This window comes from Bubalus kerabau, chromosome 6, assembly GCF_029407905.1.
Source record: "Bubalus kerabau isolate K-KA32 ecotype Philippines breed swamp buffalo chromosome 6, PCC_UOA_SB_1v2, whole genome shotgun sequence".
NCBI classification, from domain to species: domain Eukaryota; kingdom Metazoa; phylum Chordata; class Mammalia; order Artiodactyla; family Bovidae; genus Bubalus; species Bubalus kerabau.
The window spans coordinates 19,728,034-19,842,921 of record NC_073629.1 but is presented as its reverse complement, the minus strand read 5'-3'; the positions used below and the strand labels follow the sequence as shown (position 1 = coordinate 19,842,921).

The 114,888-nt window shown below is 47.6% G+C and overlaps 6 protein-coding genes across 19 annotated transcripts; 1 reads left to right on the top strand and 5 right to left on the bottom strand.

The window, feature by feature from the left end:
- Window positions 1-19,419: 19,419 nt before the first annotated feature.
- Window positions 19,420-26,726, bottom strand: MRPL9 (mitochondrial ribosomal protein L9). Of its 3 annotated transcripts, none has more exons than XM_055584282.1 (7): window positions 26,305-26,726; window positions 25,973-26,129; window positions 25,129-25,253; window positions 24,864-24,914; window positions 23,055-23,156; window positions 20,064-20,147; window positions 19,420-19,952 (listed from the first exon to the last, which is right to left on the bottom strand). In XM_055584282.1, the coding sequence occupies exons 1-7, from the start codon at window positions 26,701-26,703 to the stop codon at window positions 19,818-19,820; spliced, it is 1,053 nt and encodes a 350-aa protein (XP_055440257.1). In that variant the 5' UTR covers window positions 26,704-26,726; the 3' UTR covers window positions 19,420-19,817. The 3 variants fall into 3 exon arrangements, 2 of the variants coding, with proteins under 2 accessions (XP_055440257.1, XP_055440258.1); XM_055584283.1 differs by having other exon boundaries at window positions 20,087-20,147; XR_008715579.1 differs by lacking the exons at window positions 19,420-19,952; window positions 20,064-20,147 and adding exons at window positions 20,167-21,143; window positions 22,444-22,514.
- On the top strand, window positions 26,119-32,984 carry OAZ3 (ornithine decarboxylase antizyme 3). The gene is given in 6 exon segments (XM_055584284.1): window positions 26,119-26,150; window positions 30,192-30,255; window positions 30,257-30,331; window positions 31,075-31,250; window positions 31,749-31,834; window positions 32,523-32,984. Coding segments are annotated over 6 exon segments (576 nt in total). The 3' UTR covers window positions 32,666-32,984.
- A 1,283-nt stretch (window positions 32,985-34,267) lies between these two features.
- TDRKH (tudor and KH domain containing) lies at window positions 34,268-56,149 on the bottom strand. Its single transcript, XM_055584280.1, has 14 exons — window positions 56,001-56,149; window positions 41,539-41,675; window positions 40,802-40,908; window positions 40,002-40,191; window positions 38,895-39,034; window positions 38,467-38,788; window positions 37,230-37,390; window positions 36,876-37,048; window positions 36,579-36,643; window positions 36,146-36,297; window positions 35,819-35,920; window positions 35,473-35,566; window positions 35,182-35,269; window positions 34,268-35,004 (listed from the first exon to the last, which is right to left on the bottom strand). The coding sequence occupies exons 2-13, from the start codon at window positions 41,660-41,662 to the stop codon at window positions 35,217-35,219; spliced, it is 1,683 nt and encodes a 560-aa protein (XP_055440255.1). The 5' UTR covers window positions 41,663-41,675; window positions 56,001-56,149; the 3' UTR covers window positions 34,268-35,004; window positions 35,182-35,216.
- An 8,251-nt stretch (window positions 56,150-64,400) lies between these two features.
- LINGO4 (leucine rich repeat and Ig domain containing 4) lies at window positions 64,401-67,119 on the bottom strand. Its single transcript, XM_055584279.1, has one exon. The coding sequence runs from the start codon at window positions 66,828-66,830 to the stop codon at window positions 65,046-65,048; it is 1,785 nt and encodes a 594-aa protein (XP_055440254.1). The 5' UTR covers window positions 66,831-67,119; the 3' UTR covers window positions 64,401-65,045.
- A 1,112-nt stretch (window positions 67,120-68,231) lies between these two features.
- On the bottom strand, window positions 68,232-95,270 carry RORC (RAR related orphan receptor C). Of its 12 annotated transcripts, none has more exons than XM_055584277.1 (14): window positions 95,166-95,263; window positions 94,657-94,694; window positions 92,443-92,472; window positions 82,913-83,093; window positions 80,643-80,686; window positions 80,305-80,390; window positions 79,879-80,020; window positions 78,111-78,623; window positions 77,649-77,770; window positions 76,672-76,804; window positions 76,397-76,504; window positions 76,104-76,214; window positions 74,519-74,628; window positions 68,236-71,555 (listed from the first exon to the last, which is right to left on the bottom strand). In XM_055584277.1, the coding sequence occupies exons 4-14, from the start codon at window positions 82,957-82,959 to the stop codon at window positions 71,394-71,396; spliced, it is 1,578 nt and encodes a 525-aa protein (XP_055440252.1). In that variant the 5' UTR covers window positions 82,960-83,093; window positions 92,443-92,472; window positions 94,657-94,694; window positions 95,166-95,263; the 3' UTR covers window positions 68,236-71,393. The 12 variants fall into 12 exon arrangements, 11 of the variants coding, with proteins under 11 accessions (XP_055440251.1, XP_055440252.1, XP_055440244.1 ...); XM_055584270.1 differs by lacking the exon at window positions 94,657-94,694 and adding an exon at window positions 89,556-89,734 and having other exon boundaries at window positions 68,239-71,555; window positions 92,165-92,472; window positions 95,166-95,262; XM_055584272.1 differs by lacking the exon at window positions 94,657-94,694 and adding an exon at window positions 89,556-89,734 and having other exon boundaries at window positions 68,239-71,555; window positions 95,166-95,262.
- Window positions 95,271-102,274: 7,004 nt separating this feature from the next.
- On the bottom strand, window positions 102,275-103,324 carry C2CD4D (C2 calcium dependent domain containing 4D). Its single transcript, XM_055587079.1, has one exon. The coding sequence runs from the start codon at window positions 103,322-103,324 to the stop codon at window positions 102,275-102,277; it is 1,050 nt and encodes a 349-aa protein (XP_055443054.1).
- Window positions 103,325-114,888: the final 11,564 nt, after the last annotated feature.

Here is a 114,888-nt window from a genome sequence, read left to right as displayed (position 1 = left end):
TCTCACTGGATGGGCCTCTGCTGCCCTCTCCTGGGCCAGACACCGCTCGGAGAATGCCCGGTCCAGGCCCAAGTAGTGAGCAAGAGGAAGAGGAACTGGGCTAGGAGTTGGGAGCGTGTTCACACATTCCCAGATCCCTATAATAGAAAGTTTTTCAGAAGTTGCGAAATCCAGGGCCTTATCTCCAGCAGAGCTGCTTCATGAGCTCCTTTGACATCTCCTTAAAAGTGTCAGAATGAAAGGTTGCAAGGTTTTTATTCATTTATTTGTTCACTTATTCACTATTCAACAAATACTGCTGCTGCTGCTGCTGCTAAATCGCTTCAGTCATGTCTGACTCTCTGCAACCCCACAGACGGCAGGCTCCCCCGTTCCTGGGATTCTCCAGGCAAGAACACTGGAGTGGGTTCAACAAATACTAGGGTATATTATATAATCAGGATGCAAAGTTTTGGAAATAAGACACACTCTTTCCTCAAGGAACCCATAGTCTAGAGAGTGCCCATGGACTCGTGGATAATTATAATCAGTTTCAAAAGTGAAATGATAAGAGAAAAGGGCAAGCCGTTGCAAGCAAACCGTTGCAAGGAGGGGTACCATGGCCAGAAAACATTTCCCAGCATGTAGAGCTACATGCTAACACATGATCAGGTATCGACAGGCACCAAGTTGCTGCCCAATATCATATCTCCCCATTATTAAACCTGAAGGGCAAGTCTTGTTTCTTCCAAGCAGACTTCTTCCTGAATTCTTTCCTCACTCTTATCTCTGTGCTTAACAGTCTTGTAGGCCCTCGGTTTTCCATATCTGTAAAAAGTGGGACGTGCTACTAGATTTGACCTTTGAGCACAGTTGTCCTCATGAATCTGAGTTCTATGGATGCTGACATTTGCTTTGTAGAAACAACTTGGGAGCATGCTAGCACATTCATTATAGACATACAAACCCAGAAATTTTTCAGCATCCATGGGAGGCTTCTGCTTTACCAGAAAGAACCAAATGTGCTTTGCATACAGTAGCTTTTCACTAAATGCTGTTGACAAAAAACAGGCTGTTGGCACTGATAAAGTATTCCTGTTGTCCCCTTGGGTGCTGCGTTTCTTCATCTGTAAGGGGGATAACACGTCTCGTGGACTCGTGTGGGGCGCTGTTAACTTGATGCCCATGGTAGGGCTCTGCAGGCAGCGGTGCTTGTTTCAGCGAGGTGGCGAATTTAACCTGGGACAGGGCATGGTTACTGAGAAGAGTCTCCAGGGAAAGAGGGAGTAAACTAAAATTAAATGCAAGTTGATATGTTGCAGTTTAGGGCTATCTGTGGGAGACTGAAGACTCACAGCTTTCTGGAGAAAGCTTCTTCAAGGCCCAACACAACAGCAGTAGTCATACTTTGGACCCATCTCACACGGGCCCCGGCTGGCCTGGAATCTAAGACAGGCCCTTCAGGAGCAGGACTTCACAAAGTGGCCTATACTTTGGTCACTGAACTGGAGAAGTGACAGCATAGAGCACTCAAAGAATTACAGCGATAAGTGCATCTCTGGGAACTGGAAGAACAAAACCCCAATAGTTGTCTGGTAGCTGTACTCAGTTCAATTGTTTCGTTGTATCCAACTCTTTGTGACCCCATGAACTGCAGCACAACAGGGTTCCCTGTCCATCACCAACTCCTGGAGCTTGCTCAAACTCATGTCCATCCAGTCGGTGGCCATGCAACCATCTCATCCTCTGTCATCCCCTTCTCCTGCCTTCAGTCTTTCCCAGCATCAGGCTCTTTTCCAATGAGTCAGTTCTTCACATCGGTTGGCCAAAGTATTGGAGTTTCAGCTTCAGCATCAGTCCTTCCAAAGAATATTCAGGACTGATTTCCTTTACGACTGCCTGGTTTGATCTTACAGTCCAAGGGAAAGAGTCTTCTCCAACACCACAGTTCAAAAGCATCAATTTCAGTGCTCAACTTTCTTTTATAGTCCAACTCTTCACATCCTTACATGACTACTGGAAAAACCATAGCTTTGACTAGACAAACCTTTGTTGGTAAAGTAATGTCTCTGCTTTTTAATATGCTGTCTAGGTTGGTCATAGCTTTTCTTCCAAGGAGCAAGCATCTTTTAATTTCATGGCTGCAGTCACCATCTGCAGTGATTTGGGAGCTCAAGGAAATAAAGCCTGTCACCATTTCCATTGTTTCCCCATCTATTTGCCATGAAGTGATGGGACCAGATGCCATGATCTTAGTTTTCCAAATGTTGACTTTTAAGCCAACTTTTTCATTCTCCTTTCACTTTCATCAAGAAGCTCTTCAGCTGCTCTTCGCTTTCTACCATTAGGGTGGTGTCATCTGCATATCTGAGGTTATTGATATTTCTCCTATCAATCTTGATTTCAGCTTGTGCTTCATCCAGCCTGGCATTTCACATGATATACTCTGCATATAAGTTAAATAAGGTTTATTGACTACCCCAAAGCCTTTGACTGTGTGGATCACAACAAACTGTGGAAAATTGAAGAGATGGAAATACCAGACCATCTAAGCTGCCTTCTGAAAAATCTGTATGCAGTTCAAGAAGCAACAGTTAGAACTGGACATGGAACAACGGACTCGTTCAAAATTGGGAATGGAGTAAGACAAGGCTGTATATTGTCACCCTGCTTATTCAACTTATATGCAGAATACATCATGTGAAATGCCAGGCTGGATGAAGCAAAAGCTGGAATCAAGATTGATGGGAGAAATACCAATAACCTCAGATATGCAGGTGATACTACCCTTATGGCAGAAAGCAAAGAAAAACTAAAGGGCCTCTTGATGAAAATGAAAGGAGAGTGAAAAAGTTGGCTTAAAGCTCAACATTCAGAAAACAAAGATCATGGCATCTGGTCCCATCACTTCATGACAAGTAGATGGGGAAACAATGGAAACGGTGACAAACTTTATTTTGTTGGGCTCCAAAATCACTGAAGCCATGAAATTAAAAGCCTTGCTCCTTGGAAGAAAAGCTATGACCAACTTAGACAGCATATTAAAAAGTAGAGACATTACTTTGCCAACAAAGGTCTGTCTAGTCAAAGCTATGGTTTTTCCAGTAGTCATGTATGGATGTGAGAGTTGGACTATAAAGAAATCTGGGCGCCGAAAGAATTGATGCTTTCAACTATGGTGTTGGAGAAGACTCTTGAATGTCCCTTGGACTGCAAGGAGATCCATCCAGTCCATCCTAAAGGAAATCAGTCCTGAATATTCTTTGGAAGGACTGATGCTGAAGCTGAAACTCCAATACTTTGGCCAAGTGATGGGAAGAACTGACTCATTGGAAAAGAGTCTGATGCTAGGAAAGATTGAAGGCAGGAGGAGAAGGGGATGACAGAGGATGAGATGATTGGATGGCATCACCGATTTAATGGAGATGAGTTTGAGTAAATTCTGGGAGTTGGTGATGGACAGGGAGGCCTGGTGTGCTATAGTCCATGGGGTCGCAATGAGTCGGACACGACTGAGTGACTGAACTGAACTGATGTACTCTTTTCCCAATTTGGAACCAGTCTGTTGTTCCAAGTCCAGTTCTAACTGTTGCTTCTTGACCTGCATACAGATTTCTCAGGAAGCAGGTCAGGTGGTCTGGTATTCCCATCTCTTGAATAATTTTCCACAGTTTGTTGTGATCCACGCAGTCAAAGGCTTTGGCATAATCAATAAAGCAGAAGTAGATGTTTTTCTTGAACTCTCTTGCTTTTTTGATGATCCAGCAGATGTTGGCAGTTTGATCTCTGGTTCATCTGCGTTTTCTAAATCCAGCTTGGACATCTGGAAGTTCATGGTTCATGTACTGTTCTTGGGGCCTGGCTTGGAGAATTTTGAGCATTACTTTGCTAGTGTGTGAGATGAGTGCAATTGTGCGATAGTTTGAGCATTTTGTGGCATTGCCTTTCTTTGGAATTGGAATGAAATTGGGATTGGAATTGCCTTTCTTTGGGATTAGAATGAAAACTGACTTTTTCCAGTCCTGTGGCCACTGCTGACTTTTCCAAATTTGCTGGCATATTGAGTGCAGCACTTTCACAGCATCATCTTTCAGGATTTGAAATAGCTCAACTGGAATTCCATCTTTGTTCCATCCAGCTTTGTTCGTAGTGATGCTTCCTAAGGCCCACTTGACTTCACACTCCAGGATGTCTGTCTCTAGGTGAGTGATCACACTGTTGCGGTTATCTGGGTCATGAAGATCTTTTTCATACAGTTCTGTGTATTCTTGCCACCTCTTCTTAATATCTTCTGCTTCCGTTAGGTCCATACCATTTCTGTCCTTTATCGAGCCCATCTTTGCATGAAATGTTCCCTTGGTATCTCTAGTTTTCTTGAAGAGATCTCTAGTCTTTCCCATTCTATTGTTTTCTTCTATTTCTTTGCATTGGTCATTGAGGAAGGCTTTCTTATCTCTTCTTGCTATTCTTTGGAACTCTGCATTCAGATGGGTATGTTTCCTTTCAACAGTGTGAAAAGCTAGTTGTAGGGTTTACATCAATTAAGCTGTAGGGTACATCAGTTAAGATGTACCTGAGAACAAAATCTGATGGAAAGAGGCTAAATGGGTTACTGTGTTTTGTTTCCACACTTTAGAGAAATGAAAACTAAAGGGAAGGACTGAATCATAGAATTTCTTCAAGCAGAAATTGCTTTGGAGATCAGCCAGTCTTATTTCACAGATGGAGAAACATATCCACACATGACAGTGTGGCACGGGGGGCTAGCCCTCTCCTGATTTAAAATCTAATGTGATTCCAGTATTTCACACTGGAGAAAACTACCTAGACTCATTTAGCTTGGAGAACAATAACTAGATGACAGTTCAGGAACAAAGACGTGCTGTGTGTCCATGGATAATTAACTTACTCTAACTGTAGGTGAGGTCAAAATCCATTCATTTATCAACAGACATTTTGAGCGTGCGCCAGCTCTCTCTCATTCAAGGTCACTTCCGTCTCCATGCTTTTCATTTTTCAGTTCTGTATATCATCTTGCACTGGATGTTATGGGAAGGCCTATCAAGTGTAAAGAAAGGTAGCTCACCCCTTAGAGAGAAGGCAGGATTCACAGTGTATTCTTTTTTTTTTTTGGCTGAGGCACGTGGAAATGTGCTAGTTCTCTTACCAGGGATCAAACCTGCTCCCCATGCAGTAGAAGCATGGAGGCTTAACCACTGAACCACCAGGGGAGTCCCCAGCATGTAGTCTTCTGTGTCCAGCTTACTTCACATAGCATATATTTAACTCTATCTGTATTCATTAGTTTGTTCCTTTATCTGCTAGATAGTAGTCTCTTCTTTATGCACCAGTTGATGGCTGTTTGGGTTATTTCCATTTGGGGAAATAAAGCTTTGATGAACATTAAATTAATATTATTAGTAACTTTTCATTTCTCCCTAGTAACTATCTAGGAATGGGACTGCTGAGTTAAATGGTAAGTGTATATTTAAGATAGTAAAGAATTGCCAAGTTCTTTTTCATAGTGGCTACCCCATTCTGCATATATATTGTGGCTCAGTGGGTAAAGAATCTGCCTGCAATGCAGGAGACCTGGATTTGATCCTTAGGTTGGGAAGATTCCCTGGAGAAGGGAAAGGCTACCCACTGCAGTATTCTGGCCTGGAGAATGCCATGGACTGTATGGTCCATGGGGTCGCAAAGAGTCGGACACGACTGAGTGACTTCACTTACAGCATTTTACATTCTTAGCAGCATTGTATGACCAGTTTCTCTGTATCCTCACCAGCATTTGGTATTGTCACAATTTTTTACTTTAACCATTCTGATAGGTGCATAATAATATTTCCTTGTGGTTTTCATTTGCACTTCTCTGGCTAATTGTGTTGAACATCTTTTCATGTGCTTCCTGTCCCTCATTATTTCCTTTTTAGTGAAGTATATGTTCATGCCTTTTGCCCATTTTCTGACTGGATTGCCTGTGTCTTTTTTTTTACTGAGAGCTACTTTATTTAGATATGTAGATAGATGGTTTGCAAACATTGTTTCCTAGTAGTCTGTCTTTTCATTCTCTTCACATGAGCTTTCAAAGGAGCACACACTTTTAACATTGATGAGATCCAAATTCTTGATTTTTCCTTTTGTAGAGCATGTTTTTGTTGTCAAATTTAAGAACTCTTTGTCTAATCCTAGATCTTAAAGATTTTCTACTTTAAAAAAAGTTCTATAATTTTACAATTTACACTTAAGTCTTTGGCCATTTTGAGTTGATGTTTGAATAAGGCGTTACACTTAGGTTGAATTTCGTTTTTGGCCTATGCCTGTCTAATTGCTCCAGCATCATTTGTTGAAAAAGCTATCTTTCCTCCATTGAGTCGCTTTGGTATCTTTGTCCAAAAAAGGAGTAGAGCATATCTGTGTGGGTCTGTTTCTGACATCTCTATATTTTTCCTCTTATTGATGTGTCTGTCTCTCTATCTATAATACACAGCATTGATTATTGTTGCTATATTATTAATAAAGTTGGGTAGATTTATTACACTTCATTTTTTTTTCTAAAATTATTTTAGTTCTAGTTCCTTTGCCTTCCATATAAATTTTGGAACAATACTATATTTGTCAACAAAAAAATGTTAGGATTTTGATAGTAAATTTCATTAAACCTGCATATCAATTTTGGGGGAAGAATTGACACCTTTACTAAGTTGAGTCTTCTGATCCATGAACATAGAATGTCTCTATTTATTTAGATCTTTATTTCAATGACATTGTATAGTTTGTATTTGTTTTGTTATTTATACCTAAAAGCATGTTTTGAGCAATGATAAATAGTATTTTTAATTTTGGTGTCCACATGGGGGTGTGTGTGTATTAATGCATTGTTGACCAGAGACATTAATACATCTTTTGTTACCCAAATGTTATTGACTGGAGACATCTCAGTATTCACTTACATGATAATTCCCTGGCCACAGGCATTAGTTTCTGCAGAAATCCCCCAGTCAATAATGTGTTAATTTGCTTCTAGGAGTTTTTTGGTAGGTTCACTAAGATTTTCTATGTAGAAAATTTGGGGACATCCGCAAATGGGGACAGTTTTACTTTCTCTTTTCAAATCTGTTTGCCTTTTAATTGCCCTTTCTTGCCTTATTGCCCTGTCTAGAACTATTACCACTATTTTGAATAAGAGGGATGAGAGCAGATATACTTGCTTTGTTCCTGATTTTAGGAGAAAAGCACTCACTGAGACTTTCAGCATTGAGTATAGTGTTAGCTGCAGGCTTTGCAGATGTTCTTGTCAAGTTTGAGAGATTTCGAATTCCTATTTTCCAGAGTTTTTTATTTTTTTTTTAATCACGAGTGGGTGTTGAATTTTGTCAAATGATTCTTTGAATCAATTGATATAATCATGTGATTTTCTTCTTCCGAGTCTTAATATGGTGGATTACATGGGTTGATTTTTGAATATTGAACCATACTTGCCTCCCAGGAATAAACTCCACTTGGGCATGGTATATAAATCTTTCCATACATTGCTAAACTCTATTTGCTGATACTTTGTTAAGGATTTTTAGATTTATATTCATGGGGGATATTTGTTTGTACTTATCTTTTTTTTTTGTACGGTTGTAGTCTGTCCCCTCCCCCCATCCCTGGGTAATATAGCTTCATAAAATGAATTGGGAAGTATTCTCTCCTCTTCTACTTTGTGAAAATGATTATATAGAATTGGTGTTAATTCTTAAACATTTTGTAGAATTCTCCAGAGAAAATATATGGGCCTCAAGAGGTTTATGCTTTTTTGGTGGTTGGGGAGAAGGGGACACTTTAAAATTACTCAGTTTTCTTAATTGTTATCAGTTCACTTCAGTCCCTCAGTCATGTCTGACTCTTTGCAACCCCATAGACTGTAGCACGCCAGGCCTCCCTGTCCATCACCAACTCCCGGAATTTACTCAAACTCATGTCCATTGAGTCGGTGATACCATCTAACCATCTCATCCTCTGTCATCCCCTTCTCCTCCTGCCTTCAATCTTTCCCAGCATCAGGGTCTTTTCAAATGAGTCAGCTCTTTGCATCAAGTGGCCAAAGTATTGGAGTTTCAGCTTCAACATCAGTCCTTCCAATGAACATTCAGGACTGATTTCCTTTAGTATGGACTGGTTTGATCTCCTTGCAGTCCAAGGGACTCTCAAGAGTCTTCTCCAACACCACAGTTCAAAAGCATCAATTCTTTCGGCACTCAGCTTTCCTTATAGTCCAACTCACATCCATACATGACTACTGGAAAAACCATAGCCTTGACTAGACGAACCTTTGTTGGCAAAGTAATGTCTCTGCTTTTTAATATGCTGTCTAGGTTGGGCATACCTTTTCTTCCAGGGAGTAAGCATCTTTTAATTTCATGGGTGCAGTCACCATCTGCAGTGATTTTGGAGCCCCCAAAATAAAGTCTGCCACTGTTTCAAATGTTTCTCCATCTATTTGCCATGAAGTGATGGGACTGGTTGCCATGATCTTTGTTTTCTGAACTTTGAGCTTTAAGCCAACTTTTTCACTCTCCTCTTTCACGTTCATCAAGAGGCTCTTTAGTTCTTCTTTGCTTTCTGCCATAAGGGTGGTGTCATCTGCATATCTGAGGTTATTGATATTTCTCCCAGCAATCTTTGATTCCAGCTTGTGCTTCTTCCAGCCCAGCGTTTCTCATTGATGTCCTCTGCATATAAGTTAAATAAGCAGGGTGACAATACACAGCCTTGACGTACTGCTTTTCCTATTTGGATCCAGTCTTTTGTTCCATGTCCAGTTCTAACTGTTGCTTCCTGACCTGCATACAGATTTCTCAAGAGGCAGGTCAGGTGGTCTGGTATTCCCATCTCTTTCAGAATTTTCCACAGGTTATTGTGATCCACACAGTCAAAGGCTTAGGCATAGTCAATAAGCAGAAATAGGTGTTTTTCTGGAACTCTCTTGCCTTTTCAATGATCCAGTGGATGTTGGCAATTTGATCTCTGGTTCCTCTGCCTTTTCTAAAACCAGCTTGAACATCTGGAAGTTCACGGTTCACGTATTGCTGAAGCCTGGCTTGGAGAATTTTGAGCATTACTTTACTAGCTTGTGAGATTAGTGCAATTGTGTGGTAGTTTGAGCATTCTTTGGCATTGCCTTTCTTTGGGATTGGAATGAAAACGGACCTTTTCCAGTCCTGTGGCCACTGCTGAGTTTTCCAAATTTGCTAGTATATTGAGTGCAGCACTTTCACAGCATCATCTTTTAGGATTTGAAATAGCTCAACTGGAATTCCATCACCTCCACTAGCTCTGTTCGTAGTGATGCTTCCTAAGGCCCACTTGACTTCACGTTCCAGGATGTCTGGCTCTAGATGAGTGATCACACCATCGTGATTATCTGGGTCGTGAAGATCTTTTTGTAGCATTCTTCTGTGTATTCTTGCCACCTCTTCTTAATATCTTCTGCTTCTGTTAGGTCCATACCATTTCTGTCCTTTATTGAGCCCATCTTTGCATGAAATGTTTGCTTCGTATCTCTAATAAGAGATCTCTAGTCTTTCCCATTCTATTATTTTCCTCTATTTCTTTGCACTGATCACTGAGGAAGGCTTTCTTATCTCTCCTTGCTATTCTTTGGAACTCTGCATTCAAATGGATATATCTTTCCTTTTCTCCTTAATTGCTATAGGTTTGGTCAAATGATGTATTTCATATTGGGTTGTTTGTAATGTTTTTCCCAAGGATTTAATCTGTTTTGTCCAAGTTCTCAATTTTATGTGTATAGAGTTCATAGTATTCCCTTATCTTTTTAGCATTTGTGGGGTTTTTAGTGATATGCCATGTTTCATTCCTATGTTTGTAATTTTTTCTTTTTCTTGTCACTCTTCTTAGGGGTTTGTCAATTTTATTGATTCTTTTCCTCTCAAAGAACCAGCTCTTTGTTTCATTAATATTCTCTATTGTCTTTCTTTTATAAGTTTCATTGATTTCTGTTCTGTTTCCTTATTTTTTTTTTATTTCCTTGCTCATACTTGTTACGGGTTTAGTTTGATCTTTTTCTAGGTTCTTGTGGTAAGAGTTTAGATGACTGATTTTAGACCTTTCTTTTCTAATGTATGCATTTAGAGCTATAATTTCCCCTCAGTACTGCTTTAGCTGTGTGCCACAAATTTTAATATGTTGTATTTTCATTTTTATTTAGTTCGATGTATTAGAAATTTTTTTTTCTTTGAGACTTCATTAAGCCATAAGTCAGTTTCCAAGTATTTGGAGATGTTCCTCTTATCCTTCTATTATTGATTTCTAGTTTGATTTCAGTTCTTTTAAACTGGTTGAGACTGGTTTTATAGTCCAGGATATGGCCTATTTTTTATACATAAAAAATATGTATTCTGCTCTTGTTGGGTAGAGTGTTCTGTAAATGTTGATAAAGTCCTGTTGGTTGATGGTGGTGTTAAATTTTTCTGTATCTTTGCTGACTTTCTGGTTGTTCTATCAGTTACTGAGTTATTGAAGTCTCCAAATATAATTCTGGATTTGTCTTCTTTTTAGTTCAGTTCATTTTTGCTTCAGTTGTTTTTCACCTCTTTGTTTGGGGCATATACATTTAGGATTGCCATGTTTTTCTTGGTAGACTGGTCTTTGTATTATTATATAGTGATCTTCTTCAGTTCAGTTCAGTCGCTCAGTCGTGTCCGACTCTTTGCGACCCCATGAATCGCAGCACACCAGGCCTCCCTGTCCATCACCAACTCCCAGAGTTCACTCAGACTCACGTCCATCAAGTCAGTGATGCCATCCAGCCATCTCATCCTCTGTCGTCCCCTTCTCCTCCTGCCCCCAATCCCTCCCAGCATCAGAGTCTTTTCCAGTGAGTCAACTCTTCGCATGAGGTGGCCAAAGTACTGGAGTTTCAGCTTTAGCATCATTCCTTCCAGAGAAATCCCAGGGCCGATCTCCTTCAGAATGGACTGGTTGGATCTCCTTGCAGTCCAAGGGACTCTCAAGAGTCTTCTCCAACACCACAGTTCAAAAGCATCAATTCTTCGGCACTCAGCATTCCTCACAGTCCAACTCTCACATCCATACATGACCACAGGAAAAACCAACAGGAATAGCCTTGACTAGATGGACCTTTGTTGGCAAAGTAATGTCTCTGCTTTTGAATATGCTGTCTAGGTTGGGCATAACTTTTCTTCCAAGGAGTAAGCGTCTTTTAATTTCATGGCTGCAGTCACCATCTGCAGTGATTTTGGAGCCCCAAAAAATAAAGTCTGACACTGTTTCCACTGTTTCCCCATCTATTTCCCATGAAGTGATGGGACCGGATGCCATGATCTTCGTTTTCTGAATGTTGAGCTTTAAGCCAACTTTTTCACTCTCCACTTACACTTTCATCAAGAGGCTTTTGAGTTCCTCTTCACTATCTGCCATAAGGGTGGTGTCATCTGCATATCTGAGGTTATTGATATTTCTCCTGGCAATCTTGATTCCAGCTTGTGCTTCTTCCAGTCCAGCGTTTCTCATAATGTACTCTGGTAATTCTTTGTTCTGAAGTTTACTCTTTCTGATATTAATACAACCACTCCCACTTCCTATTGTTTAATATTTGCATGGTATAACTTTCCCCATCCTTTTACTTTTAACTTGACTATATCATTATTTATATATATTATATATATATGGCTTCCCTGGTGGCTCAGACAGTAAAGAATCTGCTTGCAATACAGGAAACCCAGGTTTGATCCCTGGGTCGGGAAGATCCCCTGGAGAAGGGAATGGCAATCCATTTCAGTATTCTTGCCTAGAGAATCCCATGGACAGAGGAGCCTGGCAGGCTTCAGTCCATGGGCATAGAGTTGGACACAACTGAGAAATTAACCAGTTAACACTTTTACTTTCACACACACACATATATATCTTTTACACACACACATATATATATCTTTTGGTTTTATTAAGATATAATTGACATACAGCACTGTGTAAGTGTAAGGTGTACAGCATAGAGATTTGACTTACATACATCACGAAGTGATTATAACAATAAATTTAGTGACAATCCATTATCTCATATACAAAATTAAAGTAACAGATACATTTTTCCTTGTGATAAGAACTCTTAGAATTTGCTCTTTTATTTATAACATACAGCAGTGTTAATTATGTTTATCATGTGCATTACATCCCTAGTACTTATTTATAACTGGAAGCTTGTACCTTTTGACTTTTCATCCAGTTCCTCTTCTGCTCATTGTATCATTATATTTCCAATGAGTTTTCAGTAGACAGTATCTATTTAGGTCATTTTTTTTTTTTTTCACCGACACTGTTGATTTCTGTCTTTAATTGATGTATTTAGACTGTTGCATTTAATATATTTATTGGTATGTTTAGAGCTTAAGGCTGCCATTTTTTGTTTTTATTCTGTTTCTGTATTCTTTTTCCTGCCTTCCTGAGGATTACTTGGACATTTTTTAGAATTCCATTTTGTTTTTGACTGTATCTCTTTGTATAGCTTTTTAAAAAATTGACTGCTCCAGGTATTATATATACATAATGTATCATAACCTACTGATGTTATCCTTTACCAGTTGGAGTGAAGTATGGAAACCCTACATCTGTATAATACCCTGTTCTCTCTTGTTTATAATTCTTTAAAATATTTCCTCTACGTATCGTTAGGAGTTTCCCTGGTGGCTCAGATGGTAAAGAATCTGCCTGCTAATGCAGGAGACCTGGGTTTGATCCGTGGATCAGGAAGATTTCCCTGGAGAAGGGCATGGCAACCCACTCCAGTACTCTTTCTTGGAGAATTCCATGGACAGAGTAGCCTGACGGGCTGCAGTACATGGGGTAGCAAAGAGTCAAACATGAGTGAGTGACTAACATACACACATTGTTAGAACCAGATCAGACGATGTTATAATTTTTTCATCAACTGTCAGACATAATTTATAAAACTCAAGAGATCTATTGACTTTATCCATATTTTCACTAACCCTGCTGTTTCTTTCTTCCTGATATTCCAAGTTGTTTTTTTCTTTATTGTTTCCTTTCTGTTTAGAGAATTTCCTTAGGCATTCTTTTTTGTTGTTATTTTGATTCCCCATGAGAATCCCCATGGACAAAGGAACCGGGCAGGCTACAGTCCATAGTGTCACAAAGAGTCGGACATGACTGAAGCGACTTAGCACACATGCATGCTTTTTAAAACAAATTCATTTATCTATTTTAATTGGAGGCTAATTACTTTAGAGTATTGTAGTAGTTTTTGCCATACATTGACATGGATCAGCCATGGGTGTACATGTGTCCCCCATCCTGAGCCTCCCTCTCACCTCCCTCCCCATCCCATCTCAGGGTCATCCCAGTGCACCAGCCCTGAGGGCCCTGTCTCATGCATTGAACCTGGACTGGCGATCTGTTTCACATATGGTAATATACATGTTTCAATGCTATTCTCTCACATCATCCCACCCTCATCTTCTCCCACAGAGTCCTAAAGTCTGTTCTTTACATCTGTGTCTCTTTTGCTATCTCACATAGAGGGTCATCATTATCTTTCTAAATTCCATCAGTTCAGTTTCAGTTCAATTGCTCAGTTGTGTCTGACTCTTTGCAACCCCATGAATTGCAGCACGCCAGGCCTCCCTGTCCATCACCAACCCCCAGAGTTCACTCAAACTCACATCTGTATTGGTGTTTTTCTTTCTGATTTACTTTACTCTGTATAATAGGCTCCAGTTTCATCCACCTCATTAGAACTGATTCAAATGCATTCTTTTTAATAAATGAGTAATATTCCATTGTGTATAAGTACCACAGCTTTCTTATCCATTCGTCTGCTGATGGACATCTAGGTTGCTTCCATGTCCTGGCTATTGTAAACAGTGCCGCGATGAACATTGGGGTACACGTCTCTTTCACTTCTGGTTTCCTCGGTGTGTATGCCCAGCAGTGGGATTGCTGGGTCATAAGGCAGTTCTGTTTCCAGTTTTTTAAGGAATCTCCACACTGTTCTGCATAGTTAGCCATTCTTTTAGTCAGTCTACTGGTGACAAACTTAGTTTTCCTTTGTCTTAGAGTATCTTAATTTCCCTGTCATCCCTGAAGGATTTTTTTTTTCTAGGTATAGAATTCTGGTCAACAGTCCAACATTTGAAAAATACGGTATCAACTCCTTCCTGCTTCTGTGGTTTCTGATGAGGAGTCTGCTGTCGTTTGAATTGGGTTGTTTTCCCTTAGCAGCAGTGTCATTTTTCTCTAGCTTTTTTCATGACTTTTTGTCTTTAGATTTCAGATTAGTCCTGATATGTCTTGGCATGAATTTCTTTGAGTTTATCTTGTTTGGGGTTTGCTTAGTTTCTTGAATCAGTATATTTATGTCTCTTAACAAATTTGGGAGGTTTTCAGCCATTACTCTGTTGTATATATTTATATTTTTATCCCTGCTGTCTTTCTCCTCTCCTCCTGGGACTCCAATGACAGAAATATTAGATCTTTTGTTATAGTCTCACAGGCCTCTGAGGCTCTGTTATTCCCCGCCCCCCGTTCTCTTTTCTCTGTGTTGTTCATAGTGGGGAGTTTCTGTTGTTCTCTTTTTCAAACCTTTCCTCTGTTCTCTTCGTTCTGCTGCTGAGTCCATCCACTGAACTTTTCATTTCCAGTATTACATTTTATAGTTTTAATACTTCCACTTAATTCTTCTTTGTATCATCTATTTCTCTAAAAGCTATTTTAATCCCATTAAAGCATATTCATAATTGTTTGTTGAAGCATTTTTCTCATGGCTGCTTTAAAATATGCCAGGTAATTCTAATATCTCTGTCATCTCAGTACTGGCATCAATTTTTCTTTTTTCATTGAAAAATGAAGAATGATTGAAATCATTTTGGTTCATGGTATGAGGACAGGTTTTTAAAAATTGGAATCTGGACATTTTTGTATTATGAGACTCGGAATCTTAATTTAAAACTTACTTCTGTTTTAACTGACTTTCTCTTATACTGCTTTGGCGCAGAAAGGGGAAATAGATAATTACTGCCAAGTATAATTTCAGATTTTACCCCTTACCTCCACTGACACCCAGGCATGTGGAGCGTCTCTTTCCCGTTAGGTGGGGATGTGAGTTCCAGCTTCCTACATGGTCTCCACTGATACTGTGGTGAATGAGGCCTCATTACTGCTGGGTAATGGTAAAAGTGCAAACTCTCCACTAGGCCTCCTCTGACTCAACCCTGTAGGAAGGCAGAAGCATGCCTCTTTCTGCCAGGTGGAAGTGAATCCAGGTTCCCTGAGGACACCAGGGAGGGATAGGACTCATTACTGGCTGGTAGAGGGGGAGCTTGTAGCTTCTTATCTGGCCTTCTGTGGCACCTCCCTGGCAGGCGTGTTGGCCCAGGTGTTATCACCTTTATAGAGCATGGAAGGCTAGATTCCCCTCTCAGCCTCGGCGTGGTGGTGGCAGGGCCACAGTGCTGTCTGTGGTGTTTGGCTAGAGTAGAGCAGTTAATTGTCTAAAAGGTTTTTTGCTAAGGCTGCTCCTTTGCTTTGACTAGGAGCAGGCTTTTACTGAGGCTTATTATTTGTACTTTTATTTGTACCCCAATTTGGCCTTTCCAAGTTGCTGGTTCTTTAAATCTGGGATAAACGAGGCAAAAAGAAAATCCAAGGGATTCACTGCAGTGTTGTTCCTTGGGCCCCACCATTCCTAGGCAGTATGCTTGCTTCTTTCCACTTCTCAGTCGTCTTTGTTTCATGTATAATTTCTAGGATTTATAGTTGTACCAGGAGTGGTGAAAGTGTAGCTATTCTACCTTCCCCGGAACTAGAAGTTCCATCAGTGTATTTTTCACATTAGGTATTGTATTCTTCATCTCTGAAAGTCAAAGTCGCTCAGTTGTGTCTGACTCTTTGCGACCCCATGGACTATACAGTCCATGGAATTCTCCAGGCCAGAATACTGGAGTGGGTAGCCATTCCCTTCTCCAGGGGACCTTCCCGAGCCAGGAATCGAGCTGGGGTCTCCTGCACTGCAGGCAGTTTCTTTACCAGCTATCAGGGAAGCCCCAATAGAAAGAAGTCCCATCAATGTGTTTTTCATGTCAGGTATTGTATTCTTCATCTTTAGAAGTTCCATTTGGGTCTTATATTCTCTCTCGCATTATAGTTTTGTTTGCCTTTACAGCCGTAAATGTCTGAAGCATATTTATAGCTGTGTTAATTCCACCCTCACTGTCATTTTTAGGAAAATTTCTTTTGGTTGGGATAACATTTCCCTGACTCTCTCTGTGTCTTTTTTTATGGTAATATTTGATTTGCTGGCTCTGTGGTAAAGAATCCACCTGCCAGTCCAGGAGGTGCAAGAGACGTGAGTTTGATCCGTATTGGGAATATCCCGAGTAGAAAATGGCAACCCACTCCAGTATTCTTGCCTGGAAAGTTCCATGGACAGAGAAGAGAAGCCTAGCGGGCTACAGTCCATGGAGTTTCAGAGTCACATAGGACTGAGCATGCATGCGTATTGACTGGGCATCAGACATTGGGAATTTTGTTTAGTGTTATATTTTATGTTTGCTGCCTTTCTTGAGTGTTGGTCTTGGTTCTGGTATGCTTGGTTATCGGTTTGATCCTTTCAAGGCTTGCTTTCAAGCTTTGCATGGTGGGTCCAGAGTAGCCTTTATCCTAATGCCCTTTTGAAGACTCCACCCGGTGCTCTATGCATTGTAAGATCTACCCACACTGTCAGGAATACAAACAAAACATTCCCAGTACTGTGTGTGGGAGCTCGGAGAACTGTTTCTTACTGTCTTTTGGTGTTCCCCACCCCCCAGCCTTGGTTTCACCCCACACATCCGCAGATCAGTATTCAGACCAAGGTTTGAGGGGACCCCTCTGCAGATCCTCAAAACTCTGGCCACTCCCTCATCTACAGTGTTCTGTTTCTCAATTTCTAGTCAGTTTCTTTTCCATCAACCCTAAGAGACACCTATTACAGCAAGAGGTGCAGCACTGGGTACATGCCCACAGGACCCAGGGTCTGATCACACACCATACCATCTAGAAGCGACACAACAATGGAGCGTCTTGGAGACACCAGCTTGGAGACGACACCCTGTAAAGATGAGATACCATCCTCCAGGATGGTTTATACCCTGGATCAGCCTAGAGTGCTGTGCCTAACTAAAACACACAGGTCTGGGAAACGGGGGTGGGGTGTAGGAGCAGCCCCCCTTTACCATCACTCTCACTGACCCACCTGGAGGAAGCTGTGCCTCCAGCTCAGGGCTCTGAATATTTAGAAGTCCTGCTTCACAGAAGGGGAATATTTTTACTAGTGGACACACTAAAAATCTCATTACATTTTAAGTTAGGGCTGTCAGCAGATTTACTTCAGATCACTACCAAAAGACAGTGAGGTTAAGGGAAGGAATCATTAACCTGGCAGGGGTAACTGACTTAACCATCAGGAGGTAAGGCTGCAATTACATGGTGGGGACAAGGGAGTGTATATTTGGCACCTAAGTCATCCACTCCTGCCTGATTTTTATTATAAATGGACAAGTGTAGTCATGGCCTGAGACGGTAACCCATTTAGGCCAACAGAAGTATAAACTGAGGGGATGTGAGGGAGAATCTAGAATGGGTAGTCCAAGAAGAAATAGGTATCAGTTGTAGACTTAAGCTACAGCAGCAGGGGCTATAGTCTGTCCCAGATCTTCCTCTTGTTTTCCCAGAACCTGCAGGATCATGTTGGGACTTGAAGCAAATGGGTCTGAAGAGCGCAATAAGTGGACTCTAGTGGACACTGGCATGCTGCCCAGACTCCTGCCTTCAGCACCGAGGCACTCATTTCCCAGGCTGCTGAGAATGTGTACAGCTCTCATCTGTGTTCCCCCTGGGAACTGCCTGTGCCTGAAATCAGTCACCACACCCAAGACCCTCCCCTGGTCAGTGTCGGGTTCTATAGGTCTGGCCACTTGCCTCAACGTGGCACACATCTTTGTAGAGCCATTCCTAGCTTCAGTCTCTTGTGGGACTAAGGCCTTTGCTGAAACTGCATCAGCTCAACTTCTGTCTCTACCTAATCTTGCTTCCTTCATTCCCCAACAGGTGTTAATCTAGAGGACTCCCCCCAGTAAACCTCACCCACATCACGGTTTTGCCAAGAACTCACCTTATGACAAGTATTTAAATACTTTTTGAGATTAGCTGTGTGGAATGTTGTCTGTTGCCCAATTTCAGAGAGCTTCAACCTGATGATGGTGGTGGTATGGAATGATGTGGTGTTAAATGACCTTTCCATTTCAAGGACAGCAGGGATTGATGGCAAATTTGACAGTTGAACAGCAAATTTCAAAGAATACTAGTGCTCGACCTGAGTTATGGAATTCTGGAAAGTGTGACGGATACAGATACAAGTGCTGCAACCACTGATGAAAGAACCCTCATTAGAAGGATGGCTGCATGTGGATGAAAGTAGTTAATTGGCTTGGCAAGGCAGGTGAGCTGCTGCTGCTGCTAAGTCGCTTCAGTCGTGTCCGACTCTGTGCGACCCCACAGATGGCAGCCCACCAGGCTCCCCGTCCCTGGGATTCTCCAGGCAAGAACACTGTTGCTAAGTCGCTTCAGTCGTGTCCGACTCTGTGCGACCCCACAGACAGCAGCCCACCAGACTCCCCCGTCCCTGTGATTCTCCAGGCAGGAACACTGGAGTGGGTTGCCATTTCCTTCTCCAATGCATTAAAGTGAAAAGTGAAAGTGAAGTCGCTCAGTCATGCCCAACTCTTAGCGACCGCATGGACCTACTGGAGTGGGGTGCCATTGCCTTCTCTGGGCAGGTGAGCTCAAACAGGATAAATCAATTTCTTTGAGCTTCTGGTAAGGGTAGCAAAGAGTCAATGGTCTCATCTTTATCCTTCCTAAAAATCTCACATTTGAGTGACTCTGGCACAATTCATTGTTAACAAGAGTTGGTCTTTCTTCCAGGAAAGAACCTTGAACTTATGCAGAACTATCTACTTGCCTCATCTCCCAATCCATAATTACCTATGAATTAGCCCCACATCTTAACCTTTGTCTGGAAACCAGACAAATTCTTTTTCAAAATTTCAAGAGTTCCCTTTTTAAACTTCTTTCATCCCAGCTTTATTTTCTCCAACAACTGTCCTTAGGCCTTATTCAGATCTCCTTAGAAAAGTAGAATCCATTGTGCTTATTTGTATTGAGGACTTTATTAGTATACCTAATAAGTTTTAAGACCATAAGGCATATCAGCTTGAGTAATTTGTCCACAGCAACTGTGGGCTGTAGCCCAAAAAATGTTTTCTCTTTTTCTCCTTTTAGGAGCAAACCCCAGGGGCTTTCCAAGAGGACATTCCACTTGGAAGTCCTGTCCCCAGTCTACTCAAGTCAGTAAACACCACCTAAAAAGAACACAACCTTTTTATTTTTTCAGAGATACAATGTTCAGTTTGGATGATCAGAATAAGCTAGCTAGCTCTACCATTTATTCCAGTGAATTCCAATGAAGGAAGAGGCTAAATAGGATCTAGATTCTTTTGGTCTGTTAATATTTAGCTTATCAAATCCACAGCCTGTACTTCTGGAGCAGGCCTCCCCAGTAAGGCCAAATGTGATAACTGTTGAAGATGGAAAATATGGATGATTCAACACATACATGCAGTCCGGTCTGCTGTTGCTGCCTCCATACACTTTCTAAAATTCCGTGTTTGGTTCGAGCTAGGAGCGGTTCCACAGTGCTGGTCCATCTTTGCTCCACCGTTCCTCTGATTCTGCTTTGCCGCTTTCGAGGGAGAACAGGTTCAGATCTTCTGGAAGCTGGTGGAGGCCATTCCCTTGGCAGCTTGCTGGGCTAACCAGTACTTATATCTTTTGGTTTTGGGCCTCTCAAAGTTCACCACGGACATAGGTACCCTCACAGTGTCAAGTCCATTTACCTGCCCACAGAACAATAGGAATGCTTAGGTCAGGGGGCAAATAAGGCCAACACAACCCAATCCCAGCTTTCTACCCAGTCAGAAAAAGGAGACCGTATGTGAAACACTCACCGTTACCTCGCACCAGTACTCACCCCTCTGGGTGATGGGCTCTTCGGGCAACTTTAATGCATGTGGGGCAACCACAACGCCAAGCTGCAAAAAAAATCACAACCAAATGGAGCTCTTTTTACATGGTTGCCACTCTGGGCAATCTGAAGAGGATTCTAGACTTCCCTGTACAGGGATGAGTACAACGGCGGAGTTTACCCTGGCTGATCCCATGGAAAGGCACAAACCTCCATAAAGAGTGGCAGAGAAACTCAGTCTTGATTTCTCAGGGAGGTGGTTTCACAAAGAGAAACAGGGTTTGAGATCAAAATCACTTCATCCACATAAATAAAAATTCTCCAGTGTCACAATTCCCCAGCTTTTCCTATCTAGAGAAAATAAATGTTCCCATCTTCTATCAGTTTTCAATTTCTTTGTGACCATCCTTAGTCATTTCCCTTCCACGCCTCTGCAAACCAATCAAGAACACTTTCCCTAAGATGGACAGCCACGTGTAAATTAATGAAGTTAGAACACACTCTCACACCATACACAAAATTAAACTCAAAATGGTGTAAAGACTTACACACAAGACATAACACCACAAAACTAGAAGAGAACACAGCAAAACATTCTGGCATACATTGTACCAATTATTTCCTGGGTTAGTCTCCCAAGACAACAGAAATAAAAGCAAAAGTAAACAATGGGACCTAACCAAATTGACAAGCTTTTGCACAGCAAAGGAAACCATGAAACAAAGACAACCTGCAGACTGGGAGAAAATATTTACAAATGATGCCACTGACAAGGGCTTAATTTCCAAAATATAGTAACAACTCATATACAACTCAACAACAACAAAATCAACCCAACTGGACTTCCCTGGTGGTCTTGTGGTTAAGAATCTTGTCTGCCAATGCAGGGGACATGAGCTGAATCCCTGAAGATTTCACATGTGATGGGGTGACTAAGCCCATGCATCCTAGGCCCGCGCTCCGAAACGAGAGGCCACCGCAGCGAGAAGCCTGTGCGCTGCAACCAGAGAGCAGCTCCTGTGCACAGCAATGAAGACCAAGTGCAGCTAGAAATAGAGAAAAACTGAAAGAAAAGAAGCCAACCCCATCAAAAAATGGGCAGATGACCTAAACAGACATTTCTCCAAAGAAGACACACTGGCCAACAGACACAGGAAAAGATGCTCAACACTGCTAATGGTTCAGTTCAGCTCAGTTGCTCAGTCGTGTCCGACTCTTTGTGACCCCATGAATCGCAGCACGCTAGGCCTCCCTGTCCACTGAAATGCAAATTAAAGTAAATGAGGTACCATCTCACACCATTAAAAAGTCTACACAGACCTCCCAAGCAGTCCAGTGGTAAAGAATTCACCTGCCAATGCAGGGGACATGGGTTCAATGCCCTGGTCCAAGAAGATCTCACATGCCGAGGGGCAACTGAGCTTGCAACCTGCAACCACAGAGGCCACACACCGCAACCACTGAAGCCCATGCTCCGCAATAGGAGAAGTCACTGCAAGGAGAAGCCTGTGTACTGCAAGTATAGAGTAGCCCCAACTCACAACTAGAAAAAGCCCACATGAAGCAATGAAGGCCAGTGTATCCAAAAGTGAAACAAAACTCTACAGATAACAAATGCTGGAGAGGGTGTGGAGAAAAGGGAATCCTCTTACACTACTGGTGAGAATGTAAACTGGTGCAGCCAGTATGGAAAACAATATGGAGCTTCCTCAAAAAAAAAACAACTAGAGTCGCCATATGACCCAGCAATACCATTCCTAGGTATGTGCTTAGTCGCTCAGTTGTGCTGGACTCTGCGACCCCAGGAACTGCAGCCCACCAGGCTCCTCTGTCCATGGGGATTGTCCAGGCAAGAATACTGGAGTGGGTTGCCATGCCCTCCTCCAGGGGATCTTTGCAACTCAGGGTTCAAACCCAGGCCTCCTGCATTGCAGGCGAATTCTTTACCGTCTGAGACACCAGGGAAGCCCACTCCTGGGTTTATATCTGGACAAAACTATAATTCAAAAAGATACATGTGGGACTTCCCTGGTGGTCCAGTGGTTAAGAATCCACCTGCCAATGCAGGGGGCATGGGTTTGATCCCTGGTCCTGGAAGATCCCACATGTTGCAGAGCAACTAAGCCCCTGTGCCACAGCTACTGAAGCCCCCACACCTAGAGCCCATGCTGTGCAACAAGAGAAGCCACCACAATGAGAAGCCTGCACACCATAACAGAGCCCATGCTCGCTGCAACCAGAGAAAGCCTGCGTGAAACAGCAAAGGCCCATCGCAGTCGAGACACGGAAACAGCCTAAATGTCCATCAGCACATGAATGGGTAAAGAAATTGTGGTCCATATACACAACGGAACACTACTCACCCACAAAACGGAATGAAACCATGCCATCTGCAGCAACAGGGATGGACCCAGAGATGACCATACTAAGTGAACTAAGTCAGAGAGACAAAGACCGTATGCTGTCACTTGTATGTGGAATCTAAAATATGACACGAATGATCTATGAAACAGAAACAGATCCACAAACGCAGAGAACAGACTTGTGACTGCCCAGGAGGAGGGCACATCGATTTACGTATGGCTGTCCAACTTAGGGAAAGCATTCCTGGCTGGCTTGCACTGTGGGAGGGAAATGACTTGTGGTTGCCAGGCTGGGGAGGGATGGATTGAGAGTCTGGGATTAGCAGACTAGATATTGCGACTATATAGGGTGGATAAACAGCAAGGTCCCACTGTACACAACAGGGCACTATATTCAGTATCCTGTGACAAACCACAATAGAATATGAAAAAGGGCACATATATATAAAATGATCATTTTGCTGCACAGTAGAAATATGTTTTAAATCAATTAAAAAAAAAAAGCTTTCCCTAACTTCAGCTGGATGATCACACCCTTTCCTAACAGAGTAGCTGCTGCTTCCCAGGGGTAGCTTCCATCTTAGGGCCACAGTGGTAACGGGAGTACTCACATTTCTGAGAAAGTGGCGGGCAACTATTTCAGGGGTTAGCTCCCATTTGACATTGTTCTTCATTCCTACCTCCAGGTGGCAACTCCTCAGAAATTTCACTGTCTGAGAGGAATTATAAACAGAGGGTGGGTTAGAGTTGGAATCAAGGAGAGGAAACATGTTAGCAAGAGGCCAAGAGGCATAAAGTCTGAGAGTTCAGGCAAAGCACGCTTCCTGCCTCGTAGCCAAGAGAGGTGAGATGATCAATAGGAAAGATAAAAATTCCTATCGTCTCAAGACTGACATCATGGAAAGATGTTTCAGCAATGCTCTGGAGGGGAATATGGCCTGTACTTGGCTCTCCCTAAGCAAGGAGACACAGGCCATGTCAAAGTTAGGCTCATCAACTGTTCATCTCAGGATGGAAAGACTTTCATAGACAGTTTTAATCCAATATTCTGGCCCTTCAATCCTACCACTACACCATTAATGATTCCTCCTTGCTTACAGAATGAGGTATATTAAAAAAAAAAAAAGAATGAGGTATAAATTCATCAGCTGAGGATTAAAGATGTTTTATAAATCATGCCCACCCCACTTTCCAGTCATATATTTCCTAATATACTATTCAAGTCCTCTGCTTTAACTAGGCTGGTCTACTTTCTATTTTAAAACATGCTTTAACTGAGCTATCACTTCACATCTGACATAATGGCGATCATCAAAAGAATACAAGTAACAAATGCTGGCAAGGATGTGGAGAAAAGGGAATCCTTGTACACTGTTGGTGGGAATTTAAATTTGTGCAGCCACTGTGGAAAAGAGTACAGCAGTTTCTCAAAAAACTAAAAATATTAGAACTACCATATTATCCAGAAATTCCACTCCTGGGTATATATATCCAACCCCCTCCAAAACACTAATTCAAAAAGATACATGCACCCCAATGTTCATAGCCATGTTATGGACACAACCTAAGTGTCTATTATGAATGGATAAAGATATGGTCTACGCAACACACACACACACACACACACACACACAGACACAATGGAATACTATGCAGCCATTTAAAAGAACAAAATTTTGCCATTTGCGGCAACAAGGATGGACTTGGAGGCCATTATGCTAGGTGAAATAAGTCAGAGAAAGAAAAATACTGTATGATATCACTTATATATGTGGAATCTAAAAAATACAAATCAGTGAATATAACGAGACAAAAACCGATGCACAGGTATAGAGTGTAAGACAGGTTACAAGGATGTACTATACAGCCTGGGGAATATAGCCAGCATTTTGTAATAACTATAAATGCAGTGTAACCTTAAAACATGCCTTAATTATCTACTGAGACTTCATCTCCCTTAATACCTTTCCTACCTTCCTGGTCTATCCAAAGCCTATTAATCCCACAAGGCCTAATTCAATCCCATCTGAAAAAAATCCCTCCTCAATCACCCTAATCCATTTTAGTCCATGTCACTCATGATTTATTGTCTTGAGTTTATGTATCACTTTCTCTTGTGTCTGTGTTCTTTCCAACTTGTCTGTAAACACCCCTGAAGGCAGAGTCCTCATCTCACATTTTTCCAAGGGTTCCCGCCCAGGTTGGGGCCTCCCTCAACAAGCCAGAGCACTTGACCCAACATGTCAGGATCTCCTAGGAGGTCTTAATATTAGTATCAGTTACAGCAGCCACCGTACTTCCCCCTGCCCCTACCTTGTGCCTGAAATTAGGAGACTTCAAGGAAATCAAGAAGTCTTTTAGGGAGAGATTGGTGACTTCTGTATGTGACCAATAAATAAAGATTTTCTGTTTCTACTCACCGCCTCACCTGCCTTGGTCTGGATCTTGTCTAGTTTTCCTTCTTGTCTCAGCTAGAAAAGAAAGTTACAGATTGAAAAAGAGAAAAGAGTCCATAGTAACTAACAACAAATTCTTACTATACTGGGCATAGTCTGGGCTTCTGAATTCCTGTTCTTCTAGTCCCTACCTCATTTTCAAATTAAATATTAAAGGGAAAGAAGCTGTTAGAAGTAATGTTTAGGTTTTACTATCTCTTGAGTCCCTCTGCTTTCTTTTTGGGCTCACCAATTTCTCCTCTTCAAACAGCTTCTTGTTTTCAGGAGATGCATACACAGCCAGTCCTTCAGGAAGTAGTCGATTACGGCCTACAGACTTTTTCACTGAGACCAGGTCACCTCGGACTCCAAGTTCTGCCAACAGAGAACAGAGGCACAGGATCAGAATTATCTAGCAGTCCCTAAAGAGGAGATGATCAAAGAAAAAGAGACCTCTTATTCTCTCACAGTGCTTATTCCTCGCAGAAGAAATATTAGTATTCACTAGGAATAGCACGATTTCGAATTCATTTCTTTAGGGCCTGATTGAAAAACTCAATACTCCATGTACAAAGTGAAGCACTGTCCCATCACAGAGATTTCAGTATGTGGTGCCTACTGTCAGGCCTTTCTCCCCACACACTGTTAAAGATGCTGTGCTAAGTGGCTTCAGCCCTGTCCAACTCTTTGCGACCATATGCTCTGTAGCCCGCCAGGCTCCTCTCTCCATGGGGAGAATACTGGAGTATTCTCAGGCAAGAATACTGGAGTGGGTTGCCGTGTCCTTCTCCAGGGGATCTTCCTGATCCAGGGATCAAACCAGTGTCTCCTAAGTCTCCTGCATTGCCAAGCGGGTTCCTTACCACTAGCGCCACCCGGGAAGCCCATGCATAGGGAAACAGTCAAAATGAGGCCTTCCAAGACTCCGGAACATAAAATTAGACGATGCTGCATTCATATTCTAATTTTCTATGTAGGAAATCAATGTCACAATCACAGTACTTTTTACCGCTTCTTCTCAGTAGCGAAAGGGCAGAAGAAAGGTGAGGCCGAACAGAACCAGCCTGAGAGAAGTACCTCTCCCCGGGCCTTACCGTCCACCGACTGGGTGAGGATGAGCTCCAGGTTTTCTTTGGGCCGGTGTTTCGTATCTTCCACGAGCTTGTAGACGCGGTGTCGCCGGTGCAGGCGCGGTTTCCGGCCTTCTCCCGCTAGCGGCACCTTCCACCAGCGCTCTACAATGACCGTGCCCTGGCGGCCGGGGGAGCGAGGGTGAGCCTCCTCCACTGGCCGCCGGCACCTCAAGGAGAGCCCACCACCCTTGATTTGGGGCCCACCCGGTCTCAGCGCGCTTCTCAAAACAAGCCTCGGCCATAACTAGCTCCACCAGAGGCAAGGAGCCCCAGGACTCAGACCCGGCCCTCACCCGACTGTGAGATAGGCTGAAGTCGCGCTCCGAGCCGGGGGTGCGCCCTGAAAGTCGCGGCCGGAGGAGCTCCCGGACCCCTCCTCGCAGCAGCCGCTCAGTGAACACCCGCAGCTGAACTCCCCGCGGGACTGCAAAAGCAGCCGCCGCCATGTTCTCGGGTGCACAGGAAGGTCCGCAAGACGCAGGCGGCAGGAAAGGCCCCCGCGGGCTGCCCGCGGCGCGCCTGAGCCGGCGCGGCTCTGTGCGCGCTGAGCTTCCAGGAAAGCCTGGCGCGGATTGAGCTGCGATTTGGTGTCTGGAGACCAGAGATCTGGCTGGGATGGGTGGTCCACGATTCAGCATTTCCGTCACTCCCTTTTCCCAGTTTCTTCTCGGGGGAGGGACACCCATAGCCATTGACCGATAGTGGAATGACTGTTAGGTGCACTGACACCGGGAGACACCCGCTCCCTCCCTTGGCTTCACTTGTCTTTATTAGTCTCTATTACTGGGGGCTTTTTATTTAGCTCCAGTCGCTCTCTGAGGTCGCTTCCAGTTCTGACGTTCTGTGATAGCTGGATGCTGAGAGGAGAGGGTACTGCTCTCCCTTTCCTTACTTCAAATCTATCTAAAAGTGGTGGAAGGATGGAATCCTTTGGAAAACTGCCAACCTCAGGATCGTCTCTTAATCGTTACTCTAGTCTTCCTATCCTGGAATAAGATACTATCTTCCTTCAGGATTACTGCAATAGTCTCCTAACAAATATTTAAATAAGTGTAAATCACGAGGGAGACAGTTCCCTCTGTGGAGGGTCTCAGTACTGGGGAGTAAACCATATAAATGGAATGAATAGGGCCTGTTTGGCACGAGATTTATGGAAAGATGCTCTGAGCATCATGTTGCTGCTGCTAAGTCGCTTCAGTCGTGTCCAACTCTGTGCGACCCCATAGACGGCGGCCCACCAGGCTCCCCCGTCCCTGGGATTCTCCAGGCAAGAACACTGGAGTGGGTTGCCATTTCCTCCTCCAATGCATGAAAGTGAAAAGTGAAAGTGAAGTTGCTCAGTCGTGTTTGACTCTTAGCGACCCCATGGACTGCAGCCTACCAGGCTCCTCCGTCCATGGCAGGAGGAGCATTTTCATTTCCTCCATCCATTTTCTAGACAAGAGTACTGGAGTGGGTTGCCATTGCTTTCTCCAAGCATCATGTTATTCGACCTATAAACAGCCTTTGGCCAGCAGTCCCTCGTAATTACACTTTCTTTAGGTAGCTTCCAGGACACCCAATTTATTTTTCTCCTTCTGGTCCCAGAAACAAGCGGGGAGCTTCACTCATTTTCTTCAGTCTCCTTTGCTGATTTCTCCTTTATTCTTCATCTCTTAGAGTACCCCCAGGGCTCAGTCTTTGGATCTTTTCTGAATGCCAATCTTTACTCATATGCCAATGACTTCAAATTTGTGTCTTCACCCTAGACTTCTAAACTCCACACATGACTATCCAGCTGCTTACTTCATCTTCCCTTTATACAACTGTGGACAATGCAAAGTTAACAGGCTCCAAACTAAACCCATCTCTATCCTCTGCCCCATTCTGCCACAGCTGCAGCCTTTCTTCTCTGTGATGGTAACTCCCTTCTTTCAGTTCTTGGACTCACCTCTCCTACTTCAGGAAATCCTGTGGGTGCTACCTTTATACTATTTCCAGAATCCAACCATATCCCATCACTCCAGCTCTCCACCATGGTATAAGATACTTTCTCCAGGATTACTGCAATAGTCTCCTAACAAATAATTCTTTAGAGCTCTACAGATTATTTGCAATACACCAGTCAGAATCTTTTGAAAAACATGTCAGATCATGTCTCATCTGTCCAAAACTTGCAAAGACTTCCCCCTTTAGTCAAAGAAAAAGGCCATACAATGGTCTACAAGGCCCTGTATGACCCGGTCCCATTAGCTGTCTTCTTCTACTCCCCCTATAGCTTACAGGGCTTACCAGGTAGCAGTAGTGGTAAAGAACCTGCCTGCCAGTGCAGGAGATATGAGATGGGGGTTCAATCCCTGGGTTGGGAAAATCCCCTGGAAGAGGAAATGGCAACCCCTAGTATTCTTGCCTGGACAATCCCATGGACTGGAGGCTGTCAGGCTATGTCAGGGGGTCGCAAAGGGTCAGACAGGACCGAAGCAACTTAGCACGTAGCTTGTAGTTAACCCACAGTGGACTCCTGTTTCTTGAAAACATTTGACCCGTTCTCCTTAGGGATTTGCACTAGCTGTTGCTTTCACACAGAAGCTTGTTATCCTCAGATGTTGGCTTGGCCTAACTCCCTCACCCCCTTTGAGTCTTTAAATGTCACCCTTTCAATGAGAGCTCCTTAGATCACCCTTTTATTACTGCCACTGTCCCACCCCCTTCACCCTTCTGAGCCTTCTTTCTACTCGATCATCTTCTAACACGTGAAATAGTTCTCTTGTGTTTAGTGTTTAGGTTTGTTTTTTCAGTGTTCGAAGCTCCATGGAGCAGGGATATTTGCTTTGTTTACTGGTGTATCCCAAGCTCACAGCAGGCCCCCAATAAGTATTTGTAAATGGATGAAGAACGTGCAGAGGTCTCAGACTGGTGGCGCCAGCTCCAAATTTTGAACACAATGTTGATTTTTTTAATCAATAATTTTTATTTTTTGTTAGTAGTAAAATTTCTCAGATTAAAAAAAATATCTTTTTGAGAAACTTACCACAAAAATCTCTTTCCAGTTTCTGTTGAAAATTGTATGCTCTGGTCTGCATTCCTGCATGGAAACTTGGAGCTGAGCTGTGTCCCTACGCACCACCCCCCTGCCCCCCTTTTTTTAAGAGTGTGTGAGCTTTTCATTTTGCTATAGTCCCACCCAGCAGCTCCACTAATTTCCCCTAGCTGTCCAGGCCCCTGGAGACACCGAGTTTGCAGTTCCTACCCCATAAGGCACTGAGAAAGTTCAACAACATGTAGAACCACTGGGTTATTAAAGGTAGGGATAATAAAAATATTGAACTGATAGGAATAGGGAACCAACCAATCAAGTCAGATACTGGATCAGGGCCTTAGAAGCCTCCTGCGGTGCCAGACCCCAATCTGTTACTGAAGCGTGGGTTTGCCACACGCACACGCCAGAGGGGAGCCCATGTTCCGTGAGCACAAGTGGTCAGCCAGGGCTGTTTATCAACCACACAGAAACAAAAAGTATTTTAATTTCTGGTACAGCCATGAAGTCCATACTAGTTGAACAAGAGCTTTGGGGGCTACCTAAGGGGGTAGATGGGGTAAGGAGCACAGAGAGGAGCCCTGAAGTGACTGAAAGGCTGGCCCTTTGCCCATGTCACAGTGCTCACCGTGTCACAATGGGACCAGGGGCCTGAACCCCTGCCACCAGCCCCTGAACCTCACTTTGCCGCAGGGAGGCACTGAACTAAGAAACTGCCTTGTTACAGGTCACGCCCCTCTTTCTACTCCCTTTCTTATATCAAGAGGGGAAAAACACGGAACTACCTCTACCCGTTCTGGTCACCATACGCCTATTACCTTTACTGTTACAAGTACCGGATCACCCTCCGGGAGAAGATGCTGCCTTGCTGTAAAAGGTACTTGTTTTAATCTCTACCTGTAGTTGTTTAACTGTAAAGAAAAATAAAAGAATTTGAAAGGACTCCCTAAGTGGCAAAAGATAATAGCAAAGTAGGGTGGAAGGCTGGCATGGAACTTTGTAAACCTTTCTATCTGGCTGGCCTGGGGAAATGGAAATAGATAGGCTGGTTCACAGAAGATACAGAAGACAGTGCCAGAGCCTGGCCCCGTGTACCTGGAAGGTAAGTCTCTCCTCATCTCAGACTCAGAGATCAACTAACTAGGGCCTCTTTTCTCTCATCAGTATCACCACTTATAAGGAAGAGGAGGACTTGACACTCCGGCCCCGCTGCTGTCTTCAGTGCTCCTGAGTCCCTAGTAGGTCTTCAGGGGGCCAGACGCACCGAGCAGGATGATCAAGACCAGCTTAAAGAATTATATTCGGTAAGTGGACTGGGAGCTGGTGCTGGGACATGGCAGCCCATTGCTTGCTGTAATATGGTATCTTGCAAAGGGACATGAACTAGTTGGAAAATAAATCATAGAAAGCTAGCTCATGTGACCTCCTGTGTAAAAGTGACTTGCTTTATAGGCAAGGATTCTGGTCCAGAGAACTTAAGGCAGGGTCCTAGGGCTGGTGTTGAAAAGCAGGATGGGAAAAGAAGAACTGAAAACAAAGACAGACTATATTAAGACATAAAGCTGTATTCTGGGACATAAAGCTGTTTAGATGCTAAGTTTTGGGTCTAGAATCCGGAACTCCTGCACTTGCCTTTGTATCATCATGCCTAGGTATGAGCTATCCATTTTTAGATAAGAAGTGCCAGAATTTAGAGAAAACTTATATGATGGAAAAAAGTAGAAGAGTAATATTAGTGAGACAGTAAACAGATGACACAGCTTTGTTTAAAGAATAAGCTGTTTGATGTAAATACAAGTTTCTGAACCATTAGTGCACCCCTCACTGGAGTCGGCAAATTTTTGTCAAGGAAAACTCCATGATAGGGACAGAGTTAGGTCCTAGGACTAAGAGATATTGAGTAAGGCCTGGCTCCACTTCACCTAGGCTCTCCATCAGCCCCCTCCTTGCTTCCACAGACACACCTAAACAGGTCTGAGATCTGATTTGAGGGTTAGGTGAGCACGGAAACAGGAGACTGTTACTCTCATTTTTACTCCTTTTCTAGGCTGGGAACCTGACGGTGCTGTCTACTGACCCCCTGCTTCACAAGGACCCGGTGCAGTTAGACTTCCACTTCCGCCTCACCCCCCAGACCTCTGCCCACTGGCACGGCCTTCTGTGTGACCACAGGCTCTTCCTGGACATCCCATATCGGGCCTTGGATCAAGGCAACCGGGAAAGGTGACTGGGTCTGGATGGGGGGAGGGGAGGTGAAGGGAAGAGGTAGGGTTTCACTCTGATGTCACAATCAGGTAATGGGCATGCTAGCCAGTGAGGGCTTATTCAGGGGCTGGATACATTCAAATCACTGAACCAGCCAAATCACTGAATCAGCTCCTGGTGAGCTGAGCCAGGATCTGGATTCAAGGGATAACAGCCTATAGGAGGTTGCTAAACTGATTCAGAATCACAAGGTGGAATCCATAAATAGTTGAAAGGAAGTGATCTCCAGCTGTTTGTCTTTATAGAGTGGCCCCCTTTCCCCAAACCCCTTCCACAGTAGGTGTAAGTGTATAAACCCTTAGCTTCAGAGAAAAATCCATCAAAACTAGTTTGGAACTTTCACTTCCTTGGGTCAGGAAACAATGAGCAATAAAATACCTTCTGTTGCAAATAGGCACCTTTCTCAATTTTGAGTTTGTGAAACATGCCATTAACCATTTTCCTTCTGGTCCCTAGTTTGACCGCAGCACTGGAGTATGTGGAGGAGAAGACCAATGTGGATTCCGTGTTTGTAAACTTCCAAAACAACCGGAATGACAGAGGTGGGGAATCTGCTCTATTCTTCCTGGCCCTTGTGCTGAAGCAGCTGACAGTGATTTCCCCTTTATAGGAGACCTTCCTCCCCTCATTCTAAAGGGCATGTTCAGGCAGTTCAGGGATTCAACACCCATCCCCTTCTCCCCACCAAGGAAATTAAGGCACCTAGTATTCTGTTCATTCAAGTCATAACTGAACTGTCAGAAAGGCCCTGCACACAGATTTCAGAACCTAGACTGAAGAAGCACTGGTGAAATTACACAGAAGCCATTCAAGGGGTGTGGCTGGTAGGACAGAAAGAGTCTCAAATGTATTAAGCACCCATAATGTGAAAGGGTCAGGTGTAAGGCCAGGAATATATTTAACCAGATGCAAGGTGCACATTACAGAAACGCTTGCTCCCTCAGGGAGCTTATACTCTGCTGGATATGAGAGACAAGCAAGAGTTTATTATACCATCATTGTGTTAGGCACTTCGTAAACATCTCATTTAAATTCTGTGATCCTCATTTTACAAACATGTAGAACACTGCAGCCAGGTTAGAGTCCAGCTCTGTTTGACTCCAAAGCACATCATCCCTGTGCCTGCACCACACTGCTCCCTGCCCAGTCATTCCCCAGTGGAAGAAGCCAAATCTAGGGGAATGGTTGCATGGGGCCTCAGGGTATTCTAATGTTGTTCTCTTTTCACAGGTGCTCTGCTACGCGCCTTCAGCTACATGGGCTTTGAGGTGGTCAGACCAGACCACCCAGCCCTTCCTCCCTGGGACAATGTCATCTTTATGGCGTATCCCCTTGAAAGGGATGTTGGCCACCTGGCCAGTGAACCTCCCTGAACACGCTTATTCCTACTCTGTGAGGGGCTGGGAGCCTTGTTAAGTGAGAACCAAGCTTCCAGGATGTGACAAAACACCTTCCGTCTAGGAGTAAAGGGTAGTGCAATCCTCTTGTGTTTACTATTTCTTTGCTGGGGGAGTGGGGGAGAGGGCTGGCTGGAGTGAAAAATGAGCCTTACAGAGCTGAATTCACTGAGGGACAGACAGACATTTGATGACTGAAAAGCTTAAAGGGGTCTGAGCAAGACAGGGAAAGGACCCAGGGATTTTAAGCTTTTGCCTTCCCCCATCCCAAAACTATTCCCTGGTTTAACCATCTGAGCACCGGCCAGGAGCAGGAACCAAGCACCAGGGAATTCAGAAAGACTTAAGCTTTACTGGGATATTTTTATCCATATACTTCGGTTCAAACTGGAGACAAGTGAAGGAAATCAGAGCAGGTACATGGTTCCTGTGGCACTAGTTTAAGGGCGGGAACATTCCAGGAGGCTGCAAAAGTAGTGTTGTTAAGAATAGGGAACCCATTAGAATGGGTTAAAAGGTCTTAAAAGCCATGTTAAAGGAAAAGGCTTTCATACACAGTAACAAACTGTAGCTAAGAATGAGATAGCACTCATTTTTCAGAGAAGTCCTGTGAACAGTTTATATCAGGAGACCTCTTTTTAGAGTAAAGGCTGATAAACAACAAGGTCCTACTGTATGGCACAGGGAATTATACTCAATATCCTGGGATAAACCATAATGAAAAAGAATACAAAAATAAAAGAATGTCTATATGTGTATAACTGAGTCACTTTGCTGTACTTTGCAGTGTTGATTGTCACAACACTGTAAATCAACTATACTTTGATTAAATAAAATTAAAAGAAAAGAGTAAAGGCTGAGGAAACTGGGGACTAACTGGCCCCATGATCCTGTCGTAGAGTAGCTCCAATTCCAGGGCCGAGCCGGCTTCAGTGAGCAAGTGCAGCCAAGGTCTGAAATATCAAATCAACGGCATGCTTTCATTGATTCCTGTGGGACTACCCAAGCTACCCAGAGATGCTCCTTCACTGAAGTCTTTCTGCTAATTGCCACCAAGGTTTTTCTAAGACAATCAAATTTGAAAATTGTGTTTTTGGGAAAATATAGTTGCCATGTAGTATATGGGTAGCCTTCATTAATTCCTAGATTAAAAAGTCCTGCATATCAAGAGTTTTATGTACTAGTTTTAAGTCTTCTACTTTACCTTGCTGATCTTAAAAAAAAAAAAAAAAAGGTTAATTTACCGTTATTCTCCAACCCATTTTCAAGCACCTTCACAATTCTCACTGGATCCTCACAATACTGTCAGAAATGGAGAGATGCTACGTAAGGAAACAGGCTCCATAAGTTCACAGCAAAGATCTATTCCTAGAACCCAGGTTTCTATAATTCGAATCTACCTCTTTTAGGTGAGGTTTTAGTGAATGATTAATTCTGAAGTCGCTTTAAGGAAAGAATATGATCTGCACATGAGAGGGACAGCTGTTTCATAGGTGGTGTGAGGTGTTAGGCAATCTTACCAGATTTCAGTACAGAAGATACCCATAGGCTTGTTTCCACCTTGTGATTCAACCAGCATTTAGTTTTAGATAACTTTCTTAAGAACTTTATTCAGCAAAGAACACCCAAAATGATCTAAACAGCTCTACAAGTTCTCTATGGCTCTGTGTGTATACATATATTGATATAGATACTATACCAGCAATATAGCAATATTTCCTGAGTTACCTTTCTCCTTGTCTACTTGTATTTTAACAAAAGTTTACAGGGAAATAGCTGGAGCACTGTTACAAAAATCTTGTCTCCAATAACACATCAGCATTTGAGGCTGGGAGGCAGTATTCTCTTCTCATTTCCTGAGGCTTTTAATATAATTATGCTGATTTTTGCCTTTGCTGCCTGACTTAACTGCAATCTTTGAGTTTACCACTCAAAAGATTTCCCCTTAACCAGAGTCACCTCATGTGGTGAGTTAGTCTGCAGAATCATCACTTCCAATAACCAAACCCTGGCTGTTTCCCAGCCTCAAAGAGGACGCTGCCTAGCAGTACTGTGCATTATGACTGGCAGAGGGGAACAAGCTGGATACTAAGCAGCCTGAAAGTCGTGTGGCAGTACTCACACTGCACAGGGCACAGGGGGTGGAGTTAGGGGCATGTGTCTGTCTCCCTCCACCCCACATGCTCTCTAGTAGTCCGGTGGAAGAAGAAAATGCATTTGGTTCACAGCAAGCCAGGTCATGTATATAACGAAGAAGAACTGCATAGATCTCTATTACAGGCTCTCCTCTCCAGGCACCAAGTCTAATGCCAAACCTGCCAAAGACACACACACACAGACACAAAAAGCTTGAAAGGGCTCAAACTGAAAGTAAAGCTGCAGGAAGGCAGCTGCAGAGAAGTAGTAATAAGATGGGCTACAGGGAAGAGGCAAGGTCCTGTGGTCACCTCATTACTCTCTGGTTGCTACAGAGAGAGGACAGTTCTACTCACAGCAAAGCAGATGGCCGAGGCAACTGAAGGTGACTTCAGAGTAAGTAGTCATCTTCAAGATTATCATCACCAGACATAGAGGCAGCTTCTATTCAGACATGAGGGTAAAGTTAGATACTGCCCTACTGTAGCAGGCACTCCATTGAGGATCAGAGAAAAAAACAGGCTTTTTGGTGTTCAATGACTACTCTGGTTAGGAGATAAATCTTGACACAACTTCCCTAGTTTGGAGAGGCTGACTAAGAATTGGTAACTTCCAGAGATGCTCGAGGGAGCAAATGCTGTTTGTACCTGATAAACTGAGGCAGGACAGGGTATTTGCTATCTCTCCAGGGCTCTTCTTGGTCTCAGTGAGCATGCTCAGTGAGACATCTGTTTCTGTGGCCTGAGGGGATAAACAGGAGAAAAAGGAAGAATGTGTTTGGCTGGTGGGAAAGGAGAAGCGACCCCATCATTTTGTTCACAGAGTCTGATGTGGCTGCTGAGGGACACAGTGCTTCCATTGATCAACTAGTGGAGCAACTCAGAGTCCTTAAGGGTGTTCTACAAATTGCATGTATGACTAGAAGCCCTCCTGTCTTGAGGCACAAGGTTTGTCCCAAAGCAGCACCCCAAATGACAATAATGGCTCACTTACGAGGTCATCCAACATTACTGGGACAGCTCTGTTTTTTTCCATGTCTTCTGCAAGCTCAATTGCGTATCCTTTACGAACTAATTCTAGCCCAATATCAAGATTCTGAGAAAAGAAATGAAAAGGCTTCTTGGTGTTCAAAGAAGGGCAAATCAAAGGAAGGGCAGAAGAGCTGGGATTGATACTTTAAAAAATTCCTTTGGTGGTTCAGTTAAGCAGGAGCTTATGAAGCAGGACTATCATCAAATAAGGATTTCTGAGAAAGGAAAAGAAGATGAGCCTGTAAATATACTGAAGAGACAGTGAGCAACAAGTGAACCTCAGTCTTACCTTCCCGTCACTAGTATCATATAAATAGATCTTGGGCCAAGTTGAGATCCCAGACTGGACATAGCTAGAGATCTTGGCCACCAGGGGCTTCCAGTCAGCACAGTGAGTGAGTCTGTCAAACTCATCCAAAGCTTCCTCTTCCCATTGTTCACCTGGTTAAAAAAAATTGTAGACAGAGCCTAAGAAGGGGTCAGTGCTGACAGGGGTGGGATTATGCCCTGGAGGGAAGCTGGAACTACCTCTGTCTACTTCAGAAGGTACCTATGTCTGACTGCCAGGCAGGTTTCTGGCTGTTGCTGTCTGGCACTGGTGATGAAAAGGCGCCTGAGCCCCTGGAACTCAAAAAGCCTGGGAATGTGAGAATCCCCACCACATGCCCTGTGAAAGTTATTCTGTTTGGACGCACAGTCAATAGGTAATAGGACCAATTTACCTGAGGGGGCAATCCGTGCCAGACTACACTCTATTGCTTGAAATGGAAGGCTTAGGAAGTCACTCCTAAAGTGAAAGAAACTGAAATTAGAATCCTAGTGCTAGGAGGGCCTTCTTATATTCGTTCCTTCTAGGCAGCACTAGTTAACCCAGCAGTGGAAGATAATTAACTGATGTCTAAAGAGGCTCTCTTCCAACCCTCCTCCCCCCTCCTCCCCAGTGAGAAGTGCCAACAGCTCACCACCTTATGGCCAGGACTGAGTCAACAGATGAGACTCCAGCCTGACTCCACACTGACCTGAGCGCCCTGAGATCCCTCAGTGGGCAATCTCCATTATCTCCAAAGTCAACAAAGTAAAGGTCCAGGTTCCCATTCTCCAAGGTGCCAAGGACCCGGGCTCGATACCAGGAACCATTTGTAGGTAATGGTGCTGCGACAATGTCTCCTACATGTACAGTCAAGTCTTCAGGCTACACAAGGAAATGAGGAGTCAGGAGAGGGCAGAGTTAGGAAGGGATGGGCTAAAAAACTGAATACCAGAAGGAAGAAAGACAAGCCATTGCTCCACAGGAAAGGGAAGAGAATACATCACAATGAAAAAGCTATGTCCCCCTTTCATCAAACCCCAGCCCTGTCCCTATACCAACTCACCAGACTATTTTCGTAGTGCTGGGTCATCTCACTGACAAGCTTATCCAGCTGCAGGCTGCGGGAGCCAATGATTTGGATCCAGAAGTGGTTAGGATGTTCAGAGGCAGAGACATATACTTCTAGGAATTCATCAGCATGGAAACTGAAGTCTGGACTGGGAACTAACCACAGGCATAAGCAAGTTAAGCTACAGAATCATTATTATCTAATATGATGACCATTATCAGAATCATCTCTGGTTGAAATGGGAAGACTGCATCGGTGGGGAGAGAGGTACAAATACCAAGTGGCTAATACCATTTAAAAATGGCTGGAGGGACAAGTGGATGAATCATACAAAAACATCCTGAAGGAAAGGTACTATAAGCTATGTTCTGTTCTTTATATGTAATTGAGTAATTAGAGTTCTTCACATTCTTTGTCATCTGCCGTGTATTCAAATCAGCACCAATTATAATGAAGGGAAATCCCCATATGCTAGGGAGAAGATATGTGGACAGATGTGGGCCTGCTCCAGATTGTATTCCACCACCGATTCATTACAGACCCAGGACACATCTATGAACCTCTTAAGGACTCTGGTCTTCCCTGCCCATCCCAGTACCTATGCATAGAAGAAAAAGCCCATAGCCTTTTCATTCTTCTTGAATGGTGAAGATTTTTAAGAACAGTAATGAGACAGGGAAAAATATTGGACTCAAAAGTATTTTACTTATTTGTATATGTTTGAAGAAAGAATACCATATAATTCAATTATTTGATGTATTACTTGTAGACCAGTTTCCTGTGAACGAGCACATTTCTATATTGTTCTCTAATTAGCTGGTTTGTATTTAGAAAAAAATTTGTGTTCGGTATTAATCCAAGGAAAATATTACCAGAAAGTCCCATCTGTAATTAAAGAACTGTAAATGTAGTCAAGAAAACAGAAATTATTTTTTTATTGTTTCCTTATTCTGGGTTATCTAAGCCAGTATTTCTGGCTTTCCAGGTAGCAGTAGTAAAGAACCCACCTGCCAATGCAGGATTGGCAGAGGGCTCGATCCCTCGGTTGGGAAGATACCCTGGAGAAGGAAATGGCAACTTGCTAAAGTATTCTTCCTGGGAAATCTCATGAACAGAGGAGACTGGCAGGCCATGGTCCATGGGGTTGCAAACAGTCAGACACAACTGAGCATACACACACAGCCAGTATGCCTATCTTCCATATGGCTAAGGGGTCCCCTTTGTTACATACTTTCAAACATGGACATCTCTGGACTGGTCTGGACACCAGACCTCTGAAAGCTGTCATCATTAGGTTTCTCCCAGGAACCCTCTTCTGGTCCCACAGCAGCCACGTCACCATCTCCTTTGTGGGGAGGAACTGCCAGAGGTGCAGCCTGTTTTAAGCTAGCGCCAGTGTTTTTCCATAAAGCTGGCTCTCTGGCTCCACCTGGCTCTGTCACTTCCTCTCTTCTTACGCTGATTGGCTGCTTCCGTGGAACTCTGGTTTCTGCAGAATGAGCAATTCTCTTCCTAAGTTCTTCATCTTCTGAAACTTTCTCCAGTATCAAATGCTGTGGAAAATAAGAGAAGGGATGATATCTACATGGTCAGATACTGACCCAGGATGGAGTAAAGGGTTCTTCTCACTCTCAGATACAATTCAGGTTAGCTACTTGCCTTAGCTGCTGCCACTTCCTTCTGCGTTCCTGAGATTTTTATAAGTCTTGATAGTAGCAATGTTCCTTCTGATTCTTTGTCACAGGTTATTTTGGCTCCTGAGGCCTTACAGATAGAACGGATTGTCTCGCCGCCTCTCCCTGTATTGAATAATACATAAGACCCTGTCCTTTCCTCTACTACTCCTAGTGATGCCACTATCTTATCTTGAGTTAGGGCTCATTTTCAAACTAAACAGAATGTAGGATAGTGAACGGAAAACAGGAGCTACTGAAATCCCTACTGTAATAAGGGGGGTACTAGATTATTTGCTCTATCCATTTTATTTATTTATTTTTTTATTTATTTTTTTTTTTACATGTTAGCTCATATCTTTATTAACCAATATACAATTACTTGTCTTTCCATTTTATTTAAATTCTACACACTGGCTAAGTTAATGTGGTCATGTCACTTTCATCTTCTGGCCACTAAGCAGACTTCACGTCCTCACTTCATTAGAAGACATCCTACATGAAACCACTGGACCAAGCACAGGACGCTTCTCTGCCTCTCACAGCAGCATGAGGAATGCTCTAGGAGAAGGCATAAAAAGTGCTTTCTATGGCACGGTCTTGAGAGATTTAGGATAAAATGAGCATCCTTAGCTTCCCTTTAAAAGTCTTAATATGAGGTAAATACATTTACCTGAACCCTTGTGGAACCTATTTGTAAGGTTCAGATCATACTTTAAAAATTTTTTATTATTTATTTTTGGCTGTGTTGGGTCTTAGCTGTAGCATGCAGGCATCTCTCCAGTGTGGCACACAGGCTTAGCTTCCCTGAGGCTTGTGGGATCTTAGTTCCCCGCCTAGGGATCGAACCCATGTTCCCTGCATTGGAAGGCAAATTCTTAACCACTGACCCACCAGGGAAGTTCTCTTACAACTTCTTGAGGTAATGAATTTTGCTTTACTACTGGCTCTATAAAAAAGTAAAGCTCTGCTCTCAATTTCCCTCAGCAAGGTGAAGGGGAAGTAGGCCAGGAAAAGCCCTCCAGAAGGTGTGAAAGAAAGGAAGGCAAAGGGAACAAAAAAGGAAACAGCAGAGAAAGTTGTCCAGTGGTACCTATGATTCTGCCCACAGATCTCTGGGGGACTGAGAGCTGCTCAGACACTGGCGTATTCTCTGTCAGGATCTGATGAATCGCTGCTTTGGCCTTGCACACCTGAACAGGAAACCCACTGATAAGCAGCACCCGCTCATCTCCTATATCCTCCGTGTCCACATCGATCCGAGCACCTGTCTTCTTTCTTAGCTGCAGAGAAAAGGATATGTGGCAGTATGTTCTGGAAGAGCTCTCACCTGGGTCAGCTAAGGATACTCTAAACCTAACCCCGGAGGTGGATGGAACTGGACACAGTAATCAGTGAAATCGGGTTTTATAAGCAGTCCTCAATTACATGTACTTATGGAAGGAGAGACAAAGGTAACCCTGAACAGCAGTTAATCCAAAACAGTTTCTCTGTGTTTAGACTGGTCTTTCCCCCAAATTTGGATTAAACAATCAATTATTTAGTTTTCTTGACATTCCAAATGAATAATGGAAGATGGTAAAAAGAATTAGGGAGCAATTAATTTATTACTGCCAATTAATAAGAGTTCATAATTCCATAGCAGACAGGAATGATTCAAACTACACCAGGATGAGAACCATCCAATTAAAAATCCCCATTTCAAGCTAAGTCACCCATTCTATAAGAAGTAGAAATACTCATCTCTGGAAGAAAAATAGCAGCTAGAAACTTCCTATTTTTGTTTTGTTTTGTTTAAAATATACATAGTGTAAGTGGGTTTTACAGAATGGGGGCAGAGGATGGACAGCAGAAATCAATCCCGGGAAAGCTGTTGCCTGCTCACACACTTACTTGTTTAATATTGGCTCCTTGCCGACCAATGATGAGCTTTACAGCCTCCTGGGGGACTCGCATCTCTATCTCGATGTCATCTTCCCCAACAAATGTCAGCCGTTCTTCTACAGAGATCATCAGATCAGACTTAGACAATACCCAAAGCTATTACTTCCCCTCCCCTGAATTAAAGCTGTCAAAGAGACATTGATGTAAAAGATAAACTGAGGATTTCAATCATAAAGAGAAGGAGAAGCAGCATCTGAGTGGGAACTAAAAGGTCCTGAAAGACCAGAAGATGGGCATTCTTTCTGGGATACTGTTTTCAAATGCTAAAATGGGAAAGCCATTAGATTCTGGGTAAACTACTTCTCTCAAGACATGACTCCTGGAGAAGGATGAAGGCCAGAAGTTGCCTGAGGAGTCCGTTAGGCTCAGAACTTCCCTTGTTTATACACAAATCATTTTCTAAGTCCTCCTCTCTAGGTCCAGGCTGTGGGGAAACTGGACCCAACAGTTAGCAGAATCCCTTACAGCGCTGGTGTTGCTGAAGGGAACAAATCAACAGAATTAAAAAATGAGCTCTTTATTTCACAGACTAGCTTCACATTAACATAGAAAAGAAAAACTTTGTTTCAAAGGTCCCTCACAGAGAGCCAATTACATCCCAACAAGTGATAACTTGAAAGAAGTTTCAAGTTAACAATGCCAGAACATAGTCTAACCATGGTTTATACAGCCATGGATTCACATACCTCGGCTTTCCCTGTATCTGCGGTATAGGATATAGGCAACTGTTGCACTGGCAGGGATCCCAAGGCCCAGTGCTATTTTTTGAATAGTGGACAAACTTGTCCAAGAAGTCCGTTCAGTGGACATTTTCAGCCACCTCCTGAAATAAGCAAATGAAGAGAAAGGAGCTTTCATACAACTTTTACGCCAGAGAGGATGGAACACATTGCAATATTACAAAGAATACTACAGCCTAATTTCCCATTTCAAGAGCTGGAGCTGTCTCAAGGTGTGCTTCATGTGAAAGGTCATGAAAGGGGTATTTTTTCAGAAAGTTAGCTGAGGGACACACACACATATGATTAAACAGAGGAGTACTACTCCCTGCTCAACCCCTGCAAAGAGGACTGTGTATTGATCAGCTTTAAAAGACAAAGGGACAAGGAATTAACTGAATCAAATATTTAAAAAATTTACATTTCATATCAAACTATTTAAAATTCCTTACGTGTGCACTTCTATGCCTTCTGGCCTTTCTGGATGCTGTTGTCTCTGAAAGGAATGGCACTCCAGGCCCAGGTTTAGGTTTTGCTACTTCTACTTCTCTCTCTTGGAAGTGTGGTCTATTTATTCTCTGTACTCCTTATTTCTACTTACTCTTCAACTAACAGTGAAAGGGGATTCTTCCTGCTCCTTCATCAAAACTAAAACTTTCCAGGTAATTAACCTGCTGCTGCTAAGTCGCTTCAGTCGTGTCTGACTCTATGCGACCCCAGAGACGGCAGCCCACCAGGCTCCACTGTCCCTGGGATTCTCCAGGCAAGAACACTGGAGTGGGTTGCCATTTCCTTCTCCAATGCATGAAAGTGAAAAAATAAAGTGAAGTTGCTCAGTCGTATCCGACTCCTAGCGACCCCATGGACTGCAGCCTTCCAGGCTCCTCCATCCATGGGATTTTCCAGGCAAGAGTACTGGAGTGGGGTGCCATTGCCACCTAGATGGCATATATAAGCCTTATCTAATCTCACCTCTCTTCCCTCTTTCCCATGGTTTCTATTTATCTGGAGGAATCTTCTGAGTTTTGAGCTGGTCTTCCAGTGGTCTCTATCCGTTGCTATTGTCACTTTGCTCTCTTTGGGCAATTTTATCCATACTTGAAGCCTGAACTACTATCTATATGCTAATGACCCCAACACTGTACCTGAACTGATTGCTCATCAAATCTCATTTAGACCACTGTAACGGTCTTGCTATTAGTCTCTCTCTGACACTGTATCTTCATTTTCTTACCCAGCATATCTTAATATGTCCCTCACTCTATTTCTTTATTTCATGTATCAGTACTTGCTCACCCTCCCAATTATTTTATACCATCTCTTCTCAAACTTCTAGTGCTTCCTTCTTCATTCTCCCTCTCAACTGATGTCTGCTTCCTATTTCACTGAGAAAATAAAGCATTTGGATAAAATATTAACTAACTTCCAAACTGACCCATCCACCTCCACCTCCTAGTATTTTATCTTCCTTCCTGTGGTCATGGATGAACTATCTTGGCTCCAGCACTGAGTCTTTCATATAAGTGTTGCTCTCCTTCTTTACCCTGCATCATTAATGTTTTCCTCTCTGCCGAATCTCTGCACAAGCAGACAAACACGCTATTATTTCTTTCTTAAAGAAAATTCTTTCTCAATTCCATTTATTCCTCCAAATACTACTCATTTCTTTTCTTCCTTTTATAAGAAAACTCAGTGTCAATGCTTCTGCGCTAGATTTCTCTTCTTGAATTCACCCTTGCTGCTCTGGTGAAGGTCACCAGTGACTTGGATTTGCTGAATCCAATGGTCAAGTCTCAGTCCTCCCTTTACCTCCCCCACCACCAGAGTCTGGCACAGCTGGCAACTCCCTCTCCTCTGACACTTTCTTCACTTGGCTTCACAGTACTGTTTCCTGGTTTTCCTTCTCCCTTTCTGGCGGCTCCATCAGTCTCCTTTGTTGGTTCTTGCTCCATTTTTTAACCTCTAAACACTGGAGTGACCCAGGGCTCTGTCCTTTGCCCTCTTTATTCAAGAATCATTCCATCTTGGCTTTAAGCTCCATCTATTTGCTGACTGTTTAACTCCCAAATTCATAGATCTAGTGAGGACAGTTCTGAACTCCAGGTTTGTACATCCAACTGCTTTGAAATATCTCCTTTTGATGTTTAACAGGTATCTCAAACTTAGCAAATGCAAGTTCGCTAAGCACCCCAGATCTCACTCCTTTCTTCTTTGCCCTATCAGTTAGTGGCAACTCCACTCTTTTCAGTTCCTCAGGCTAAAAATCTTACTCTTCTTCCCCTCAAACAGCACCTCTATCCTGGTCAGATTATCCAGAATCTGACCACTTTTTAACCTCTTTATTGCTATGACCAACATCTGCTTCAAAACCACCATTATCTCTTGTCTAGATTATTAAAAAGCTTAATTACCTCCCTGCTTTTTATCATTGTCCAATTTATTCCCCATATAACAGCTGGAGTAAGTGAAAAGTGTTATTCATCTGCTCAAATCCTTCCACGGTTTTCCATTTTGCTATGATTAAAAGCCAGTCATTATAATGACCTGCAAGGTGTTCATTTTGATTGTTTCCCCATTGGAAAGTTAACTCCCCAGAGGCAGGAATTTTTTTTGTCCCTCAGTACTTAGCACATGGTAGCCACTTAATAAGTATTTGGTCAATAATAATCTTTGAATGAACACACTTCCTCTTAATCTTCAGCAACTCTCTTGCTTACATGTAAGCTCAGTGGTTTGAAAGGTTCTTTATAACCTAATCTCTGCCCATCATTTCCACAGCCTTGTATTCTAACACTACTTCTACTGGGGAACAGGATGTGCTTTCTTAAGTATCCTTGCTCTGTCACATGTCACTTCTGTCTTCAGTCTTACTCCTTAGCCCATCAATACACTTACAACCATTCTGCTTTTTACTTTAACAAATTACGTGTGATGAAATAAAAATTCATATTCTAAGGCAAGGATAATTTAAACATTAAAAAAATTTCCTCTGCCCTTTGGCCTTCTCTCTCCTCTCCACGTGCACTGTGTATCTGCACCATGCATCGACCAAACCGCCCCACTGGCAGAAGCCTGCCCGAACCATAAAGCGTAACACTCTTGGGGAGCTAGACTCAGAAACGGCCATATTCGATCCACTATACTGCTCTTATAATGTTGCTCAGACTCTATCTCATATCTGAATTAGGCTGCCAAGTTAATAATGGGAAATTGTGCCTCGAAGGCCAAACTCTCATGTAGACAGACAGCCACCTACGGGAATACCAGCTGGGTTTATGTATGCTCGCAAATACTTAACTAAAAATTAGAGGAAACCCCACCCTGAAATAGCCAAGACTGGGTTCTCTTTCTGGCATTCCAAAACTGATTTTCTGAATGCAGTTAAAAGCTGGCAGTCTCCTGAAACTCTGCCTGCAGGGTCTACTAGAAATAGTGGAAAGAATTTTTCTCTTTTAAAAATTAGGTTAGCAGGGAGAAATATTTGTACAGGGTTAGCTTTTTAAAGCTTTGGATACTGTGAATTGAAAAACTTCCAAGTTAAAATTTTAGACAGCTCTCATCTTAAACCACTGTACCTATTTTAACTGATATGCAGAAGCCTCAAAACACTTCAAAATTTCAAAACAGCCTCATTGAAAGATTTGCTGTAGAAGGCTAATGAAAGATTAATGACAGGTACCTAAAAACTGCTCCCCTCTATCTTTGAATACTCATTCTAATAATCCTCTCTCTGACTTGCCTTTCCACTCTGGAGACACTATTACATGGTTACCTTTAGAAATGGGACCACCTGAGGAATGCAAGTTGGTATAGCCACTATGGAAAACAGTATGGAGGTTCCTCAGAAAACCAGAGTTATCATATGATCCAGCAACCCCACTCCTGGGCATACACCCAGACAAAACTATAATCAAAAAGATACACGTACCCTTATGTCCATAGCAGCACTATTCACAAAAGCCAAGACATGGAAACAACCTAGACGTCTACCGACAGACGAATGGACAAAGAAGATGAGACATATATATATACAATGGAATACTACTTAGCCATAAAGAACAACAAAATAATCTCATTTGCAGCAACATGGATGCAACTAGAGATCATCATACCAAGTGAAGTCAGAAAGACAAATCCATATTTATATGTAGAAACTAAAACACAGCACAAATGAACCTATACAAACAGAAACAGACTCACAGACACAGAGATCAGACTTGTGGCTGCCAAGGGGGAAGGAGAGGAGGAGCCAGCTGGGAATTTGCTGGTAGATGCAAACATTGAGAATGGATAAACAAGGTCCTACTATACATAGCGCAGGAAACCATAATGGAAAAGACTATTAAAAAAAAAGAAATATATATGCGTAAAACTGAGTCACTCTGCTGTAAAGCAGAGACTGGCACAGTATTGTAAATCAACTATACTTCAATTAAAAGAAAAAAGAAATGGGACACCTGAGGCTGTAGACCATAGCCAGATAATTTCTTAAGCCCAGGAAGAATCCTTAAAAGTGTTTGTAAATGGATTGCCAAGATGGGTGACCACTGGCCTGACTAAACTGATCATAGCTGATATTTAGAACCTGAGAGGAATTTTACTGGGGGGAGGTGGAGTCTCTGTTCCCCAAGCTAAAGGAGGGAACATAAAATTCCAGCATTGGTGAATGCATATGTCAGTCCTTGCCCTGAGGTGGCTACTCAGGAATTAAAAACCACTGTCCTTGTGTTGCAGGAAGGGGGACACCTTCCAGGGCCCAAAAATGGGCTCCTCTCTAACACTCGTAAATGAACTGTCCAAGCAGACATGTGCTAACCAAGCAAGAAATATTACTGGAAAGGGCTCCTGAGCAGAGAGTTGTAGGGTAAGGGAACCCAGGAAAACAGCTCTGACACATGGCTCACAGTCTCAGGTTATGGTAATAGGAATAGTTTCCAGGTTGTCTTTGGTCAATCATCCTGACTCAGAGTCCTTCCTGGTGGCACATGCATTGCTCAGCCAAGATGGATGCCAACGAGAAGGATTATGGAAGGTGATTGGACACATGGTGTCTCCTTTTGTTCTTTCCCGAACTCTTCCGGTTAGTGGTGGCTTATGAGTTCCGTGTTCCTTACCAGGACCTCCTGTCATAAAATAACTCATGCAAATAGTTACTATGGTGCCTGGCCAGGGTGGGTGGTTTTCAGTCAGTGTGCTTCCCTTAACACTTGTTTTAAAAATCTAGTCTTTATAGGACCAGAGGTGTGGCCTCCAGAAATAATACAAAACTCACAGGTGGTGCCAGTGGTAAAGAACCTGCCTGCCACTGCCAGAGACTCAAGAGATCAGAGTTCCCTTCCAGGGGTTGGGAAGATCCCCTGGAGAAGGAAATGGCAACCACTCCAGTATTCTTGCCTGGGAAATCCAAATCCCATGGACAGAGGAGCCTGGCAGGCTACAGTCCACAGGCTCACAAGGAGTCGGACATGACTTAGTGACTCAACAACAACAAAACCTTACTTATTAAGAGGCTTGCAAGTATTGGAGAACAAAAATCTAGCCCTTAAGGAACAAAGTATCCAAGGAGGAACTTGTGTTTTTCTTCCTATGCCTTTGAGATGCAAATATTCTATTTGGTCTTTTCCAGGAGCTCTTATCTGGATCATCTTTTTTTTTTTTTTTGCTGCACTGTGTGGCTTGTGGAATCTCTGGTCCCCAGGGATTGAACCTTGGCCCCCTGCACAGGGAGTGCAGACCACCAGGAAATTCCCTGGACTATTTTTTTAAAACACAATTTCATGCAAATCAAAACTACAACGATGTACTACCTCACACTGTGCAAAATGGCCATCATTAAAAAGTCTACCGGATACTGAAGAGATAAGATGGTGGAGTAGAAAGACTTAAGCTTACCTCCTCTCATGAAAACACCAAAATCACAACTGCTGAACAATCATTGACAAAAAAGACTTAAACCAATAAAAAAAATATATTCTACATCCAAAGACAAAGAAGAAACCACAATAAGACAGAGGGGCTCTTTCACAATTTAATCAAATCCCATACCCATTGGGTAGGCAACTGGCAAACTGGAAAATAATTATATTGCAGAGGTTCTCCCACAGGAGTAAGAGTTCTGAGCCCCAAGTCAGGCTCCTCAACCTGGGGATCTGGCATCAGAAGCAGAAGTTCCCAAAGCATTTGGCTTTGAGGCCAGTGGGGCTTGAGTGCAGGAGCGCCACAGGACTGGGGGAAACAGACTCTACTTTTAGAGAGCACATTCAAGGTTTTACATGTATTGGGACCCAGGGCAGTGACTCCATAGAAGCCTGGGCCAGACCTACTTGGAGGTCTTGAAGGTTCTCCTGGGGAGACAGAGGTTGGCTGTGGCTCACAGTGAGGGCAAGGACAGGTGGCAGGGGACCCAGTGAATATTCAATGTGAGCTCTCCAGGAGGTCACCATTTTGGCATTGAGACCTGGCCCCACTCAAAAGCTTACAGGTTCCAGTGCTGAGATGCCTCAGGTCAAACAACCAACAGGGACTCCCTGGTGGTACAGTGGATAGGAATCCACCTGCTAATGCAGGGGACATGGGCAGATCCTTGGTCCGGGATCCACGGATCCCTGGTCTGAGAAGATGCCATATGCTGTGGAGCAACGAAAGCCCATGTGCCACAACTATTGAGCTCACATGCTGCAACTACTGAAGCCTATGCTCTGCAACAAGACAAGCCACTGCAACGAGCAGCTCATGTCTGCAATGAAGAGTAGCCTGTGTGCAGCAACAAAAGACCCAGCAATGAAGACCCAGTGCAACAACAATAAAACTAACAAGGTGGGAAAGAGCCCCACCCATCAGTAGACAGGCTGCTTAAAGCTGTCCTGACCCTGCAGCCACCTCTAAACACACTCCTGCTTACCAGAGGGACAAGACCCAGCTCTACCCACCAGTGGGCAGGCACCAGCCTCTCCTTCCAGGAGCCAACTGGACCAACCTCACCTACAAGGGGACAGAGAACAGAAGCAAGAAGCTACAATCCTGTAGGCCAAGGAACAGAGGCTACAAACATAGAAAGTTAGACAAAAGAGAGTAATGATAGTAAACAAATTATATCAAGCATCTTTTCCAACCACAACAATCACAACACTATGAGGTCAGAAGTCAACTACAAGAAAAAAAAAAGGTAAGAAACAAACAACATGGAAGCTAAACAATATGTTACTAAACCAATGGATTACTGAAGAAATCAAAGACAAAATAAAAAAATGAAAATGAAAACAGTGATCCAAAACCCATGGGACACAGCAGCAGTTCTGAGAGAAGTTTATAGCAATACAATCTTACTTCAAGAGACAAGAAAAATCTCAAACAACCTAACATTACAACTAAAGCAACTAGAGAAAGAAAAACAAAATCCAAAGTTAGTAGAAGAAATCATAATGGTCAGAGCAGAAATAAATGAAATAGAGATGAAGAAAACAAAAAAGATCAATGAAACTAAAAGCTGGCTCTTTGAAAAGATAAAATTGATAAATCTTTAGTCAGACTCATCAAGGAAAAAAGGGCTCAAATCAATAAAATTAGAAATGAAAAACTGATACCACAGAAATACAAAGGATCATAAGAGACTACTACAAGCAACTATACACCAATAAAATGGACAACCTAGAAGAAATGGAAAAATTCTTAGAAAGGTACAGTCTCCTTTCTCGGAAGAAAGGAAAGAAAACCAGGAAGAAAACAGAAAATATGAACAGACCAATGACAAGTACTGAAATTGAAACTGTGATTTAAAAACTTTTAACAAACAAAAGTCCAGGACCAGATGGCTTCACAAGTAAATTCTATCAAACATTTAAACACCTATCCTTTTGAAACTGTTCCAAAACACTGCAGAGGAAGGAACACTCCAAACTCATTCTATGACACCACCATCATCCTGATGCCAAAGCCAGACAAAGATACCACCAAAAAAGAAAATTACAGGTGAATATCACTAATGAACGTAGATGCAAAAATTCTCAAATACTAACCATGAGAATCCTACAATACATTAAGAAAACATACACCGTGATCAAGTGGGATTTATTTCAGAGATGCAACGATGTTTCAATATCTGCAAATTGATCAGTGTGATATACCACATTAACAAATAGAAGAATAAAAATCATATGATCACCTCAATAGATGCAGAAAAAGCTTTTGATAAAAATTCAATACTAATTTATGATTTAAAAAAACTCTCCAGAAACGGGGCATAGAGGGAACCTATGTCAACATAATAAAGGCTATATATGACAAACTCACAGGTAACATCATACTCAATGGTGAAAAGTTGAAAGCGTTTCCTCTGAGATTAGGAACAAGACAAGGGATGTCTGCTCTTGCCATTTTATTCAACGTAGTTCTAGAAGTCCTAGCCATGGCAATCAGAGAATAAATAAAAGGAATCCAAATCGGAAAAGAAAAGAACTGTCACTGTTTGCAGATGACATGATATTATACACAGAAAATCCTAAAGATACTACCAGAAAACTACTAGAGCTCAATGAATCTGGTAAAGTTGCAAGATACAAAATTCATACACTCTTGCAATTCTATGGGGCTTCCCAGGTGGCGCTAGTGGTAAAGAACCCTCCTGCCAATGCAGGAGATGTAAGAGATCTTCCCTGGGTCAGGAAGATCCCCTGGAGGAGGGCATGGCAACACATTTGAGTATTCTTGCCTGGAGAATTTCATGGATAGAGAAGACTGGTGGGCTACAGTCCATGGGATCGCAGAGTCAGACATGACTGAAGCATGAAAGATTAGGAAATTAAAGAGACAATCCCATTTATCATCAAAAAGAATAAAATATCAATACTTAGAAATAAATCTATCCATGGAGGCAAAAGACCTGTAATCTGAAAACTATAAAATGCTGATGAAAGAAATCAAAGATGATAAGCAGATGGAAAGACATACCGTGTTCTTGGATTGGAAAAATCAATATCGTCAAATTGGGTATGCTACCCAAAGAAATCTACAGATTCAATACAATCCCTATCAAATTACCAACGACATTTTTCACAGAATTAACAGCAAAAATTTTTAAAATTTTTATGGAAACACTAAAGACCCTGAATAGGCAAAGCAATTCTAAGAAAGAAAAGAGCTGGAGGAATCAGGCTCCCTAACTTCAGATTATACCACAAATAGCTCATGCAGCTCAATTAAAGAAACAAAACAACCCTATCAAAAACTGGGCAAAAGATCTAAATAGACATTTCTCCAAAGAAGACAGATGGTCAAAAAATACATGAAAATATGCTCAACATACTGTTAATTATTAGAGAAATGCAAATCAAAACTACTATGAGGTATCATCTCACACTGGTTAGAATGACCATTACCAAAAAGTCTACAAACAATAAATGCTAGAGAAGGTGTAGAGAAAACGGAACCTGCCTACACTGTTGGTGGGAGTGTAAACTGATACAGGCACTATGGAGAACAGAATAGGGGTTCCTTAAAAAACTAAAAGTACAACTACCATATGATTCAGCAATCCCATTCCTGGGCATATATTTGAGAAAACCATATTCAAAAAGATACATGCACCTCTATGTTCATGGCAGCACTACTCACATTAGCCAAGACATGGAAACAACTTACATGCCCATTGACAGAGGAGTAGTGAAAGAAGATGTGGTACAAGTATTACTCTACCACAAATATTACTCAGCCATAAAAAAGAATATAACTTGCAGGAACACGTATGGATTTAGAGATCATCATACTAAATAAGTCAGAAAGACAAATACCGTATGATATCACTTACATGTAGAATCTAAAATATGACACAAATGAACTTATTTACAAAACAGAAACAGACTCACAGACATGGAAAACAAACCTATGGTTACCTAAGGGGAAAGGGAATGGAGAAGGGATAAATTAGGAGTTTGGGATTAGCAGATACAAACTACTGTATATAAAGTAGATAAACAACATCCTACTGTAGAGCACAGGGAACTATATTCAATATCCTGTAATAAACCATAATGGAAAATATGAAAAATAATACGTGTATATATGCATAGCAGAATCACTTTGCTGTACACCAGCAACTAACTTAACATTGTAAATCAATTACACTTCAATTTAAAAAATAAAATGCAAATTTCAGGAAGCATGTAGGTCATTTGGAGCTTGTCAGTGACAAAATCTTAACTATCTTCTCCATTAAGTATTAGTAGAAAGGGTTTAGCCATCTAAAAAGGTGACTGATTTGTTCCATCTGCCAGAAACCCAATTTGAATTTGCTTGTAACTGATGGGTTTAATATTACTGTCCCTGATTCATGGCTGAAATTTTGGAATGAAAACTATAGGGTGTCTGTTATGTATCTGTGTTGTAGCTGTGCTGCTGCTGCTGTTGCTAAGTCGCTTCAGTCGTGTCCGACTCTGTGCTACCCCATAGATGGCAGCCTACCAGGCTCCCTAGTCCCTGGGATTTTCCAGGCAAGAGTACTGGTGCGGGTTGCCATTGCCTTCTCCAGTAGATGTGCTGTATTGCCAAAATTAATTTGTAAAAGAACTGTATATAATTGGCTTAAAGGAAATAAAACATCTATGTAAATACTCAGAAATTTCACATGATCTTGTAAGCAGATAGGATAAGAGGTCCCTGGACACTGTTTTCTTGACAGTAGAGAAGCCATTTTTAGCCTAATTTTGTGATCTAAGCCTGTGATCATTTTGTGATCATTTTGTGATCTAAGCCTGGCCACAATGCTTGTCCTTGAACAGGTTTCATGACAGTAACTAATGATTTTAAGGGAACAAAGAATCCAGAAAACAATGGCTTATCAGGCAAGAGAAGTAATAACAGCAAAGATATTATTAGTTGTTACAGAACTCCAGGTTCTATTTCAGTCTTAAAGATTAGCCTGAAGCACTGAACCACCAGATAAACTGACACCTAAGGGATGATGCTGTCTTTTCCTGACTCTCCTGACTTCAATCAACTAAAGAGAGGACTCTCAATCACCCAAGACCCTTCATGAATATGCATGTGCCCTTACACAGACCCACCAGTTTTGCTATTTGAGGAGACACTGTTTGGGGACAGATCCTCAGTGTTCTCCTTACCTGCTGCAAGCAATGAATCCTTTTTTCTCCCAGTCTTTGACTTGGTTTTATGGCTTGATACCCACCAAGAGGTGAAGCCAATTTTCTGGTAACATCTGGGAAATACTCAATACTGAATCCATATCTGGTATTAAAGTTAGCTTAAGTTTGCTGAATTAATAATATGTATCTCTTTAGAATCATCAACATAATGGATAATATTTTTATTGTACCTAGATTTACTAGAAATCAAACAAGACCTTAAATCTGTTGCAAAATTTGCCGGCAAGAAAATAACTTGATATGATGAAACTTTTAAGTAAATAGAGGTAAATGAAATAAGAGCCTTTAGGTAAACTCTTTCAGACTAATTATGTTTTGGGAATGTCTATCCAAAATGCTCTCCATATTTTGGTAATTTGAAATTTTAGCATTTTGCTAAATTAAGTTAAATGCTGAAAGTCTACTGAATAGATAATTACCAAATAAAGTGAGATACTGTAGCACTAGTGAATATAGGTTTCCTTTTACAAAGAAACTAAAGATATTTGGAACTATTTAATAGGTTTGGTGCCATGCTAAGACATTTTCTATTAAAAAGCACATGTTTTCTAGAAACCATAAATAGTATTTATGTACTATTTATAAGCATAAATAGTATATATTTACATACTATATATAAGCTTGCCAATCTACAGAATGCTAATGTAAAACAGTTAATAATTGCTTACTTGTTAGTTTTCATTAGAGTTTTAAGAGCTGAGAATTCTAATTAATATACACAATTTACGCTACTAGAACAAGGGAAACATTGCAGTATATGAGGAAAGAAAAATGTTTTCAGAAAAAAGAAGGTATGAGGAACAGAAATACATTTCTATATTTGCCTTTGAGATCTTTTATTGTCACTTTGGTTCGGTGACCAAGAATCATTCCATGTATAATCCTATTTGACCAAGTGTTTTAAAGATTTTTGATATGTTTAATTTTTTTTTTTTTTTTAACTTTTTGGCCACAAGGAGCAGCATGTGGGATCCTAGTTCCCAGACCAGGGATGGAACTGGCACTCCCTGCATTGGAAGCTCAGAGTCTTAATCACTGACAGGGAAGTCTCAAAACTTTTTGATATTTTTGACAAACTTCCCAAAGTTCAAATTCTAAATAAATTTCATCTTACCTCTAATTAACTTTGAGGTTTTCCAAAGGGTCTCTAGAACACCTCAAAATGTTTTTCTCTGTCTCAGAGAGGACAGAATGACCCTAGTATGACTCTGTACTAAGCTGGGTTTTATTGCTATGAGTTTCCACAGTACTCCAAACATCCTTTCATAGCACTTGCATTGCTTATAATCATTGATTAATGGCTATGTCTGTAGTGAGAATGAATTGAAGGCAACAGCCGGTGTAGGGAGACCAATTCAGAGGCTAGTCCAGGTGTCAACGATGGAGATGGAGAGAAGCAGACAGACGGTTCAGAGGGCTTTCAAAGGAGGAATACACAAGACCCAGCAATTGATTTATGGGAAAGTCAGAGGGTGAGCCAAGGAGCTGGCTATCACGTTTCTCATTTGGGCACCGGGTAGATGGTAGTGTCTGAGATAGAATATTGATGATCTGTTGGGGGGGATGAATGTCTGTGACATGGATGAATTTACTGGGTGACTTCCATTTGAAACAAAACCTAAATTTTACTAACATCTCTTCAAATACTACGAATGAGGTTTGTGCTAAAATATCAGCTGATATCTCAAAGAATATCTACTTGATTAATATTAATCAAGTATAGTTGTTTACAATTTACATATCCTTTCACATTGGTAAGTTTCTCTTAAAAATTAAAAGTGGAAAATATGATGGAAATGAGAATAATTCTACAGTGAAAAAAAGAAAGTGAAAGTGAAGTCGCGTCTGACTCTTTGCGATCCCATGGGCTGTAGCCTACCAGGCTCCTCAGTCCATGGGATTTTCCAGGCAAGAATACTGCAGTGGGGTGCCATTTCCTTCGCTAGGGGATCTTCCTGACCCAGGGATCAAACACCGGGTCTCTGGCATTGTAGGCAGACGCTTTACCATCTGAGCTACCAGGGATGCGCCAGTTCTACAGTACTAAATGCTAACTTGTGTTTGACTTTATTACTTCAAGTTGAATGTAAAGAGACTAGAACTTAAGATCATAGAAAGTGAAAGAAAGTGAAGTCGCTCAGTCATGTCCGACTCTTTGCAACTCCATGGACTGTAGCCTACCAGGCTTCTCCGATTCTCCAGGCAAGAATACTGGAGTGGGTTACCATTTCCTTCGCCAGGAAATCTTCCCGACCCAGGGATCGAACCTGGGTCTCAAGCATTGGAGGCAGACGTTTTAACCTCTGAGCCACCAGGGAAGCCCAGAGAGTGAAAGTGAAGTCGCGTCCGACTCTTTGCGACCCCATGGACTGAGGAGCCTACCAGGCTCCTCAGTCCATGGGATTTTCGAGGCAAGAATACTGCAGTGGGGTGCCATTTCCTTCTCCAGGGGATCTTCCTGACCCAGGGATCGAATACCGGGTCTTCGGCATCGTAGGCAGACGCTTTACCATCTGAGCTACACAGAAGACATGTGGGTCATCTCAAGGTTGAGAAATGTAGGTAGGCAACGCTTTTCAGTAAAAGCTAACGATATTTGTATTAAAACAGTTGCTAACAACTATCTGATATGCATTTCAAAACACAAAGTGAACTCCATGGGAGCCAGGATCTGATATATCACTGCAGGATCTCCTAACAACCAGAACCTACAAGGTACCTAAAACATGGTGATCGGTTTGTTGAACTGAAGCAGCTCATTCAATGTTCTCATTCTTGCTACATTTATTTTTAAACCAGTGAGTGAAAAAAGCCTCCACTCATTTCTCTCAGCTGAGGAAAGAGTAGCTGTGACACAAGAGTCTTGAGCCAAAACCCACGATTCTATGCGCATTAAACTAAAGAGGGAAACTGGAAAAACAAATACTGAAGACCATTAAAGAAAAAGCTTTGGGAAATAAGAGGTAAACTGATAATCACTGGCTTGGGGCAAACCCTCTCGCACGGTGCAAGGGTCCACTGTGACTACCTTGGGACGAGCGCCCTTTCTCTGGAAACAGTTACTAGCCCCGGGGTGGGAGAAAGCTGCCCCCAAAAAGCGCCTCACGACCCCAGGCTCAGAAGCTAGCTCCCGGGCCGCCCCCACACTCTCGTCTCGCCCAGGGGCGCCTTTCTTCTCTCAGCCCCACATTCCCCGCCTTCTTGTTGCTAGTGGTGTCCCTGGCTCTCGCCTCCCCCACTCCCCAAACCTCCGCTCCTGGTCCCTGCCTTTACCGCTCCTGGAGTCCGCCGTCGCGCGCTTTGCCTCGCACCTCACCCCTGGGGCCGTGGCCGCCTCTCAGCAACAGCACCACTCCGAGGCCCGCCAGCCTCGCTTCAGCCGCCACTTCCCCGCCCCCTCAGCCAGCCCGCACCAATCAATGCCCGGCTTGCAAGCCCGACCAATCAACCTCCTCCTCGAAACCAATCCTCGCGGGAGCTGCCCCTGAGCGACGGCGCTGTGCGGCGTGCTGGTACCCAATTACCCGGATGGAAATCGAAGCCCGGCCCACCAGGTCAGCCAATAGACTGCAGGGAAAGCCGACGACGTTGAGATTGCACCTGCTGAGTATTAAACAGCCAATTAGAGGCTCAAGGAGTACTCCCAACCCATCTCCAGGCCAATTACCTAGGAGGCTTCCACTGAGGTGGGGGGTGGGGGTGGGGTTGTAAATCAGCGCTCCAGAGGTGCAAGTGGGTGGAATCACTCAACCGCAACACTGTTCGCACAAAATTAGTGCCTTTGTAGAAAGCCAGTGCCACTCTACAACCCAGTGACCATTGGGGAAGCCGCCTCCTGAGGGGCGATCCTTTGCCTCGATCGGTCCGCATACCATGACAGAGACTCAGGAGACATTAAAAACGCTCCCCCCCGCCTCATCCCGCGGGAAAACATTAAAAAGGCTTTGTAGAGATGTAGAAAAAACCAAGCAGAAGGAATTGCGCCGCAGAGCGTGAGGAGCTCTATTTCTCTTTCGAGGAGTGAACAGACGAGGAGGACTGACACCACGCAGCAGGAGAGATGAAGGACCCAAGTTCGGAGCAACCCGTGGTAAGGGAGCTGTGGGTAGTTCGGGCATCAGGGGCCCACCCTTCCCTGGGGATTAAAGGGAGACCGGTCAAGGCTACTGGCTCAAAGGCACAAGCTGCGGGTAGGGGGGCCGTTTCTGTGGGGGCGAGGAAGGGGATGCAGACGGCGGTTTGCTTTGGAAGAGTGTATTCCAGTCGCCCTCTGGGTACTTGGACCGTTATGAACGGTTGGGCCCTGCTACCCACTCAGAGCAGCGGAGAGCCTCGCGAGATGGCCCCGATCCTTCCCCGCCTCCAGTCCCCGCCCGGCACTAGGGGCTCAGGGGTTGAGCGCTCCATGTAATGTGGGAATCGTGCGCACCAGCTTCTGTTACAATGCCTGGCACATGATAAGCATGCAGTAAATGTTTGTAAAATAAATGCAAAATTATATGTTTAGTCAACTAAGGAGATGCCATTGAGCCTCAGTTTTCCGTTTTGTATTAATTTAAACAATATATGTGTTTTGAATAAGTAATACATGTACATTCTATCAAGGAATGAACAGGTTTCTCATCCTTAAAGAAGCAACCAGTTTTACCAGATTCTTGTGGATTTTCCACAAGATTTCTATAATATGCATACATTAAATTTATATATATTATCCAGTTGGTAACATGTTATATATGACTATTTTGCAATTTCTTTTTGCATGGTCCAGATATCTTTCTGTAGCAGTACACATGTATCTGCCTAATAGTTAAGTTTCACAGTAAGCTTGAGGCATGTATTAAGGTTTATTCAATCAGTCCTTTAACATTATATTGACACCCAAGTATATTTTGTTTGTCTCTTGTATATCTGTACAGTAAACATTTAGGGCTGCAAACATTTAAGTCTGACCAGTGTGTGTATTTTTTTTTTTAATTTGGCTATATACAATTTCACAAATTCTCTTTCTTCCACAAAGATTTTTCTCATTTGCATTCCACCAACAACATTTGAAAAGGATTTTGGTAAGTATAGTATTGCCAAATTGCCTTCCACAGAAGTTTTACCAGTTTTCTCTGCCATCAGCAAGCTTATACAGCCTATTATAAGACTTCTGGATTTTTGACAATCTGATAGTGTAAATGGCATCTTACTGCAATTTTAATTTTCATTTCTCTTATAAGGTTGAACATCTCTTAGTATGTTTAAGTGGCAATTATATTTTTCTGTAAATTGTCTGTTCATATACTTTGGATATCTGATAAGGGTTGGATAAAAGCTTCCCAGGTGGCGCTAGTGGTAAAGAACCCCTCTGCCAGTGTAGGACAGGTAAGAGGTGTGAGTTTGATCCCTGGGTTCAGGAAGATCCCCCGATCCCCCAGAGAACAGAATGGCTATCCACTCCTGTATTCTTGACTGGAGAATTCCATGGACAGAGGAGCCTGGGTGGGCTACAGTCCATAGGGTCATAACGAGTTGGACGCAACTGAGGTGACTTAGCACACAAAACAAAATTGGATCTCTATTTCACATCTTAACACCAAAATAAATTCCAGGTGAACTAAATACTTACATATAAAAAAAGGACATTATAAAAGTATTTAAAGAAGACATAAAGAAGGTGATTTTTTAAATTATCTTAGATAGTAGGAGGCTTTTCTAAATATGATATGAAACCTAGAAGTTATCAAAGAAAATGCTGACAAATTCAGCTCCATAAAAATAAAAAATACTTGCATAACAAAAAAAATCACAATAAAAAGAAGACGACATAGGACAAATTGGGATTGGGTGAATTGTGATTTCTTTATTCTTATCTCCAGTTCTAAAGAGTCTGTTTTATTTCCTTGAAGAGTATTCTGAACAAGGTGTAGGTGGCAGCAGGTAAAACTAGTTAAAGTGTGGGTGGCCCAGAATTCAGTGGGCAGCTGTTTCCACTCCACAAGGCAAAGCAGGGAAGTAGACTGTAGCTAGAGGGCTGGACAGGGAGGGGTTCTCAATACAGTAGTTCCAGAGCCTGCTGCTTACAGAGTTCCCTTCTTGGACAACATGCAAACCATTCAAATGATGCTCTCTCTGAGGTTTTGGAAAACAACACAGTGGCTCTGCCCATTGTAGGATTCACCCCATCACTCAAGGGTCTTCACCAGAAACCAGCAACTGGGAGCGTGGGTCTTAGTATCAGAAATTATGCTGGTGCTACTCTTCTGTCTTTAGGTCAGATTAATGAGTTGTGGCAGGCGTCCTAGGAGAGAGACACTCTGCTCAGCCTCTTTGGCCACCGCCATCCAGCTCGAAGTCTTCCTCCTTAATCCCCCTTTACAAAGCAGTTTGGAGGAAGAGGATTCAGGAGTTCCTTATCTCACACACCCTCCAGCCTGCATCACCACCACACTGACTTCTTAGAGCAAAAGTCCTACCCAAAGCCTCCTGCATCTCGCTGAGAGATGGATGCTGCGGGGAGAATAGTGGCAGGGAGGGGAGCAGAGCAGCTGGAGGCAGCAGTGTGTTTTCTTATAGGATCTGTCCTGTCACTTGCTCTTACTTATGCAATTAGCTACTTCACACCGTAGCCCTTCCTAGCCTTTTCTCTTTGCCTCTAATGGACCTGGAGAGCACAGGCAGCCTAAGCCTTCACCTTTCTCCCTGCCACCTGAGGCTTCTCCCAGCAGAGGTTCTATAAGCATTTTTGTCCATTGTGTGCACCGGGTATTCTCACAGGGGTCTGTAACTCTCAAAGTTAAGGATCATTGCCTTGCAGCATGCTCTTCCTTTGTATCAGGGAAACAGCCCAGCAAAAGACGTAGGGAAATTAGAGTATCTCAGGAACCAAAATAGGGAGTGTGGAAGTGCTGCCAGAATGTCTTTGGATCCAAACTTCTCTCAGGTTAGATGAGATTGTGTCTGAAATGAAAGAGAGGAGGGGTAGAGAGAGGATTGGGCAGGATGATCTCAGGAAGGTTCTCTCAAGCAGGAGTAGGCAGGTGAATAGAGCTGAATTCTTCTCGAGAGTAAAGCAGTTCACCAATCGTCCCACCATACTGGAAATTCCTGAGCTGGCGCTCTATAACCTAAGAGGTTGTTGAGGTTAGAACTCTGAAAAGCACCTATGAAATCTGAAGCTTCCATTTTTAATTACAAGAGGCTGTGTGGCTGGCATCCAGGCATTTCATCTGATTTCTGGAATTTCTGCTTCTTTCTGCTGGTCCCTGGGGCAGAGGCAAGGACATTGGGAGAGGAGACTGAGAAAAAAAGATTAAAAACCAACAACTGATCCTCTGCTTCCTGAATCAGGTGCATTAGAGTTACTGAAAGGTGAGGATCAACAACTGACCCCAGTTTTCCTTAAGAGTTGGTCAGAGTAGGTGGGGCGGAGGATGTCCCCTGGATTTTACCTTTCTCACAGGTCAGTTCCTGCAGCTGAGAGGCCCAGGGGAAGCGGGTAATGAGAGCAGACAGTGACTGGAGCTGTACGACAATGCTGTGGAAAGCCTTTGGCTTTTGAGTCAGACAGCCCTAAGTTCAGAAGCAGCCCCCTTACTAATTAGCTCTGTGTACTCGAGCATGTTACTTAATCTACCTGACCTTTAGTTCCACCAGCCAAGATTCCCTATTTTATAGGGTTGATATGAGGATTAAATTAGAAATCCTACATATAACCACTGACATAAAATAAGTGTTATTTCTTTTCCATCTCCACGGCTGTCACCCCAGGGGAGGGCTGGCACTGGGTTGCCTGTGATGTGGACCACAACATTCCTGCACATACACACATACCACCTGCCCATGTCTTTGGTTGTCGTCACACACTTGTCCACACACAGACACATACCACCACCACCACCCACCCACGCCCCCCTCCCCTCGCCCCAGCTAAAGCAGCCTTTCCAGACAGGTGAGGTAAGCAGCTGGCTTACTGGTGATGGTACAAACTGTGGTACAAGTGCTCATCCCAGTAACCTTGTTACAGTAATTAGTGTCGCTCGTTGAAGGTGTTCTGGAAAGGCTGTATCAGGAGAGCAAGGGGTGGTAGTGGGCGGGGGGAGCCCCACAGGCATTTCCTCTAGGTTGAATGTGTTTTGGGGGGGGATACTTTTCTTACCTGTGCTGGGGAGGCCCTAGTCTACACCTAGAGTTATAACATCTGGAGCTGTGTTGTCTAATATAGTAGCCACTGGCTACGTGTAGCTATCGAACACTTGAAAGATAGCTGGTGTGACTGAGGAGTGGGATTTAAAATTTATTTCATTTCAGTTAATTTAAGTGTTAAAACCAATATTTAACTATGGAAAACTACAGCGAGCTACATGTGGGATCTTAGTTCCCTAACCAGGGATTGGAACCATGCACCCCTATAGTGGAAGCACAGTCTTAACCACTGGACTACCAGGGAAGTCCCTAGAAAACTTTTAATCTAGTTGGAACAACTTGGATGTATGAGTTGATTTTTTCAACAGTGAATTTTATGAAACCTAAATACAGATCAGATATTTTTGGTGAAAATTTAGTTACTAAATTGGAATGTGCTGTAAGTGTTAAGGATATATTAAGTTTCAAAAGCCTAGTATGAAAAAATGTGAAATATTTCATCACTTATTTTTATATTGATAACATGTTGAAATGATCAGAGTTTGGGTACACTGGGTTAAATAAACTACAGTCTTAAAATTAATTGTATCTGTTGCCTTTTTTTTTCTTCAATGTGATACCAGAAAATTTGAAATCACCTAAGTGACTCTTGGGATTTCCCTGGTAGCTCAACTGGTAAAGAATCTGCCTGCAATGTGGGAGACCTGGGTTTGATCCCTGGGTTGGGAAGATCCCCTGGAGGAGGGCATGGCAACCCACTCCAGTATTCTTGTCTGGAGAATCCCCATGGACATAGCAGCTTGGGGGGCTACAGTCCCTGGGGTTGAAAAGAGTTGGACACGACTGAGCGACTAAGCGCAGCACCCTGCAAGTGACTTGCAGCCTGTCTCTCCTGGGCTGCTCTGGAGGCTGTGGGGCGCAGGCAGCAGCAGTTCCTCATCTAGATACATGTCGTCTGTTCCCCACTGCCTCAGGGAGGGCGTGCTTCCCAGAGGAGATTTCTCTGAGCCGCAGTGCTGCTTCTGCCCTTTTCTGCATTGCAATGTGCACAGTTGAAACGAGAACTTCTGGCACCTGTCCGCCAAGTCCCAGTCTAACAAGCAGCTGGTGGAAGAGGCGCGTGCCCCAGGGGAACCTTTCTGATGTCTTATAACCTGGAGAGGAGAGGTTGCTGCAAGGCTAAGAGAACTGTCTCTGCATGGTGGGGGGCAGGGTTGGAGGCTCCAGGGTACTCAAGATTGCCTGCTTCCCCAGCTTCACTCTCCAAACTGCTGGGTTTCACATTCACCTCTGCGTCCTCTCCACCCCACCCCCACATTCCCACCTCTGCCCCGCTGAAGAGTTTGCCTACTGGTGAAGTCTGGCTACCTCCATATGGCGTCAGCTTCTCTCACCTGTCAGGGATAGTTTGGGCTGGGAGTCTTCTAATGAGTAGAGTCTCCCCAGAGCAAGGACTATGACTGCAGGAATGGCTCAGAAGCTGATGATGCTTGCGGATTGTTGGGTGAGGGATGGGTGGGGGCCCAGAAGATGGAGGGGAACTGAGGATGCTGTGCAGATGCTGCTGCAGAGAGAGAGAGAGGGAGGGAGAAAGAGAGGCTCCTGGGACCTCGTGACTCTCCACTTCTCGGTCCCTCCTCCCAGCTCCTTTCCTCTCCTTTCACTCCTCCCCTTCCTATGATGCTGAGACTGCTTCTACCTCTCTTGAGCTTTCAGCATCTCCACTTTTTCTGGCACTGCTTTGCCCTGTCTTTGAAGCACACTCAGAGGCAGTCAGCATCTTCTCCTCCTACTCCACCTCAGCATTTGGGGTCTCCATGAGGACAGTGGAAAGGCATGTAGTTCCTGCTGCTCCTTCTTCCCTCCACTTTGCACTAGAGCTCACAGTGCCCCTCCCACCTTGCCCCTCCAAACCTAGTCCTGTTGTGTTCTGGGTCTCTCTCCTTTGACAGCTGCAGATTCTCGTTTTTGTTACCATTTTGTGGAGGTTCTCTTGCTTTCCACTAAGGGCACTAGGGATCTGCACAACAGTAGCGGTTGGGAGATTCCAACCAGAATGAGAAAGAAAGGGGAGGAGCTGGGTGTCCTGGGTTAGAATTTCTGCAGAGGGATCCTTTGGAAGGCAGAGACTCTCTCCTCCAACTCTGGAGATGGAGCACACAGAGGAAAGGGCTGACATGGAAATGGGTTGCGGGTGCTGATCTTCTCAGGCATGGCGGGCAACCTTTTGCATAAACCTTTGGCTGTCAGGCTCGTTAGATTCAGGCAAGGTCATTGTTACAGGCTTAAAAGGCAGGCAGAAGGGTAGGAAGCGGGATTCTGACAGAAAGAAGGGGTGGAAAAGACTGAAGTAAAGAAAACTCGAGCGATCACATTTAGTTGTGGCTGCCACTGACATGGCCTTTTGATAGCAGGTTTAATGATGTGACAGCAGCTTTAATGATATGGTGGGGGTGGGGGGCTCATGCAGACCCAGTGCCAGTGTGTAGTCTGTCCCCGCCCCCAATCCCCAGTCCCCCATCACATCCTCTTCTCTTTAGCTTGGGGTCACTGGCCCTAGTTCCTTATGCCAAGAGAAGGATAGAGCAGCAAGGAGGAGAGAGAGACACCACCACCTGGATAAGGAGCAGACTCCAAGAAGCAGTTGCAGTTTCCAGCCCCACCCCTGAAGTAGCTTTATCACTGCGGTTGGCAATTGGTATTGGTTATTCGAAAAAGCAAGAGAGTTCCAGAAATCATCTATTTCTGCTTTATTGACTATGCCAAAGCCTTTGACTGTGTGGATCACAATAAACTGTGGAAAATTCTGAAAGAGATGGGAATACCAGACCACCTGACCTGCCTCTTGAGAAACCTGTATGCAGGTCAGGAGGCAACAGTTAGAACCGGACATGGAACAACAGACTGGTTCCAAATAGGAAAAGGAGTACGTCAAGGCTGTGTATTGTCACCCTGCTTATTTAGCTTATATGCAGAGTACATCATGAGAAACGCTGGGCTGGATGAAGCACAAGCTGGAATCAAGATTGCCGGGAGAAATATCAATAACCTCAGATATGCAGATGATACCACCCTTATGGCAGAAAGTGAAGAGGAACTAAAAAGCCTCTTGATGAAAGTGAAAGTGGAGAGTGAAAAAGTTGGCTTAAAGTTCAACATTTAGAAAACAAAGATCATGGCATCTGGTCCCATCACTTCATGGGAAATAGATGGGAAAACAGTGGAAACAGTGTCAGACTTTATTTTTCTGGGCTCCAAAATCACTGCAGATGGTGATTGCAGCCATGAAATTAAAAGAAGCTTACTCCTTGGAAGGAAAGTTATGACCAACCTAGATAGCATATTCAAAAGCAGAGACATTCCTTTGCCAACAAAGGTCCGTCTAGTCAAGCCTATGGTTTTTCCAGCGGTCATGTATGGATGTGAGAGTTGAACTGTGAAGAAAGCTGAGCACCAAAGAATTGATGCTTTTGAACTGTGGTGTTGGAGAAGACTCTTGAGAGTCCCTTGGACTGCAAGGAGATCCAACCAGTCCATTCTGAAGGAGATCGGCCCTGGGATTTCTTTGGAAGGAATGATGCTAAAGCTGAAACTCCAATACTTTGGCCACCTCATGCGAAGAGTTGACTCATTGGAAAAGACTCTGATGCTGGGAGGGATTGGGGGCAGGAGGAAAAGGGGACGACAGAGGATGAGATGGCTGGATGGCATCACCGACTCGATGGACGTGAGTTTGAGTGAACTCTGGGAGTTGGTGATGGACAGGGAGGCCTGGCGTGCTGCGATTCACGGGGTTGTGAAGAGTTGGACACGACTGAGCGACTGAACTGAACTGAACTGATTCAGGGTATGTGTAAGTGTGTGTGAAGGAAGTCTGGAGTTTAGACTAGCAGACTGGAGGGTTATAGTTCCTGCTTTGTATGTGGTGTGCGGGGAGGGCTGGGCTGGAAACGGATCTACATCTTCCGTTTCCTGGGACTCTCAGGGAAGAGTTGACAATGCTATCCTTAAACTGCCAAAGCCTGAGGAGGCAGGCTATGAGAAGGCGGCATCTGCTGCTGGCGTGGTGTGGGCAGAAGGTGGGGAAGATCTGGGATGTTTGGGATGAATGTCCAGTCCAAGCAGCTTTGGTTCTCTCCCACTGTGGTATCTGAAGCTGGCCTAGATGAGGCCCCACTGTGGAAGGACAGGTCAGAAGAGCTTGGCAGTGACCCGGTTACCCCCAGAGTTCTTATCCCCAGAGGTCCGAGGTGCCACAAAGTCGAAGGTCACGTGATGTTTGACCCGGCCTTTGCCTTTGCTCCAGAGGGCGATGAGGCCAAAACAGAGGGTCACCGAGGTAAGGAAGGGGAGGAAGCCAACCGCCAGCACCATAGCTATACCTCTGCTGTCCAAGAAGAAAGGCCCTGGGATCCCTGGGGAGGTGCTGTTGGGGTCAGAGAGAGTGCCATTCGGTGGTTCAACTTGGATCACTTCCAACCAGGTCCTCAGGGAGTCATTCCCCGCCACGTTGCTGACCACACAGACATAGGCCCCTCTATCCCGGAGTTGCACAGAGCGGATCTCCAGCGTCCCATCCTGAAGGACCCTCACTCTCCCAGCCCTCCCCAGCCGAACCCCCTGAGGCCTCATCCAGGAGACAGTGGGGGCTGGGTCCCCATCTCCAGAGCAGGAGAAAATGGCGTGCCCCCCTTCCTCGGCCATGACCCAGCGCGGCCCGGATTTTCGGATCAGGGCTGGTCGGCAGGTGAAGTGCCCTGGAGGTAGGATGTCTGAAAACTCCCTCAGGCTCTTCCCCTGGACGTGCTGGGGGCCAGCACAGGCAGGTGGGGTAGAGCCAAAGTCCAGGCGGCGGCGGAGCCGGAGCAGCCAGAGGAGGCGGCAGTCGCAGGTCAGGGGGTTACCGGACAGCCTCAGGGTAACCAATTTGTCTGGAGAAGGGAAGGCTGTTTCCTCCAGTGTCTGAAGGGCGTTGTCTGCCACATCTAGGAGGTGGAAGGCCGTCAAGCCATGGAAGGCGTGGGCCGCGATGGAGGTGAGGCAGGCACCCGACAGTCGGAGCTCCTGGAGCCGCACCAGGGAACTGAGCCTGCGGGCTGGGATGGCCGAGATGGGGTTCCGAGAAAGATCCAAGGCCCTGAGGAAGCTCAGGTGGTGCAGTGCTTGGAAGGGCACCGAGCTCAGGTTGCAGTGGGTGATGGCCAGGCTGCTGAGATTGAGCCCGCCCAGGCTCCCTGGCTCCAGAGCCTCCAGAGCTGGCCAGTGGTGGATCTCCAGCTCCCTTAGCTGCCCCAGCCCCCGTAGCCCCCCTGCCGGCAGCCTCCCGATGTCCAGTTCTCGGAGCCTCAGGGCCCCCAGTGCTGGGAGGCGGGCCAGGGCCGGGCCAGGCACGGTGCTGAGGTTGCAGCGCTCCAGGGTGAGGGTGCTCAGTTTGGCCAGCCCGGCAAAGGCTCCCGGAGCCACAAACACCAGGTGGTTGTCCCCAACCTCCAGCTGCTGGAGGCTGCCTAGCTCCCTGAAAGCGCCGTCAAGGAAGAGGACGATCTGGTTGAGGCGAAGGTCCAGCAGTGTGAGGGCAGACAGGCCCGCGAAGACCCCGGGCCCCATGATTCGCAGCCGGTTGCCCTGCAGCCTCAGGGTGAGCAGGCTATGCAGGCCGTGGAAGGCCCCTGGCTCCAGGGTGGACAGCTGGTTGTAGCTCAGGTCCAGTTCCTGGAGCTGGCCCAGGCGGGAGAGCATTCCCTGCTGAAGCCCCCACAGGCGGTTCCCACTCAGGTCCAGGAGCTCGGTGTCCAGTGGGAGTCCCCCCGGGACAGCCTCCAATCGCCGGTGGGCACAAAGCACTGCCTGGGGTTGGGAGGTGCAGTCACACACAGCAGGGCAGTTGCCGCTGCTCCCCAATGCCGGCAGGAGGAGTAGGAAAAAGACGGGGGGCCATGGGGGCCAGGCTTGCTTTGGAGCTGTGGCCACTGCCATGCCGTCTTTGTTCCTGGAATAGAGGATGACATGGCCCTTTTTGGAAAGTGGCTCAGATGATGGGTACCATGAATTTCCCTGAGCCTCCGTACAGGAGAGGGATTGAGCTACCTGTCTCAGCGTGGCCGGGTAGTGTGCAGACACAGGAGAGTCTGGCGTACACCCCCTGGAGCCTCCTCTTTGGGGATTCTCTGCTCCCCTCCACCACCCTTGGGTAACAGGCCGAGTGCTTACTAGCTCATGGAACCCTAGTCCAGTGGGGAAGGTTTTATGGAAACATGACAGGAAGCAGCAGGGAAGTAACTTTTGAGTTTCCCTCTATCTCAGAGATCCAGAAATACCAGGTCCCTTCTTCTGACAGCTGGTCTCCTAGTCTCTGCCCTGACCCTCTCTGCCCACCCTTCTCTCATTTATCTGCCACAGCTTTGTCTTAGGCTTATGGGGGTCATATCTCTGGATCCTGATTGGAGAGAGGCCTCACCTTGACTTAAGTCATCCAAGCCTGGGAAGCATGTGGGCATCAATTTGGCCCCCCAGGCTCCACTCATGGCCTCTCTGCCTTCCTCCAGCCTGGCCCAGGGCCTGAGGCCCCAGACTAACACGAGGCAATCTCCCCAGAACGCCTTATGGATGACAGCCAATCTACCATTAAATGTGGCAGAGGATACAGGGCACACGTGAATCCCTCACCAGAGCCCCAAGGGCAGCCCACCTCCTCTGTAGATGACGTTGGGGTGTAAGGGACCCGAGAGAGGCCGAGCATTGTTTGCTTGGTCCTCAGACTTAGGCTTCTCTCATGCCCCTCCATGGTGTCTTGATTCAAACCCCGTGTGGGAGTCTGAGAGAGATCTCTTGTTGTCTTTGGCCTCTGCTGCCTGAGAAATGCACAAGAGACACATTGGGAGCCAGGGAGGCGTAGACGAGTGAGGAGGGACAGTGTCTGACCACATACTGTGGTGGGACTAAGCAGGCCCTTGGCTGGCATAGGAGATCTCGGCACAGGCTGTGTGCCCAGTCTGTCAACTTAAAGTAAGTTTCTGGGTGCCAGGTGCCTGGGAAAAATTAGGAAGATGGTGACTGTGATGACCACTGGAGGCTGAGTGAGGCGACAGAGGAGAAAAGATGCCACGGACCCACCCTGTTCAAAGACCACTGGGACCCCAAGAGAGGGCAAGTACTGGAATTGGCAAGGGATGGCTGCACAGATAGGACAAGAGCGAACTAATGCTCCCTGGGAGGCAGGATGCCTGGGTTTCTTTCTAGCTGCAGATCCCAGTCACCTTTGACCTTTCAGACTTCTGACTTTCTGGGCCCTATGAGGTCAGCTTTCTACCACATGGGCCGTTTTTTCCCAGGTGGAACTTAGGAAAGACAGTTTAAGAGATAGTATGATTTTTTTCCCCTTTATTTCCCACACTATACCCCCTCCCACAAGGATCATTCAGGTGGCTACCCTACAGCTATTTCAGGGGACCATAGTAGTTCAGGAACTGGAGAAAGAGGCCGAAAGAGCACGGGACGTGGGACACTGTTCTGAGGCTTGGGCATGAGAAAGAATGGCCCAGCTGAGGCTACTGAGCAGGCTCCTCTGTTCCCCATCCCAAACTAACAGGTATGGATGGCATGCTAAGAATTCTCCAGGGAGCAATGTCCCACTTCCCTCATCCCTGCTCCCCTCCCGCAGTGCCTGTCCTGGAAAGTCCATCTGACAGCTAGCTCTTTATCACTACTGCTGCAGTTCCTGCTCTTCCTTCTTTCCTGCATTCAGCAAAAGTGCAGTGAAGCGTGTAACCCAGCTTTCCCCCTTCCCACTCTTGTAAGCATCCTCTTAGTCTCCAGAGCCTTCCAGACCAGGGGCTGGCAGGTCCGGCCCCTTCTCTTTAAAGGTGGCTAATGTAATCACAAACTTCCTTTGCTAAGCTCTGTGGCTATGGGACTGGCTCCCAGCCACTTTGCAGGAACAGATAGGTGTCAGAACCCTTCTTTCTCTCCTCATGTGGTCTGGGGTCCAGGGGCATCACCCTCAAGAAGTAGGGGTCTTTCTTCTTCTTGCCTCTGTGTGCCAATCCAGGGACACATTTGATACTGGACAGCCTCTTCAAAGCAGACCTGAGTGAAGCATGGGGAACTACATGGGGGGTTGGGAGGGTGCTCCTGGAGGAAAGGTCTCTGGAATATCCACACTGATTGCAAAATAATCCTTCCCAGAAGTAGAGCGCCTGGGAAATGGAGGGAGAGCTCCTTGGAGTCCTTTTGCCCAGGGGCACCTGGGACATCTTACTTTTCCCATCAAAGTCCTAAGAGGCCAAGATCAATGGTGGGCTGGGAGCAGAGTGGGCACAAACCCTCTAGCCCTCGTGGGTCTGGCCTTGTCTCTGAGCATGTTATGGAGAAGGGCAGCTGCAGCTCCAGGACAGGAGGTGGGGGCACTTACCGGAGAAGCCGGAGGGTGGCATCAAGTTGGGCACCGCATCTGTCCAGGGCTGGGGGCCCGTCCCGTTCAAGCTGCCCCTCGGCCCGCACCTCCCCGAGTGCCTCACTCCCTGCCTGCCCGCCTGCCGGGCCGCTGCTGCTATTGCTGCTGCGGCCGCCTGCTGCCAAGACCGAGGTAGAGAGAAGAGCCAGAAAGCATTTCTCCTTTTTTTTTTTCCTCTCTCTCTTTTAAACCGGGCGAGAATGAGTCTGCAGCAACCCTGTTGGTGCAAAATAAATAAATAAAGCAACCAGGGAGGGCTGCAGCAGTCGCCACTACAGGCTGGCAGTGGAGGGGAGGGAGCGCAGGGGGAGGCTTGGAGCCCCAGGGGTGGGAGGGTTGGAGTCTCTCGGACATCCTGACTCCCCCGAGGAGCTCTGGGGCCGGCCAGGCATTCTCCATAGGGTTGTCTTTCAGTCTCCCAAATGCTGGGCGATTCTGTGCCACCTCTCATTCTAAATGTCCGTGGGTATCATTTGTGGGGAAAGTTCTCAGTCCAGAACGCCCGCTGTGGTGCTTAGTCTGAGATTGCTTCAGTGGGGGAGGGGGGGCATTCCTGATAGTCAGCTCCCTCACCTCTATGGGGGACGGCTCAGGGTGGGGGGCTAGCATCCTTACAGTGTTGATGGCTGCCTGGGCTAGGAACCTGGGTCCTCACGCAGAAATGGGATTTCAGAGCAGCACTAGGATAACCTTCATTAAGGCTCCTCCCACCTGGCACACACACCTCTTGCCTTTGAAATTATTTTATAAAGAATGGCACAGGTTGGAGTTTATGTTTACACTCCCCTGAGAGAAAAAAAAGAAAAAAAAGAAAAAAAACCAAACCTCCTGACCACCTGCTGTTTCCCTCCAAGCAGGGCACACAGCTATTTATAAAACCAAGAGAAGTTCTCGGGCAAGATCACGGTCTTCTCCACCTTGCTGGACCCAGCGGTATCCACGGAGAGAGTGCTGGAATTGCATCTGCTTCCTTTCTCATAACAAGAGCAGGGCTGCAGGGTGGGGACCAGACAACTAGTACTGTTCTTGGCCCTGTTCTTGGCCCTGTGACTGATCAGTGTCCAGCTACCTCTTCTTTTAGGATTTCTTGCAACCGAAGAAAGCTGGGGCTGGCATAGAGTTTGGGCTGCCCCTGGCCTAAGACTGGGGAACTAGAGCACCAGGTGAAATGTTCTGGGGTCCCTCAGGATTGGGACTCTTCCCTGGGGCCGATAAGCTCCTCTGAGCTGTGACCTCGAGGGAGACAGATGGTGTCCGATTAAATGTGTCTACAGAGCCACACGACTGCAGGTTGAGTGTGTGAGTATGTTTCACCTGTCTGTGGATGTGTGTCTCTGACCAATTTGGGTGACCCCTAAAGTCTATTTTTAAAGTGCACATAAGAAGTCTGAGTTCTGTCTGTCTGTCTGTGATGTTCTTGGTCTTCATCATACCCTATCCCTATATCCAAATCCCATAAAATTATCATCCCCAGCCCCTCCCTTACTCCCATCCCATCCTTACCCTTCACATATCCAGTTGTTTTTTTTTTTCAAGACCCCCGAGTGCCTAACCATTTCCTTGCTGAGCTGGGAGGAGGGGTCAGGCAGAAAACCTGGTGATGCAGATTCGTGTTATATGCAGGTCCTTCTGGGCTCCGGCCGCCAGTCTCCAAGCTTGTGGCACCACCCCAGCCAAAGCCCCCGGGGAAGTGCAATGAGGTATTTCAAAGTCCTATTCTTAGCTTCTGAGTCCAGAGTTGAGTTCCATTCATCCAGGGTGTCCTGGAACCCCCTATTGTCCTGAGGATACCTAGGTCCTCCGAGAGGTCCTTGTATCCCACCCCAGGCCTCCCAGAAGCTGGGGGTGACAGGGCATGGGAAAGGAGCCCGGACAAAGCTGAGGCTGGGGACGGAGTCCCTCGATCCCGACCCTCTGGCTCTTGGCCTGCTGCCAGGCAGACTGGTGGGCTGAAACCCAGTCTCAGCGTTTGTTCACCCATCCCCCCACAGTCAGAGACCACCCTCCAGGGGCCACAGGAAAGGAAAAGACCAAGGGAAAGGTGAGCCAGCAGGCTCTAGGAAAGGGAATGGAGTCCCTCCTCCAGGTCACTTGGACAGTCCCTCGGGTGACTCGATTTCAGTGCTGAAGAGTTCCTTGTAGAGTGGAGGGAAAGCAGCTTGGACCACGATAGGGTGGAGATGCTGGAAGGTTTGCAGCTTTTCCACGTGCTGGCTACACAGGCTCCGCAGCTTCCCCTTGGGTGGCAGCTGGAGGTGGGTTCATGGGGAAGAAGGGTGAGTACTGCAGCTCTGTCCTCAGGTCAGAGAAGTCCTCCCATCCTTCCTGGGCTGGGGTAACCCTCTGTACTCTCTCCCTGCACACTCAGCACTTGGGGGTCAGCCAGATCCCATTGGTAGGGGTAGGTCTGTATTCAAGGAACTGGAGGCACGCGAGAACCACAATGGGACAGGAACATGTTTTCTGGCTGAACCCCCAAATGGTGTTCCTGCTACTCCTTAAATGAGCCCTGTTCAGGACTCTCTCACTCTCTTATGCTTTTTAAAAAAATCTTTTTGCCGCGCCATGTGGCATGTGAGATCTTAATTCTCTGACCAGGGATTGAACCCATGCCCTCTGCACTGGAAGCCTGAAGTCTTAATCGCTGGACCACCAGGGAAGTCCCCATGCTTTTATAATAGTGAAAGTCTGTGACTCTCTTACACACTGTTAGGCGCCTGTTTGCCTTCGTTGATGCTGTTCCCCTTACCTGGAATGCCTTTTCAATTCTTCTGTGCTTGGCTAATTCTAACGCCTTCAGTGTTACCTCCTCTAGGACTATTTCCCTGGATTAAGGGTCCCTTCCTTTGGGCTTCCCTCTGTGTAGCACTTAAATCCCATTTTAGGAAAATGATCCAATTTGTCTATCTCTCCAGCCTAGATTTAAGCTCCTTGAGTCTCTCTCCCTCCCTCTCCTCCCCAATCTCTCTGTATCCTCTGTACCTATCATACTGCTTGCACATGGCAAATGCTCAATAACTGTTTCTTTGGACTAAGCATTTTCCAAACAGATACCCAACACTGCAAATAGTAAACCAACATTGCCAGCACTCAGCCAGTGGAGGGGAATGAAAAAGGCCCAGAGATCCGTGAGGAGACAGAGACAGAGAGACCTCACCGGAGAAAGACTGAGAAAACCATTTCTCTTCTGCAGTTTCCTGTATCACCAAGTGAGGCCTAAAAGCACCTCTCACCAGCCACCATCCCTTTCTCCCCAGGTTAGGTATCTAGGAAAGGGACAGTCAGGGAAGAGCAGGCAGCATGGGATCCCTTGATACCTCTTGAATTCATCCTCTTTTCATTCCTCCTGCTTTATCTTGCATTTGTTTGGGCTATTGCAACATTCTTTCATTCATTTTCATTCATTCTTTCATTCATTCTCATTATGTGTGTTGAGAACCTTTTGGCTAGGCACTGTGATGGGCTGTGGTGATGCATCAGTGAATAAAATAAAATCTCTACCTTTATTAACTGTATATTCTAGTGAGGGAGCCAGAAAACAAATATTAGAAAACTTCAGAAAGCTTTTTGGATGGGGTGGTCTGGGAAAACCTCTCCAGAATAAAGGGATGGAGCAGGTTGTTTGGAAAATGAGGGGAAGAAGCATCCAGGCACCTGGGACAGCAGGTGCAAAAGCCCTGAGAAGCAACTCGATGTGTTCAAGGAATAGCAAGGAGACCAGTGCTGCTGGAATGGGTGACTGAGAGGGCAGTGGAAGGAGAGGAGGTGAGCAAAGAAGTCGGGGGTCATGCCATGAGGCCAGTTGGCCACGACAGAGACGCTGGCTTTGATTGTCAGCACGGTGGCAGCTACAGGAGCACTGAGGAGTGCTGTGTGGCTGCAGCGGGACAGACGGGTGGAGCAGGGGTCCAGCCGGAGGCCTCTGTAATGGTTCAAGTGAGCGCTGACAGCAAGAGGGTGATGGTGGGGAGGCGATATATTCCGAAGGTGGATTCCACCAGATTTGCTTTCCAACTGCCCACCCAGGTGGTGCTCCTCCTGAACTATTCTACCAGACTTGAGGTTTATGTAGGGCAGAGACTGTCATTTAAGTCATTTCTGTATTCTCAGCACCCAGCACAGTGCCTGGCACACAGCAAGGGTCCATTGCTTGAACCATTCCATAAATGGTCCCCTTATATTGGTTCCAAATTAAATTGCCTAAAAAATAGCTCTGATGATATCATTCCTCTAGCCTTTGGTGCTCTCCACTGCCTGGAAATAAAGTCTTAATTCTTTAATATGGCATTGAAAGTCCTCTCTGATTTGCTCCCTGACCTAATTTTTAAGGTTGTCTTCTGCTACTTTCCTGCCCCCATCAATCTATCCCAGCTTCCAATCTTAGCATGTAGTCAAAATGTTCCACCAACTATTGTCCATATACACATTGTCTTGCCTCCTTATTTTTGCTCATATTGTTCCCTAAGCCTGGAATGCCTACCCTACCCCTCAGTGCCCGTTAAAATAAATATTTCATGGCCTAGTTTAAATGCCACCTTCACTAGGAAGCATTTATGATCCTCTCTTTTTTCCCTCAAGTTATTTTTAATCCCTATTCCATGCTGTCACATTTCCCCAATATTTCTTATTGTAGTAATATGTCAGGGGCACAGAGATGCAGTAGAAAGAGCCCCGGGACTTGCATTTATCACCCATGATTGTGTAAACTTGAACAAGTCATTCAGGTCTCGTTATCACTACAGGGAGATTTTAACATCTCTCTTACTGACTGAGTTGTCACAAAGATGAGTATATCTGGGAAAGCACGTTGTTAATCACATTATTATTTTATCCCGTATCACATCCTATTCTGCATTAGTCATTGGTATATAAATCTCTTCTTCACAGCAGGTTAAAAACTCTTGGTGGGGGTAAGGACGGCATCTCTGTATCTTTCCACTCACAGTACAAGCAGGTGCTGGTAAGCGGTGGCTCTATTAAACTGAATTGTTCCCTGGAGGTCCCTCCCAATTTCAGGCTCCCTAACTTTTCATCTGTACCCACACAGAAGTGGCTGCTCAGTCCCCATGTCCTGTGCTGTTACAAGCTCTCTCGTCCAAATTAGCTCTCAGGCACTTCCTCCTCTGGACCCTCAGACCCTGGTCCTCGCAAACCCTGAGGTCACAGATCTGGCGCTGGGCCTGACCTCCTCTGTCCCAGGGACTGCTCCTACCTTTGCCAGGATGCCTTGGCGATGAGTCTTGCAGAGATGATGATGAAAGGCCAGCTCCAGATTGCACTGCAGCTGTTCTACTTTTCTTTTCTCTTGGAGCCCTGGCCGGTCTGAAGGAGGGGATGGGACCACAGCAAAAACAAGAAAGAACATGGACATTAACTTCCCCCAAAGGGTGTGTCATTCTGGACATCTGTGCTGAACAGAGATCTTCTTAGCTGAGTGAGAGACAGTGTAGCGGGTGTGGGTGTGTGTTGTTTTGGAGTTGGTAAGCTGTGGGGGCCTTGGGTAGCTCTCTATAAGGAAAACTGGGGGGAGATGAAAGAGATGAGACATTCTGATCTCCCCATTCCAGGCTGCCTTCTCCCTGGTACCTGATATTTCACATAGCTAATTCAGGGCTCTCCACTAAAACTCTGCTGTGGGGAAGAAAAGATCTCCCCCTTCACCCCGACTTGGCAAAGATGGCCCCAGAGAGGAGATGGGTCTTGTGCAGCCACCTAGGTCAGCACTGGGGCTTCCGCAGCAGTCTGTGGCTAACTTCAAGAGACAAACCACTTTTGTCCTGACTCCATAAAATAACCAGAAGTCCTCTTTTCAGTCTTTATTTCCAGGTCAAGGGGCATGTTTCAGTCTGCTCATTGGCAGAGCCAGTGGACTGATAACTTGGTCTCCAAACTCAGGTTAGTAGCACAACCCACTTCCCCAGGTTCTCGAAATCCTTGGCATTCAGCTGGCTCACCCAGGCCACTCCATTCTGTGGAGTGGACATCCAGAGTCCTGCCCTAATGGCAGGTAGCCTTTTGTTTTTATTTCTGGCTCTGTCCTAGGACTTGTGGGATCTTAGTTTGCCCACCAGGGGCTGAACCCGCACCCTCAGCGGTGAAAGCGTGGAGTCCTAACCACTGGGCCGCCAGGGAATTCCTGATGGCGTGTTGCCTTAAATTGAGTTCACACAGAGCAGCGATTCTCAAGCTTGGTGGCACATTACAATAACCTACGAGAGGCTGTGAAAAATTCTGGTGTTCCGGCTGCACCTGAGATCCATGACGTCAGAGTCACAGCACTCATTTTTTAAAGCTCCACAGGTGATTCCAGTGTGGAGCCACAATGGAATCCCTGGCAGGGACTCACATACAGCCTAATTGCTCTCAGGGAAGTGGCTCACTCCCTCTCTTCCTCATGTCTCCCCACTTCTCCAGCACCACCTGAGCATCTCTCTTCCCTCTCTCAGGCTCCTCTGGATCTTTATTTTGACTCATCTTATTTTACAGCAACATTGGGTGGGCTTATTCTGCTTTATAAATACCTTCCCAGATTTAACCACAGCGAAGGTCCATACCCTTCAGTATCCGTCATGCCCCCACCGCCTGCCTGTGGGTTGCAATTTCCTCCTCCAGGGGATCTTCCCGACCCAGGGATGGAAACACACATGTCTTATGTCGCCTGCACTGGCGGGCGGGTTCTTTTCCACCAGTGCCACCTGCGAAGGCCGTTTGAGCACAGCACACAAGGTCCAGACTCTTCAGTACCTTTCGTGCCCCCACCGCCTGACTGTCCTTTGCCCAAGCCCAGTGACACTCACTGGCATTGATGAGGACGAGGGCTGTGTAGAGGGCGATTTCGTCCTCTGAAAAGCGTAAGGCACTCAGGGAGCGGGAGAAGTCAAAGATGGAGCTGATGAGTTCACTGCAGCCTGGGAGGGTGGAAACGAAAGAGTGAGCAAGGTGGCTGAGGCCACGGTGCCCGAGGACACCCACCCCCTTGGTGTCTGGAGCAGAGCGGGCAATCTGTCCTGAAAAGAGGGCGCCCTGGGTCTGGAAGCCTCGGATGGGGTTGGCCTCGGACTCCTCTTGCTCATCTCCCCCTGCCCCTCACCCAAGGCTCGGAACAGCTCCACGCCACCGTATTTGCCTTCAAAAAAGACTGTGTCGTTGTCAGCGTTGTAGGCCCGGCACATCCTGACCAGCACCACTTCCATGGCTCCTGGGGGGGAGTGGGGAGAAACGCAGGCGCGTTGTCACACAGAGCCAGGAATCTGTCTCTGTCCCCCTTCAGCGTCCTGGGTCCCTTAAGGCACCTCCCTCCACGTAGCCCCGCCCATTCCACGCTGGTGCCCCCTACCCCGCGGCCCGCCCGCTCTCCCTGGGCACCTGCTTTGAGTAGCACGATCTGGTCGTTCTGGCAGAGCTCCATAAAGCCCGGGAGCCTCTTAGCGAACTCCACCACATACTGAATGGCCTCGGTGAGTCGGTGGGCACAGCGTCCCCACATCTCCCACATCGACTGCAGAGGAGGAGGGAGGTCCCACTGGAGCTGTCTTTTAGGACCCCTGGGACCCCACCGATGCCCTGGGAGCCCAGACAAAACGGCAAGTACCCCCCACATTCTCAGCACTTGTGTTTTTAGCCTGTTCTTAGCACAACGCACTTTGGGGCCCAGTGGATCTAAATTTGCCTTTGGCTCCACTACCTTGTGGCGTGGAGTACATCTACGAACTCCTCTGTGCTCACTTTCTCAGTCCATTAAAAACAGGAGTGGCAGCCTCATAGGGTGGTTGTTGTAAGGGTCAAGGGTAATTTATGTAAAGTGTTCAGCACAGTGCCTGGCAGAGAAAGAGTGTTGAAACAGATGCTAATGAGAAGTCTGACTACTGTTGATAGAGGAGGAGGAAGGAGAGTATGCTGAGGTCTGTACTTCTAGGTCTGGGTGGTGAAGGACATAGGGTGTGTGTGTGTGTATATGTGTGTGTGTGTTACTCAGTGGTGTTCAACTCTTTGCGACCCCATGGACTACAGCCCTCCAGCCTCTTCTGTCCATGGGATCAAAAATACTGGAGTAGGTTGCCATTGCCTTCTCCAGGGGATTTTTCTGACCCAGGGATCGAACCCAGCTCTCCCCCATTGCTGGCAAATTCTTTACCAATGAAGACCAGGTAAAACAACCATAGGCAGGAGCTAAGGAGAAGCTCTCACCCATCTGCTAGGGTGCCTACTTAAAAGCAGGTGCACACTGTCTCTCTGGGATACCCTGCCTCGGCCCAGCCCACTCATGTGTGCAGGTTGCTGTCTCTGGACTCCCTGGGTAGTGGCAGGAGTCTTTTCTCCCCGGCGCGGTGTCCTGGCCTCACCTTCCTCTGGTAGCCAGCCACCTCCTCTCGTGAGAAGATGTTGGAGCGCTGACGGAGCAGGTCCTCCAGCCGCAGCTGACATGTCTCCCGGTAGGACTTGCAAACGTTCTGCACCAGGTGCTCTGAGGCCAGGGGAGGAAGGCAGAGGTTCCATCTCAGCCAGCTCCTACCTTTCGCATACCAAGGGCGCTCCTCTGCCTGGCCTAGACCTGCTCTGCCTCCCCCCAGACCCTTGTGTATGCTTGGTTTACATGTGATGCTGACTAGGGCCCCCCACTCCATTTTTTTTCCTGCACTGCACAGTATGTGGGATCTTAGTTCCCTGACCAGGGATAGAACCCATGTCCCTGCAGTGGAAACATGGACTTTTAACCACTGGATCACCAGGGAAGTCCCACAGGGCCCCTTTCTTGGAAGCTCCTCCCTCATCTTTCTATGCTCTCCGCTTCCCCAGCTGCTTACCAATCTCTGTCAGGGAAGCATAAGGCACCTCTGGGGTGCTGCGGAAACTGGGGGTGAAGTAGCTGTCCAGGCCCCGTCCTGGCTCCCCAAGCCCAGGACGCCTGGGGTCCTCAGAGTGAAGTCCGCCCCTGTCTGGGGCCAGCTGGCTGCCTGTGCCATAGAAGTTCTCCCTGCCCTCAGCCTTGCCCCGCTCAGGGCTATATTCCAGGTGGTACGAGGCCCCATTGAGCCCAGTCTTGGCCAGGCTGTTGGAGTAGGAGGGCCCGCAGCCTGGAGCCCTCAGGAGACTGGGGGGACAGGCTGAGGCCTCTGGCAGGTCAGGCGAGGAGCCCAGGGGTAGCTGCCCATCCGGGTGCCCCAAGGTGCAGGCGAGGGTGTCTGCTCCTTGGGCTCCCACGGGAGGGGTCTTGGCCGCTTGTTCCCGTTGCTGCTGTTGCCGCTGCTGCAGCTGTTTCTGCACCTCTGCATGCAGGCTGTCCCTTTGCTTCTTGGACATGCGGCCAAACTTGACAGCTGAAAGAGGTCGGGGGATCAGGAGTTTTGGAGGCAGGAGGACATGGCACAGGGCAGAGTCAATAGGCATTGTGACCATTACAGGATTAACTTGCTGCTCCTTGAAGAGCTCACTCCGAGCAGAGCTTCTCCAGTCTGGCCCAGGAGCTTGCCTTCCAGGCATTTTTGTTCAAGACCCACTCCCGCCGACTCCTGTCTGCTTCTGGGCTCTGTCCAGCCCAGGTGTATCAGCAGACGTATCAGTCTTCTGAGCAAACTCTCCCTGCTTGAAACCAGCTTCGACTAAGTGGCAGAATTTGAGCAATGAGTCTGGGCTGAGGAGCCCAGCCTCCTGCTATGGGGCTGGGGATGGCTGAGGAGGGAGCCTCAAGCTGTATTGGGGTCACCTCGCCCAATCTAGGAGGGTCGGAGGAAGAGGAGAGCCGAGAACACAGGTCTCCCTGTGGTCAGGCCTACAGGCTCCCTGGTGACCTAGATACTCACCACAGCCCAACCCAGGCTCCGCGGCTTGTTTCTGAACATCCTCTTCTGCTCTCTCTTTCCTGCCTTTTCACTCGCCCCACCGCCCCTCCCAGGTGTGGGGGCACAGCCCCTCACCCCGCCTGCCCCTTTGCAACCCTGCGTGTTTCCTTTCACTTTGTTATTTTGGGCGCTGAAAAGTGCTGACAGTCTCCTTCTGGCTCCCCATCACCTCATGCCTCCCCCAGCCCCACCCTGGGCTCCTTCTGTGGTGTTGGAGGGGGGAGCAGTTTGGGGGCTGCAAGGGGGCAGTGGCTGAGAAAGATGGAGAAAGGCACCAGGAACAGCCACCCTTGCCAACCTCAGCCTTCCAGGCTGTTCTCAGGGTGATTGTGGTCCCATTCATAGTCACAGCCCTTTGTCCCAAGCTGGAGATAGGGGTATGGGGAGCCAGGTGGAGTTGGAGCAAAGGGGCAGCTGGGGAAAGACGTGGACTGTGGACGGGGATGGGATCTGGGCTGGAGGTGAGTCGGGTGAGGAGAGTCCCTCCCGAGGAAGGGGAAAAGGGCCTAGGAGTTTGAGGAAACAAGGGTTGTTGTTGCAGATCCTGAAGCTGGGGACTGTGAAGACCTTTGATGAGGGCAGCCTGCCCACCCCCACGCTGGACAGTGGAAGAGACCAGGGCCTGCCAGAGGGAAGTTTGGAGGGCAGAGACCCGGAAGGCTGCTGAACCCCGGTCTGGTCAGGCTGCTGCTCTGGCGACGGAAGCCCTGGGGGGCTGCCCACCCGGCCTCACCATCTCGGGACATGCCCAGGGCCAGGCACTTCTGCAGGCGGCAGTGCTGGCATCGGTTGCGGCTCGTGCGGTCGATGGGGCAGTTCTGCTGGCGCGTGCAGGAGTAGGCCACGTTGCACTGCTGGCTCCGGCGGAAGAAGCCCTGGGGAAGGCAGGCGGAGCCCATGGCTGCTGGCCCCGGCAGGGCCGAGGTCAGCCTGAGGGCCTCCAGATCGTAGGACCCCTCAGTTTTCTCTCCTCCATTATAATCTGTCCTGCAGTCGCTTCCCGAGTTGAAGACAAGGCCCTCCGGCACAGGGCTCTCCAGGCAAGGCGCCACTGGGCAGCTCCCTAGCCGTCTCAGGAGACCAGCCCTGCAGGCAGTACGGAGGCCGCCGAGCCCCCTCTCCTATCCTCTGAAGAGACTGTGTATGAGCGAGCACTCACCTTGCACCCCTCACAGGTGATAACCCCGTAGTGGATCCCAGATGACTTGTCCCCACAGATTTTACACGGAATCACTTCAATTTGTGCTGGAAGAAGGAAAGAGCAGAGGTGAGCCTGGGAGCCTTCGGTGCAGCCTACCCCAGCACCTGGGAGGCAGATACAGGGACGTGGTGTGTCCTCTGCTGCCCTACCCCAGTCCTCTTGTAAGATGGAAGACCGGGCTTCCCTGGTGGCTCAGTGGTAAAGAACCCACCTGCCAAGCAGGAGACGTGGGTTCAATCCCTGGGTCGGGAAGATCCCCTGGAGATGAAAATGGCAACCCACTCCGGTATTCTTACCTGGAGAATCCCATGGACAGAGGAGCCTTGGCGGGCTACAACAACTGAACAACAACAATAAGATGGACGAAGGAGTGAATGCCAAATGCCACTCAGCAAAGGATCTGTGGAGGCTGTTTTAGTTTTGCGGAGCGGCTGGGGTTGTACCAGTTCTATGGGGGCAGAGAAAGCAGCTGCAGAGAGGCCACCTGCTCAGCCCTTCAAGATGAAAAGCTCTAAGTTGCCTCCCTCCCGCCTGGGGACCTAGGAGTCCTCACTACACAACACCTGCTTCCCGCCCAGGGGGCTTCCTCTGAGCTGCCCTCCCCCCGCTGGGGCTTGGGCCCCCAGGGCAGACTGTGGGGCCTGGTGGGAAGATGTGGTGCACCAGGCGGGAGGCACCTGGGGGCCAGGTAGAGCTGCCTGCCATCCTCAGCCGGGCTGTGAAGGCTCAGGGAGGGGCTGTGCAGAGACTGGGGGGCCAAGAGGGCAGGGTCACAGGGTGGGGCCCAGAGAGGGTAGAGAGAAGCCAGATGGAGCCCAGGAAAGTGGGGGCAGCAAGCCAGCTCTTCTGGATGTCTGAGAGCCAGGGAGCAGATCAAACAGAGCTCCCAGGTTCCTGGCCCAGAGCAGAGGGTGGCTGTGTATGGATACTTACGTGTGAGTACGCGGGCCTCTGCCTCCAGCTGTGTGAGCCCAAATCATGAATGTTAACACTGGCTGGGACTAGAGACCATCAGATCATTCAGATCTCTTTTTTTCCTCTTTACCGAGGAAGGAATAGGCCAGATGAGATCAGATGGTTGGCCCAGGTTCACAAAGCTAGCTTACTCAGGAGCTGGGTCTATCTCCCAGTTCCCCATAGCTTTCCATTCTGCTGATCCATGTCTGTGATTTCAGGGGCACACACATCAGTGGGCATGTTGCCTGCTTGAAGGGGTGCTCGTGTGTGCATGTGTGTGTGTGTGTGTACATGAAAGGTATATGTGATTCACGAGGCAACAGGCATAGCTGCTTGAGCCAGTGTGTACACTGTGCATATTTGTGTTAGTGTTTGTTCACTGGCTGCCAGGACCCTCCCCCTCTCCCACTAAGCTCATTGTAACCTACCTCCCTGGTGCCTTCGCTGTGGATGGTTACTGGCCCCAGGACCATTTCTACTTTGCCCCATCCTTGTCAATGCCCACAGTTCCCTGCTAAGTTTCAGGGATGAGCCGCCGGCCTCCCCACCAGCCAGTCTTTGGAGGGACTGGGCAGGGATGGGTTCCCTTTCAGGTGTTTTCATCACTCCTAAGGGCATGCGCGTCTCTCCTCTGCCGTTGCTGACCTGCTGCCTCCCCTCTGAGGGAAAATGCCTGGGATGGCTGCTGCTGCTGCTAAGTTGCTTCAGTCGTGTCCGACTCTGTGCATAGACGGCATAGACGGCAGCCCACCAGGCTCCCCTGTCCCTGGGATTCTCCAGGCAAGAACACTGGAGTGGGTTGCCGTTTCCTTCTCCAATGCATGAAAGGGAAAAGTGAAGTTGCTCAGTTGTGTCCGACTCTTTGCGACCCCATGGACTGCAGCCCACCAGGCTCCTCCGCCAATGGGATTTTCCAGGCAAGAGTACTGGAGTGGGTTGCCATTGCCTTCTCCTGCCTGGGATGGAGCAGGATGTAAAAGCGGTCTAGGACCGCAGGTCCCCCTCATCTCTGATTCCAAGGGTCAGAGGAAGCAGCCGCCGCCTGCAGGGCAAATCCAGTGCTGTGAACTCTCTTCTGGCCTAGGCCTGGACTCTGGTTGTGGTGTAGGGCCTGCTGATGTGAGGTGGGGAGGGTGACCATGGCTTGCCCACTACTCCCCCAAATATTGTTTTTGTCACCCTTAAACCATCATCCCCTCAGGCTAGCCTAGACCTGAGTCAGAGTAAGCAGCTGCCTCTCATGGGGGACAGGGTGTCTGAAATCTGTCCATTAGAAACTCGAGTCTCTCCTGACTTGAGTTCTCAGGCAGTCCCACTAGCCTGCCCAGCACCCACCCAATAGGCTGTCCTGATCATCTAGGACAGATGGCAAGAGAGCTTTCAGATTCTTTCCAGTAAATTAAGAGCAGATGGGAATGAATGGAGGGAAGAGAGAACAAGGGAGGACTGGATCCCTAGAAAAGGGGCAGAGAATGCAGTGACACCTTCACATCTTAGCCACTGGATCCTCTAGGTCTCAGTGCCCTTGTCAGTAAAATCAGGGTCAGCACAGCCTTCGTGGCCGGTGCAGGGGGTGACGGGTTTTAGCGTAAGGGGTACATGGACTCACCCGAGGAAAGTGCCTTGCAGCTGGAAACACTGTGTGCTGGCTGCCATTGAGCACAGCGGTGGGAAGAGAACCCTGAAGGCGTTTGAGGCCCAAGAGAAGTACTTGTCTCCTGTGGAGTCGGCTCTTGCCTCTCCCCAACAAGTTCCCCTCCAGCATTGTGGGATCTCACTCCTCAGTGGCCCTAAGCCCAGAGAGGGCAGAAACCATCGTGGGTCACCCAAAAAGTAAGCGGGAGGGAGACTAGGCCAAGCCACAGTAGGAACTTGGGCTCCAGCCCAGCACTCAACCACAGGCCTCCCTGCCTCTTCCCTTCTCCAAGAGCCACATCCGTGTGCGTGTATGCGCTGACCACACGGCTGACCCAGACACGTCTCTCGGCCCCACCGCCTGACCCACTGCTGGTCCCAGCCCCAGGAACCTCACAACAGTGTCACTGAGACCTTGCCCTTTACATAGGACGATGTGGCCAGCCACAGACCACCTTCACAAATACCCGTGTTTGGGGGAGACCAGAGTTTGGACCCCAGCCACTGGGCTAGCAACCATAGTCCCACACTCCCCAGCCACAGTCTGAGACAGAGGTACAGAGTGAGACAGGCACACAGGGTCAGGGGTTTTGAGCTGGACCTTCCAGCCTCTCAGCTAGAGAGACCAAGAGATTCAGGACCAGGAGACGACAGAGACAGATGCAGAGATGGAGAGAGAACCCCGGAAACACAGAAAAAACCCACACTCGTGTCCTGCTCCCATGCCCAAGGCCTGGCCCTGTCAGCACGGTCAGGCCCTCTTATCCTGCTCCTCCCTCCTGGCCCTGCCACCTGTACCCCGGCCATGCCATCTACCCAAAACCTCAAAGAGAAAGTACCGGTGCACACGAGTGTGACTTGTGGAGGAGGGGCGGGGAGAGGACGGGAAGAGGACCGGCAGAGGTGGCGGTGGGGTGAGCTGGAGCTGAAAAACACCTTGAATACCTCACCTTTGCAGCCTCCCCCCATGAGCCCTGTCCCTGAAGCGGCTGCTGGTGGGAACCCAGGTTGGGGAGGGGAGCTGAGTAATCACAGGATTACTCAAGCTGTTTCCCAGGAGCCTGGCCTGCCAGGAACTTACCACCTAAGGGCCTAACAGTGCCAGGAACTAGAACTAAGCAGAGGTCAGGAGCCTCGAGGTCAACCCCTGCAGCATGGCTCCCACAACAGCCCTCACTCTATCCGCCCTCGCCTGCTGCTTCAGGAAGATCTGTGTAGCTCACTGTGGTTCTCTCCCAGTTCAGTTCAGTTCAGTTCAGTCGCTCAGTCGTGTCCGACTCTTTGCGACCCCAGGTTCTCTCCCAGGGCCCCTCAATTCCAAGGAGGGAGACGACGTGCCCGCGTACACATGATACCTCCTGAAACCACCTAGTGATTGCATGACCCTAGACCTCTGAGTCGCCAACAAGATCCCCTAGGGAGCTAGTTAAGATGCAGGTCCCTACTCAGGAAGTCGGAGGGCCCCAGGTTCTGCATTTGAACAAGCTCTTAGTTGGTGCCCAAGCTTGCTGGTCCTCACCCTACATTTCTGAGTAGCAAGAATGTAGTCCCTCTTCCTGCTTCTGCCTCTTTCTGGGGCATAAGGGTGGGGCTGGTGGTCTCCTCCCCAGCTCATTCTTTTATCTGCCAACCGGTGTGACTTCTAAAACTTCATTCCAACACAGTACTAGAAAAAGAAAATGAATCTCTTCTGGACTGCTTTGGGGATTGAAGGATCCCCAGGGAGCCTCCTCTGAGCACCTCCTATGTGGGGAAATACGGTAGAGACAAAGTAGGCTGTCCCCCTCCCTCTAGCCTCCTCTAATCTCACCCTTCTCACAGCTGCAAGATTCATTGATAGCGCTCTTTGAATGCATCCCGAGCTTGGCCCTGTGCCACCTTAGAAAGCCAGCCCTGGGCCCTGTCCAGGTGCCCTATGCCACAGAGAGGAAGTGGTAGGAGCAAAGGAGGGGCTGCAACCCAGGGAGATCTTTCCCCTCAAACCCTAGAACCACCCCAGCTCTGGCAGAGAAAGGTGCAGACAGAGGCACCCTGAGGTCCTCATCTTCCCCTGGTGCTCTATCTGCCCAAGGCTAGGCTTTTCCTCTCTCCTCTTTCTCTCTCTTTTTCTCCAGAGGACATTGATTAAGGATGATGATGACAGGTGGCATCTTCCCAGGTGGCAGAGTGGTCAAGAATCCACCTGCCAATGCAGGAGACACAGGAGACATGGGCTCGATCCCTGGGTCAGGAAGATCCCCTGGAGAAGGAAATGGCAACCTACTGCAGTATTTTTGATCCCATGGACAGAAAAGCCTGGAGGCTACCCACCCCAGTATTCTTGCCTGGGAAATTCCACAGACAGTGGAGCCTGGCAGGCAACAGTTCATGGGGTCACAAAGAGTCAGACACGACTGAGCAGCTGAGCACACACAAGGATGGTAGACATAAGCGTTGGCTGAGTTCTTACTCTGTGCCAGGCTTTACATACATTTTTCATTTAATGACCACGATAATCCCGTGAAGTAGGTACTCTTTGTATCGTCCCCATTTTAAGAATGAGAAAACTGAGTCCAGGGGAGAGTGAGTGGCTTGACCAAGGTTGCACACGCTTGCTGGTCCTCACCAGAAGTGGGAGATCTGGTATGCAAGCCCAGGTCTCTGTAACCTGAGAGCCAGTGTCCCCAACCATTGAGCCTTTCACTCTAGAAGGATGAGACACCCAAATGCACTAGGCAGATTGTGGGTGGGGGCATGTTTACCGGCTGCAGCAGAAGTGCAAAGTGAGGGGGGTGGGCTAGGACCAGAATTCAGGGAGGACACCCATGGAACTAAAGCCGGGCCTCATGTCTAGTCTAAAGATCCAGAGAGTCATTATTCCCTCTGTCCCATACCTTCTCCTGTGGTGTCAGCCCCCTCCTGCCTTTAACCATGGTTCGCCCACCCCAGCCGAGCTCCTGATTTAGGACCCCTCGCAGGACCACAGCTCCTCTGGCCTGTGGTCTGGCTTTCAGGTCAGGCATCCTGGCAGGCCTCTTTGCAGAAACCAGTGAGTGAGTGAGTGAGAAAGGACTGTATCTCTTTTCTTAGCTCAGGGGCCCTCACCCCCCAGCTCCAACTCAGTCCCTCTCCCCACAGAGACCACACCTCCGGCCAGGGGATCCCTGTGTACCCCAGCCGGCCACCAGCCTCCCTCCTTTCTCAGCTCTCAGTTCCCGCAGCTTCTGCAAAGCTGGAAACCACGGCGGTGGGCTCCCGCCACAAAGAGCAGGAAGGGGAGGGCAGGGTGGGGGTCAGAACAGAAGCCGCTGTACCTGGCGAACGCTCCTGCCTGCCCTTGGTGAAAATTTTCTGCTGATACACCCAGGTCCCAGGGCTGAGAAAGTAGTGAAGCTAAAACTCAGGTGGGCGAGGGAGAGTCTGGGGTTTTGAAAAGCTACGAAAGCCAGCCAGCCACCTGAAACCCCCTCCTGGTGCCCCCGCCACCCCCGCAGTCTGGGACAGGAGAAAGGAGGGGAAACAAAAGAATTGAGTGAAAACAACCAGGGGATGGGGGAGGGGATGAATCACCAGGAGGAAGCAGTAAGGAGCAGGAGCCCAGACCCACCGCCAGCAGCCTTCCCGAGGCTCGAGTCTCCTTCTCCAGAGGCTCGAGGGCCTCTGCTGCTGTGGGAAGGCCAGGGCCCCCCAGAAAGACCCAGGCTCTGGCCCCGTGGCCCAGCCCTGCTGCCGTCCCTCCTCCTAGATGGATATCTCCATCCTTTCTGAGCCTGGAGTCCCATGGAGGGGGCAGCTGGAGGAGTGGAGATGAGATCTCAGAAAGGACTAGTTATTGGAGGAGACCCCAGGGCTGCTTCTCTAGGAGAGCTCTCAGCATGGGAAAGTCCCTGTTCCCTGTCTGAATCAGGGGACAGGGGCAGGGGAGCGGGAGGGAGCCCCTGGGAGGGGCAGCCACACCAATACCCATGTTTCATGGTGATGGGACAGGCTGGGGTGCTCCCACCTTCTAAAGCCCTGAGCTGGAGGTGTTTGGGAGTCCTGTTAGGAATGGGCAGAGAGAAAAAGCCAAAGGTACAACAGCGATTCGAGGAAGGAGGGGGCCCTTTGAATGGCCCTGAGCTCTCTGGGTGAGGTCTGTGGAACCCTGGGACTTGGACTTCTTTCTGGTTCACGGGTCCTCCTCATCATGACCAGACTTGAGGAAGATCAGGGCACAACAAAGACGAGAATGCAACCTCATAGCCCTTGCCCTCCCACCTCCCCATCCAGGCCTAACGCCAGGGCCTTCTGTCTGTTGGCTCCACTCCAGCCATGCCCTGGAGTGAGCTGACGGGGCCACCCTCCCTCTGGCTGGCTGGGGAGCTCTTCTGGCTAATGGATGTTTCCTCTCTCCTCGGCAGCAGGTCATGATGGCAGAGTCCCTATCATTCTTTCGGAGCTTCTGTAAATTCCATCCCTCCCACTTCTGCCTTCCTACACCTGATCTATATTCAGTGTCTCCCCTCTCCTGCCCACCTTCTTTTCTGTCTGTCACCCCCTGGGTCTGTGTGCCTTTCCATCTTCTACACTTCAGTCCTGTCTCAGGCTACACGTTGTAATGTTTTGGCTCTCCTGGTATTTCTCCAGTTGTAGCTCTATCTAGACATCACTCTCTCCCCATGTGTTTCATAGATCTTCTGTCATTTGAGTTTGGCCTCTGCATCCCTCTTTATTTCTTGGTCTGGTTCCTTTCTTCTTCATCTTTTTCTTTTTTTTTTTTAAATTTATTTGGCTGCACTGGGTGTTAGTTGCAGCATGCAGAATCTTTTATTTTCAACATGTGGGATCTAGTTCCCCTACCAGGGATCGAACCTGGGCCCCCTGCACTGGGAGCACAGAGTCCTAGCCACTGGACCACCAGGGGAGTGCCACTGGTCCGTTTTCTGCTCCTGGTGTGTCTGGACCTTGGTCTTTGTGTGGGTCACAGTTCCAAGCCCCCAGTGCTCTGCCCGCCCCAGAGAAGGTCAGAGGACAGGGAGGTAGCTGGAACTCACGAGGGGCTATGAGGTGCCCAGAGACGTCCTAGTGAGAAGGACCGGCGGCACCAACCCCAGATGGGAGGAGACCCTCTCCAGCCTACCAGCTTGGTGGGGGTGGGTTTGTCATGTAGACCTGCTCTGTTCAGTGTCTCCCCTGTTCAGTCCCGGGCTCTCCTGCCCTCCTGCCCTGCTGCCAGGCTCTGAAGCACATCCGACCATTGCTTCTTCCCAAGGTGGATTGGCTGATTTGAGACCATTTCTGGGAAGACTAACCTTTGCTGCTACTGGGAAGAAGCCAGAAGGGAAACTGAAGTTTGGGTCTCTTCACCCCTCCTGGCCGCCCCCGCTTGGACGCCTGCACAGGAGTCTCCACCCCAAGTGTGGAGGTGAAGCTCTTTCCTTTCCTTGGCCACCTCTCCGTGTCTCCTCTAAGTTCCCTTCACTACTCTGGGGGATGCTTCACTTGGAGACCACCGCTCTCTGCTTGGTCAGAACGGGAGCTTCTCTGAAGTTAGTTTTGTTTTTAAATTCAGCTTTTTTTAAAATAAGAGAGGGGGGCGCAATGACTTGCCTAAGGACAAGGCTAGTCAGGGACAGAGGTGGCTCAGAAGCTGGTATTTAGACTCAGCCCGTGGGTTTTTCCAGTATAATATGGACTCTCTTTTGTGGGTTGTGGGAAGACCTCCAGTTGAGGCTGGGGGTGCCTCCTGCCTCAGGCCACAGGGGTCCAGGGCTTCCCTTTTCGTCCTTCACCCTATGCTCTGGGAGGTTCTCTGGCTCCCCACATGAGGGCAATTTGCCCACCCTGCTCTGCTGGAAGGCACAGGGACCCCAGACATCTGCCCACCAGCTGTTGGCCCCTGGCTTTGGGCCAGGAAGCCAGTAAAGTTGAAGGCTTTTTGCTCTCATCTCTACTGCCTGATCCTACTCATCAAACGGGCATCTGAACCTGGGATGAGGGGTCTCTCTCTCATACACACACACACACACACACACACACACACACACACGGCACCCTGGCTGGATTCCACTTGGTCCTCATGATCCTGCAGTGGGCAGGGAGTGTGATGGCTCAGAGGCCTGGATGCTGGGGTTCTGACCCCCTCTGCCAGCTGCCCTGTCTTTACCCTTGCCAACCCGCTGCTTCAGGGCACAGCGGCTCCTCTGGCCTCCTTTCTCACCCTGCCCACAGGTAGTTTGGAGGCGTGGAGGGAAACACTGCAGTGGGTGCCGGGACAGCGAGTTTGGGCTGCCTGTTAATTACCGGCCTCTACCTACTACAGCTGTGTGATCTAGGGGCGAAGCACTGGGCCCCTCTGGGTCTCAGTCTCTTTTTGTAAAACAAGGCGCGGGGCACCTCACCTACTCTGGGAGATCCTTGCCAGAGCCCATGACAGAGGAGTTCCTCAATAGTCCCTTTACTGCGACTGCTCTAAGAGAACCATTTGAGGAATGAGACTCCACGACTACTCCATCCAACAGATCCTAGCCTTGACCAGGACACACCCTGCCAGGGAAGAGCACTCGGCTTTTGCCCACACTGTTCCCTCCTTCTCAGGAGGCCCCAGGAATGATGATGGGCCCCAGGCTTCCCCGCTCCCAGGAGGCCCATTCACTTACTTCTCATGACTGAGTCCTGGGCTTTGCCGCCTGGGCTCCCTGTCCTTCTCAGCCGGGGTGGTCCAGGGATGGGGCGCAGCTGACAGCAGGGGTGGGGGCCAGGCCCTCTTGGCAGAGCCTCAGTCCGCAGCTCTGCACCTAGCTCTCCCCCAATGCTTCTGGGCCGGGGGGTTTAAGATCTGCACCACACAGGTGGCCGAGTGACAACCCCCCCCAACTCCACCCCCCAACCCCCCCTGGGGTGCAGTGGGTAGGATGACAGGCGCCCCATGTGGCCAATCTGGGCCTGGGGCAGAGTGTGAGGGGCGGGGCAGCCAATCGCAGGGGGCGTTGGAAAATTCCAAAACCACAGGCGACAGCCACACGCGTAAAAGCTGTTTCCACCCGCCAGGGTAGTTCTGGCTGGGGAGCCGGAATGGAGCTCACACGAGCCTGGGGCCAGGTCCTTACTCCCCCTCCCCCCGAGGATCCCCGAGAGCCTGACCCTCTTTGCCAGGTGACTCCAGGGACGGGGCTATTTCTAGAGGTAAGTCACAGAATGTCTGCCTGGGGCCACCTGCCACCCTGTGGACTGCCAACAGCCGTGCTCAGTGAGATGCAGTCTGGGAGGCTGCCCACCACCCACCACGCTCATGCCCTCCTTGCACACGGTACATGCCCTGGGCTAGGGCATAAGTGATTATAGTAGCAGCAATAACCATCAGACAAATGCCACTATCTGTAGGAGGGATTAGTCGGTCAGAAATTTCCTCAGGAGCAAAACTGCCGAACTTGGAATGAAGATGATGTTAATAATAATGCTTAACCATGTGCCAGAAACGGTTCTTAAGGCTTTATGTGGATGATCTAATCCTCACAGAAAGCTTTATGTTGTAGGTACCATTATCCCTACTTCAGAGATGAGGACAGTGAGACACAGAGAGGTTAAGTAACTTGTCTGAGGTGACATAGCTAGCAAAGTGGTGGAGTCAGGACTCAAAATCAGGGTGTTTGACCCCAGATTACACTTGAGAAATGGGAAGCTTTCTCTGGTTCAGGTCTGCTTAGGAGGGTCTCCTGCTATGGGAGTCTCTGTAGAGTTTCTTGGTCTTGGAATCCTTCTCTGGGGTCCATCAACCTCAGAGGCCCTCTCAGCCTCATATCTGCTCTGTGGGCACCTCAGCCTCGGGGTTCCCTCTTCAGGACCCCTTAGTAATCAGGTGCCCCTCTCAGTCTGGGAGTCCCTCTTGGGCGTCTCCCTTCCTGGGGTTGTCTTGGAGGCCCCTTTTACGACTGTCTCCACTTCCAGAGCCCACTTTTCAGAGTCTCCGGGCCTGGAGGAGGCATTAATCTTTCCTGGATTATCTGGGCCAAACCTCCTAAGAGGCCTCTGATCTTGCTGGGACTCTAATGGCGCCTGGCACAGGCCTTTCCCCACTGGCCTTCCTTGGGCACTCAGGAGCTGGCAGTGGGTGGGGGAGGGGCTGTCAGCCCATGTTCTCCTGAGGACCCTCACGGGTGGGGGTGGGGTGGAGGTATGGTTGCACAGGGCCGGGGGGTTGGAAGGGGGTGAGGGGGTGTGGTCCTGGCCGAGGTTTCTGTGGTAAGGGGTTGAGGGTAGGAATGGCGTTTAGCCTCTTCCAGTTCCAGATGCTCCGAAAGTCCCCCTTCTCCCCCCCACCCACATATGGTCCCTGGCCCCCACCTCCCTCAGCTCACCCGCGTCACTCCTTGACCCGCTTTCCTCCCAGGGCCCTGCTCAGCATTTCCGTGGGGCCCTGTGGCTAGGGGCAGGCGAGGCACTGATCAGGATTGTGCTGAGCAAAGCAACCCCCCACTCAGAAGGATGTAGCCTCCTGGTGGCCTCCCAGCCCCTATCTGACCAGCTCAGGGAGGAGGGTGATGCTTGGGCCCTCTGAGATCTCTCTGCTCGGAACAGGGAGCTCTAGGCCATGATGGCAGCAGAAAGAACTGCAGTGAGCTCTCAGGAGAAACTGGTAGGCAGTCCAAGGGGGGGCCATGGAGAAGGGCAGGTGACCACTCATGCCCTGGAGTGGTCCTCCTCAGTTCAAGGATTCTGAGAAGGCATCCTGGGCCTGGAAGGGCACGTTGATGGGACATGAGCTTTGAGACCAAGGTGCAATGGGTGCATTTTCTGGGGGTGTAGCCTCTCTTATGAAGTAGGAGGATAGATCTGATGAGTTGAGAGTTCCCAAGAGAAGGTATTCCTTGCTAGTATCCATTGGTAAGTCCTTCCTGGGCTCTAATCCCTTCCTCACATGTTGCAGCCTCAGTCTTTCAATGTCCCCAGGACCCAGAGTGTTTCTCTCCACGTGTTTCCTACCAAGATGAAGGCTTTCCTGTTCTCCTGCTCTGCACAGGCTGGCCCCAGGCCTGTTCATGCCTTGGGATGTGTTAACCACAGAGACACACAGCAAACCTGACTCTGCCGCCACAAAGCCTGGTGCAGGCACCCTGAGTCCCTGAGGCCACCCTGCCTCAGCATCTCCCTGCCTGACCTAGGATCTCCGCCACCGCCCACCCCCCGCTGCCCCACCCAGCATCTCCTGTGCCTCTGTCCAGCAGCTCCCTCTCCTTCCTGTGGCTCCCTTTCACTGTCCTCTCCTTACTTCTTTGCGACACTCCCTTGCACTTTTCAGGCTTCTCCGTTATCGCCTCCCTTTGCCCCCCATTCTTGAGGTTTCATCACTCCTCCTCCTCATCTCCTCATGTCCCTGGTTTTTCAGCTCCACCTCCTTTCAGATCTGGCCACCTCTGCCCGGTTGCTCCAGCTCCGTGCATGCAAGGCATGTGCCTTGCTTTTACATGGACCTCCTGGCGCTCTTGCTGAATTCTTTGCCATCTCTCCACACCCCAGCACCAGTTCCTGCCCCAATCCTCTACTCACAGGTGTGGGTCTTCTTTGCAGCCAGCAGCTCTGTAAGGAGAAGAGAGGGGGTCAGGGCCAAAAGTTGAGAACCACGGAGGATCAAGAGATCCTCCCCAATGCTCAGGCCCTCACCCCTACCCCAGTCCTTCCTGGAAGAACCTGGCGTCTGAGAAGGTGGGACCACCTCCACTGCACTGCGCTCTTCACTCTGCCCTACAGTCATGCGAAGCCTCTTCAAATCCTGAAATGTGCCAGGCTCCTCGCCACTCTGGGACTTCCCCACATTATTCTTTCTGCCTGGAAGGCCCTTCCCTGGCCCCTCCTCAATCTAGACAACTTTTCATCCCCCAAGTTCCCAATCAGGTCTGTTCCCCAGAGAAGCCCTCCTGCCCTTGCGCTGACACCCTCAGCTCCAGCAGCTGATTTCCTGGCACTCATCACATCATCTCACCGCTATAACTGTTCATGATCTAAGAAGAGGGAGCTTTCCTGCTAGACAGTAAGCCCTATGGAGGCAGGGACTGTGTCTGCCTTGTTCATATTGTTACTTTGTAGTGCCTGCCCCTTACAGATACACAGTAAATATTCTGCTGGCTGCACAAGCATGCTCAGTCGTGTTCAACTCTGCAACCCTACTACTGTAGCCTGCCAGGCTCCTCTGTCCATGGGATTTTCCTGGCAAGAATATTGGAGTGCGTTGTCATTTTTTCCTCCAGGGGAATCTTCCTGACTCAGGGATCAAACCTGCGTCTCCTGCATCGTCAGGAGAATTCTTTACCACGGAGCCAAGCAGCCAGAGTTAAAACTCTTGGTTGCTTGTTTGTGCCCGCAGTACCTGGGAATTTCGAGGTGTAGGGGTTGAGGGTAGGCTAGTGAGGGTGTTAGAAGGAAGAAGAGAGAGCTTAGAAGGAAGAAGGGAGAGCTGCAAGCACAGACACCCCCAGCACACACACTGCCTCCTGCAGGCTCTGGCTCCACTGGCCCCCCAGCCTGCAGAAGAAGGAATGCCTCCTGCTGTGTGTGGCTGGTCCAGGTGAAGAGAAGGCTGTAGGGAGCACAGATGGGTTGATGTGGGAGGGAGGCAGGGAGGCACAGACCTCAAGAGGAGCAGCTGCTGAGGGGGAAGCCTTCAGCTAGAGCCTGGTTGGAGCAGGGAAGAGCATGTCATTCATTCATATGGTTAACTTTTATTAAACACTTATCAAAGGAGTCCCTGTGAAGAAGCTTCCCCTGCCAGACCTTACTGCATTTTGTACATCCACACAGCAGCTCCTCACAGAGTGCAAGGCCAGTCTTTCATTTCAGTAAACGCTGCAGGCCTGCCTTAAGCCCCCTGTATTTCCCCTGACCTCTGACTGTGCTCTCCTGTTACTTTTTCCTTCTACTTGCCCAGTGGGCTTCCCTAGTGACTCAGATGGGAAAGAATACGGGAGACCTGCAATGCCGGAGACCTGGGTTGGATCCCTGGGTTGGGAAGATCGCCTGGAGGAGGGTACAGCTACCCCCTCTAGTATTCTTGCGTGGAGAATCCCCATGGAAGAGGAGCCTGGTGGGCTACAGTTTATGGGGTCGCAAAGAGTCGGACACCACCGAGCGACTAAGCACAGCACTTGTCTAATGCTCAGCATCTTTCCCTTCTGCTCACCCTCCCGGCTCACACACTGTCCCTGTGCCCAGGAGATGCCCCCTGTAAGCCAGTTCCTCCACTGGACTGGGTGGGAGTGATGGACTTGAAGGTCTGGGCTCAGCTGGGGTGGGGTAGGGTGGGGGGAGGACTGCGCAGAGAGGGAGTGGCTCCATCCGGCCCCTCCCGCCTGCCGCCAATCCTGCCTGGCCCCACCCAGCTTCCTCCCTGACGTGGCACCCTCTCTCTAGCCTCTAGCCTTGAACCTCACAGCAGGCCTCGGGTGGGGTAGCTCCCCTTGCTTGCCCCGGCAGTGGAGTTCTTCCTCCACCAGGTGGCCCCACCACTTTTTGCCTCAGGGCTCACACCTGACCTAGCATGTGGCCATGGGATCCCGCTGAGCGGTCTCTGAGTTAGATCCTCCGTGCGGCCAAGGACTGCCTGACTCTCCACACCCCCCGGTCCCTCCTGCTACCCCTGGCCGAGCGTCCCACATTTTCTGCAGAAATGAAACCGCATCCTCCACCCCACACCCTGAGCCAGTGGGGAGCAAAGTGCTGGGGGTGGGCGTGGGCACCGGACAGGGTTTTATTGCTTGCTTCCCTGACCTTTGTCATCTTTAGAGGCAGGACGGCTTCCTCCGTCGCTGAATGAACAGAAGGTGGAGTGGTCGGCCTCGAACTGCTGTCTGGGGTCCCAGCCAGATGAGCAGTGTCCGCCCCTCCTCCCAGGGGGCGCTCTCACTTGAAACCAGACCCTGCCCACATGCTGGCCCTTCCTCCCTCCAGTTTGCCTGACTCTCTTCTCTCCTCTCCTCCCCCAGGCCACCTGTCTCTTCCTTCTTCACGGCTCCCTTTCTTTCCCCTCCATGTGCTTCCTGCTTCTCCTCCTCCTCTTTCTCTCCTCTGTCTGGTCCCCAGCCCTTCCTCCCATGTCTACTTCAGTCTCTATCAAGACCTGTCGTGTCTCACTGGCCTACCCTCCCCTGCCAACCCATCTTTCTCTCCTCTCTTCTCTTGCCCCAACCCTCTCACGTCCCGACCAGCCCCTTCCCATCTCTCCCCTGCACCTCCTGGGAGCCCCTTCCACCTGCCTGTAAGGCTGCAGGGCCTCTTACCCTGCGAGGCTCGGTGGTGTCTCTGTGGGGCCCTGTCCATGGGGCAACTCCCTTGGTGCCGTCCTTGCTGCCCTGGCTGCCCAGGAGGGCAGGGAGCAGGGCCCAGGGGAGGGAAGAGGGAGGAGGAGGGAGCACCTGGCCCGACAGCAGGCAGGGGAAAGGAGTGGCTGGCAGAGCGTCCCGGCATCAGGAGGGGACAGAGGGAGAGATGGGAGGAACAGAGTCTGGGGCCTTGAGGAGAGACAGAATAGGTGACGGGAAGGACACTGGCCTTTCTGCATCACCTACTGTGTGCTGGGCCCTTTGCCAGTCACTTTCTGTAAATCCATGATTTTCTCCAATCCTCCCAGTGTCCACCATGGAGCAAGCATAGTTGCTTCAGATACCTATGTGAGGCTCATAAGCTAGATGATGCTCAAAGATAGTCACAATTTGCCCAAGGATTGTACAAGGACAGTAAGTGGTTGAGCTGTGATTTGAACCCAGGTCTTTGTGACTCTAGAATCCTGTGCTTTATTTGACCAAGATGTGCGTGCTCACTCAGTCGTGTCTGACTTTTTGCAACCCCATGGACTGCAGCCTGCCAGGCTCCGCTGTCACTGGGATCTTCTTGGGAAGAATACTGGAGTGGATTGCCATTTCCTCCTCCAGGGGATCTTCCTAACCCAGGGATCCAACTTGTGTCTCCTGCATTGGCAGGCAGATTCTTTACCACTGAGCCACCAAGACAAGTGACTGGTGAAGGGGAGGTGGGGAGGGGAGAGATGAAGATGGGATGGCTTATTTGGGGGATGGTGCCTCCTCTACAGGGTGAGGTCGGGTTCATCCCAGCAGTTCTTGGTTTCCTTGAGGCCTCTGCCTGCTTAGCCTCTGCACTTTGCTGACCTTCCCTAGAACTCCCCGGCTCCCTGATGCCTTCACAGCCTCCTGGTCTGCTGGGTGCTAGGGGCAGGCCTGGAGGTGTGTGCTGAGGCAGAGGAGCAATGGGAGAGGAGAGGAGAGGAGACATGCTTCATGCAGTAGTTGCAGGAAGGAGACCCCCCCACCCCCAGTCTGGCAGCCCCCACGGAGGAAGTGCTCTGGGGAGGCCACGGGATACAGCTTCTGAGGGTCCTGGGTGCCACTGATCCTCTGCACAGCCTCGGCCCAGAGTTTGATTAGCTGGGCCTGGCTCTCCTGGTTACCCAACAGGCCGGCTGGCCAGGGGCCAGGCTGCAGTGGGGAGGCTCCTTGGCACCTCCTCTTGCTTTCACTCCCAGCTGGTAAACAGCAGAGCAGGAGCCAGACATGCCTCAGCCTCGTGACTGCAGCCCACTCCCCCCGACGTGGTGCACGTGGCACCTGGCGTGGAGAGGCGGGTAGCTGTCCCCTCCTGGGCCTGCCTTCCCATCTTGCCATCCTCCACTCATGCCCCACCCTGGAGCTTCACGCTCGGCTCCCAGCGGCACCTCCATTCCCAGGTGGCTCCCAGAGTCTCCGAGGGCTGCAGCTTACAGGACAGAGGTTAGAAGTAGAGAAGGACTTTCCAGCTCCCAGGATGGTTGACAAGGGGGTAGGGAGTGAGGAAGAATGAAGCGGAAACTTTTGGGGACCTTCTCGTACCGAGAGTCTGAGGGCGTGTGTCTGTGTCTCTGAGACTCTGATTATCCCCGTGTCCTTTTGGTAAATGCATGGCCCACGCATCTGTGTACACTTCTCTGCATAGAACAGGATGTTGGTCTGTTTTGGGGTGCAGCCCCTTGGGCAGGCTTCAGTAAGCAAAGCTCTCTGAAGAACCCCCAGGCAGATCAATGGAGCCAGTGAGAGGCAGGGGCCAGGGGCACCGGGAGTGCTGCTCTGCCAGCCCCTCCCCACCCACAGTTGGCTTTGCGTCCACTCAGGACCCTCTCTCTGTGCTTCCCCCTGCCAACCCTCCATGCCTGAGGCTCTTCTGTTTTCTGTGCTTCATCTCTCTCTTTTCTTCTCTTTAAGCCTCCTTTCCTTTCTGACTCTGGGTCTCTCAGGATCCTTCCTGATCTCCCAAGCATGGGCACAGAGCAGAGGCCATGCAGAGCGCCTGGCAATGGGCACTTGGCCCTGGCATGGTGCCAGGCAGCCCTGCCTGCCCCAGATACCACGGGTCTGGTTGCCTCTCTCAGCCCCGCCGCTTCGGGTCACTGTGTAAGGTGGGGGAGGAAGTGACTGGTGGTTGGGAAGACAGGGTCCTCCTAGACCTAAGCTAGTTACACACTTCCTGGACATTTCTACCCCTTCCTTGCCCTAAGCATGGATGGCTGGTGTTCTTTCTCCCTGGGGCAAGAAGGTAATTCACCCTTTTGGGAAGTCCCCTCGTGCCTACCCTTCCTCTCTTCTGCTCCAATCACATCCCCCTTTCTGGAGGAATCCAGAATGCCCCTTCTTTCAGAGCAGGGCATTGGTTATTTCCTCCTCACATTTTTATGCAAGGAAGAGGCTGATAGGGATCAGAGAATCATTTCACCCGCCACGTGCCCAAGTTCCCTTATCAGGGGAATCTGAAAGTGAGGGGCAAGCAGCCTAGAGGGGGTGGAGGGTGGTGGTGGCGGCTTGGAACTGGGGAACAGTCACCAACTTCTCTTTCCCTTCTTCCCCACCCCTAAACCACAGAAACCACTTAAAGCTCAGGGCAGGCCTGCCCTCCTGGGGGGGCCTGGGGTGGAAAGGTGGAAAGTACGGGGACCTGGGCAGCCTGCATGCCACATACTACCTCAGCTCCATCCTTCGAGGCCCACCCCTCTGGCAAGCCTGACCCAGAGATTAGGAACACTTTCCTTTAGGTCCTCCCTAAGAGGTCCATGCCTGGGGAGAACTCAACGCACTGGAGTGACTTGGGAAGGGGGCCCAGGCCCCTCAACCATGAAAGAAAAGACATCCCACTTCTATAAACACCTCAGTCACCAGCTCTCCCCTTTCCTGTCACAAAGGCCACTGTAGGTGGAGGGACAGTAGAAATTTGGCCCTAGTTCCTGGCCCTGAACGTTCCATGTCCCCCTGCCTGTCAGTTAGCATTTGTGGTCATTTAGGCTTGGATGCAGCAAGGAGCGTTGAAAATCAGGAGCTCTGATTTTTGGAGCCAAAAGACAGATAAGAATGCAGCCTACTATTATCAGGCCTCAGTTACCACATCATTAAAAGGGGGACAATAGGTTCAGGATGGGGGACACCTGGACACCCATGGCTGATTCACATCAATGTACGGCAAAAACCACTACAATATTATAAAGTAATTAGCCTCCAATTAAAATAAATAAATTAATTAAAAAAAATAAAAGGAGGACAATAATATCGGTCCAGACTTGTGTCTGAACATACTTTGAGGCCAGAGCAGTCTGCACACTGGAGGGATTCTTCTGACCTTAGTGGCCCCAGGGCATGCTTTTGTGGCTTTAGCTCGCCAGGAAGTTCCTCCTGAGACACTGTGGTCCCCAGGGTGTGGGGAGGGGAAGGTTGCCGCTGTGGACGCTGAGTGAACTGCTCCTGACTGGAATGGACTTGAATTCTCACCTCTCAGCCACCTCTGAGCAGCAGTAGGAGGTGAGGAGGAAGCCACAGTCCTGAAATTTCCCTGCAGCCAGGGCTGCTCCTCAGGCAGGTTTACTTAACCTCTCTGATCTGTCTGCTCGGTCAAATAGGAACAGAACCCACCGTGCTGAGTGGTTGCAATGATTAACTGGCATAACGAGTAAAATACAGGACCTACGGGTACAAAGTACTGCGGTTAAAAAGAAATGTTTCAGTCTCTCTCTCTCTCTTTCCATTCCTCCCTTCTTCTCTCTGTCTGACTTCCTTCCTTTGCCCCTTTCCTGCTTCAATTTTCTCTAAAACAGATTACCAAGTAACATTTTTACATTTTGCTTATTCATTTTGTAACTTGTCTGATTCCCATTTCTGTTTTTTTTTTTCAGTGTTTATTTATTAATTGGAGTATAACTGCTTTCAATATTGTGTTGGTTTCTGCCATACATCAACATGAATCAGCCATAGGTATACATATGTCCCCTCTCTCTTGAACCTCCCTCCCACCCCTCTAGGTTGTCACAGAGCGCCAGGTTGAGCCCTCTATGTCATATAGCAACTACCCATTAGCTAGCTATTTTACATGTGGTCATGTATATGTTTCAATGCTACCCTCTCAATTCATCCCACCCTCTCCTTTCCTTCCCTGTGTCCACAAGCTTGTCCTTTATGCTGTGTCTCTATTGTGCCTGCATGCTAAGTCACTTCAATTGCTTTAGACTCTTTGTCACACTATGGACTGTAGCCCCCAAGGCTCCTCTGTCCAAGGGATTCTCTAGGGTTCTTTACCACTAGCTCCACCTGGGAAGCCCTGAGTCTCTATTGCTGCCCTGCAAATAAGTCCATCGCTACCATTTTTCCAGATTCCATATATATATGTGTTGATATCAATATTTATCTTTCTGTTTTGGACTGACTCCATTCTGTGTAACAGCTCCCGTTTCTGTTCTGATCACTGCTGTATCCAAAGCCCAGCACCTGCCATGTGTGTATGTGCTAAGTCGCTCAGTTGTGTCTGACTCTGTGCGACCCCGTGGACTGCAGCACACCAGGCTTCCCTGTCCATCACCAACTCCCGGAGCCTACTCAAACTCATGTCCATTGTATTGGTGATGCCATCCAACCATCTCATTCTCTGTCGTCCCCTTCTCCTCCCATCACTTCATGGCAAATAGAAGGGGAAACAATGGTAACAGTGACAGACTTTATTTTCTTGGGCTCCAAAATCACTGCAGATGGTGACTGCAACCATGAAATTAAAAGACACTTGCTTCTTGGAAGAAAAGCTATGACCAGCCTAGACAGCATATTAAAAAAGCAGAGACATTACTTTGCCAACAAAGGTCTAGTCAAAACTAAACTCTGGACTTTCCAGTAGTGAGAGTTGGATGTGAGAGTTGGATCATAAAGAAGGCTGAGCACTGAAGAACTGATGTTTTTGAACTGTGGTGTTGGAGAAGACTCTTGAGAGTCCCTTGGACTGCAAGGAGATTAAATCAGTCAATCCTAAAGGAAATCCTGAATAGTCCTGAATATTCATTGGAAGGATTGATGCTGAGGCTGAAGCTCCAATACTTTGGCCACATGATGGGAAGAAATGACTCATTGGAAAAGACCCTGATGCTGGGAAAGATTGAAGGCAGGAGGAGAAGGGGACAACAGAGGATGCGATGGTCAGATGGCATCACCAGCTCGATGGACATGAATTTGAGCAGACTCTGGAGTTGGTGATGGACAGGGAAACCTGGCGTGCTGCAGTCCTTGGGGTCAAAAAGAGTTGGACACGACTGAGTGACTGAACTCAATGGACCAGATGCCATGATCTTCTTTTTTTGAATGTTGAGTTTTAAGCCAGCTTTATCACGCTCCTCTTTCACTTGCACCAAGAGGCTATTTTCTCTTATGGCTTTCTGCCATAAGATGGTGTCATCTGCAATGAATATTAAGGGTTGATTTCCTGTAGGATTGATTGGTTTGATCTTACTGTCCAAGGGACTCTCAAAATCCAGCACCACTATAGTGAGGTGACTGAGAGCTCAGACTCTAAGGCCAGACTGTGGTTTAAATCCTAGTTCTATCCCTCACTGGATTAGTAAGACTTGAGGTCACACTGGATAACAATATTAACAATAGTACTTAACTCTCATGGGAGTTGCTTACAAGTTGTTGGATAAGATTCCTTGCATGCTGCTCCTGCTGCTGCTAAGTCGCTTCAGTCGTGTCCGACTCTGTGCGATCCCATAGACAGCAGCCCAGCAGGCACCTCTGTTCACAGGATTCTCCAGGCAAGAATACTGGAGTGGGTTGCCATTTCATGGCGATCATATTTTTTGTAGCTGTTAGTGCTTAATATTAGTTGATCAATGCTACCACCTGGTGGACATCTGGAGCAGGATTTTCCCTGGCCTGGGGGATTGGGGAGGGACCTAATCAGGGGAGGGAGAAAGAATGGAGGAGCATGGTGTGTGTGTGTGTGTGTGTGTAATGCTAGCATTATATATGCTGAGGTTTATCTAGGTAACGAAGGCTTGGCCCTGGTTATGGGCACTTGGCAAAATGAGAAATGGCCCAAGGGGGTGGGAAAAACAAGCTGGGTTGGCATGGTGTCTCCCTCCCTCCCTCCTTCTCCTCCTCCCTGTTTTCCTCTTCCAAGCCTGCCCTGAGCCAAGAGGAACCAGCTTCAGAGAAGGAGGGGTGAGAGAGAAGAAGGTCACTGCTGACGTCAGGGACATTCTGGTAGGAGGTAAATACACTGTGACCTACATGTATCCATCTTCCACATTCTGCCCCTACTCACTGGGTAGCCTTTTCTGAGCATCCATGAGAATAGCTCTCACAGTCCAGTGGGACCCCCTCTGCCCCCAGGACCTCAATCCCTGTGACCTTATATCTTGGTCTTTCAGCACTCAAGTGCGGCTTTACTCCCCAGGGAGGCCTAAGTATGGCAGGAGCAGGCAGGAGAGAGGATCCCTAAAGGCATAGTTTGCTAGTCTGACATCCTCTGACTCACTCCCAAGACCCAGAAATTTCATCTCTCTCTTCAGATCAGATGTGGGTGTGAGTGGGGTGCTAGATGGGTGGGGAGTGTTGATTTCCCCTGTGCACCCCCCAGGAACCCCCAGGGGAAGGAGAGTTATGCGGGCTTCAGTCACAGAGCTTTTCAGTGATTGGAGGGCCCCCTGAAGGGATAGGGGCCTTGCTGAGCAGGGACTTCGGACCCACTCAGCTCAGACCTAGTGAACTAGTGTCTGAGTCTCTCAGGAACAGAGCTCAGGATTCCTTCCCTGTGTTTAACAAGCTCATCCAGCATTTCTGATGTCTGGTAATTGTGATACTCAAATTCAAGTTTGAGAACCACTTCTTAAGGTCTGCTCCAAATCAGAAAACCTGAATGAGCTTCCTCCATCCCTTGTAGGGCCAGAGCAGAGGGAGGAGGGCAGGGTGCAGATCTGACAGCGCAATGTGCAAACAAAGGGAGACAGATATTTTATTTGCAAAAATAAATACATGCTGGGCAGATGGAAAGAATGGAGACTGTAGACCCGGTGGAGCCCTCCTGAGGAAGAGACCGTCTCTCAGGCTACAGGCTGAGATGGGCAGGCAACCAGGGAAGCCCCGGGACCTAGCCCAGCACCCAGGGGCGGCAGCAGGGCAATCAGGGGCGTCTCACACTCCCCCAGCAGCACGTCCCTGCGGAATCCTGCGCCCCTGTCCAGCACCTTGGCCCTCAGACTGTGGGCGGCCAGGTCCGGCGGGCCGAGCCCATCGAAGAAAAAGTCCTCATTGAAGATGGGGTTGGTGCTGCATTTGACCACTCGGCTTCGCTGGCCCCGCGGCCGGGCGCGCGGCCGCAGCCTCAGCACCACGCAGCAGCCGCCGCCGCCGCCGCTCCCGGGGCCGGCCCGCGACCGCGGCAGGCCCTCAGCGCTCACCAGGCGCAGCCGCAGCCGCCCTGGCCCGGCCGGGTACTCGGCGGAGAGCCGCAGCTGCCCTCCCCGGGGCTCGAGGTGCAGCACGCTCTCCTGGGTCGGCCGCAGTTGGCAGCACAAGAAGTCGAGGTGGAAGAGGGGCGGCGTGGGCGGTCCCGCGCGGCGCGAGGCGTGCGGGCTACTGACCGCCGAGCTCGCCTGCACCCGGGACAGCGAGCGCGGCCGGGGCCGGTCGGGGCCTGGCCGCGACGAGCCGAAGGGCGACGAATCCGGCGACGAGGCCGTGTCGCTGTCGGGGGCCTGGCAGAGGCGCAGGTCCGGGGCGGAGACGTGCAGCCGGGACGGCGCGGGGGGCAGCCCGCCGGCGGGGGTGGGCGGTGGCCAGTGGAATAGGGACTCGCGCCGGCGCGTGTGCGGGCTCTCGGGCAGGAAGGCCCAGCCTTCGCGGCCCGCCAGGTGTGGCAGCGAACAGGTCGCGGGGAGGCCGCGCCCGCCGCTGTGGGGCAGCGCGCCACCTGGGTCCCGGAGCCGCGGCGGGATAAAGAACTGTGGGATGCGATCCGGGGTGAGGACGTTGGGGCAGGGGCGAGCCAGCGGGCACGGGGTGCGGCGCTTAGGAAACAAACTGGAGGGCGCCCATCGGGCCCTGGGCTCCGCGGCCCCTGCCCTGTAGCCAGCTTTCTCCAAGAGCCACATGAGGCGGCGGCAGTGGTGGTGGAGTGCTGAAAGTCCGAATTCCACGAGGCCGAGAGGATCCGAGTCCAGCGTGGAGGCCTGGGCAAGGAAAGAAGGGGAGCCCAAGGTGAATGATGCTGCAAATGTACACCGGGTGATCTGCTGCCGCTCCCTTCTTTGGGGGCCCAACCGGCGCACTAGGCCCTTTTTGAGCGGCAAAAACAAAGGGCGACAAAGTCTGGGGGTCTGGAGAGAAATGGAATCCAGGGCTAGACAGTCAGGCCTCGGACATACGAGTACACAGAGTCCCCCACTGCTTTCACTGGTACTAAAGATGTACACCCACTTCAGAGTGAGAAGGCCTAACGCACCCACTGGAACCCTAGACTCCTATTAGAAGAATCGAGTAACACCACGTTATCAAAAGGTCTGTAGTCACAAACACTGACCCAGAGCTGAAACTCCCTCATATTCACTCTCCTCCTCAAGAGACACCGCGGCCCTAGGGGAGGGGGGGTTACCCCCTTCTCCCATGCCCATTCCGGAACACTGGGGCTCTCCTCCAGGGTCTGATCTGGCGCCGCTTGGGACTCCCCCCACCCCCACCCCTTGGCTCCCGTTCCTTGCGGCTGCGCAAGTTTCTGCAGGTTGAGCCATCTTTCGTCCCTCTCCCCACTTGTATCCTATTGCTCCTCCCTCGCCTTCCGGGGTCGTTCCAGGCCAGAAACAACCTGCCTTCACATCTGACTGCTGCCCCGAGAGCACCCACGGCCTGCTCAAGAAGAGCACCTCTTGGGGGCACAGGATGCCACCCCCGACTTAAGCCCTGGCTATCCGGCTCCCTACCTCCCAGTCCTACCGCATCCCGAGTCTGCAGCGGACCGAGTAGTTGGGCCGCCCCTCCCACTCTTCACTCCTTTTCTCCCTAGGAAACCGCTGAGCACAAAGACAGCATTGATTCTCCGTCACCTTCTGACCTGATTCCGGGAGGCTCTCCGCAGCGCGCTTACCGCCCGGCTCACCGCACTCCCAGGGAGCGCGATGTTCTGACTTTCTGTCTGGGAGTCTGAGCTCCAAAGCAGTGGGCTCGGCCTGGCGCCCAGAGTTCAGGCCTCACCTGTGGGCCGCCTCTGGGTCCTGGCGTCGGGCCAGGGGCCGATCGAAGCCGGGAGGGGAACAACTTCCTCTCCAGCTTGCTCCCCCAGCCCAGTCCTGGGAGGAGCTGGCAGGGGCCTCCGTTGTCTACGTACGACCTCTTTTCCTGGATAAACACAGCTCTGTCTTTGAGTCCATCAGCCCGGCCTTCTTAACTCTTTCCTTCAGGTTTCTAGCAGCAAGCCAGCCCTGTGCCCTGGGGCCTTCTCTGCTGGGAGTTGGGGAGGGCTGCTGTGAAAAGGGAGACAGCCATTCGTTTGCAGTGGCCTCCATCCCTTAATGCTACCCGGGTACCACCCAACCTTCCTAGGTGAAACCTACAACCCTGACCGCACAAACAGCAACTTCTGCAAAGCCCTCCCTGCTGGAATCCTGCCTTGGCCCCCATTGTTTAGTTCTGGAGACATCCCAGTTGCTCCCAAACACAGTGACTGCAGTGACTGGTTCTTTGAATTACACTGGACCAGGGAAAAGTGACCAAGCTGGAAATATCTGGACATAGAGACACTGAGGACAGAGCTGTTTCCATCAGTGAGCAGAGGTCAGGCTTGTCAGATGTGTGTTAAACTGTAAACATAGTGTCTCCCCCTTCCTTCCTGTCCTTGAAGGCAGATTCTAGGAAACACAGGCCACCACTGGCAAGATGAGACCATCAGCTGTATTTCAGGAACACTCACCATCCTTCATTCCCGCCTTAGGACATTCATCTTCGAGGACCACTTCCCCTTCACCCTTCAGATCTGGAGGTCCTCACTGACATTCTCCCATTGAAAATAGGACGTTCTGTTGTCTGCTTTCATAGTGCCCCATACTTCTCCCTTATGGCCCTGTTCACAGTTTCTTTTTTTGTGTGTGTGATTTATTTCTGTGACTGTTTAATATCCTCTTCCCTTAGTAGACTGTAAGCATCACAAAGACAGTGCTTAGAACAAGTCAGATGCTCAATCAGAATTGTGAATGAATGAATGATATTAAGCAGGTGGCTCAGCCAGTAAAGAATCTGCCTGCGATGCAGGAGACCCGGGTTCCATCCCTGGGTCAGGAAGATTCTCTGGAGAAGGGAAAGGCTACCCACCCCAGTATTCTTGCCTGGAGAATTCCATGGACAGAGGAGCCTGGCGGGCTACAGTCCATGGGGTAGCAAAGAGTTGGACACAACTGAGTGACTAACATTTTCACTTCAAGCACAATTGTATCTGAATTAGTTCATTTATCCCTTCATTGTGTTAAATGCTGGGGATACATAGAAGGGGGAAGCAGACAGATGATAACGACAGCAACAAGGCAAATTGTGAAATTCAGGAAATGAACAAGATTATTATTTTGACATCTGATACTTAAGAGTCTTCAGGGAGCAAATGTTTCCTTTATGGAGATGACTGGCAGCACCCAGACCCTCCAATCCAAAGGCTTCTGACTTAGCTCAGCCTTGGTGTCGTTTCTGGGGACAGTGGTCTGTGTGGAATGCTGCAACCAAGAACTCGCAGCTGTGGCATCAGTCAGGTTGGGGATTTGAGCCCTGGGACTTACTAAATGTATGACCTCTGGCATGTAACTTAATCTCTCAGGAGTTCTTCTTTCCCATCTGAAAAACGGAGAGAAAATATCTAAACTTCAGAGTTAGCATGAAGATTAAGATCATACATAGAGGTTTTCCTGGTGGTCCAGTGGTTAAGAATCCACTGGCCAATTCAGGGGACACGGGTTCCATCCCTGGTACGGGAAGTGCCCACAATCTGAGGGGTAGCTAAGCGCATGTGCCACAACTACTGAACCCTTGTGTTGTAACTACTGAAGCCCATGCACTTAGAGCCTGTGCTCTGCAACAAGAGAAGCCACTGCCATGAGAAGCCCACACAGTGCAACTAGTAGCCCCCATTTGCTGCAACTAGAGAAAGTTCATGCATAGCAACGAAGACCCAGGGAATTAAACAGAAATTAAAAAAAAAAACAACTAAAACTAAAAGAGTGAAAAAGATCATACTTGGGTATCAGTTAGACTGACTTCTGCTACAAGTACATGAAAACAGAAACCCCAATCCAATCTTACTTGACAATAAGGACATTTTTGTCTTCTGGGGTAAGTTCAGAGGAAGGGTAGGATTCAGGGAAGTTTGATTCTTTAGCTTCATTCATCCATCCATCCATAGTTATTGACTACCTACCACATGCCAGGCACTGTGTACTAGACTCTGAGGATATAGCAGTGAGAGAACAGAGAAATCTTCTGGCCAAATGGAATTTATACTTTCGTGGGAGAAGAAAGACCATAGACAAAAATGAATCAGTAAAAAATACAGCTTGTCAGATGAAAATCAGTGTTGGGGAGAAAATTAAAGTAGGGGAGGATCATAGAGGGTGTCAGGAGAGCATACAATTTTAAATAGTGGAGTCAAGGATGGCCATCTTGAGAATGTAACATTTCAGTAATGAAATGAAGGAAGGAGAAAGGAAAGCATTCTAAGCAGAAGGAATTGAAATGCAAAGTCCCTGCAGCAGAAGCATGCCTGGAGTGTTTAAGGGGGCAGAGTCCAGTGTAGCTGGAACGGAATGAATGATGGGAAGATGACCTTAGAGAGATAGTAAGGCCAGAATCTTGTGGGGCTTGAAGCCACTGAAACAATTTTAGCTTTTCCTTGTGGTGAGCTAAGGAGTGATACCACTTGACTTATGCATTAAAAAGGTTGCTCTGGCAGCTGTGTTGAGAGTAGAATGAGAGGGATAAGGGCATAAGTAGGGAAAACAGATAAAAGAATATTGAAATAATCTTTGCACAAGATGATTGGGGCGTGGATCAGCATTGTAGTAGTCAGTTTCTGGCTATATTCTGAAGATAGAATCAACAGGATTTCATGATGGATCCATCCTTATCTAAAGAGAAAGAACTCTCCACGGTTTTTGGCTCTAACAGTTGGAAGAACGGAGTTGCCATTTGCTGAGGGGGAAAATATGAGGAGCTCAATTTTAGATCTGAAGCTGAAGCTCCAATACTGTGGCCACCTGATGTGAAGAGCTGACTCATTAGAAAAGACCCTGGTTCTGGGAAAGATTGAAGGCAGGAGGAGAAGGGATGATAGAGGACAAGATGGTTGGATGGGATTACTGACTCACTGGACATGAACATGACCAAGCTCCGGGAGATGGTGAAGGACAGGGGAGCCTGGTGTGCTGCAGTCCATGGGGATGCAAAGAGTCAAACACAACTGAGCGACTGAGCAAGAATTTTAGATCAGTTAAACTTGAGCTGTCTGTTAGACATCTAAATGGAGATACTGACTAGAGGGATGGAATTGGGTGGGAGGTAGGAGGGAGGTTCAAGAGGGAGGGGACATATGTATGCTGCTGCTGCTGCTAAGTCGCTTCAGTCGTGTCTGACTCTGTGCGACCCCATAGATGGCAGCCCACCAGGCTCCCCCGTCCCTGGGATTCTCCAGGCAAGAACACTGGAGTGGGTTGCCATTTCCTTCTCCAATGCATGAAAGTGAAAAGTGAAAGTGAAGTCGCTCAGTCGTGTCCGACCCTCAACGACCCCATGGACTGCAGCCTTCCAGGCTCCTTCGTCCATGGGATTTTCTAGGCAAGAATACTGGAGTGGGGTGCCATTGCCTTCTCCGGGACATATGTATAGCTATGGCTGATTCATGTTGATGTATGGCAGAAACCAACACAATATTATAAAGCAATTATCCTTCAGTTAAGAATAAATAATTAAAAAAATGGAGATGTTGAGTAAGCAGGTAGATGTGTGAATCCAGAGCTTAAGGAGAGGCCCAGACTGGAAGTATAAATGTGGGCACCAAGAAAAATGTAAATGGAATTTAAAGTCAGAAGACTTGATAAACTGTAGGTAGAAAAGAAAAGTCATCCAACAACTGAGTCCCAGATGCCCCAACAGAGTGGGAGAGGAGGAGGAAGCAGCTATGCCATATGCTATGGCAAGGTCCGATAAAATAAGGACTGAGACTTGACCATTAGATGTAGCATCCGCAGAGTCATTGGCACCTTTGACAAGAGCAGTTTCATGGAGTAAAGTGAAGGCAAAAGACTAATTGGAGTGGGGTCAAGAAAGAACAGGAGAAAGAGAGTGAAGACAACTCTGGAAGAGTTTCTCAAAGGGCGAAGATGGGCAGTGACCAGAGAGGGAGTAGAATCAAGAGAAAATATTTTAAGTGACAGAAATAATATGTTTGCCAATGGGAAAAATCAAATAGAAAAAGAAAACTGATAATGCAGATGAGACAAAGGAAAATATTTGGAGCAATGTTGCCAAGTAGACTAGAAGAAATTGGTGTCACACATAAGGAATAGAGCTAAGGGTGGTTCCTTGCCTGCATGTGAACAGTTCACCCACAGTTACTGGAGAGGAAGTGGAATAAACTGGTAGAGGCAGTAGGTGGAGAGATACAGTGGTGGGGGCTTGCTCTCTCTGAATACTTCTAATTTCTCAGTGAAACAGGAAACAAGGTCATTAGGTGAGAGTGATGATGGGGGAGCAAAGTGGTGCTTGGGGTTTGGGTAGAGGGGACCAGGAATGAAACAGTCACCTAGGAGGTCAGGAGAGTGAATGATCTACAAAACTGCAGGGTGATTGCTGGACAGTATTATGGGCCCACTTTATATCCTTGTGGCTCAGAAGGTAAAGAATCTGCCTGCAGTGCAGGAGATCCAGGTTCGATCCCTGGGTCAGTAAGATCCCCTGAAGAAGGGAATGGCAACCCACTCCAGTATTCTTGCCTGCAGAAGTCCATGGACAGAGGAGCCTGGTAGACTACAGTCCACAGGGTTGAAAAGAGCTGGACGTGACTGAGCAACTAACAGTAACTTAAGATAGTGATCATGACTTTCAAGTGAGACTGGACAGGAAGGTTGTGTAGGTTTTCTCCAGCTGTGCTCAGCTGTGCTGTGTGCAGGGGGGAAATGGGCAGAGATTTGGATTTAGCCAGTATTGTGTTCAATCTCTGACTGTTCATTTTCCTCCTTCCTCTTGCCTTCCATTTTCTCTTCTTGGTAGATATTAAATTAAGGGGGCGCGCAAGGTTGTACACTAGCTAGGCTGTACACCAGTGGGACTGAAAACTGACCGTGGACAATCCACAATCTGACTGTATCAGTCTGGGTCTGGTGAGGAAGACAGTCTTCTCTCTGGTGGCTCAGACAATAAAGAATCTGCCTGCACTGCAGGAGACCTGGGTTCGATCCCTAGGTCAGGAAGATCCCCTGGAGAAGGAAATGGCTACACACTCCAGTATTCTTGCCTGGAGAATTCCATGGTCAGAGGAGCCTGGCAGGCTACAGTCCATGGGGTTGCAAGCAGCTGTTAGGTGGTTCAACAGAGGGCATTTATCACAGGGAACCTGTCACCAAGGTGGTGGAAGAACAAAAATGGCAAAATAGGAAGGTGAGGGCTGTCTAGCAAGATCTGTAATCATGGATCTACAAAACTACTCTTAGGATCTACGCCACTACTTGAGTTGCCTCTCAAAACAGAAAAAGGTGAGAAATACCCTTACATCTCCCGACTTCCCGCTTTCCAGTCTGCCACCAGAGCCTTTCAAAGCGGATGACAAAGGAGACTGGGAAATGTAGATTGCAGGCACTGGGCCTCTGCAGTCTGAGCAGAGTAGGACGAGGGTGGGGATCTGAGAGCACTCACTCAAATGACTGGCACATCAGGAAGCTGAAAGCTGACTTAATTAGAACAATAAGACATCAGACCTGGAACTTGGAGGTCACCTCGTCTACTCTTTCATTTTTTTTTTTTTTTAAATTTTATTTTATTTTTAAACTTTATACTCTTTCATTTTTATAGAGCAGGAAACAGACCCCAAAAGAAATGATGTGCCAAAGAGTAGCAGAGATGAGACTAGAACCCAGATCTTCTATCTTAAAGAACCTCTGTTCTTTCTTGTACTCCAGGCGTCGTCATTATTAAGCATAGCTTCTTCGTTGAATGAGGACCCACCGGGTGGCTTCCCCCCCTCCCAGCACCATTGCTGCCACTCAAGAACTTTCTAGGTGACCTGGGGCCTTGACCTCCTTTTTCTTGCCAGTGCCACTTTAGAAGGACACTTAGAGGACTGGGCAGTACAGAGTGCTTTCCTGGGTTCAAGCCAGGAGAAGAGACACAGAGGGGAGAGACTTTCCCTCTAGGTCAGCAGACAGCTACAAGACTCCCTGGGCTTTTGGGCTTAATTGTCTCCTGTCCTTGAGCAGTGGCCTCAGGCAGCATAACTTGGCCACCCGCACCCACTGCAGGTACTGGCAGGTGATAGGGCTGGTGATACACTATGTCTTGCAGCTCTGGCTCCTCACCCAGGACCCTTGATGATGACCTAACTCTCTGATCTTAGTTTCAGGAAGACCTTAGGGGGAGCTGATATGAGCTATTGATAGCCCTTGCTTTCAGAACTGGTTAGTCTTATAATTACTTTATTCACTATTGGTTTCTCTTGGCCCTTGATTCAGATATTTGGAGAACACATATCCTTTGCTTCAAGCAAAATAAGCTCTCACATTTGCCTGGATGGCCTGTTGGATTCCACCCCATCTACCTGAGTAGTAGTTGCATTCCAGATGAACGTACTACACATGGAATTGGCTTTCAAAGTGTGGGTGGCACCTCCCCTTGTTTCTGCCTAGAAAGCTGCAATACTTCACCCTCTGTGAGAAGAGAGGCATCTGTTGATTCTCTCAATGCTAGAGAAGCATTCCAGCAGCTGGCGATCTTATTTCCATTCTGGAGATCCCTGCCTGCCCCCCCAGGCCTTTTCCAATCAAGGCTGTCACTCCCAGCCTGTCTGTGGGTCTTGCCTGAGACCCTCCTACTTCTGTATGTTTTTCAGCTTATGCTTGTTTTCTGCTAGAAACTGGCTCCAGTGGAGAAGTGACAGGGTGTATCGAACCTCTGCCATCCTCAGCACTTGGCTTCCAAAGTCATCCTGAGTGTTGACATCCAGTTGCCAACTGAGAAAAGAAAGAAGCAAGTTATATTTGAGTTTTCAAATACAACTGTTTTGGTTTTCTTCCTTTTCTTGACTGTATGGGAAAGACGGAATATATTTCTTCTCTTGGAAGTGTTTAAATGACACAAAGACAGAAATATAGATCAATGGAACAAAATAGAAAGCCCAGAGATAAATCCACGCACATATGGACACCTTATTTTTGACAAAGGAGGCAAGAATATACAATGGAGAAAAGACAATCTCTTTAACAAGTGGTGCTGGGAAAACTGGTCAACCACTTGTAAAAGAATGAAACTAGAACACTTTCTAACACCATACACAAAAATAAAATCAAAATGGATTAAAGATCTAAACATAAGACCAGAAACTCCTAGAGGAGAACATAGGCAAAAAACTCTCTGACATAAATCACAGCAGGATCCTCTATGACCCACCTCCCAGAATATTGGAAATAAAAGCAAAAATAAATGGAACCTAATTAAAATTAAAACTTCTGCACAACAAAGGAAACTATAAGCAAGGTGATAAGACAGCCCTCAGAATGCGAGAAAATGATAGCAAATGAAGCAACTGACAAAGGGTTAATCTCAAAAATATACAGGCAACTCCTGCAGCTCAATTCCAGAAAAATAAACGACCCATTCAAAAAATGGGCCAAAGAACTAAACAGACATTTCTCCAAAGAAGACATACAGCTTGCTAACAAACACATGAAAAGATGCTCAACATCACTCATTATCAGAGAAATGCAAATCAAAACCACAATGAGGTACCATTTCACGCCAGTCAGAATGGCTGCTATCCAAAAGTCTACAAGCAATAAATGCTGGAGAGGGTGTGGAGAAAAGGGAACCCTCTTATACTGTTGGTGGGAATGCAAACTAGTATAGCCACTATGGAGAACAGTGTGAAGATTCCTTGAAAAACTGGAAATAGAACTGCCTTATGACCCAGCAATCCCACTGCTGGGGGAAACCAGAATTGAAAGAGACATGTGTACCCCAATGTTCATCGCAGCACTGTTTATAATAGCTAGGACATGGAAGCAACCTAGATGTCCATCAGCAGACGAATGGGTAAGAAAGCTGTGGTATATATACACAATGGAGTATTACTCAGTCATTAAAAAGAATACATTTGAATCAGTTCCAATGAGGTGGATGAAACTGGAGCCTGTTATACAGAGTGAAGTAAGCCAGAAAGAGAAACACCAATACAGTATACTAATGCATATATATGGAATTTAGAAAGATGGTAATGAGAATCCTGTATGCGAGACAGCAAAAGAGACACAGATGTATAGAACAGTCTTTTGGACTCTGTGGGAGAGGGCAAGGGTGGGATGATTTGGGAGAATGGCATTGAAACATGTATATTATCATATGTGAAACGAATCGCCAGTCCAGGTTTCAATGCATGAGACAGGATGCTCGGGGCTGGTGCACTGGGATGACCCAGAGGGATGGTGTGGGGAGGGAGGTGGGAGGGGGGTTCAGGATGGGGAACATGTATACACCTGTGGCGGATTAATGTTGATGTATGGCAAAACCAACACAATATTGTAAAGTAATTAGCCTCTAATTAAAATAAATAAATTTATATTAAAAAAATAAATAAATGAAGATTAGGCCCTAGATGGTTGGATGGCATCACTGACTCAATAGACATGAGTTTGGGTAAACTCTGGGAGTTTGTGATGGACAGGAAGGCCTGGCATGCTGCAGTCCATGGGGTCGCAAAGAGTCAGACACGACTGAGTGATTGAACTGAACTGAACTGATCATAATAAAGGACAATAGGTTTTTGGTGTACACTGATTTAGACTCTGGGTTTAATTGGTTTTCAAAGGCAACCGTGAAAGCACAAGAGAAAGGTGTTTTTTTGTTTTGTTTTATTGCTGTGACATGCAGCATGTCGGATCTTAGTTCCCCAACTGGGGATCAAATCCATGCCCCCTGCATTGGAAGTGCCGAGTCTTAACCACTGGGCCACTAGGGAAGTCCTTGAGAAAGGATTTTTATGTGAGTATGTTGGGGAGGGAATAGCTGCCACAAGGTTTCTGGCTGTGGCTTCTAGTAAATCTCCAGTTTTTGGAAGGCACTGGATCAAGTCCCTTCAAATCCATGTCAACTGATCTTTTGCTTGTCATTCAAGACTGATGGCTTAGAAAGTATGTGGTCTAGTTACTAGAAAGAGAGCCTGATCCACCCACCACTGCTGAATTTGTGTTCAACTCTCTGACCCTGTTCCATGCCACAAAAACCTCATTTTATCTGAACCCCCTGAATTTGAATTCTTTACTTGGCAGGATGAGAGTTTGGACACAGACTCACCCTCCTCTGCTGATTCTCCTTTCAAACCGAGGCAGTGGTGGCTAGCTACTTACCAACCCCATTCCCCTTTCTTCCACAACATGGAGTTAGACCATATTTTCCAGCTAACCTCCCTGTGATTCTCTCTTCTTTCATTTGGCAACTAGGCGTCAACCCAGGATGACTTTGGAAATTGCGTGTTGAAGATGACAGAGCTTTTGTCAGTCAGGTTACTGAATGACTGCTAAAAACCAAACACTAGACCTAACATGAATGAAAACCACAGTCTATTTACGAAAAGGGTTAGACTATGGAGATGCAAAGCTTTATCTATTTCAGCATTTGGCATCACCATACCTAATAAAGGGTGTCCCAGGTGGCTCAGTGGTAAGGATCTGCCTGCCAATGCAGGAGATGGGGTTTTGATCCCTGGGTAGGAAAGATCCCCTGGAGAAGGAAATGGTAACCCACTCTAGTATTCTTGCCTGGAAAATCCCATGCACAGAGAAGCTTGGTAGGCTATAGTCCATGGGGTTGCAAAGAGTTGGACATGACTTATCGGAGAAATATCAGTAACCTCAGATAGGCAAATGACACTGCTCTTATGGCAGAAAGCAAAGAGGAATTAAAGAGCCTCTTGATGAAGGTGAAAGAGGAGAGTGAAAAAGCTGGCTTAAAACTCAGCATTCAAAAAACTAAGATCATGGCATCCAGTCCCATCACTTCATGGCAAATAGATGGGGAAACAATGGAAATAATGACCAACTTTATTTTCTTGGGCCCCTAATCACTGTGGACAGTGACTACAGCCACGAAATTAAAAGACACTTGCTCCTTGAAAGAAAAGCAATGACAAAACTAGACAGCATATTAAAAACCAGAGACATTACTTTGTTGACAAAGGTCCATATAGTCAAAGCTTTGGTTTTTCCAGTAGTCATGTATGGATGTGAGAGTTGGACTGTAAAGAAAGTTGAGTGCCAAGGAACTGATGCTTTTGATCTGTGGTGTTGGAGAAGACTCTTGAGATTGCTTTGGACTGCAAGGAGATCCAACCAGTCCATCCTAAAGGAAATCAACCCTGATATTCATTGGAAGAACTGATGCTGAAGCTCCAATATTTTAGCCACCTGATGCGAAGAGCTGACTCATT

What these genes read in the sequence shown, in the direction of transcription:
- TDRKH (XM_055584280.1), bottom strand. Translation starts at nt 41,662, where the DNA reads ATGTCCACTGAACGGACTTCTTGGACAAGTTTGTCCACTATTCAAAAA. An exon ending in CAGATACAGGGAAAGCCGAG is followed by an intron (nt 40,909 to 41,538) that starts GTATGTGAATCC and finishes TGATCTCTGTAG; the next exon opens with AAGAACGGCTGACATTTGTT. An exon ending in AGAGATGTCCATGTTTGAAA is followed by an intron (nt 37,391 to 38,466) that starts GTATGTAACAAA and finishes GCCTGTGGTTAG; the next exon opens with TTCCCAGTCCAGACTTCAGT.
- C2CD4D (XM_055587079.1), bottom strand. Translation starts at nt 103,324, where the DNA reads ATGTGGCTCTTGGAGAAAGCTGGCTACAGGGCAGGGGCCGCGGAGCCC.
- MRPL9 (XM_055584282.1), bottom strand. Translation starts at nt 26,703, where the DNA reads ATGGCTATGGGTGTCCCTCCCCCGAGAAGAAACTGGGAAAAGGGAGTG. An exon ending in TCAGCCTATCTCACAGTCGG is followed by an intron (nt 26,130 to 26,304) that starts GTGAGGGCCGGG and finishes CCCGGCCGCCAG; the next exon opens with GGCACGGTCATTGTAGAGCG. An exon ending in AGTACTGGTGCGAGGTAACG is followed by an intron (nt 19,953 to 20,063) that starts GTGAGTGTTTCA and finishes TTCTGTGGGCAG; the next exon opens with GTAAATGGACTTGACACTGT.
- LINGO4 (XM_055584279.1), bottom strand. Translation starts at nt 66,830, where the DNA reads ATGGCAGTGGCCACAGCTCCAAAGCAAGCCTGGCCCCCATGGCCCCCC.
- RORC (XM_055584267.1), bottom strand. Translation starts at nt 95,205, where the DNA reads ATGGACAGGGCCCCACAGAGACACCACCGAGCCTCGCAGGGTAAGAGG. An exon ending in CTGTCCATGGGATTCTCCAG is followed by an intron (nt 80,391 to 80,642) that starts GTAAGAATACCG and finishes TCCTTCTTCCAG; the next exon opens with CACAAATTGAAGTGATTCCG. An exon ending in TGGCTGGCTACCAGAGGAAG is followed by an intron (nt 76,805 to 77,648) that starts GTGAGGCCAGGA and finishes CCTCCTCTGCAG; the next exon opens with TCGATGTGGGAGATGTGGGG.